The sequence below is a fragment of the Cygnus olor genome, chromosome 2 (genome assembly GCF_009769625.2).
Source record: "Cygnus olor isolate bCygOlo1 chromosome 2, bCygOlo1.pri.v2, whole genome shotgun sequence".
Lineage (NCBI taxonomy): Eukaryota > Metazoa > Chordata > Aves > Anseriformes > Anatidae > Cygnus > Cygnus olor.
This window is the reverse complement of record NC_049170.1, coordinates 134,718,707-134,862,885: the sequence shown is the minus strand read 5'-3', so window position 1 is coordinate 134,862,885 and position 144,179 is coordinate 134,718,707. Positions and strand designations below refer to the sequence as shown.

The 144,179-nt window shown below is 40.1% G+C and overlaps 3 protein-coding genes and 2 long non-coding RNA genes across 12 annotated transcripts; 3 read left to right on the top strand and 2 right to left on the bottom strand.

Annotated features, from left to right (window-relative positions):
- Positions 1–4,794: 4,794 nt before the first annotated feature.
- Positions 4,795–12,098, bottom strand: LOC121064639. Of its 4 annotated transcripts, XR_005816591.1 has the most exons (4): positions 11,676–12,098; positions 11,495–11,582; positions 8,937–9,055; positions 4,795–8,441 (listed from the first exon to the last, which is right to left on the bottom strand). It is a non-coding gene; the product is annotated as an uncharacterized LOC121064639 (long non-coding RNA). The 4 variants fall into 4 exon arrangements; XR_005816592.1 differs by lacking the exon at positions 8,937–9,055; XR_005816590.1 differs by lacking the exon at positions 4,795–8,441 and having other exon boundaries at positions 8,773–9,055.
- Positions 12,099–12,234: 136 nt separating this feature from the next.
- C2H8orf88 (chromosome 2 C8orf88 homolog) lies at positions 12,235–25,791 on the top strand. Of its 2 annotated transcripts, none has more exons than XM_040546444.1 (7): positions 12,235–12,357; positions 13,385–13,471; positions 14,503–14,595; positions 15,400–15,476; positions 19,552–19,636; positions 22,161–22,267; positions 25,537–25,791. In XM_040546444.1, exons 3-7 carry the CDS (start codon positions 14,517–14,519, stop codon positions 25,573–25,575), a joined length of 387 nt encoding a protein of 128 aa, XP_040402378.1. In that variant the 5' UTR covers positions 12,235–12,357; positions 13,385–13,471; positions 14,503–14,516; the 3' UTR covers positions 25,576–25,791. The 2 variants fall into 2 exon arrangements, with proteins under 2 accessions (XP_040402378.1, XP_040402380.1); XM_040546446.1 differs by lacking the exon at positions 12,235–12,357 and adding an exon at positions 13,139–13,219.
- Positions 25,792–29,632: 3,841 nt separating this feature from the next.
- On the bottom strand, positions 29,633–92,050 carry NECAB1 (N-terminal EF-hand calcium binding protein 1). 4 transcript variants are annotated; one of them, XM_040546440.1, is made up of 13 exons: positions 91,981–92,032; positions 88,138–88,162; positions 77,019–77,127; positions 62,268–62,293; positions 59,338–59,435; positions 45,357–45,493; positions 40,954–41,066; positions 39,536–39,612; positions 36,990–37,043; positions 35,361–35,473; positions 33,173–33,250; positions 32,037–32,128; positions 29,633–30,009 (listed from the first exon to the last, which is right to left on the bottom strand). In XM_040546440.1, exons 1-13 carry the CDS (start codon positions 92,020–92,022, stop codon positions 29,981–29,983), a joined length of 993 nt encoding a protein of 330 aa, XP_040402374.1. In that variant the 5' UTR covers positions 92,023–92,032; the 3' UTR covers positions 29,633–29,980. The 4 variants fall into 4 exon arrangements, with proteins under 4 accessions (XP_040402374.1, XP_040402375.1, XP_040402372.1 ...); XM_040546438.1 differs by lacking the exon at positions 29,633–30,009 and adding an exon at positions 30,026–30,992 and having other exon boundaries at positions 91,981–92,050; XM_040546439.1 differs by lacking the exon at positions 29,633–30,009 and adding an exon at positions 31,564–31,855.
- Positions 92,051–114,203: 22,153 nt separating this feature from the next.
- Positions 114,204–117,645, top strand: LOC121066058. The gene is made up of 2 exons (XR_005817482.1): positions 114,204–114,584; positions 117,419–117,645. It is a non-coding gene; the product is annotated as an uncharacterized LOC121066058 (long non-coding RNA).
- Positions 117,646–128,740: 11,095 nt separating this feature from the next.
- TMEM64 (transmembrane protein 64) lies at positions 128,741–141,132 on the top strand. The gene is made up of 3 exons (XM_040546437.1): positions 128,741–129,465; positions 134,960–135,115; positions 138,563–141,132. Exons 1-3 carry the CDS (start codon positions 128,761–128,763, stop codon positions 138,755–138,757), a joined length of 1,056 nt encoding a protein of 351 aa, XP_040402371.1. The 5' UTR covers positions 128,741–128,760; the 3' UTR covers positions 138,758–141,132.
- Positions 141,133–144,179: the final 3,047 nt, after the last annotated feature.

The following is a 144,179-nucleotide window of genomic DNA, read 5'->3' as shown; positions in this document are numbered from 1 at the left end:
AGCCTCCTCATGCTTTTTACAAGGGAATATTCAAATAAAGACAAGGCTGCAACACATAACCAGGGGATAAAAAGTGGACACGGAAAAGAAATGACATAGATTGAAAAGGAGTCTTAAGTTAGACTAGAACCTTAGGCAAAACATTCTTATAGTAAGGAAAGGTAAAATGCAGTTGTGAGGCAGCCATGAAGTTATAACAGTGCCCATTAGGAATGGGATTGATGTGCTTAATTGTATTGGGAGAGGGAAAGTCACACCTCTCATAGCCTTGTTCCCCATCACATTGGTTCTAAGGTACTTCTGGTAGCTTCTGATGCCTAAACCACTGACTTGTAAGTTTTGAATCAATTATTAGATTAAATTCTAGATGCATTAAATATAATTAGAGGTGTTTTTTTTTTTTTTAAATACACCTTAGGTCATCATGAAAACAAAGCACTTTTGACCAAGACCCTCAGATCTGGAACCAAGTTCCAGAAGACCAGATTGATGCAGTGCTTTTCTTGCTGTGTATCAACCTGTACAGTCTTTTCCTCTGTGAAGGTCTCCTTATTGACTTATCACCCTAACAGTGAAACAGTATTTTCCCCTTAGATCATATCAGGAATTAAATAAAAAGCAATAAAACAAAGCCCAAACTCTATTTTTTTAATGCATGAAAACTTTCTTTCCCAGAGTTGTTGAAAGTCACTGAGGATTTCATTTTCTGATTTTTGCATGTGAAAAATGTGGAGATCAGAGAATAACAAGTAATGACTGTTTGATTTGCATTAACCTTTTTTTTTCTTTTTTTTTTTCCTAAAAAAATGTGAAACATCAAATTTACTTGGCTGGTTTGCATTTTTAGCCAAAAAAATTAGAGATTGACTGTATTTGCTCATCAGTACTCTGTCATAACATCTAAAATCCTTTCTTATTTCAATCATAGAAGAATTAAAGTGTGCAAAACAAGAGCTTCACAGAAGAGAGCCACAGCTCAGTGCCTCTGCTGGAGGGCAGGCCAGTGACGGGCTGTTTGCCTTGTGGCCCAGGTAATCAGCTGGCATCAGCTGGGCGATAGCACAGCTCAGGGACTGCAGTGGGGTGTCATTGGGGACTACAAAGGGTAACACTATAGGAAAGAAAATGTGAGTTTGTATTGAAAGCAAACTCAATCGGTTCACTCACTTGTGGAGCAAGTTGTTTGCTTTTCTGAGATTTCAAATATTTCAGTTAACCTAGCCTGTCTTCCTGCTTATTTTCTTTGTGTGATTTTGGTTTGTAATGGCAGTGTCTGAGGTTTCTCTTTCCGCCCCCAAAAAATAAAAAAAATCAGTCTTGAAGAAATGAGAACTGCTCTTCTCTTTGCAATAGAAAACTGTAATCATGGCATTTGGTATACTGCATAACTTTTTAAAGCTGGATGCTCATTAAGCCCTCTCAATACCAAGGTTTCTTTTCTTTCTAATAAAGTTAAAAATACATTTGTCTGAGCCAGGTCAGATTAAACTGTCCCCATTCCTTAGCCCTTCACTGTTGTCTGTCCCCGTGCTGTGGTTCAGCAGCAGTGCTGTACTGTCAGAGGGCTGTCAGCGATTGCACTTTAAGAACATCACCGGAGGAAAAAGCTTAGTAGAAAATAACTGTAAAACCACCTCGATTCAGATTACTTTCAGTGATTTTGTTGGCGCGGTTGACGTGCAGTTGATTGCTTGAAGATGAAGGAACAAAAGGCTGGAGGTCACGAAGGAGAGGGGAGAGAGGAACTTAATCCAATTGAAATTACCTGCAAGATTTTGTTATGGTTATTTGAGCCACCACGGAAGAATATCTAGACTCAGTTCCTTACAGCTTTAATCACAAAGGGGCTTTTTTGGGGAACAATGATGTTATTTGTTAGCCTGATTAGCTCGCAGCTTGTCGTGTTACACTTCACTGGAAGCTAGAAGGGTCTGCTAAGGAGGTATCCCTCTGTCATTGTCTGCTTTTTATTCATCTGTAGGCATTCTCAGCTGCTTTTGGAAAAAAAGGACATTTGGGCTAAACAGATCCTTGATCTGGGCCTGCACAGCTGTTTTTAGGGTTCCTTTTTAACAGATTATTAGCAAGAAGTGCATTCAGCTACATCTCGTGAACAAACGTGGCAGCTCTTGACAGCATAATGGGTTGGAAATTGCTGATCTGGATGATGGATCAGATGTTGTTGCAATGATTTAGTAAAATGATGATCCAGTGGCTTTATTAAGAATGCTAACTATAAACAATGGCTAAAAGACAAAACTGGATGAGAAGCATGGGTTCGTAAGGACAGTTGCACATTATGGTTTTATTCGATAGAAGTGCATCTCTTTATGGAGAAACAACAATTTATTTCCGAATAAACATAATAATAGCTCTTTGTATAGCTTTCTATCAATTTGTAATGAAATGATTGACGTTCCAGCTTGCTTAAAGTTGAGTATGTTTCTTAGTGTTTAAAAAAACCTGGGGGAGGGACAGAGGCCTGGGGTTAGAAAAACACCTCAGAGGGCGTGCTGTTTATTTCCCTTGGAATATTTACTAGGAAAAATGATGTGGCTGATGGATTTTCAAGACTGACTGGAGTAGACGCTCTGTGAGAAAGAAGTTGCTATTAAGCTTAGGGGTCCTGGCCTGAAGACATGCAGCACGTTACCTTTGTAGTAAGACCAGGCTGAATTTCTAGTATTTCCAAAGCAACATCTTTAAATTTTCTCTGGTATTTAATGAAGTCTCTTATACACGTAATGTCCTTCTAGCTATGTTTTCAAACCTTTATTAAGGAAATTAATGTAGTTACCTGAATAGAAAATAAGCAGGGAATTTGATTTTATGCTCTTTGCCCCCCAAATTTTCCTACTTAATATTACTTTATTATTTTTTGTAATGAGATTTTCATATTTTTGTAGCATTTTCAATTTTATATCTGTAACTGATACTGGTATGTAAAATCTACCAGTCTCAAACTCTTGAAATACTTTGAATTTTTGTCTAATTAAGGGATGCCTGTATTCGAAGACATAAAACATAAAGCACCTTGAAGGAATGAATCTCAAATAGAATTTCTATCTAATATCAATCTGAAAGGTATCATGCACCTCCTGAGAAGCCCTGCAAGCTTAGAGCGTCTTACCCTGAGCAGGCTGCATGGAAAGGCACCCCAAACGCCTCCCAGGTGAGCCAACAGAGAGCACGCAGGTTTTCCAGAGGGGTCTGGGTCCGTGTTTCATTGGAAATGCAATCACCATAGGAGTCTGCCCTTCAGAAATCTGAGTTTGCTAAACTGGCATTCTCTGAATTTTTTCCCCATCAAAAAATTTCTCAGCCAGCCCTAATCTGTGCTGAAGAGAGCTGTAAGAGCCTGCAGTGCTGTTTGCAGTTTGTGTGCCTTTGTTGTTTAGGAGGCAGAAAATGGTCCTGTACCCTTTAACACAAATGCACACTATTGTTATTTTGATGGGAAGGCCAATGAACTGGAAAGTGTGCTTTTCAAAATTATATTTAACTTTTTCTTTCTCTAAGATTTACCTGTCTTTTATTTCTGAATTGATGCTTGTAATGTCAAACATTAACCTTTTAGTTTAAAAAAAATAAATCCATCACAGGTGTCTGTCTCAGGCATATTTTCTGTGCAGTTTCAGTTTAAATAGTGCAGGTTTTTCCAGGAATGTGAGCAGGGTGAAAACTCTTTATTTGTTTATGCTCAAATAAGACAATGGAGCCAGAAAATTCCAGCTATCCCTACCCGATATGTTGAAACAGTTTCACAAGATTAGTTGGCATTCTGTCCAGCATGTTTTCAACTCTCCTGAGAACGTGTGCTGAAATACGGCTGAGTTACAAGACTCCGAAAAATTTCCCTCGTGTTCTCAGTAGATGCTTGTTAGAAGATGCCAGCTGAAATCTCAGGAAATGTGTTTTATACTGGACAACTCCTGCTTCCTCCGAATCTGTCAAATCGGTACCTTCATTCCAGAGATACAAGGAATACAGACTCCTCTTCCTCCCATACCTGAGAGAAGAAAAAGATTGCCTCCTCCAGTGCTGTGGACTATCTCATTGGCAACAAGAAGGAAGAAAAGAAATAACAAGGAGAGTCAGAATGAAGGAGTAGCCTGCATGAGGACAGTGATACAAAAGCAGATGCAGGAAGCACGATTTGTGAGAGTCAGGCCAAGGAGCAGGAATAGAGGAAATCACACGATGGAAAATGAGGAAGAAATACTTGATAATTTGTTGATAACATTAATTTCTGTTTAAGCCAAGCCTTATGCAGACTGCTCCTTTTCTGTGTGTTGTATGCCTTTTGGCATAGTATCTAGTCCGTAGAGGGTTGCAGCATCCCTCCAAAGTTTTAGTACTTCCAATCCCTATCCACCTGACTTCAAAGCCAAGGATGAGGATGGAGAGACCCTGGGCTACGAGCTGGGCTTTAATCTTTGCAACTGCCGTTGTCTGCATCAGTCTACCCGGTGTCAGCTAACAAGAGCTGGAACACCTGCAGAAGCAAGAGCCCTCCTTGAGATTCAAGTGTACTCATGATCACAAGTCCTCCATCAGCACCGTGTTATGTGACCGAGGGACTTTGGAACTCCTGCCAGAAGTACCCTGAGCTTGACAGTGCCTGAGGACATCCCGTGTGTCCCAGGAAGGGGGGAGCCAATATAAATTTTGGAGTTAAACCCATCACCCAATGGCCAAAACAACTGAGGAACAAGAGCTACAAAAGCAATCTTAATTTTGCATTTTTTAAATTTTAAATGAGTAAATTTATAATTTAATAATTTAATAATTTAATGCCACTTTACAAAGCCATTCTATGTAATATTGTGTTTAGATTGTCTAAACTGGACACTTGGATAGAGTTAAGCAAAATTGTTAAAAATGCATGCATGGTAAATGAAAAATCAAAGCATGCTATGAAATGGCTTAGATTTTGCCCAGAGATCTGGCTCACACAAAAAAACACCCACAACCCATAGGGTTCTCATCACTGCAATGCATTAATCTCTTCCTAAGTTTGTGTGCTGTCAGCCTTCTTCACTAGCCCCAGTAAGGTTAATGAAACTCACCCTGTAAGCATCACTGTGTACGTACTGTCTTATACAGAGCTAGCACGAGAACTGTCCCCAAATCCATTGATTTTATTCTGATTAGAAAAATACTGAAGTGATCTCATTAACATATTGCTGAACAAAGCAGATGCTGCAGGTTTCCAGAAAAAAAAAATAAGGAGAATCTGCATTTCTATTCAAAATACTTGCAGCTTTGTTTAAAATGCAATTTTTTTTTCAGCAAATTAGCATGTTTTGTGACTGTTAGCGAAAAGAAGACACAAACATTACATATGGGCTTTCCTTCCCAATTAGAAAAAATATAATGTAGCAGCTGTCATTTATAGTAAAGCCTCAGATGTACAAGCACACTAATTTATTTTGAAAAGGCAGAAATGGCCCAGTCATAAGACACAACATAGTTCTGGTATTGTGCTCATAGGAGGAAGCTTAACAAGAATGCTTTTACCACATCACCAAAGTAAAAAAAAAATATAAAAAAAATAGTGAGAATAAATTTTTTTTCTCCATCTTTGTTTTAAAGTAAAATGCAGAAAATGTAATTGTTAAATATATTGTCATTTTCAAACCAATTTCATAAAACCAGAACAAAAGAAATATTGTGCAGCCCCTTCTGTTTCAAGTTACATTACAAATGGTCTGGACCTAAAGCAAAAGTTCACACAATTTAGTGCAATTGGCTTGAAGAAAATATATATATATATATATATTTAAAGAGATCCAAACTGAAAGCTTGGCATATATCTCATTTTGTGAGGGAGCAAATGAAAGCTTTCTAATCCATAGTTTTCCACCTGACGGATTACAGAAAGAATATTGCCACCTCTAATTCAGGCTTTGTCAAGTGAACTGCTGCATTTCCCTGTGCTTTCGGTGTTAAGAAGACAGAGCAGGTTAGGAGTGGAGAATTCTTATGTCATGCTTCACTGGCTGTGGGTAAAGCAGTGCTGCTGTCACGCGCAGACCTAAGACTGGTGCTGCAGTGTGTGTGACACTGCCCATTTCCAAGCCAAAGAAAGAGCCCGACTGCCCCACAGCCAGCCAGCAGTGCGGTGATAAGAGCAGGAGCTTCAGCCCTGACAGCCAACACGTTACCACAGAGCAGTTTGTAATCCTGTTATGCCCAAAAGAGCTCATATTTTTTAATGCAGCATTAAGTGTATTGGACTGTTGCTAACGCTGATTTGATTTTTGAGAGCAGGCAAAGGAAGAAGATGATAAAATTTACAATTTAAATCTCTGAGTGCATGCTCAGAGAACAGACTGATTAACAAACGGTATTTCCTCCTTAGAAATGAGAACTTGATCTGACTTTTTGATTTCTTCTTATTTTTAGTGCAATGAGTCTAAATCCTTCTGATTGTGCCAGTTAGGGGACCACAAAAATACCGTGCTCATTCTCAGTAATGTCGAAGACTTCCGCTGTTCGTTTTGCAGACAGAGAACTTTTTCCAATCTACACACCGAACAGACTTGGGTATTCAAAAAATCAAATTAACTTTGATCCTTGTGGTGGTTGTAGGGCTTCAGTTGCAGAATAAAGTTTCTAGGCACTACTTTTACTCTTTTTGGTGTGATTTGGATTAAACCTATGTTTGGTTGACAGCATCAACAATGATTTTGTTTCTGGTCTGCTCCTGTGCCCTGTTTGTATTTGCTGTTTGGTGACCTCTGCCTTTGCCCCGCCTTTGTCAGCATTTAAGAAGAGCACAGTAAGCTACAGGATAAAACCCAGAGCATCTGGGTGAGAAAAACAACTTGGCCAGATCAACCTGCTATCCCAAGTTACGTTAACCAGCCAAAATTTGATGGGTCCACTGCTATGTTGAAGTGGCAAGCTGAGGTGATTGAGCATAAGCAAACGACAAGTGTATTGCAGCGTAAATAGCACTGTTTCTGTCTTCTATTAGCTGGGTAATCCCCAGTAGGGAACGCCAAGCCCCACAAAGCATTCATTTTCCCTTAGTGCACCCCGGTACTGTTTCAGTTTTAGGCAAGACACAGGCTCACCCCCTGCTTTGTCCTTGCCCTGCTCCCAGAGGGAGTTGGAGGCATGAATTGGGAAGAGGCTGCAGGGTGCTGCAGTAGTTCTCACACTCCTTTTCCAAGATTAGCACATGCCTGCTGGATATTACACGACACATGAGCTATTCTGGAGCACAAATACAGGTGCAAAGACAGAAAGGACTGGAAAGCACTTCTGCTGTACAGTGCTTTTAAAACTCTAATACACATGTACATAGAAAAACACAGAACCAGAGATGACATTATGTAATGCAGAAGATCAGTAAGTGCTAAAGTTACACTCTGGCTGCTGTCTGGTAGTTTGTCATTACTGTCAGATACACTCTACCACCTAGAAAAGCAGAGGGAACTGGCTTAGGACAGATACTAAACTAAAAGCTATAGAAATATTAATCTCTTGTAAATAAATTAAAACTTGAATGGCAATATATGTAAGAAACTTTATTCTGTTTCATTATAAAACAGTCCTACCCTGCATTTAGGAAAAGCTGAAAGAGGTCAGAATTCTTCCATTCCAATATTTGGTAATTTCAATTTAGCCATTTTACAAAAAATATATTTTAGGATGACAAAGCAAAGTTGATTTCCAGGGGTGTATGGCAAAGGATGAATTTTCATGAATGTTATTCTTAACTCTTATAAATATATACACTCATCTGAATGCATAACAGTTATGTTGGAATTGTACTTCCTATTTGGCATGTAAAGTAAAATTGTCAACGATTTTGATAACTACTTTTGCCCACATCTGTGACATAAACAGATTATCATCATCTCAGTCCTGAGAAACATGAATGCGTAGTTTTAATGTGGATGAATTTTCATTCATGCATTTGTTCATTCATTCTTAGTTGAATATTTTTAGGACCACAAATCTTTCCTACCTTTTCTTCTGCTTTTGTTAATACAAAATATGAAATAAGCAAACAATAGGTATCTTGATATTTTCTGCTTGTCTATGGATATCCTCCTACATACACAAAGGCAGTTAAGCTGTTAGGAGCAGTATAGCAGTTTTCCTTCTCAAGGATTAACAGTCCTATAGCATCTTCTTCCACGTTATCCAATGCAATTATACCAAAATAAAGCTCTGCATCTGAGATGTGCCTTCCACATGCTAGTTCCTTCAAAAGAGGCAACGGTTAGCATCCCAAAACCAAAAGGGCAACTCTGAGAAGTGTGCAGCACCAGCGCTGGTGTGGCAGCAGCCCCTGATGCTGATGTAAAACACCTGTGACATAATAGATCCTGCTGGTTCCATTGGCCTTTCTGCCTTTTAATCCTCCTGCCGGTAGCTTCTGGGATCCCCTCTGTGAAGCTGGAAGTGCAGGTGATTCTCAGAGCCTACAAAATAAGGTCAGCTGAAATTACGATGTTCAGTGTCTACAGTCATTGAGAATACTCAGTTCATACAGCTCTGAAGGCACCGTTCAGTTTAGATTCTGTAATTAACCTCTATGTTTCAGTATTGCCAGCTCTCAATGATGAGAGATAAGCAAGGCAGTCCTTCCCTAAAATAATGAATGTTTAATTTTTATATATCTTTTATATGCTTATTTTTAAAATTATTTTTATTTGCCCTTTGGGCATTTATTGGTATTTTTTTTTTTGGTTATTTTGATCCATGTTTTCAAGATTCTTCACATCCACAAAAATTAGAAATTTGGAAGAAAAATGTTGAGACTCTGTTACAATTAATGATCTCAGAAAATTAACTTTAAAGCAAAACACATAATTGTAATGAAAGAGAAGCATGAAAGTTGACAGAAGTGAAAGTTTTGTATGTGAAGAAAATATATTTGCATATATTAATGTGCATAGTATCATAAACATTCAAACCTCTTTTTAGTTACATGTTTTGTAATTACTAACTGCAGCAATAGCTTCCTCCGTTTAATTCAACAGTTCCTCTGGTCAATAAGATTAATCATCATGATTAATATTCTCAATTCTCAAATCTATGAAAAAGAAGAGAACATCATCACTATAGTAAATTGGTCAACGTCAGGAATAAGTGGGAGTGAAAAAGCATTTGCATTCTTTCCTTGTGCTGTTGCCACAAGACTAGCCACTAGTTCAGCTGAAGAAGTCACTTCACAAAGTAGCTGTATCACCAAAATACAACTAAAATCTTCTATATGCACACACATACATATATACACATGTCTTGCAGTGTTTTTTCTACTGACTGACAAATAAAGCATATAACACTGGAAATAATGTTTTTTTTTTCCTTTGTGGTGAATTTACTTTGAAAGTGGTTTTAGAAATAAAAATCTCACCCAAACAAGTAATGCTAAATAAATCACAGTTACATATGCAAATAAACTGATTGCACTTGGCTGCACAACTGATTGACAAATTACACTGAAAATGTCTTTTTAAACTTGCAGCTACAAGTCTGCCTCCAGGCTAGCCCAAGAGTCCTTTCATTTTAGCACAAAGACATTACTTTGCTACTACCTGCCATCCATTTGGAAACTAAAATAATGTAAATTACAATTACATGCTCATTTAGATGTGCAATTGCTCATTTTTACACGTGCAATATGGATATTGTCTTTCATAAATGTTTTATGTTTTCTTGAACTGTATCTACTACAGGGAGTAAGTGCGACTGTGTGATGCAGGCTTCACGAGCAGAAACATTAAAAAAAGAAATAATCTCTTCTATTAGTTCACCAGGTAGAAGCTATATATTTTTTTCTTTATATGTAGATTTTGCTCACACATCAATACAAACTTTATTCTATTTTTATTCTATTCTATTCTATTTTATTCTATTCTATTTTTATTTTATTCTATATTTTTCTATATATAATTAATTTCTCATGAATAAATCTGTCATCAAAGATGACAAATTAATCACAGTGTATATCAGATATTTGAGAGAACAATGGATAATCAATATGTAATGTAAGAACATAACATCAAAGGAAGTAGAAATTTCCACTAGGGTGGAACCAGCACCAGGAAAACTGGGAGGGAGTGGACAACGTGGAAAAAGAAAACATTAGATTATGCTTTCAATTTCCACAGTCAGGAGCAGGATGCTCTCTAGTCACAGGCAAAGTATGACAGCAGGTTGCTGGGCTCTACAAAATGGCTGTGGTCCAGTGCTCCCTCTCTGCCTGTGGCAGAATGCTGGAAAGCTGGTCGCACTGCTACTGCTGGTATTGCCAAGTCACGGGTGGCAGCGTGTGAGGTGATAACTGTTCCTGCTGGGATGGTCAGTGCCTCAAAACAGCCATTACCAGCCCTAATATTCCCATCTTCCCAGCAGGACCAGGAGCAACAAGCTTTCAAAATAGCTGGCACACACAACTTCTTTCCACTTCATGCCCTATTTCTGCTCCTGCCTGTTCTCCTTCCATTATACATTGACAGCAGCAGCACAGCCTACAGCCCCTATGAAATATACATGTAAGGTCTTTACTTTTTAATTCATCCTTAGCATATTTAACCCTGCAAAAATACTGGAAGGATATGTGAGACTACATCACTGTACATGTATCATTTTGATACATCAACCACAAGAAAAATTGTGCTGATTGTGTGGGAATCTGTTTTGCAGTGCTTGACACACTTCTTACAAAAGCACAACAGCCCTGTGAGAAACTGTACCTTCGTCTTGGTTGCCTCATTGATTTTGCTGTCAGGAGCTGTTCTGGAGTGGCAGCAGATATTTAATATTTATTTGTACGTACATATTAGTAATTAGTGCTGATTTAGCTAAGGGAGATGGTTGACATGAGTAAGAAAGTAACTGTTTTACATGATAATCTTGGGAGAATAGATGACGGGTCAGAAGAAACGTCTGAGTATAATACACTTGGGAGAAATGACTTCAAGTCGTATCAAAATGGCAGCACGTGGGTTAACATCAGTGTAAGAATGAGACGGTGCACTGTGCACCAGGAAACGAGCTGGAAGATGGTGTGTTATGAGACAAGACTCCAAGTACACAACATCTTTATCTATCAGACACTACTTCAGGGCCAGTATCCAATTCCGCATACCTGATTTCAGAAAAACAAAATTCAGAGGTTGCAGCAAAGAAAAACCAAGATGCTTGGTGAAACAAACAAACAAACGAAATAAGTCTTTATATATAAAAACTAAGATTTTTAAGTCTTAACAATGGATATTAGTAATTGAATGGCTATTTAATTTATTGAAATACCTATATATACCTATATACTTGCTATATATGTAATGAACTTGTATACTCAGTGTTACCTATTCTGAATCTCTGGAGTCAGTAAGTGTTATGTTATATATATATATATACACATATATAAAATATGTGTGTATATATATATATATATATATATATATAAAGAATAAAAAAAGGATTTTTAATTAAGATTGTGTACCTAAGTAACAAATAAGGTTACCTGGAATGGAGGAAATTAACATCAGTGAATTTTAGTCTGCCTCCTTGGTAGTTAGCAGGCCTTATCCACTGTTGCTGTTGATCACATACTGCAACAAAAATATATTTACATTTCAAAACCGTGCAGGACACCATCACTTTTGTGCCTGAGAAGATGGTGGCAGTTCCCTGGTGCCCAGTACCTGTGTGAGGAGCTGGTACCTTTGGGCAGGTTGACACGGGCAATTTCCAGGCTCATAAAACACCTGCCTGCTTTCTCCAGCCTCTGGATTTTCCTTTTCTTTCTGGATGGCTGTAGTTAGGGAGGATGAGTCACTTACTTTCTCCTTATTTCTACCGTTAACCTGTAATACCTGAAGAATGAGAACTTAATTTTGTAGGAAGGATGAGTGCCTTGAGGAGCAAACAGACTGCGTTTTTGAACGAGTGGGAGACCTCATTAGCTGCCAGCACACCAAGGCAGCACCATGTGAAGAAACCCTTTCTGTTCAGCCACATCCAGACACCGACTGACCCCAAACCTTGCTTTTTATGGCCACCACGGCAACCTGGCCAGAAGCCAGGCTGGAGGAGCACACACACCCCCCTCCCTCCCACCCGAGGCCGGAGCTTTGCCCCCTGACCGGCCTCGGGCCACCGTTCAACGGCCGGCGGCGACCCCGCACCCGGCTGTGAGACAGCCGCCGCCCCGAGGGAGCGCCGTGGGGCCACGGGAGCTGCCTGAGGCGAGGGGCGAGGGGAGCCGCTCCGGGGGGGCGGCCACAGCCCAGCTGGGCACCCCCTGGGGTCCGCGGCCCGAAGGGGAGCCGGGGAGGGGGATGGCGGCTGGGCTAGGCTGGGGCAGGCTGAGGTGGTGCTGCGATGGTGGGTGACAGCGTGGATCTTGGGGGGCTGTGGGGTCAGGCTGAAACAGGGAGCCCCTCTGGGCAAGGGGGGCGATCTCTGTTCTGTACTCGTGTGCCCACCACGGGGCTTGGGGGATTTTTTTATAAGAGTTTTATTAGTGCTCTTTCAGGGAAGCATTGACCCATACTGTCCCTGTGGAGTCCTCGTGAGCTCGTTGCTGAGAACACCCTGCTTCCTCAGATGCTCAAAAAATAATCATACAGAAATCCTGCTAGACCTTACTGCTTCTGCAGAGGGCTTCCTCGCTGCTGGGCCTTCCTCTCAGGAGGTGAAAAAAAAATAAACTTTTGAGGAGCGATGTGGGCTTGGCAAGGGGAAGGCCTGGGGCTGCAGCAGGTGCCCCTGTAGTGATAGCCTCTCCTGGAGGCAGTTTGTTTCTCAGCTACTAAAGCTAATTTTTCACCACTTTTCTTGATTTTATTAAGATATTGTATTACTGGGATAATTACTATGATATTGTGTAAATCCGTATCAGGCTAGATGATTTGTTCAGAGCTCATCTAGCCTCCTACTTCTACTGAAAGGACTTAAAAAGGAGGATGTGGAACTATTTCAATACCGTAATGGATTTCACCCTTTCCCAAACTCACTTCTCTCATTTTTTTTCTTCTTTGCCTACTTTGGGAGTATGTGGCTTCCTAGACGTTGTCCTCTTTGAAATCTGGGAGCAGGGATGAGGGGGAGGAGGAGAATTGTGTTGTTTTGTCATCACTACAAGTCATCTTGTTTCTATCTACAGGAGAAAGCTGAAAAAATACAGGTTTCCTTCATTGGAGAAGCTACCCAGCCTCTTACACGTTTTTTGCTGTTCTGAAAAAGTGTATGCATGTCATTTACAACCAGGATATGGAGGAAAGCTTGTATTTTTTTCATCTTCTGATGCAGCAAATATTACTGTATTGCTTTATGTGGAAATGTAGTCTCTAGTATAAATGTAGTTTAAATAAGCATTCCTAATTTGGATAAAATGAAATTTATCTTCCAGGTCAGTAGTCTCAGTTCATTCACCTGCAGGAATTTTCCTTGTTGCTTTGACTACAGCTTTCAAGCCCTTCTTTTTTAAGCTGAGAAGGTAGGGAAAACAGGGAACCAGATCTGTTTTTTTTTTTTTTTTTTTTTCCCTCGTTTCAGTTTAACTATTTTAATTCAGATAGTAACTGACAGTTGGTTTGCTAGATCTGGATTCAAATTGTTTATGTTGGAAAACTTACTTGAAAATAGTAAAAGTTCAGTGTTCAAAAGATTGTAACGTACTAAATGAACAGTTTATTTATTTGTTTTTTATAATGCAGAGACCATATGAAATGAGAGGGAATACTGACTGATTCATATTTTAAATAACCTAACTTTTATTTTCTGTTCCATATCAGAATTGGATAATATCTCGATAGTTTCCATTCTTGAACTTTATAGTTTCCTTTGAATCTTTTTTTGTTGTTGTTTTTGCAATTCTTCCTTTGCGTTATAAAGTCTTTTTGAAAAAAAATGAATTTCAGTACTGTTACTATGGTGCTGGTTGTTGTTTCAGTGGCAAGGAGAAGGACTAAGCACTAGTTATGAGTAGCCATTTATTTACAGTGGCGAACTTCAGCGACTTTTGGTGTTTCTATAGCAGCTAAATTGAGTGGGAAGATGCAAATCTGTATTAATTTAACTAAACCAGACAGTAAAAAACAATTATGGAAGTACACGTATGTACATATAAAGAACATACAGCCAGCAGACTGTAAGGGGAAGTCCAGTGCTAATTAATTTACCCCCATTTTGATTAAGTTAACTGTTAGAAAATGCCTTTGTTTCCATCATGTGTCCCCATCTCCTTCTGCCATACCTACAAAAAGTCTTATTGAGAAGCAGCTAGGGCAGCTCAGTCGGAGGGAAAAATAAGGGAAATGTCTGATTATGTCTTTGCAAATTTTATCCAACTTACTTTGTCATCTAAGAAAGATTCTGTTAGGACTTGCTTTTCTTTCCTGCCCGATTGTTTAATAAATAGTATATGCTCTTGTCACATGTGACTAACAAATGATAGACTGCTCTTCTAACTTAACATCCATATGTGAAGCTGAATACTTTGTGTTGATTTCTGCTGCTTTTTTAAAGTGTGGTGCTTCAAAATGCTAAAGGGAGCTAAAAGGTTTGTTGGTAAATCCCTTCAGCCAGCACGACCTGTGCGTCATTTGCCTTCAAAACAAGGTGAGTAACTCACAAAGCCAAAACTCTTATTTCAGGAAATAAGAAGGGTGTGTAAGATTTCTTGTCTTTTTTATTTATTTATTTTTATTTATTTTTATTGCTTTGTTCACACTACAGTGATGCATAACTGTTGTGCTCTGTGTTGGTCTCACTACATCACCTCTGTGATAAAATCTGATTTTAAACTACATCAGGTTTATGCAGAACTCTTCTTGGTGTTACTCGTATAGTTTGCCATCTGAAATTCTAGCATACTTCAGGAAGCTCAATCAGTCTTACCTATTAGATTTAGATTTCTTGGGTTAGTTGACTCCTAGTGTTGAACATTAAATACACTTAAGTTAACAAATGGATTGTTTAATTCTATTGCAAATACAAAGTACTGCACCATACCATTGTTATCTAGCCTTCATAAAAGTTTTTTTTTTTGCTGACAAAGACCACGTGGTATTTATATAAGATGTATGTATTATATATATTTTTTAATTCTTTGTTTATGCCTCTTTGATATTATTCATTACAGCTATTACTAAGTTAGAAATCTTTGGTAGCTAGAGAAACAATGCCAGCATTGCTGGTGTGGACAGAAGCTAAGTGACATCATAAACTTACTTTGTGTTCAAGTTCATGGAAGAAATGGAAAGTTCTATTATGATGTTCATAGAGCTTTTAACTTGTGAATAGATGCCTGTATAATCGCTTTGCAGTTGGATTTCAGTAACGTTCTGCTGGCAGGTATCACAAAAATAATGTAGAGTCTAGTTAGAATATTTTTATCTTAACGTTTTCTTTTATCTTCACCAGCATCAACAATTACTTTCGAGTTTCAGACGGAGTTACCTAGCAACAGTCAAGTATGTTTGCAGAGTAAGGTTGACTGGGTGAGTACTGAGTAAATACTAAATGATGAAGTTGATGAAAGAGTGTGTTCTGGAGTACCATAAATTGGAGGTCAGCTGATCCTTCATGTTAGCAAATGAAAAGTACGGGGTATTTCCCCAACTAGCAATGTCCTTGAATCTGTATGTTATAAACTAGAATCGTTAGAAGTGTTTACAAAGAATTGAGACTTTGAGGAGTGCCTCGATATTTGTGTAGTACCTAAAAAATACATCTTATGAATTACTTACGTAAGAGTCTTTTGAAAGTCTGTGTGGCTTTTGTTTCATCTTCACTGAATTTAAGAGAGAGCTCTTTTAAAGTACACAGATTCAGTCTTTCTTCACTCTGTGTAAAAAATAATACTAGAATTATATGTACATACGAGTTAGCACAGGCAGAAATTGATTTGAGGCAGCAAACTCAGAAAACTAGCTATTTAAATTGTGTGTGTGTTCTAAGTTCAGTTTCATTGGCTGTGCCGGACTGGGCTGTAAATGGGGCTTAGCATTCAAAAAACAAAAGAGCTCTAGTGCTTTACTGCCGCCAAATACTTGGTTTTAGGCATCTTACAAAATGTCTTTCAAACATGAAATTTGTTGTAGCTGTTTCCTGCAAACTGAAGTTCGTAGTATTCCACCTGCAGTGCTTAAAGTTCTATAGTCTGAATTTGATTTTCTGTTGATTCTGCTTTGAATGTCCCTCAGAACATACTGGAAGTTTTGAATTTTTAATTTTTTTTGGTAATGCCAAGTATCTGTTCCTTCATCTTTTGTTTTAGTGTGAGTGTAATCCTATTGTCCTTTTATGTATTGTATGAAGCTTCTGGAATCTGCCTTTGACTTTCTCTTTTCTTTCCTTTTTTTTTGGGGTGTGTGTTAAAGTCAAGGTGTTGGCAGCCTATCCTGTGAACTCTACAATTACTACTGCTACATATTTATCTTTGATCACAGGGAGGGAAATGAACAGTTATACTTGTCTCTTGAGCAGTGTGGATGTAGGAGAACAAACATTTAGAATAGTCCTGGGGGCTGCAGTGCGGTAGTACTGAATTTCAGTTTCATTAGTGTTTGGCTACATGTAGCTACATATTGCATTTCTTTGATGATGGTAGAGTTTTTTTGTTCTTTAATTTTAGCCTTTTCTCCGGCATAAGATTCTGAGAAGGCTTTTAAATAATGCTCACTGTCAGCTGTTTTGTAGGTACTTCCAAATACCAGCTGATTAGTAAGTACTCAGTGAACTTGTTGATTTTAGTTGACAGGCAGCATTAGCCTAGAGGCTGGCATAGCAGCCTCACAGAGTATTTTTCTTAGAAAGGACTGTGCAGTAGCCAGTTCTGAAGATACCAAGGCCTGAATCTGATGACCCATTAAAGCATGATTGCATGCAAATTGGTATCTTGCCAAACATTCTCCTGTGTTTTAAAAAACATCAGTGATCATCTGAGAAAGCTGTATGTTGTTATGCATTTGCTCTTTGGCTGCTGGTATGGTGAGATATGGTTCCCATTCCTAGAGCAAGATACATATTTCACTTCAAGAACCTGTTCTTCAAAATTGTAATTGTATTAAAGCTGGTTTAAATCTTACTGCCTCTTTGGCAGGATAGCAGTAGTGCTCTGACTGTGCAATCATAAATCTTTAATTTTCTTTATCCCTTTTCACCCTTCCCCCAATGCATTTCCTTTTGCACAAGATAAAGGAGCACACCACAGGGTACAGAACAGGAATATGTTGATGTAACACTTCATATTACTAAATGGTCTTAAGTAGTACTGACCTGTTAAATATCAAAGAATAAATATTCAAGTTGGCGTAGAGTAGGATACAGGAAAATTAGGTTAGCTTTGGAAGGCTTGGTGAAACATGAAGTAAAAAATAAAGCAGATTGTATTTGCCACTAACATTGATAGATTTTAGAAAAATAAACTGTAGAAATAAAATAAGCCAGCTCTGACAAATGAGGTACCTAAAGCAGTGAAGGAACTAGGAAGAATATGGCAACAGAATTCCCCAAGCTGCTTTACTCAGAGGTATTTTATGTGAATGCTTAAAACTGTTTAGATACCTGGCAGGAAAACAAAACAAACAAACAAAAAAAAAACCATCATTATGGCACATCAGAAAGGTTAACGTTAACTCTGAGTAATCTAAAGAATAGTGAATTATGCCATGCAAGGAACTTATTATAGCCTAGAAAAATAGAGAAGATCTACTGTTGATAATGAGCACAGTGACAGTGCTTGTGTAGAAGGTATTAGCCTTGATTCTAGGCAATTTCCAGTCAGTTTTCTAGTACAGAAGACATTTTATTAGTAAGACGTTAGCAATTTTTCTGCTTTACGAGGATTAACAGAATAAAACTGGTAGTTTTCACACTGTTCTGTACTCAATTTATGAGTAGTCAGAACAGGTAACTGTGAATGAACTGATGTAAATTTAACAACAAAAAATTTAGTTGAGACATGGAGCCTGTGGTAAATGTCCAGGTATTCATGTGTCACAGTGCATGTAGTATAGAAGTTTGGGCCTTCTCTACAGGTGCTGCTTGCAACAGATACTAGCTGTGAAACTGCCTTTTGCTTTCGTACAGTTTTATCAGACAAACTGATGTTCAGTGGGTGGAAGTGTCTGAGCATCTGGATGGGACTTCTTCTGGATCTTATACAGTGAATAAAGCAAAGAATTCTTTTTATTCCTTTATGGTATGCAAATAATTTTTAAAGAAAAGATCTGGAGAGTGGTGAGTCCACTACCTCATATCTATTGGAGGTAGAGGAAAAAAAGGCCTGAAAAGCCTCCAACAGTCAGTATCAGTTCTAACTTGCTACTCCTTAAATACCGTTTTAAAATGGTGCTGAGCTTCAGAAAGACATGCACTGCTCAAGGGGTATTCTTTATAGATGAATTCCATTCTTCAGAGATGTATTTCAGATGAGAACATGTTTGGGAGTGTTCTTGTGAGTGATACTCAAATATTTAAGTTTTGGGTTGAAAACCAAAAATACTATAAATCTCGATATTATAGAGCAGTTGGCAGAGTGATGTGAGGGGAGCGTGGTGCAGGAAGAAATACAAATCTGTTGTGGTGACGTCTCACACATTGCTGTCAATTATGCATGCCTTTTTCTTGTATTAACACATTCCTTGAGAATGTATTAATACTCTTCCCCTTATCGTACTTGGGAAGGAGCTTTTTAATATCTAAGACTCGCCAAGACTGGTTGAACATTACAAATCAGTTAGAATTAGCAGTGTGTCTCTCTATTAACTTATTCATCTGAAATTCCTAGATGTTTCAGATGTGTTTTTTTTTTCCCCCAGAAATTTTAGACAAATCAGGAAAAGATAACTGTCAACCACAGAAAATGGGAGTACGAGTAGAGTTGTGATAAGCTGATATGCTAGAAATATTTTGCCATTTCACAGTTCCTAGTCTCTGACTGCACTGTGGTCAGCACACCGTGAAAGCTAGGTAGTGCAGTTAAGGTACAAATGTTGACTGTTACCTCTGTCCAGAAAATGAGATTTGCTTTTGACAAATGTAGGTGTTGGAGAGAATGTGAAAGAATGTGTGTGTCCTTATTTGTGTGTAACCAATAGTAACAAATGTCCCACAGGTTCACGCGAAACCTCTCAGGCATTTTACATTAACACTATTCCTATTTACAGTTCTTTTCTGTGTATGGACAAGACCGTCATCTTTCATCCATTGGCTGTTACTAATAACTACAGTTCTGACCGTGGTTTAATTTGTGCAAGTCTGTTTCCATAAAGAGGATAGTTATGAAATTATGAAAAGTAAAACAAAACAAACAAAACAACACCCGAATCCTCCTTTTTTTTTTTTTTTTTTTTTTTTAGTGTTCACAGAAAGTGTAAAAGGTCTAAGATCTTGGCAGCTTGTAAAAGAAAAAAAATACTAGAATGCTAAAACTCTGCTACAACTTCTTTTAACTAAGAAACCCAGAAACATATATCCTCATTTTAATATCTTCAACAACAAGCTTCGTAACTTGTGAAATACATTCAAAAAAAAAAAAAAGTTTGCATAACTTTTTCTTTCCTCTGTTAGTTATCTGAAATGACTGAAATGAAGATCTTAACTCAAAATACGATGCCTTGTCAACCAAACCAGCATGAATTAGAGACAAAAAAAGGTAAAATATTGCAAGCAGATCATTGTCAGATTTGTATTTTCTGGGTGGAAGACAAAGGAACTTTGCTGCATATTATTTTTTTCTGATTTGAGAGTTTGTCTTCCTTCTATACCACAATATGTGAATGTTATGAAACTTGACTGTTTTTCATGTGACATTCCAGAGTAAGTGTAAAACTTGGCCATAACTGAGGTGGGAACCCTCCACTGGTAGACTTGCTTGTGTATAAAGGTGTGTCTGGGCAATGTTTTGTGAGTTCCTGTCTTGTAAAAATTGACTGTAAACATTTTTTCATGCAAGTCCTGGTTTTGTGTAAGTTGCTTCTGTGTGTGGAAGTACAGGCCTGATTTGCATCCTCTGACCTTGCAGGGGGTCAGTCCTCTGCTGTTGCAGCAGTCATGGCATACAATCTTTAAGATTATTGCATGCAAGTAATTTAAGAATTTAAGAGTTTGGCTTCTTCCTGCTCTTACTACAGTGCTTCTGAAGTACTAATATTCTGATGGCTAGAAATCACTTATTTTCTTCCATGATTTAGTCCCATCGAGTTTGTTCTTTTGTCAACACTGTCCTTAAGGTTTGTTCCTCTTGCTTTCATTGTGACTCTTTTCTTTCTGTACTGCTTGTCATTCAGTAGTCATAAAACATATATTTTTTTTTCTTGGTCATGGTTTGGTAGGATAAAGCCAAACGTTTACTTTTTTTTTACATTAAGGAATATTCTCAGATTCCAAAATTATTCTCACAGCTGTCCTCTGCACCATTTGCTGCTTAATTCTTCATTCTTAAACATACCACAGGAACTGAGATAGTGATCCATATTAGGTCATCAGTTCACTGAGATATTTTTTTCTGTGAATGTATCCACATAAACAGGCATCTAAATTCGTCACCTGTAATCTACAATCCTTCATCCTGGAGACTTAGTTTGTTCTGTTGTTCTTAATACTCAAGAATTTAAAGAATTATGTTAAATTTTACTGAGTCTTTCCTGTATTTCCTCAGTCTGAGATTATTGTCAACCAGGTTCTTGAACCGTAATTCTCCACTGATGTGTGTTCCTGACTTGAAGGTAAAGTTATTTCTTTTGATCCTGGTAAATAACATTACCTGCTCTTTAGATCTAACTTGAATCATAGAATCATAAAATCATAAATTATCCCAGGTTGGAAGTGACCCACGAGGATCATCGAGCCCAACTTCTGTCACTGTCCCCAGAGAGCAGAGCTCAGCGCCTGCCCCTCCGCTCCCCTCGTGAGGGAGCTGCAGGCCTCCATGAGGCCTCCCCTCAGCCTGCTCTGCTCTGGGCTGAACAAACCAAGGGACCTCAGTTGCTCCTCTTAAATCTTCCCCTCCAGAACTTTCACCATATTTGTAGCCCTCCTTTGGATGCTCTTTAATAGCTTTATATTCTTCTTATATTGTGGTACCCGAGACTGTACAGTTCTGTGCTGGACTTGGCAATTTCTGTCTGTTGGTGCAGGCTTTCTGATCCTTTCTTGTTGATTTTGCTTGTGTGTAGAGACTATTCTGTTTTACAAAATCTTAATTTGTTTCTCATCAGATCCTGGTCTTTATAAGCCATCACTTTTTCAATCTTTTGTTAATTGTCATCCATTCTTTCAGCGTAACACAACTTTAGAGGTCCTCTTGTTCAGCTACTGCCTATAAATGTCTCCTCATTTCTTTTTTCTTTTTTTTTTCCCCTCTCCTGCATCGCAGTATGTAATTTCCACTGGAACTCAATTTTTACGGAGTTTTACATCTTAGCTGTACCTATAGTTGTCACCTAGGACAAGAAGTGAAGTTTGCCCATTTCTTGCCTCATTTCTTTCTTCTTCTGCTCTTTTTAAAGAGTATCTGCTTAAAATGTGGACCATGGGCAGATATACCTGAGGCTGTGCTAGAGATAGTGGTACAGACTCGAGTTCTAACGTGCTCATTCTAAGCAAAGCCCTTAACTACTGTTGAGTCTGTAAAACTCTCAGAACTATTTCACTGGTACAAATTTGTTTGCCAGTTTATGTATGGCAGATTTCATATTTTTTTTTTTAGTTGTTGAAAGACAGCCATTTAAAAGCTCCAAGAAGAGAGTGACTTGGTTTTTTTTACCTGTCTCACAGAAACATTTGCTACTTTGGTGTAAGTTACAAAGAGACTTATGGAGATTGTCTTCTAGGGCTTAAAGGCCAACTTGCGGTTAATTAGAACAAGCTATAGGGAGTCTGTCTGTAGCATGAAATTGGGTTCACTTTTTTTTGTTCGTTTGTATTAAAGCAACAAACCTTTATTAGCTTGGAATAGTCCTCCTGATTAAGTAAGCCAATTTAATAGAATTAAGAGTGAGATGCTCTGTAATTTACTACAGATGTCCAGTGTCAGACTTAAATTAATACTGCTTTTAATACTGATTTTTACATGCATACAGCATTTCCACCCTTTTAATAAAAAGCCAGATCAGTTATCTGAATTCCAAACTTGAATGCATTAAACATCAACATTGAACTTAATTATGTATTCACAGAAAGGATCAAATACAGCAGAGATTTCCTTCTGGAGCTGTCAAGTGTTTCACTCTCTCAGAAGAAGCCAGAGTTTCTGCCTGATCATCCAATTGTACTTGAAAAACCAGTAAGTGTGTTTTTCCTGTTAAGTGAAGTTATGAAAAAAACAGTCGTGGGGGTTTTCACTAGCCATTTCTTATCTTCTTAAGTCTTATCTTACTGTTTGCAAGGTCTGCTTTTAAACTTTTTACTCTGCTTTGTGTTGTATGTGTGGAAGCCCCACCTGCATATGCCAGTTTATCATACAGATAAAAATAACTGCGTTCTCTGATTCTACTCCGCTGCAAATGGGGATGTAAATTATAAACCATTATTAGCCTGGATTTTGTTATGTAACAGCATGAAGTGCATCACTTAGGTATCATTCTTGGTGTCTTCAGCACAAACTATGGGTAGATGAACAGGAAGCCAAAGTGACATGGTAATAAGCATTTATGACGTTCTGTATAAATGTTTTTCATTATCCTGTTTTTTATTTTTTTTGGTGTGCTATTTTAATAGAAAACTCTTTTTAACTTGTAGTTATTAGAAATATTGATATGTAGAAATATTGATACTGTCTATCTTTATTTGGTCCTTTTATTCTGAAACAGCCAAGTCGTCTTCAGATCCTGATTTCTGGTGGTCTCTATGTACAATGTTAAGACTTTAGGTGTCAAGGCAGTTGCTATTGCAGCTACATTTTGTCTTTTTTTTTCCTCCGTTTGCCTGACATAGCACATACCGGTAGTTGTTCTCCTTGTAAAGTATTTTATTTTTTGTGGGTGTTTGTTGTACAGTTTTCCTATGTACATTGTATACAGTGTCACTAATCTGGGTCAGAATTTTCTTTTCCCCCCTTCAATTTCATTTAAGGAAGTGGTCTAGGCATTAAATAAATCTTGTTAGAATTCCTGTTGCCACATACTGAAATAAATTTTTTGGGGGATGCATGTGCCCTACCCAACTAGTCACTTTCTATTAAACATTTTGAAGTACTTGGGGATGTGAAGTTGTTCTGTATGGGAATCCAGGTATAAGAACCTGAATAGAACAGAAGCTGAACTTATTTGAGGAATGCCTTTACTCTGCCTGTTGTGAGTTAAACATCAGTTGGCAGCAAAACATCGCACAGCTGCTTGCTCACTGCTTCCCAGTGAAATGGGAAGGGCAAAAGAATTGGAAGGGAAAAAGTGAGAAAATTCATGGCTTGAGATAAAGGCAGTTTACTACGTAAAGCCAAAGCGGCGAGCACAAACGAAACAAAATAAAGAATTTATTCACTACTTCCCATCAGCAGGCAGATGTTTAGCTATTTCCAGGAAAGGGCTTCTTCATGCATAATGGTTATTTAGGAAGACAAACGCCATCGCTCTGAATGTGTCCGTCCATGTACCTGTGCCCCTCTCCTACCAGCCTTGCTGAACGTGACATCATTATGGTAGGGAATATCCCTTTGGCCAGGTTGGGGCTCTTGTGTTGGATGAGTCCTCTGCCAACTTCTTGTGCACCCTCAGCATACTTGTGGGGTGGCAGGGTGAAAAACAGAGGGCCGTGACGGTGTGTAAGCATTGCTCAGCAATAGCTTTAACAACCACGTGCGTTAAATGTGTTTGGTCACAAATCCAAACCAGCACTGTACCAGCTACTATGAAGAAAATTGACTCTCTCCCAGCCAAAACCAGTACGTCTGCCAGCTAATAGATCCTACTTTCGGGTTTCAGAGGTTAGTGTGAAAAGGTGCACGCTGAACTTGAAAAATGAGGAGTAATAAAACACATTTCAGAATTAGAAGAAAAAAATAAGCAAACATGTTATGGGACAGGCAAAGAACTGCATTATTTCCTCTTCTGTGTTGACTGCTTCTATTGATAAACAGTGATAAGACTTTCATGAAATACAAAATTGATTTTTCAGCATGGAGATAGAAGAGACTTTGGTCTGATCGGAGTGTGGGAATCATTGGTGTGAAGACCCCCTTAAAACAGTGACACTGAATAAGCAATTTTTCTATCCAAGAGGGGATTTATCTCAAATAAGAATACTCAGAGCCCAATATCCCATAAAGGGATTGAGCCTGTTAAAGATTTTTCTTATGGCTTCTTAAAATGTATGAATGGGAGAAAAGCATTTCATACTTCTCGACCATGTAATCTGAGAAAGTACCTGGAATTGAAGAAGTAAAGATAAATTCAAAACTATTCTAGCCAGTAAAGTGAAGGAATTTAGTCAGTGATTTCAGGCTCCTTCTCATGCAAAAGAAAGCTGTGTGAAAGCTGTCTCTCACTTTAGATCTTACAGAATGTCTAAGTTTAAATATTTGTATTTTTAAGTTCCCATTAGTTTAAAAAAAAAAATCTTATAGCATTTGTGATTTCTAGAAAGATAGGAGAGATACAGACTGATTTTAAGGACATCCTGTAAGGAGTGCACTGCAAGACAATTTACTTAAACTGAACAGTAAATGGTGTTCAATTATTTCATTATCCATCTTCGGCCCTCTTCACTTGAGTTTCCTTCATGCAGCAGACCCTGTCATTACATGCGAAAATTCCCTGGTGTTGATTAATCCCACAGCACCCATTTTTCTACATAGAAACCAGGGGGATCGATGAGATGCATGGATAAATTAAATAAATGATGTTTAAAAGGGGCAGAAGGAGCCCTCCAAGTACCTGATGAAAAACATGCAATGCTGCAGCGCATCAGTAGCTTGTATTTCAGGAGCAGGTGGCTATCAAGAGTTTCCTGCTGAATTGAATAGTTAAATGGCTTTTACCCATCTTAAAACTTTTGGCTCTGAGGTCGTGACTGAAGTATATGCCCATTTATAAGTGAAAGCCATAATTACAGATGGAGGAAGCTTCCTAGAGTGACTTTTACAAGGGAGATGTGTTGTTACAGTTAGTTAGTTACCTGTGGGTTGCGTTTGTCCCTAAAGGCACTGTCTTTTTTCGAGAAATAGGATCAGCCCTACATGTACATAGCTCAGCATCTGAGCTGTATTGACATTACTGTGTTGACAAATTATGCCAGGAAGATTTCAGATCAAGTCTCCACTGCTAATGGAAGTAGAACAGTTTGAGTGCCCCACCCCTGGAATTGTTCATGGCCAGGCTGGATGGGGCCCTGGGCAACCTGATCTAGTGGGAGGTGTTCCTGCCCGTGGCAGGGAAGTTGGAGTTAGGTGATCTTAAAGATCCTTTCCAATCTAAGCCATTCTATGAATTAATCTGAAAAATACCAACTTGTTAAATGTACATGTGGTAGAAAAGGCTTATGAAAGTCGACTCATGGAAACTTGGTTGAAATGATCTCTTATCGCTGAAGTAAGTTGAGGGTTTGTTTGTCTTGCAGGAAAACAGCAACCCTCTTGTTGACATATGCAAGAAGTGACAGGTAGTTTGGAAGATGAGAAATCCGTCAGTGAAGGAGCTACATATAATGTAGAAATTCAAGATTCTTAAAGGTGCCTAGAGATGAAAATGGGACCTTACAAAATCTGTGGAAATGCCTGTTCCTATCTGTAATTTCCAGAATGCTCTAAAAGGCAAACTACTTTGTAGTACCTGAGATGGTAATACAGTTGCAGTGAAAATAAATTATTTTACATTTTGGTGCGACAGAATTTTTTTTTCTGCATTTGTGTTATGCAGCTATATGGTTTGTCTGACCATAAACTTTAAACCAGTAGTTTAAAGTTTAAAGAGCCAGACTGAGGCTTCTTGCTTGCTCCTGACTTCCTTTCTTACCAGTAATAATGGAACAACAAATACTGCGTCATATCTCATATGTGTTAGGATATGTAGCTTTCTTTTTGTTTTTTTTTTTTTTTGTCAGAACTTCACTTGATTTCACTCTTCACTTGAAATCTCCCTCTTGACAGAGGACATTCCTTAATATTCTGTGGATGCACACAGTCTTTCAAGGTACTTGTTGCTAAGAGTTTACCTAAAATGAGAACTCTCCTTACCACAGGTCAGAACAGGGGAACTGTCTAAGCATTGTGTTTCTTGAAGCTCATTGTAAATAATTGCCCAGTGTTCTTGACTTTTCAAAGAGGAAGCAATGGGCACCACTGAGGAACAAGACAGGTTTTCATCACTTGTGGCAGTAAAGTGCATACCAGAACATAGCGGATGCTGTAATTCATTTTTGTTCAATTAGAATAGTATTTAAAAGTGAAAGCACTAGTTTATTTCTTTACAGCACCCTTCAGTTAACAAGCATCAATAATTGTTATTTTGTGCAAGTGTAATCATCTTCAAAACCTGCATTCAGACCTGCAGTAACATACTTTGGGTGGTGAAGGCAATTTTTAAACCTCTGTGGCAAATGGCAGCTAAATCAGATTATGTTGAATAGTAACTGCAAGAGTGCAGAAAACTTTCGAGTTGACTTTGATGGACCCTTGATTTTTTCCTAAAACTATGGAATTTAGGTAATAAACTAGTTTTTTTTAAATTATATATAAATATATTTAGCAGGAATTGTTAATTAAAATAAGCTTGCAAGTATATTCTGTTTGTGTATTGTTTGCAAGTGTGCTGGTTTAATACCAGCGGGTAGCTGAGCTCCACCACACTGCTCTCACTCCACCTCCTCAAAAGGACAAGGGTAGGAAATATACTGAAAAAAAGCTCGTGGGTTGAGATAAGGGCAGGGAGATGACTCACCAATTATTGTCACAGGCAAAACAGCATAGGAAGATTAATGTAATTTACTGTGTATTGATAGCATACTAGAACAGTGAGAAGTAAAAGCAATTTCAAAACAACTTCCCCCCCATTCGCCCTCTTCTACGTCTTCCCCACAAGCAGGCGGCACGGGGGAACGGGGAATGGAGGCTGCGGTCAGTCCCTGATGCTTCATCTCTGCTGCTCCTTCATGGTCACTCCCTACCCCTGCTCCCCCTGGGGTCCCTCCCACGGGATGCCGTCCTTCCCGCACTGAGCCTGCGGGGGCTGCCCACAGGCAGCAGCTCTTCAAGAACTGCCCCAATATGGGTCCATACCACAGGATCCATCCAAACTGCTCCAGCACGAGTCCCCCATGGGCGGCAGCTCCCCCCAGACCCCTGCTCCTGCGTGGGCTCCTGTCCACGGGCTGCAGCTCCGGCCCGGGGCCTGCTCCTGCGGGGGCTCTCCATGGGCCGCAGCCTCCTCCAGGCCACATCCACCTGCTCCACCGGGGGCTCCTCCACGGGCTGCAGCGTGGAGATCTGCTCTGTGTGGGACCCGTGGGCTGCAGGGGGACAGCCTGCTCCACCAAGGGCCTCTCTCTGCTGTTGCACAGCAGTTTTTTTGTTTTTGTTTTTTTCCCCCTTTCTTCAGTCTTCTCTCCCAGAGGCCCAAGCAGCATCACTCCCTGGTTTGGTTTGGCTCTGGACAGCAGCAGGTCCATTTTGGAGCCGTCTTGAGCTGGCTCTTATCTGACATGGGGCAGCTGCTGGGCTCTGCTCACAGAGGCCACCCCTGCAGCACCCCTGCTACCAGAACCTATCAGGTAAACCTGGTAGGGTAAGCAATGTTACAAAGAATGTTTGTTTGCTTGTTTTTAATCACTGGTAGTCTTTTGTAGTCCTGTGGGTCTTTTTCCCCAGTGTGCGTTGAAGGCAATTTCTGTCTGTTGCTCTCTGAAAACTCTTAAATGACAGAAACTTTTCAAACTTGTTCTTGTGAATGATTCATTCGAGTGTTTGTTTGCTGGCAAGCAAATGGAGACTTTCTATTAGGAGGACTTGTGGCCTACTTGAATGTCTTTCTCTCCTCCAGCACCTGTTTGACACAAAGCTCCAAGGAGATAATTTCTTACAACAGAAAAGTAAAACCATGACAAACCTGACTGTACCGTGTCAGTTTTCACTTAACAAATAAGCTTGCAGCAGTGTTAGACATCACTGCATTTCCTTTGTTGCTAGATCAGTAGTGACAAGAAACCATGCAGTACACTAGGCTGACATTATGGCATAGTAAATAAGTCAGCCAGACCTTCAGGAAAATGAGTAGTTTTAGTTTTACTTTGCTACAGAGGCAAAAGATTTAAACTCATCAATGATCTGTCATTTCAGAGTGTAATGTGGCTATTGGGGTGCCTTTTCAGGATAAGCAAATCTGTTGTTGGATCACATAGTATCTCTGTACATAACAGTGTCTGTGTCATTAAAGGAACCAGTGATGGAAAAGAAAGCTGCAGCTGATACTAATTCAGTATGGGAAAGCTTTGGACTCAGAAACATTTACTTTTGCTGAGATGCTGTAAGTTTAAAGCTGAAATTTGGACCAAATGCGCACACTTAAGTTTAGGTGTGTAGCCATCACTCTCTGACACCCACGTTTGCTCAGAGAACCAGGCTGCATTGACTTTGTTGCCCAAGGGTTTGATTCAGTTGTCTAAAGGCAGACATCTATGCCTTGTGAGTCACGTAGAATAGCTGAAGGAGCACCATGGGGCTGGTGTGAATGACACACAGCCTATAGGAAACTTGTGTTCTTCTCAGCTAAGAGCTGGAGGCAAGGTGGGATTCCCAACCTCATGTGCACTAGATGCTTTTGTTTAGGCAATCATTTTTAACTCAGAACACCACTGATAAGATGCCTTGGTTACATGCAAGTACCTGAGTGTGACACCTTTCTGAATTTTGGGCTCAGTCCACTCCACAGCTTCTGGATTACAGAACCATAGTGCAATGAAGATTGCTTGTTTTTAGTCTAAATTCCTGAGTTTTAATTGCATGTGTCAGCATGATATCTGAGGTGAAATAAAAATGGAGAAACACTACAGGGAAGAAGATATTTTATTGAATGTGACTTTCGAGTTATTTTTGGGTACTGTTTGTAACCAGGGACTGCTAGATGAGTGGAGAGAGTGGTCTTTTAGTGTGTAGAGCTCGCCAACCTGTCGCGGAGGTGTGAGATTGGCATCTGAGCAGTACACACGCCACCCTGCCCAGGAACGAAAAGTAAGAAGTGACAGGTACAAAGGGACAACAGCAAGTCTCGTTAGGGAAGAAAACATCTCTGCTTCCAGGATTGTGGTTGTGTATGCTGTAGTAGCAGTTTTTCTAATGACTTCTCAGTGAAATGCTAGCGTTAGGAGCTGATCTAACAGAAGGATTTGCTGAATGCTCAAGACATTAGGTTCAAAGCACATCAGCTGTGACACATTACATCTGCAGATCCAAAGCAGCTTGGCAGACAGGCACACATTTGCTCTTGCGAGGAAGGGGAGATAACAGGGCCAAGAGGGGCTGTTAAGAGAAAATGGCATTGCCTTGGTTTATATTGGGCAGTAAATTTCCTGAATGAGTGAAGTTCTGTATTAACACAGAAAGTTGTCCCTACGTTTCTTCTCTTAATTAATGACTTACAGCTTCTCTGCAGCATCAGGCATTTATGAAAATATGTGTTCAAGTTTATGCCCGTTTCTTCTGTAAAAGGAGAAAACAACATCATTAAGTAACAATTGTTTATTAATATAAGACTAAAAGTATTCACAAATACTTGGTCACGCCAATCAAGATGCACTTTTCTGTGATAGCTTGTCTGGACTAAATGTACACTGTAAACAGTTTAGCATAGTTGTCTTATTTAAGCTTTTACAATGCATTATTTCACTGAACTAGCCACAGCAACAGAAGGCAATAAACATGTTATTTTCCCCATTTTAAAATGGAAAAGATCGCATCCATAATATTGAGCAGTATCACATGATAAACCTCTAACCTAGCACACCTCTATACTGCTAAATTGATGTTACTGTAATGAAAAACACAACACGACGTTACTTGGAGCCACAGCTTCTAGTTGTTGTTGAGGACCCACCACGATGCTGAAAGAGAGAAGAGTTCATTTATTTGTTTCCATAAGCAGTATTTCTTTTTCTACCTCAAGTAAAAATCCTAAATAAAGTAGCTATAATGTATAAGTCGCTGCTGGTTTCAAGAAATGTTCATTGTATGTGCAACTCTATGAAAGCTGTATACTTTCAGGGACAAAACCTCTCCATACAGGGGAAGAATAGATTGGCCTGAAGCGACTTGGTCAATTAAGAGGTGTGCAGGTGATTATAATAGGTCATGGTTTCTATTAACTGATAGTAAGCAAATTTCCTTTAGGATCTAACAGTCCTGAAAGCACGTCTTCCTGAGTCATTCTTAGCCAGGTAAATATTCATTAGGATTAATCAGAGGAGTAAAGACTCAGGTTGTAGCTTTTGTTGAGTCAGATTCAGATTGTGATATAGAAGTGGATCAGTTCTTACTTACCCAGATGTGTGAAAAGGCATAGTTGCATCTGACCTAGAGTAAATCTGTTTGTAGAATAGTCTATCTATGTACTAATTGAACAGATTGCTTTGTTTTTTCTTCCTGATTTTATGATGATACCAGTTTATTGTGTCTAAAACTCTTCCATAAAACCCACCTGTAGCATTGCAGCCAGCATTTGTTGCTTCACAAACACATTCTGACTGTCACATACAAATATGTTTTGTATAGCTCATGTATGGGAAATACTTCCCCCCCCCAAAAAAAACAACACAACAAACAAACAAGCCAGCACAACCACCAAACAAACAAACAAACAAAAATATCCTATAGATATCCGTAGAGACTTCTACATTATAGATAATCTACAAAACTGTGAAAACAGCCGTGAGCACATCACTCTGCACTGCACCACCCCATAAGGAGCCAAGGTTGGGAGATGGCGTTTCTATGGCAACTGGCAGGATGCAGAGCTGGGGACCGAAATCCTTCTTAGCGGGCAGGGGGGATGCTCTAAGGAGTGTTTTGAATCCAATTTCAGACACTCCTGTATTTAGTCATTTATAAATGATGGTTACATTTTATTTTGTATTAATCGTATTTTCCCTAGCGGTAAGCAAACCACTCCTGGTCATACCCAGTCTGGTTCTTAGACACAAAGATGTGGGAAAGTGCTGCATTTTTTCCTACAGCCAAGTTTCTCTTAAATCCAGCAATTTCCCACTAAGACATAAGATTTGAAGGGATTCTTGGTTCATTAAGAGCAATCCCTTAGTACTGCAGGAATCCCTGACATAACTGCAGGCTCATGAATTCTGAAAATTTCTTGTCTGCCTTTTTTTTAAAAAAAATATATATATATATATTTAAGGGAGGCCTCAGGTATAGGACTAGGTATTTTTATTTTTAATTATGTGGATTTTTATTATTTTCAATTTAGGCTGTAGTCAGACATATTGGAAATCAGGGCCCTGCACTGTGTCTCTTAGCTGTCATCTCTCTGAAAAGGAAGATGCTGTATGCTCATTGGTTTGCATGAGAAATAATAATCTGGAATCTTTAGCACCCTGCTTTTCCAAATTAGGTGTTTTTTTTTTTGTTTCTTTTGTTTTGTTCTGTTTTTCTCACCACACTTTATGATAGCAAGAAAAATGTACAGTAAATTGGTTACTAAGTATCAATTATTAACAACTAAGGCTCCCTTCTATCATTGTAAATACAATTAAACTGAGTCTTTATCAGGAGACATTTTTTTGCCTGAAAATCTTTAATTGGGTCTATTTACTATTCACAAATAGTATTGGATATTCTCGATGTTTTCTTAAATAGAATGTGCAATTGTAATACTTTGCACTGTATGAAATAAAACATTGTGGGTTTTATTCTTGCTCTTGCATTTTGTCTCTCCACTTAAAATAATAATAATAATAATAATTAAAAAAAACATTTGGAGTCCCTTTCTCTTCCATATTTTACAAAAGCAGAGCTAACTAAGGGTACTATTATGCAGTAGACATGCACAAGGAACACACTAATATAACAGAACTATTCATATACAATAAATAAAATATTGTGAAAGAATGGTATTTACCAGGGACTAGCATTGTTGTAATGAGCTCTGGAGTTTCCAAGAAGTCCACGTTACTTCTCTGGAATGTCTTGCTGTAATTTGTTTGAAGGTGGCTAAATCATTGTAAAAATGAGAATATATCAAGTATTAATGGACTAAATATATTTATGTGCATCAGATTTGTTACAATTCAGGCCATAAGAGAGATTTTGTGTTTCAAAACTTAGACAGTGATGACAGTGGGAGAGGAGACCATCTTATATATAACGCAAGAATATGTCATTCTTGCATGTTATGTTAAATACGTATTTTTTTTTTGTGTACTGTTAACTGGTACTCTGATGCTCACCTCTTGGTTGTGACCCAGTATAGCAGTCCTTATTCCAAATGTGTTGACCTGTGTTACTGGGGTTCTTCAGTCTTTTTGACAGTAAACTTACCTGACTTGAACTGGGGCTGTGCTCAGAAGGGAACATACTAAGGCTTTTCCATCTGCTTTCAGAACAGTTTCTGACTACAGATTTAGGATTTTTTTTTTTAATTATTATTATTTTTTAGTATTAGTTATGGAAAACCTTTTTGTCTCCGCTCATTTTCTTAGCTATCTGCCTGCTGCAGGCTAGAAATCAGCTGGTAGGATTTTAGATCACCACAACTTAATCCTTCAGGCCCCAAAGAGACATTTTGGGAATCTGTCTGATGAGATTTTGTGCTGTGGGTTTGGGAGACCTTGGCAGAGCTCCCCGTGACTGCTCACATGCTCACATGTGTTGCAGGGTGGTGATGCACCTCCTCTCTCCTTCGTTGGCCCCTGTTGCATCCTGTGTTACCACCACTGAACTATGCTGAAGTTGTTTCCCTACTCGTCTCTGATCAACTACTACCCATGTGATGCTGTACCTTTCTCTATACTCTTTCAGACTTTTTCAGTCTGGAACTGGCTGTGTCTCTCTGCTGTTTTTGTCTATGACCTTCAGTATAATAGAAATTAAAGGTTTTTTTTTCTTTTTTTTCCCTGAAGTATTGTATATTTAGCAAGAGATTGATTAGCAGTAGTTAATTCATATTCAGTTCTTTTACACAATTGCTCTCTAACCTTCAAAACCTTCTCTCTCCCTCTAAACAAAACCAAACAAAACAAAACCCACACAACTTACCTATTCCAGGCATTGCTGTTCTCCCAGAACTCATAGACAATGAAGCGGGAATCATTTGGAAGTTTCTGTATGGAAACACTAGGAAACAGAGGGCAGAACGGATTGAGTCAAGTATAACAGAGCTATTGCACATATGCATCTTTTCCCCCATGCCTTAAGAGTATGAATCAAATACAGAGATTTTTGAAAGAAAACAACAACAAAACAACAATTGAACATTACATGAATTTTGAGAAGAAAACTGCAAATTATCTGAGCTTTTTTTTTAAAAAAAAAAAACTTTATGAGATTTTAAAGGGTACTTTCATGGCTTTTTATTTATTAATTTTTAATCCTAGTAACTTTTATGATGGACTCATTTATGAAGCTCATTTTTCATATTGCTCCATTAGTTAGTGTCATTTATCCGAAGCAATGCCAATCAGTAATACAGAAAATTAATCAGACAACTGTGGTTCAAAGCAAATCAACTAATACAGGACATTGCACGTAGAGAACAGCTCGAGGAGGTTTACAGAGTGACTTGTGCTGCTTCACTGAGGAGTTACTTCATGAAGTCTGCCCTGTTCTGTGAGAGGTACCCTAGGTGCTGTGGAAGCAAATAGCTGCCGAGTATAAAGACAGGTCGATATCTATGGAAGACAAGCATTGAAAATAATACATTTTGCTATTATTTACTTGTTTTTATGCTATTTAGCTTATTTATCATGAGTAAAAGGTGACCCATAAAATACTTCTCATTCTCTACACAGAATCGTCCTGCTTATTATCCTGAGCATATCAGCTTCGTAACGTGTAGGGCAATTATGCATTTGGGTACTCAAATTGGTCTTTAGATGTCTAGCACAAAAAGCATATATATGTATTTCTCCGAGTACCCAAGATTCCTCTGATCTTTTTACTGATGTGCTTGAAAATTGATCTCATTATGTTTAACACTGTAATAGGTAATGAATTTATAGGACTGACTGGATTTCTCCTGCTGTATGCAAGAGTACATTGTAAAATATAAAAAATTATTAAGAACTGTTGGGAGAAAAAAAAATCATGTCAAAGGCATAAGCTGAAAACCAACCGGTAGGTGGCATTGCAGACTTACCAAATGCCTGTAAACTTCAGATGGAAAGTAAGTTTTTGCCATAATTTGTTAAACTGCATTCTGAAGTGGTGTAAGCTCTCTCCCTGACAGGTCTGCATCGCTGCAGCGTTTTGTTGGATGTTCATTTTCAGAAGGATGGGGGGAGTGTCGGTCTTTGTTCTTCCAGCTTACTTTTCTTTTTCTGGTTTGTATGAACACTGTTGATATGATCACCGTAAGTGTGATGATCACGTAGCAATAAGACTCATAAATTAGGGATGTGGCAGGCAGCCACTGAAGCCTTTGAATATACAGGAACCATACTGTGTACACACTATAAAAATATCTATTTCATAGTGGTCTACATAGTCGTAGTGGTACACATAGTGGTAATGTGTATATTATTAGCTTTCTCAAGTCTGTCAAATTTAGAAATTCAGTACAATGGTGAGTCACTGAAACTTATTCTTAACTCAGTTCTAATGTTTTAGTTCATTCTAAAAGGAACAAAGCAAAAATACACTTTGTTTTAATGAAAATTTTGGTTTTTAATTTTTTTTTCATTCTTTATTATGAATGATTATTTATTTATTTATTTATTTATTAATGACAACCTAAGGGAAAGATTTTCAAAGCTTCCAAGCAAAGAAGTGGCAAACAAGTTGCTACGTTGCTCACTTACCAGGTGAGCACAAATGCTGGATGGCAAATGAGTTTTCCAGTAAATGCGAACACCCTAGGAGCTTCCAGAACCTGTGAACTGGTGACCTGCAGAGCCTTTAAAATTTTTGTAGTATATTTGGGATATCCTGTCTGGCATTGGCAGGGGTGTTGTGCACAGAAGCGGGAATGCATTTTTTTTACAGCAAGATTCAATTTTTATTACATTCATTGGATTTTGTGCGACTGCTGATAGTTCACACATCTACTTTGACATCTCTTTCTGATTTTTGGTGTCTTTGAAAAGTTCTGTCTTAAGACACATGCATAACCAGCCAGAAAAGAAGATACTACAGGTTCTTCATTAATAATCCATCTCTGCTTAGAGGTTATTCAAGAAAATAGATTATATACCTGTGTTTGGCCCCAGGACAATAGCATTGTACTTACTGCAAGCAGCCGCCCTGAGCAGAGGCAGACTCCACGTACTGCTTCAGAGCAAGCCGGAATTCCTCGATTTCCTCTTCTACTACGGACATTTGACGTTGAACAATCATTATGTGCTGGTGCAAAAATAAATAAATAAATAAATAAAAATTATTGCCATATCATCCTATGAACTCCCTATACTTTAAATGAAAAGTCTAGTGTAAAACAACAGAAAATGGGATCATCGAAGAAAACCCACAGAAGTTCCTTTGACGTTTGCAGTCCCTGTTTTAACTCTAAAATAGAGAAGCAGAATTGCTTGTGGGAGTGGCTTTTATACCTAGACAAAGAAAAGAAACATCCCAAATAAGTGTCCACCCTAGAAAAATTGAGAGTTGTCTGAACCCTGGGTGCCAGAGTTGGAAGAGTGCAAAGCAAACGCTGATCTTTGGGATATTCAGTAAAAAGGTCAACGCGTGGATGAATCTGTACCCAGGCAGGTGTGAAGTATAAGATAACAAATTCCCATAACCTGAACTGGATGCAGTGATATGTTTCATTGAGGTGCTCTTGTAGCCTTTTACATTTCAGACCTCTGACTGAATAATATGCCTAAGGTAGCTCATGCCAAATGATGAATAGAGAGGTTTTCTTTCTCCACCTTTCTGTAAAAAGGAATAATCTTCATAAACACTAGGCAGTACACAAGACCTATTTATTTTGAATTACTGTGATTATTATTTAGCTGTCGTAAGTAGTTTACACACTGATTCAACCACTGAAGCTCGTCAACGTTACTAATGAAGTATGTGAAGAAAGTCCATGGGCTTCCTAATTAGCACATCTTGACCTTTTGCACACATTTTGACTCATTTCTGCTTTGATTTTCAATACTGTTGTCTCATGGATTTCACAAGCAACCTGTCTAGCAATATTGTATAATCTCTTTTGGTTCTGAAATCTCAAAAATATTCAAATACATTAGTGCTCCTATATTCAGGGCTTTGAACCTAACAAAATGCAAATCAAATGCATTTGAAAAATAAACAAAATAGATGATCCATAAAATTCCTTATTTTATCACAGAGTTACAAAGTTGTGGGGTCTCCTCCTTGGAGCCCTTCAGAAGCCGCCTGGACGTGGTGCTGGGCACCCTGCTCTGGGTGTCCCTGCTCGGGCACGGGTGGCAGCGGGTGGCCTCCTGAGGGTCCTGCCAGCCTCAGCCACTCTGGGATTTTGTGTTTATTGCTTTATGCTGGATGCTCTCCCATCTTTCTTGATAAGGTTTCCTATGTCAGATTTGGCAGGAAGGGAGACTGTACTGGATTTGAAGTATGTATGTAGTGTTAGATGATCAGGAGCAGAGAAACTAAAACCTCATAGACTCTTTTGCCAAATCTGATAAATCTTGCCAATGATGCCTTTTTCCTTTTTACAGAAGCTGAGTTTTTGTCTGATTGTATCCTCTGAAAATAATATAAAAAACAGTATAAGATTTTTGCATGGGTATTTTAAATTTTATTGTGTTGCCTCTTACACAATGTATTCTGCTGACTAAAATGGATTCTTTTTTAACAGAGATAAGTTGAGATTGTAATGTTAATACCTGGCATTGAAAATCAAACGTTTATTATCTTGAAGAACACTTACAGATCTTGCATTTTCTTCCAAAACTTCTTCTTCAAATGGCTCAAGCTTTAAGTCCTTTCAGGCAGATAAAAAGAAAAAAAAAAAGTGTAAGTGCAATGCTGCAATACTACAGATGTATTCTGGTCTTAGCTTTTAACAAACTATTCCAATACTTGGCTTCTGTTATATTTCCAGAAATTATAATTAAATTCCTTCTTTATTAGCTGTAAGCCAAACACAAGCATTGCAGAATCTCGTGCTTTTCAGTGGTTAAATTCAACCCAGGCTGTTTGTAAAGTTTATTGTTATTTTATTTTTTTATAATGTTGAGCAGGTACTTTTTCATTTGTAGCTAATCTGCTTGTTCATAAATGTACGTTGAACTTCATTCAGAGAAGAGAGACGTCACATGGACTATGGAGAGGAGCAAGGATGATAATTTGAAATAAACGCTCAGCTCCTATTATATCATCAGAAAACTTTATACAGATGAAACTTCTTTAGGTGTGTTGTTTACAAGCAACTACTTTCTAGCATGGAAAATACATTCACAATGCTTCAGGTAAGCTGCAGTAGCCTCCAAGGACAGACAGAGCAGCAGCAAACAGATGCCTTAGTGAGGAAGCAGCATTCTGACTGAACAGACAACTGGATGCGTGCTCGCTCCATGAGTCAGTGATTCATGCAAACACCATCTAGCAGAGCACACAAAATTAACATTTTTGTACTAGGAACGCACAGTACTCTCTAACCCAGTAACATATGGATGTTCTAGTGCCTGAAACCCCTCCACAACTATTTGCAATAGCAGCTGGAGCAAAAATTAGTGTTAGCAATGCTTCGCTTCTTCTTGCAAACATCTCTTGTGTCACCAAGATAAAAAAAAAAATCAGCCTACAGCTGGATGAGGATTGATTTATCTCAGGTAGCAGGCATTTCACCGGCACAAATACCATACTGGCTGCAAAGCCACCGAGAGGTGAGTGGGTGGAATTGAGATGGACACAGGGACTCCAGCAGCGGCAGCCACACATGAGCTGCTGTGCAGCTGTACCCCTCCTGCAGGCCTTGCATAGAACATGAAGGAGTGGGGGGGAATTTCAATAACTCATTTGTCAGCGCAGGCACCTCAGATAGTCCCTGAGGGAAAATGCATATTCCTGTGGTTCTCCTATTTTTTTCAATGCAAACTTTTTCTAGGGAAAGTTATGGAAAAAAGAAGCAAGGAATGACTCAAGTTGTACTGCAAACTGTCTCTTAAGATAGCAAGATTATTTTTTTTTTGGTATAACTTTAGAACTTGAGGGAAAGAGGTGACATGAGACATATTCATGGTTAAGTTCACGTTTGACAGAAGACAGATTGAGTTAGACAGCACTAAATCAGCCTTTCACTAGGCAGTTTTCCTTGCTTTTTCTCCTGCTCTTCTTTATCCCCCCCCAAACAAACAGACAAACCCTCACCACACAGAAACATAAACTGACTTTTAAAACCTAAGATAGCAACAAATATGAGTGAAAACAAAATAAATAGACATTTTCTGTACAGACTAATGCTACTCATCCTTTTACAAGCCATTGGAAGCCGTGGTATCATTGGATCAGAGGCGGGTCATTGCCAGAGTTTCCAGCATAAGTAAATGCAACAATATCCTTCCGTCATACAGAAATGTGATTTCAGATGTTTATAAATAGTTGGGTCCATGGTGATGTAAATGGTGTGTGAAAGGCTGTCAGTAGTCTGACTGTGGTGTATTCCTTGTGGTGTACTCAGTTTCTCATGGTGGGGCTTGTGGATGGGGAACAAGTAGTTATAAAAATGACCAGTAATTTTTTTTTCAGAATTTTTTAGAATTTTGATTAAATTAATCAGAAAAACTTTGCCTATGGAGTTGGATTGAGTTTGAGGAAGGAAAAGCATGCACAAAACCCAAACTTTTGGCTCAAAATTTATGTTTTTATTTCTTTTTTTCATTTGAAGTTATGCTTCCATTTTCAAGTTGTTATGTGTTTCATAGGAAGGGTTAAAATACCTCAAAGCAAAATAAAATGCTTATTTTTTAATTTGCCATTTTGTTTTGTCAAAATGAGTTATTTTTGTTTTTATCTAGAAAATCAAAAAATTAGTTAATCTCGTAGCTTTACATGGAGCCTGAGCTTTATCTACTATTTCAGCCATTTTTTTCCAAACTGTGTTACACAGGTGACAACCTTAACTATCCCAGGATGATTTTTTTTTGTATTATTACTGTTATGTGCATGGAGTGTGCTTTGTGTACATACAGTATGCGCACATACAACATTAAAGATGCTTGACAATTTGTCAGCTCCAAAAATAAATGCTGTAAATATTTAGTAGACTGTGCTCTCATGAAACAGGAATGAAGAAGGTAAAAGGAAAATGTAGGCACATAATGAGTGTTAGCTCACTTAGGCGGTGTTGAAGTTTCAGGCATTATTGATTGGGAAGATTGTCACTATGATGTTGATGAGCATTTGTGGTTTCAGGATCGCATCATAAATCTTTACTGAGAGTGAGAGAACAACCAGAAAAACAGAAATGCACACCTTCTTTTCCAGCCTGTCAATCAGCTTCTGGAGTCTGTTTATCTGGGTCATCCACTGGCTGTCTTCCTCAGTCCAGCGTTTGGAAAACATAAGTAATAAAGAGTAAAATGTTACTAAGTGCTGGAATGTAGTATATTCATTTATTTTGTAGAAATGTTTAACTTAGCTTGCAAATTATTTTTCTTCTCAAAAGAATGTGCTGCAATTACTTCAATGTTCATTTTGGAGTAACTAAGGTAAAGCATGATTTTGTCTGATGACAAAACGATTTTCTTTCTTCTTAAGATACTGTAGAAATCCAACACAGAAAGAAAACTACATGCTGATGTTACCCTGAGCTGATGTTTCCCCGGGCTGCATCAGGCAAAGTACCACCAGCAGGTGATCCTGCCCCTCTGCTCAGCACTGGTGAGGCCACACCTGGAGGACTATGTCCAGTTCTGGGGCCTCCAGTACAAGAGAGACCTGGACATACTGGAGAGAGTCCATCAAAGGGCCATGAAGATGATGAAGGGCCTGGAGCAGCTCTCCTAGAAGGAAAGGGACTGGGACTGCTCAGCCTGGAGAAGAGGAGGCTCAAGAGATCCCGTCACTGTCTGTAAATCCCTGAGGGGAGGGTGCAGTGAGGATGGAGCCAGGCTGTGCTCAGTGGTGCCCAGTGCCAGGACAGGAGGCCCTGGGCACAAACTGGCCCCCAGGAGGCTCCCCCTGAGCACCAGGAGCACTTCTGTGCTGTGCGGGTGACGGAGCCCTGGCACAGGCTGCCCAGAGGCTGTGGGGTCTCCTCCTTGGAGCCCTTCAGAAACCGCCTGGATGTGGTGCTGGGCACCCTGCTCTGGGTGTCCCTGCTTGGGCACGGGTGGCACCGGGTGGCCTCCAGAGGGCCCTGCCGGCCTCAGCCACTCTGGGAGTCTGTAGTTACTTTCAAATACATCCCACAGATGCCGTATCAGATTTTTTTGTATAACCTTTAACAATTTAATAAATGAAATAATTATTTTCCTTCAGATTTTGTATTTTCCTTTTCTGTTTTTTTTGTTTGTCCCCCTCAGCTGGGATGTAAGTCATCCCATGAGAATTTGCTTCTGTGTAAGTTTTTCATTCTTATCTACAGGCTATAAATATTACCTAAGAAATGCTGGCTCAACCAACAGTCCCAAAACAATATCCCAATTTGGCCCATATTTACATACATATATATATTTTTTTGGTTCAGATCTTTGGCTACATATTTATTTTCCCTACAGTTTGAGCTAATATTTCCTGTATTAAATTGAAGGTTGATTTCTGTAAGTAAAGTACCTGAATGAGTTCACACACCTATATTAAACCTTTAAGAGGAAGACAAACATATATTTTTCTCTGTGTGTATGTTTATGCATATGTTTCATATATGTCTAAAATGTGACATGCCTTACCTGTGTTAAAATGAGGGCTGTTCGGCGATAGGCTGTTGTTCCTTTGCAGCCTTCGAGCTGAACGTTTTCCTGGCCACTGAACTGAGAGCACCTCTGGTTTTGTTGGACCTTGTCTACACAGAAACACAGGACAGTTCATAAGTTAATGCATGTGGGAGAGCATGTCTCCTCTTTTTGTTTTCAGAAGCATGTTTTAATGTCCTTGTATCTGCCCCTTTAAATTAAAAAAGGACACAGACGTACTGAGACTACTGAATTCTTTTCCAGATTTTCACTGCAAATAATCACTTGTGCTTTTAGTGACTTCAGTGACTAGACTAGATTGCTAGTCACTGAAGAATGAAAAAAAAAAAAAAAAAAAAGTTAAGATGTCATAAACCTATCTTTTAGGGAAGGAAAACTCGAGGTCTGCCACAGTGATGTGGATCTGCCCTAGCCTGAGGAGCCAGTCCCACAGTGTCTTGTGGTTCATAGGAGTTCTCTTTCACCTCTGCAGAGGAACTGGGATCATAAGAGGAGCTGAAAGTGAGGGATGAACTTTAAATTGAGAAGATTTAACTATATTAAGGAGATATTTTAGGATGGTACTTGCTGCAGCACACAAACAGGATAAAATCTCTTAACTTTAAGCCAAATTATGGCAGTTTCCCAGCATGAAGACTCTCAGACAGTTTGCCCCTCAGTTAAGTTAAGCATAATTAAAGATGATTTTACAAAAGATCTCAGGCATCTGCAGTAGAAACTAACCCAGTTTTCTCCAAAATAGCTGTAGTTAAATCACAGAATCACAGAATCACAGAATCGTCTAGGTTGGAAGAGACCTCCAAGATCATCTAGTCCAACCTCTGCCCTAACACTAACAAGACCTCCACTAAACCATATCACTAAGGACTACATCTAAACGTCTTTTAAAGACCTCCAGGGATGGCGACTCAACCACTTCCCTGGGCAGTCCATTCCAATGCCTAACAACCCTTTGAGTAAAGAAGTTCTTCCTAATATCCAACCTAAACCTCCCCTGGCGCAACTTTAGCCCATTCCCCCTCGTCCTGCCACCAGGCACGTGGGAGAATAGACCAACCCCCACCTCTCTACAGCCTCCTTTAAGGTACCTATAGAGAGCGATGAGGTCTCCCCTGAGCCTCCTCTTCTCCAGGCTAAACAACCCCAGCCGCTCCTCGTAAGACTTGTTCTCCAGACCCCTCGCCAGCTTCGTTGCCCTTCTCTGGACTCTCTCGAGCACCTCCATGTCCTTCTTGTAGCGAGGGGCCCAAAACTGAACACAGTACTCAAGGTGCGGCCTCACCAGAGCCGAGTACAGGGGGACAATCACCTCCCTAGACCTGCTGGCCACACTGCTTCTTATGCAAGCCAGGATGCTGTTGGCCTTCTTGGCCACCTGAGCACACTGCTGGCTCATATTCAGCTGCCTATCAACCAGTACTCCCAGGTCCTTCTCGGCCAGGCAGCTTTCCAACCACTCATCTCCCAGCCTGTAGCGCTGCTTGGGGTTGTTGCGCCCCAGGTGCAGGACCTGGCACTTGGCCTTGTTGAACTTCATACAGTTGACCTCAGCCCATCGGTCCAGCCTATCCAGATCCTCCTGCAGAGCCTTCCTTCCCTCGAGCAGATCGACACACGCACCTAACTTGGTGTCATCTGCAAACTTACTGAGGGTGCACTCGATCCCCTCGTCCAGGTCATCGATAAAGATATTAAAGAGGACCGGCCCCAGCACTGAGCCCTGGGGGACTCCACTAGTAACCGGCCTCCAACTGGATTTGACTCCATTCACCACAACTCTTTGGGCCTGGCCATCCAGCCAGTTTTTAACCCAACGAAACGTACGCCAGTCCAAGCCACGAGCAGCCAGTTTCTTGAGGAGAATGTTGTGGGAAACAGTGTCAAAAGCCTTACTGAAGTCAAGGTAGATCACATCCACAGTCTTTCCCTCATCCACCAGGTGCGTCACGGTCATAGAAGGAGATCAGGTTCGTCAAGCAGGACCTACCTTTCATAAACCCATGCTGACTGGGCCTGATCGCCTGGTTGCCCTTCAAGTGCCGCGTGACGACATTCAAGATAATCTGCTCCATGAGCTTCCCTGGCACTGAGGTCAAACTAACAGGCCTATAGTTCCCCGGGTCTACCCTCCGGCCCTTCTTGTAGATGGGCGTCACATTTGCTAGCTGCCAGTCGACTGGGACCTCTCCTGATAGCCAGGACTGCCGACAAATGACGGAAAGCGGCTTGGCCAGCTCCTCCGCCAGTTAGCTCAGTACCCTCGGGTGGATCCCATCCAGCCCCATCGACTTGCGTACATCCAAGTGCTGTAGCAGGTCACCAACCATTTCCTCGTGGATAGCGAGGGCCACATCCTGCTCCCCATCCCCTTCCACCAGCTCAGGGTACCGGGTATCCAGAGAACAACTGGTCTTGCCGCTAAAGACTGAGGCAAAGAAGGCATTGAGTACCTCAGCCTTTTCCTCATCTTTTGTAACTAAGTTTCCCCCCGCATCCAGTAAAGGATGGAGATTCTCCTTAGTCCTCGTTTTTGTGTTGATGTATTTGTAAAAACGTTTTTTGTTATCTTTAACGGCAGTAGCCAGATTGAGCTCCAGATGAGCTTTGGCCTTCCTAATTTTATCCCTGCACAGCCTCGCAACATCCTTATAGTCCTCTTGAGTAGCCCGCCCTCTTTTCCAAAGATTATAAACCCTCCTTTTTCTCCTAAGCTCAAACCACACCTCTCTGTTCAGCCAGGCCGGTCTTCCGCACCGGCTCGTCTTTCAGCATGTGGGAACAGACCGCTCCTGAGCCATTAAGATTTCCTTCTTGAAGAGTGCCCAGCCTTCCTGGACTCCTCTGCCCTTCAGAACCTCCTCCCAAGGGACTCTGCCAACCAGTGTCCTGAACAGCTCAAAGTCAGCCCTCCGGAAGTCCAAGACAGCGGTTTTACTGGTCCCCTTCCTGACTTCGCCAAGAATAGAGAACTGAACCATTTCGTGGTCACTCTGCCCAAGACAGCTCTCGACCACCACATCTCCCACCAGTCCATCACTGTTTGTGAACAGAAGGTCTAGCGGGGCACCTGCCCTGGTAGGCTCTCTAACCAGCTGCATCAGGAAGCTATCTTCCACGCGCTGAGTCTGTCCAAAGCACTGAGTCTGTCTGGCTTTTCTATTGCTACGTCAGAAAATGGGGAAGATTATATTTGGCTCAAAAGTATCACAGCTCCTTATCCTATACACCCAAGTTAGTGGGTTAAATTACAAAGATACTTCCCACTCTTTTTTCTAGATACTTTTTCTACAGGGGCTATCCTAAAAGGCAAGTCAGAGAAGAAGCCTGTGATTGCTGCAGAGGATGGTTTAGAGCATCCAAGTTAAGCTCCAGCTCTGCACTGGCCATTAGAGACTTCTTTCTCTCCCACCAATTGTGTGGGGAGCCTAAAAAGAAGTATACATGAATAGATGGGTACTTATACTGAGCATACCCTGTACACCCTCATCCTCCAAAACCTGCTTGATCCTGTGGTCAAGCTGCCAGCACAAAACCCCACCCAGCATGTTGTCCATGTACTTTAGAAACCTCATATCCAACAGCAAAGCAATCAAGAAAATGACATTTCCAATAAAAAGCATGAAAAAGCAATGTGTTTTGAAACATACGAAGCACTGAGATCTTCTTTGCCCATGAAAAAATAGTTTGTACTTTGCTTTCCCTATCATCTTAAACAATAACATACTGAGGAAAACAAATCCGTGAAGCCAAGTTCCTTTTCAAAAATATTTTGGTCCATGATCCTACAAATTCTCATCGATGAGGTGATGCTGGGTATAGATTGCCCAGGTGATGGAGAGTTTATAGACTTAGGTGTAAACCAATACTGTGGGCCCCATGTTACAGCAAGAAGCTGTAACAAGCAACACCCTGTCTGTTTCTCAATCTTGGGACTGTTGTGCAACCAGGAATGAAAAAACAAACAAACAAACAAACAAAAAACATAAAGCTGGAAGAAGCAAACAAGGAGGCAGTCAATGATGTTGGTAATTTCAGAGCTCTTCACCTTGCATTGCTCTGGCTTCTGCATTTGATATTAAATAGTCAATGGGTTTTATAAGAAGTCAAAGGAGCAGAGACTAGGATGCAACAAAATGATCTCACTCTCAGCAGTTCCTCAGCCCTACATGCAGCTCAACATAGGATCAGAGTGGAAACTGCCTGGATTCAATTTGAGGAAAATTCCTGTTACTATCAATGAGCTCCATTGCAGAATAAAAAATATATCCTTATTTCTCCGGTGATTCCCTACATCAGGGTGCTGGATGAAACATTAAATGGTCTCAGAGGTCGGTGGTGACCCCACTCACTCCTCATGCCCGTCACTGCAGTTTGCTGACCTTTCCTGCCGAGTCTGCTCCTCCGTGGTCTCCATCGCACACTCCAGGGAGGTCTGGAGGGACTGAAGCTGGTTCAGTGTCTCCTTCAGAAGAAAACGAGTCACAAACTGCTCCAAATTAGAAGCTTCCTGATAGTCCTAAAAATTGAATTTAAAAAAAAAAAAAAAAAAAGGAAAAGGTAAGGATCTGCCTACTGTGTTAGAAATATGAGAGGGAAGATTCGGGTTTAGTTCAGAAAGGAAGCAGCTGGATGTTTTGGTGCTTATACATGCAAACTGCACAGGCAACCTGTATGCTTATGGATGAAAGGACCTCTAAATTTCCAGGTATGGACGCTGAACCCACCCAAGCTCAGAGAGGCCCAGGTACACACTTATACAACATTGTTTCTAATCAAAAAAAATCCACCTTTTCTTACATTTCCTAACTCCAGTTGATTGCAATACCACGTTACTTCTTAAGTATGGAAAAAACAAGATACGATTGACAGCTATAGAAGTGAATTTAAAATTTTTATTTACATCGACTCTTGTGAAAAGACATTATCTAGTCTAGCGGCCTGTCTCTCTCCCATTGATTACGGGAAGAGGCTTTGAGCAGGACACGTGTTGAGGGATGCTGCCTTGAAAAGCACCAGCAGTTTGGCTCAAGGACTGCCAGTGCCAGAAATAGTGCCTTTTGAATGTTGCAGTCCTTGACGGACTTTTGTTCCTGTAATTTGCTTAATTATTTTTGAAACTGTATATCTACATATTTCATAATTATATGAAATGTGTCTAAGTGTTCTTTCAGTCGAAACTTGCTTATTATTGTACCTATATTTATCAGTCTGTAATGTTTCTTTGAACAACTACATTTTCAATATATTTAATGTGTTCAAAAATATTTGTGCCTATTTTGCTTAGATAATTATAGAGATTTTGCCGTTGTAATCATTCTTTGATAGAGATACTTTATTTCTGGTAGAACTAAGCAGTTCAGACAAGTCTCTGACTTAAAGCCCTTGCACCTCTTTCCCCAGGTTCCTTGTATCCATGATTTCATTCACAATTTCCTTTCCTTTCCTTTCCTTTCCTTTCCTTTCCTTTCCTTTCCTTTCCTTTCCTTTCCTTTCCTTTCCTTTCCTTTCCTTTCCTTTCCTTTCCTTTCCTTTCCTTTCCTTTCCTTTCCTTTCCTTTCCTTTCCTTTCCTTTCCTTTCCTTTCCTATTTATTTTTTTTCCCCATTCTTCCAGGTTTTCCTCCCTCAGCATTTACAGGCAGTAGAACATTCAGCACAATGATGCCCATCTGGGCTTTTCTTTCAACTTGTTAATGAATCTAGTTTTTGTCTTGTTCTGGGCCAGTGTAAGTCATGCCTTGCTTTGAAAGTTTCACTTGATCCCATCAAGATCTGCAAAAAAAATCATCTCCATGTTTGAACACAGGCTTAAAACAGAAAAATGTCTGAAAAATTCATAGAGCTGCTCTCTCCATCGCACAAGGAATCAGATTTTAAGCTCTCCCCTTGTCTTCCCAATGTGAATTACAGCTGAAATGTCTTTCTGACTTTTAGACTTCTCTTTGAATTTGCTTGATTTTTGCATGTACATGTTTGTAATCAGAACACAAATATGGGATGTTTTGAAATGTAAATGTCAAGTAAAAGATTGTATGATTATTGCTTCAAAAGCACCTTCTCTCTATTCACAATATAGGCTATTAAGCTGGTTCCTGCTGGAAGACTTCTGCTACAGAAAACTTACATGTTGAGCCCCCCATGAACCATCAGAGTTACTTATGTAGCCAGGACCTTCATACTCATCTATATTTATTTCTTCTGCCTTCAAATGAATCAGGTGTGAGGCACTCACTCTACAACCAAAACACTTCTTATTTATAAATTTTTAAAAGAGAGATACTCATGACAGATTGTCTGTCTACCTTTTGCACAAATACCTGAGACTCATAACAGTCCTGTAAAGAACATTTTGGCAACCTTTATGAGTAGTACATCTTATTATGCAACAGGAAATCTAATTTTTTTTTCCTTTTGCTAAATTTTCTGACCCCTCCATTGCAACTGATTCCAAACTCTGTTGCACCTGACAGAGATCATTCAATTTCCAACAGTTTTGATTCTCTGTGGTGTGTAAGAACAACATGTGCGAATCTGTGTAGTGTAAGCAGCTAAGTAAAACCCTGTAGCTGAGATCCCTGGTATGTTTCATTTCTCAGTTTTCACCAGTGCTTGGAAATGAACAAAACATGATAGAACTGACCATTTCTTATAAGTTTTTAAATATCAATGCAATCTCACAAGGAGAGGAGGATAATCAGTGTCTTAAAATTCTGTGTATCCAAAAATTAATCCTTACAGATACTTCTGTATAGCTTCCTGCTCACAGTCATGGTAAGTAAGATACCAGCATCCTGAATTACAGCTTAAATGCACATCATTTTGCAAACTGCTCAGGCAGGCCCTTGCTGATGGGGAATGATATAAACATTAGCTATGTAATACTTGCCAACACTTGTCTGAAGTTGGCTGCCTCCTAACTCCTTCAGAAATGCTTTCCTGCATGTGAAAGCTCTTAATGGCTTTTTAATAAGACTGACTTCAGGTTTATGCATACAGCAGGAGTTAGTCCTTTTTGTTCTCATTCTGTCGTCCCTTAGTTGTATCTTTAAAGGCTTCCCTGTGGAAAAGGTCCTTGTGATCTCTGAAAATAGTTTAGGGCTACCTTTTCAGGTACACAGAGTCTTTATGAAAAGATAGGTTAGGCAAGATGTTAACATCAACTCTGGAAGTCTAGAATTATCAACGACTCTTTCATTATATTAATATTTTACCAAAATATCGGTGTTTCCAACACATCTTGCCAGTTGGGCAAATGGCTATTCAATATTTTTCTTTAATTACTGAGAGAATTTAAAAATAAATAAATAAATCATTTCTACAGATATCATTTTAAATTTCCATATAACTTTCCATCATATTTACAAACATGTTTAATTCATAGACTGAAACCAGTGGGAATATTTCTGTTGCTTTGAATGGGGTCTGTCTGTATGCCCCAATCAAAGGGTTCAAGAGGCAACATCCCTTCTGCATGGACTTGATGTAACTGGGATTTTAAGGTTTGACCACCTTGCTGGTGTCCAAACTCCTACCCACTGACAGCTAGCTATTCCTAATGGTCCTTGTAAAATTATTTTGTAAAAAAGATTATGCAAGAAGGTACTTAGCATATATAAATCATTAACATTATCATAATTCAAGCCATGGAGGGAAAAAGGTTTTCAGTTACAATTCAAATTACATCTCAACTCCAATTCTTAGCAATGAGGAATTACCAGCCGTGCTTTGTTGTCACTTTCCTATAGAAAAAGGCTTTAATTTCCATTTTGCTAAATGGGCAGTCTTACAGCATTTCACCAGATGAAAGAAGATGTTAATTTTGAATTAAGAAAAGTGTGTACCGATTTATTAAGTGTACATTATGTTAGAATCAGCTTAGCGGGCAAGCAGAGCGTTTGTATTGTTAGCCTACTGCACTGCCAATTAATAACGGGACACACTGATGGCCTCTGTACGTAAACTAGAAAAATGGCCTGTTTCCTGAATGTCATTAACTGTAAATTACAGTTCATTAGCATACACATTATACCGCACAACAGTTTGGGCAGTCCAAATGAAATAAGTCTGTGTTAACATATCGCTCTGGTTGTTGGTTTTACTGATTGTGAATGAATGAGGGCAATTTTCCATATCGCCTTCATCAAGAGACAACTGTGACCTTTGTGAGCAGCTAAGATATGAGTTTCTATTAATGCTAGTGAAAATACATATAATGAGTGATTTCCCTGTGGAAAAGGTCACCGTGGTCTTTAAAATTGGCTTACAGCTACCTTAAAAGGTGCAGAAAAGGTTCTCCTTGTACAAAGACGAAGTAGGTAAGGCTTAGGTGTCTCCTAAGGGAGTTTACATCTCAAAGCTGCTACAGGTTAAGTGACTCTCTGGATCTTCTTGAGCCCTGGTTCCAGCCCAAAGCCTCATGGGTGACTTGGTGCTGCACTGACCCATTTATCAGAAAAGGAGAAAGCTGAGGTGGGGAAGGAGGGGGATTACTGTGTTCATTTACTTGGGGCAAGCCAACTAAACACGGCTGGAAGAAAGAGAAAGCTGAACTCATTTAGAATGGGTGGGATCTGAGGCAAAATCCCCACAAGCTTATTTGTAAAGGATATCTGGCAGTCATCTAGCCCAGCCTCTGTACAGAGCAGGGCCAACTTCTAAGCTAGGCTGCTCAGGGCCGTCCAACTGAGCTTTGAACATCTCTGCAGTTGGAGATTTTGCTCTCTCTCTGCGCAGCCTGATCCAGCATTGTGACATCCTCACTGTGAAAATTATTTTCCATATGTCTAGTCAGCATTCTCCCTTCTGCAAGCTGTAGCTGTTGCCTCGTCCTTTTGCTATGCACCCCTGAACAATTGTGCTGCCTTCTCTACAACACTCCTTCAGGTAGTAGAATTATGTCTTCCCTCAGCCTCTTCTCCAGGCTGAAGTTTCTATGCACTTTCACACTTTCATGCTTAAAGGCATGGTTATTAACTTAATTAATATATATATTTTTAAGACTATTTAGCATATCTCTACTACCAGGAAAATTTAAACATTGTCTCCTTCTGACACAGTAAGTATCAAAGATCAAAAAAGATCAAAGGAGTTCCCAAGAGTTTTCATTACACAGATAAGGAGCTAGAAAGAGAGGAAAGGGGTGAATCTCTGGAATATGCTTGCACAAGTTCTTAGAATTCATTGCTTGAAGCTTTTTGAGTTAATCTGCATTTGACTTGACTCACAATAACAATCATTATATTAAATTTTTTAGATAGAAAATAGCGTGCAATGAAATTCTAAAATTTCATTTAATAATGTCCCTAGATAAAAATAGCTGTTCAGTCATAGGATTCTCTCTGCCTTCTAGCAGATATATCACTATTCTGGTGATATATCTAGCATACATATATATTTAGTACTGTCACCAGCATCCCTCTCCTCAGGTGAGTTTACAAACAGCTGATAAACAGTTGAGCATACAAATTTATGTAAAAATGATCCAGACTCCAATTCTAACCCCTGGCAAGTCTGTTTCATAAGAAATTAGGGAATGCAAAGAAATCAACCCATAGAATTTAGGTCATGACATCCATGGCCAAAAGAAAAGACTTCTGGATGGCTCTTTGTAGACTGCGTTTAATCAGTTTTATAGCTATTTTAGCTGGAGAAAAGAGAATATGAGAACCAACTGTGCCTGCAAATGGGAGCAATTCCTAAAAGATAAGTGCAGCAGGAGCTTAATGACAAGTTAATTTATTACTCTGATATATTGTTGTTACCAATTTTCTATCTTTGTTGAGTTTAAAAGGATTGTTGAAAAATTCCCACCAAAATTTTAACTTGCATCAAAGGCATCAGCCTTACTCCAACCTTTCAATTCTGTTTTGTTCAAAACCTTTGACAATTCTTCAGGGTTCAGACAAAAAAGTCTAGTCTTTAGGACTTAATGTTTATTCAGTATAACAAAGTTTTCTTTAGAATCCTCTCTCCTTATGTAGATGTAACTATGAACACTGCTAATATTTTAAAGGGGATATGTTTGGTCTGATACAACAGCTGAATGATGTGCCTGTGAGAAACAGAGGTGGGACTGGGAACACACCTGTAATTTCTTTGCATGAGCAGTATGTAAGGGATTTTGATCTTTATTTTTTTTTCTAGAATTAAAAAGGAACTTCTTTTATTTATTTATTTATTTATTTATTTATTTATACTAAAATTATCTTCTTTTGTTCTTCTTTTGGCCAAAGAATTCATGCCCCCCCCCCCCCCCTTTTTTTGTCTCTGTGATGAGGCCAGCTTCTGGGCACATAAAGCCTAATGAGTAGGCAGCCACATCTTTCACTTGCTTTCTGGCCGTCTTTCCCTTTGTCTTCGCTGTGAAAACCACAGATTTACAGAAAATCTTTCAACATTAATTCCCTGATGTGGTATTAGATAATAAATATTTTGTGATGCTTTCTGATGTGGAATTGAGAAAGTGTTCATTCTTCCTGAAACTCCTTTGTCTATGATCTTTTAATTGATGTCTTACACCTTCTAGATAATTATGAGATTCAAAACACCTTCTAAATAGTTATAAGAATCAAAATCCCTTGTCACTGTAGCAGAAGGACCTACAATATATGGCCAGTTAAACTAGTGAAATAGAGTTAACTGTAATTAAAAGATAGCCTGAAGCAATCAAATATACAAGAAGAATTAACTGTGAACAGTTAAGAAATGTATTAGGTTGCAGTAATGTATTTTTATCAGTTGCCTTCCACTATTAAAAATAGTCATTGCATACTGCCTTATTTCCACAGCTGCTCCCTCTGTCTTGAACTTCACTTGTCTACCTTCAGTCTCTTATGTAATCTTCATCATGAAAAGATTTATCTTTCTTTATAAGGAATAATAAACGGTGCACCTTTTTGTTCTGCTTTTCATTTCCAATGGAATCTGGTTATTTTGTTCACTTTAAAACATCAAAATACTAGATGGCTATGGTATTTTAGACTGAAACTGACCTGAAAAAATATAGTGATGAATGTAAGGAACAAATGAACTGGATTCAAAGCTAGTACATGAATAAGCAGGATAAACTAATACCTGCCTGACATTATTCTCAGGTAGCAGGGATGTAATACAGTTTACATTGATTCTGAAAAAGGTGCATTTGCAAAAAGTGCAATTTCAAGGAGACTAAGACTACGATTCTATAAAATGTGATAATAAATTCTACTCATGGGCAAAAACTGGTGCCAGCCGATTTAACACAGATTTTGACAAAACAAAACAAAACAAAAAACAATTTGAAACTTCATTTTCACTCAGAATGTTAGACTTGGAATTCTATTGTTGACATATGCTTATCTAGTTTTTTTTTCACAGTTATTTTGTTTGGGATTATAATTTGCATAATAGCTACTGTTATTATTACTCAAATATGCAATTAAAAAAATCAAGGTATTCTGGTTTATAATGGGTATCAACCTACAAAAGAGCAGTGATTTACATAATTACTATAAATGCACCATCGGTAACTAAATTGCATGTCCCTGTATTACTGTTTCAGCTCCTATAATCTTCTCTCTTACTTTGACTGGTTCTTATTTTTAGACTATTCAAGAAGTTTTCCAATAATAACAAGGCTGCATTGATTTCCTTAGATTTTTTTTTTGAGCAAAGCAGAAAAATAAATGATTTCATAGAAGCAAAGAATTAGATGTGCTGTGTCAGTCAATGAATGCAGCATCTTGTTGTTGCACAAAACACACTTCCTTTCCTACATTATTATAAGCAACATGTAAAAAGCAGGTTTTTTTTTTTAATGTTGGTGGGTTTGGTTTTTGTTGGTTGGTTGGTTGTTTTTGGTTTTGTTGTTTTGTTTTGTTTTTCTTTTTGTCCCAAGTGCTTGGCAGACTATTTCAGAACTTGACTGCTCTAGAGAATAGAAATTATCTTTCATTTCCATCTTTTTTTAAAAAATGTTTTGCACATTTAGATGCTTGGTATGAAGCAGTCATTTTTATTGCTGCTTAAGAGCTGTTTGCTAGCTTGCTGAGTCTGGTCCCCAGCTATCAGACAGATAATTTGGTCTCCCTCACAAAATAGTTTCAAAGGAGGGAAGAAAAGTCCCTCCAAAGAAAAGATTGTGAGACTGCGGTTTGAAAAGGAGAAAATTTGCAGCATCCCATCCCTCATTTTGTATGTTTGTCTGCCCTTCCTTTCAATGTAAGTTTGCAGTGCTTTTGTCTCCAAAAGAAAACCTGCATAACTATTTAAAGGAGAAGTGTGCACTCAGAGGTCATTTCTTTCTGATTCAGTTTTGAAAAAGTATATAGCACCTGATCTGGCCAAAGTGCTTTCCAGCTTTCATCTGTGGAGGAAATTTCTTGCTGTACTTTTGAGGAAGAAAAGCAGTATAAGATATGGAATGAAAACAATGAAATAAGACAAAGAGGAAAAGATTAAGGGGGAGTTCTCCAATATTTGTTTAAAAAAAATAATCCTATTGTGCTGCCAAGTCTGTCCAGGAGGTTGCTATTGTGTTACAGTTAGTATAGATGGCAAGTGCCATCCACAGTGTGTGTGGGGTGCTCCACATTATTTAAATACTTTTTACTTTTTACCCTGCATTAAAACTATTTTAGAATCTGACTGAATATGTGTTACATTGATGAGGGAGCAGTGCCTAAAGTAATATTTTCTTCTTATCTCACTTTTTATGGACTGCATGGAAATGATCAGCCTTGGGCTTAGTACAGAATAGGCTCCAATTAACACATGTTGGCTTTATTGGATTTGCACTTCAGAAAGTTATACAGGGTCAAGCTCCACTCTTACCCACTGGATGAAAGTTTCATTTTATAAGCACTGTTAACTATAAAAGCCAGTTGTAGTTTACATTTTTTAAAAATATAGAGTCTATTCCATAATTTGCTCTTGGAATTAAAATATCTGATCTAATAAGTATTCCCAATATAACATAAGAAACAGCTTAGATATGCAGCTTTTTGTTGCTGGAGGTTGGATCACTCTTACAACAGGTCTAGCAGTCTTAAGTCACTTTGGAGACAGCTCCATGAGTGATACACAAACTCTGCATTTACGAGGAAAAAGGAACAACCACATGGCCACTTAGGGCTGCTCTCCCAAGTAAGCATCTCTTTCAGGGTCAGTTGCTCTCACCATCCCCAATTTCTACTGTTTCACCAACAGGCTGATGCAAAAAGTCTGAATTTTAATTGTTACTCCAGTATGTTAAGAGTTGTGTATGTCAGGGCCATTGTCATGTCCATGGTAGAGTAATGGGTTAGGAGAGGCTCAAGCCAATAGCCATGGAAATCATGGAGAAGGAAGCATGTCCCATCCTGAAATCCACATCCACATCCATGCACAGTCACTTGGCTACCAGACAGGTATGGTTAGACTTTCAGCAGCACAGCCATATGAAATTGTCTGAAATGGCTCCTGCTTCCCTCTAAGACCTCACTGCATGGATGCCAGTGATGGGGACACATGGGGACACATGGAGACCACGTCTGTCTGGAGAATGACCCTTTGTTCTTGGCAAGGAGGAAGGATGGAGGCAGGAGTACAGGGAAGTGTGCTTCAGCTAGTAAGAAAAAAAAAAAAAGAACTGTGGATGGGTGTTTTGACTTCTCATTACAGGAACTGTTGGACCAGGGTAAGCTGTCACCAGGTCTTCCTCTGTGTGACATCTCCCCTGGGAAAAAATGCTTCAGAAACCTCAGAGCTATTCAGGTACCTACAATGGAGTCTGGTACCCAGAGAGGGCTTCCTGATGCTCCTGGGTCTCCTGAAGGTCCTGTGTCCTATTTGCCAGGCTCATGCAGACATCCTGGACATACTGAAGAACCCAGGTTTTATAAAATATCTCTAGATGCTTCTGTTTAACCCCCTGAATACCTCTACATTGCCACCTTCATTTCATATGAAAATCATATTTTTTGTGATTAAATGAGCTTTTGCATGTTCAGAGTCTAGATTAGTTCACCACCATCAGCGGGTTGCATTTGCCATAAACTATAGACTACAAGGAATACAAATGAGAGAACAAAACTTGTTCGTACTGAATAGCTGACAAATAGCAGCACTTTCATGGTGTGATAACTTACGGAAGACAGATGCTTTCATCTGTTAGTTTCTGATTTTCAGTGTTCACAAGTTGCCCATTGAAGTCAATTGAAACAACATGTCAAACACCTAGAAATACCTGCTCTATTTTCATCTGTGTATCTCATTACTCAGTGACTGATTGTATGCTGTGAGTTGCAAAGTTTCTTTTCATAATATTTTTATGTGACTGGAATGAAAATGCAGCTTGCCAAAAGTGTTATGTTTATTTGGTTAATGGAAATGTTAAGATCAAATATTTTAATTGAATATACTTCTGTGTCTTGTTATAAAAGATGTCAGAAGGAAAAAAAAAAGAAAGAAGCCTTCCAGTGCCTCTGTAAACATTTGTTGAATCTTTAAATTTTAATATTTCCTGTACATAAGATGAAAAACAAACAGGATAAACAGAACTATCCCAGCTTGTACTTTGATCAGGAGAATATCAACCTGGCAGGTACAAGAAAAATAAGCGACACCAATCATGTCTGTCCTCACCACTCTTGGAAAAGCAACTTGCGCACACTCTCCATCCTGAGGAGAGAAATGATGAAATATTAAATAGCACAAGTTCCTCTAAAAATCCATTGGCGCGTTACCCTTCCTTGCATAAAGATAAAACACAAGGGATCAGCACCAAAACAGGAGGGCTATAGCTACCAGGCATCGTCTAGTAAGATGTCTTTTGTATTTAAAGTATGTTGTATACTAATGTAAAGTTTGCAATTACCAATAAATAAATAAATAAATAAAATATTTTCCCTGCTAGAAGGTGTTCCTTTCTACACCTGCATTTTCTGTCTGCATTTTTAGCTTAGCACCTTCCCTTCAAGCAGCAGAGCACTAGCCATTCATATACCAAGGAGGGTTTCCTGTTCTCCCATCTGATGTGCTGGCCTGTAAGTGTTTATCTCAGCAAAAAATCTGAAATTAGGATTTTTCTTCCCTCCTACTCATTGTACCACATCAAGATCTGGGAACACTCACACTTGCTTGAATAAGACTACCAAAACAGTCAGCTGCTGCTTAGTTTGGTTAGGCTGGAAGGATCTGACCCCAGAACGGCAAAGAAAGCCTGATTTCAAAGTGTTTTGATATTGTTGGAAGTCTGGAATGTTTTCTCCTGCAGATGACTCAATATTTTCATTTATCAGATAGTACAGGACTGGAAGACTGGAAAAAAGTTCATTTTAGGAAAGCTGCATTGACAACCTTTTCAAATCACAGAGGTCAATAAAGTACACAGCAATTACACTCTAATTGCCTTGTAGGAGTCAGTTATCTGCTAATCTGTTGGTTCAAAAATATCTACACCTGGAAACAATTTGAAGAAACCAGGACAATTTGGTTGATCATGATTTAAAACTAAGGGTCTGTAATCAAGCCAAACTTGAATTGCTCTTTGTGGGAGATTTGTATGACTTAAGGCTGAACAGGTTGGGAATGTTTGTGAACAAAACCTGAAGTATTTATTCATCACTGCATATGATTTCCAAGACTCATGGTGAGTTAAAAACAAACATAACCCCACAAGACAGTGTGAAGAGTCAAATCTATTTCATGTACAAAAGCTCTTTTGGTGTATCCTTTTGAACTAGATTTAAGGATATGAGTCAAATAATTTCACACAATTTGGTTTTATCAAATTTAGATATATGTATGCCAAAAAGTATAGATACTTTTTTGTTTTAATTTGGGGTTTTATATCTGGAATAAGGAACACTTATATATTACATTTTAATATTTTTCAGACGTTCTGATCTGCTGTTTATCTTTTCCTTGAAGACTGACATGTCATCTTTCTCAGGGGTTTCCTTGGAAACGAGCTGAGCAGTTTATTTCAGTCTCCAGATCTGCAGCTGCCTCTAATGCAAAGTATCTACTGAGAACCAGCAATAAAAATTGGTTGGAAAGCAGAGATTTCCTATAGGAAGGACCAAGTGGTGATTGTTCATCTGACCATGAACTGGATAAACAAAATGAATAAAATACCAAGTTGCTCCTTTCCCTCCAAGATATTTAAGACTGCCAATCTGAAATGGTACTTTCTCTGGAAAAGTTTAGCAGAGTCTGACAGAGGCACCAAGATTTCCCAAATCCATGAAAAGTCAAAGGGGACAGAAAGCACATGGCAACCTTGAATACTGATTTGTAGTCAGCCTCACGTTCTGCAGAGTGGAGTTCAGGTTCAGTCTGAGTTTTTACTGTCAACCAAAGACACTGATATGTATAAATGAAAATGTTTTCTAAATATAGCCAGTATTCTGGTAGAATATTCACCTTTTACTGTGTCTGACAGTATGCGTTACCTTTGCGTTTTATTGCTGATAATGAGATGTAGTACTGAAACCTCTATATGCCATTTATTGATTTGGGAAGGACAGTGGCCTGGACTTATCTTTTGGTTTCTAATAGGAGATAATTTGGTCCTTGGAAATTTCATCCTGGTCATTGGAAACTGAGTCAGCAACTCTAGATTTGCCATGTCTTTGTAGCTCTCAAAGTGTGTAGGTCTTCAGTTTGGGGCTTCTCTTCTACACAGGATTTTTCCAATTAGATTTTTGCTTAGACGATGGTAATAAATGCTCTAGTGACTTTTTTAAGAACTAATAATACCTAGTGCCTATTTAAGGAATCAGGTTGGTACAATGGCATAGCCATGTCAAAGCTGTGTTTTGTATTAGGAGTGGAAGCCCAGCCTTTGCTTTGGGTACCAATCACTCATTTCAGAGTACTTGCTCATTTGGGCTGGGGAGTCAACTTGAGCTAGGAGCTACGTAACATCTTGTGTCTTAGGGGCAATGAACATCATCTATATGTTCTATCTAAATACACTAACTAGGTTTGGATGAACCTCCAGATCTGATTTTAGGTGGGTATGTTTTTCAGATTTTAGACCAGTAACTTCAATAAAAGCTTGGAATATTAAAGATGGGAATTCTAATAGTTGCACTGCAATGGTTTGATTAGGTACTCAGGTGTCCTGGCTTCATCTGAGATAGAGTTAATTTTTCCTAGTAGCTGATATCCTGCTGTGCTTGGGATTTAAGATGAGAATAATACTGATAACACTTTCTAGTCCATTTTCTAGTCAGGCCAATGCTTACTTCTTACAACTGATCACTGGGACTCCTCTGTAATTATTTTCTGAAGTAATTCTTAAATGCTGTGCTCTATTTACTTCCAGTAGTTATCATATGATGTGTCCTGCCCTTTAGCAGCATTTTATACATGTGGCTAATCAAGCAATTGTGATTTTTGTTCCTGTTGCTGTTTTTTGAATTCTGTGTAGCTTGCGTGAACTAATCTGTTCCTCTTTAGCATCCAGCTCAACAAGGCAGCGAGTCAGTGCGCATTCACTTTATTAGGGATGGAAGATGCACAGTGTGAACTGAGAGACATTCATCTCACTGGCTAAAGCTCTAAATAAACAAGCTGCACTTCCAGGGGTTTATTTCGGCAGTTCATGTAAAATGTATGAGTGCTGTACTCTTGCAAATGCCTGAATGCCAAAGATAACAGCTTCGCTAGAGAAGCACAGCTTTCTCCCCATTGATTGCTGATTGACTGAAGGATACAGACTTTTTCCCCCATGGGATCTCACCAAATACTTAAGCTAAAATTTTTAGGCTGTTGACGGCTTGCCTTCCAGTCAGTAGCCCTGTGGTGAGGGTAGCCAAGGAAAAAGAGCATATTACCAGATCTCTTTATGTACTTGTGATCAGACACCTGCCTGGGATGCAGGCATGAGCAGGTATGACCGCAGTGAATTGAGCTACCACAGTCCTTTTAAATCTTTTTAAACTATACTGGAGTTTACATTTAACAATAACACTAATACGATTCCCCAGTATGTCTCCAGAAGACACTTGCCTACCTAATTTAATGTCAGTTAGTAGCGTAGTTTGGTATTTGAATTTTTTCTGACATTTTTTATTTCAAAAACTTGGATTATTTTTTTCAAATTCAGACTATTTTCAAAAGTAGATAATACTTTCCCAAACTTGGCCTGGGACAGGGAACCCTCTCTGGATACTACAATATGAAGAACATCCTTCTGATCATTCACAAATTTTGATTATATCCAAATACTGTGATACTTGACTGTTTTGACAAGCCTTTTCCTCCTGGACTTTCGCTACAAAACCAAGTATATGTGGAAGAACTTAAATATGAATTAGCAACTTTGTCTAGATAAAAAAAAAATTGGATACATATTCAACTAAACAAAATGAAAAGACCTTACAATTGTTACTTACCTTCTTTGTTTTGTCCATTGCCTTCAGTATGGTAATGTTTAAGTCTTCCAAGACAGATAGAACATTTTCATACTCTCCTAAGTGTTGGGAAAAATATTCTGAAAGAAGAAGAAACCCAAGTCACCTACTCATGACCTGAAAAACTGATATTTCCTTGAACATCAATTTAATGAATTCTGAAATCAGTTATAATTTTACTATTACCTAAATAAAAATACAAATTGAGCAAGACTTGCAATGAAAGAGATGATTTTACTTTGAAATTTTGTTAATATTTCCCTCAAAACCATTCCTGGAGTACTTAAAAAAGATAAAAAAAAAAAAAAAAATCGGTGCTTCAAAACATTTCCTTTCAATAGATGAATTGCCAAATTGACAAAGATTAAAGTATCAGTTTGAGAGCTGAAATAGACCTATTTTCAAAATGTCTACATTTTATTTCTAAAATGGATTCTTAGTTTAGAAATCTACTTCATAGTTACTAGAAGGAAATTAAGTTTCCATGTATATGTACTAAATCTCATTATATTCACATTATTACAAAAATGAATAACTCTGCTAAAGCCCTTAGAGGAGATGAGATCAAGCCAGGGCTGTTGTGAGTTGGAGTCAGCTGAGACCAGTTGTTTTTCTCTGAGAAGTGAAGAGACTGAGTTGTTCAGTTAAGCTTCTGGCCCCAGGTACTGTGAGTATATTTTCAGTAAATATGATGCATACAAAATATTTTTTATCAAAAATTGTGGAAATAACATAAATTGTAGAATATCCTTGTATACCTGTTCAAATTAAAGGATATTTTATCAGAAAGAGACAATATCAAATCATAGGACATAAATCAAGAATAGAACACATGCAAAACTGTGTAAAAGTTGTATTTACTAATGTCCTACTTATATTTGTGTCTGACTAAAATATCATAAAAGAAAATACAATTACCATTTTATCAATAGGCTTTAGAGATTCCACTATGTAAATTAAAAAGCTTTTAAAAAGGCACACAAACACTAAGTAGGTCTGTTTGATGTTTATGGAGTAGATCAGGGTCAATGGGACATACTGTCAGATGGTTAATATTGTGTGGAAAAAGGGATTTATGTTAATACAAGGAATCTACTAGCCAAGAGAGAAGGCCAATGTTGTCTGTAAACACAGGTGATATTAAATCAAAGAGTGTGAGAGAGGAGGAAGGTTGGTATGACACCTGTGAGGCATCTCAGGAGGATCCAAACCAGGAAGGTAGCTCAGAGGCAGGGGGTTACACTGAGAGGAAGCAAACTTCATTTGGTCAGTGTGGAGTGAAATACAGCAGAGGGAGGCACAGGAGGGAAAATGTAAGAAAAAAGAAAGAAAACCATGCTAAAGCTAGTGATTGTGTCAAACGAGGCATTTAGACATAGAATGTCTATACAAAGATGAAAAATAACGTCTAAATGACAGGAAGAGCAAGCTTAGATGGGAGCTTTTTGAAATAATAAATAGCGATACTTTGAGGCTTTTAAGAGGTCAGAGTGTTTCTCTAGGGAGTCATGAAAGCATGAGGTTTCAAGAGTACTGGTGACAAAAGCTGGTATTGCCGAGTGGTTGAATGAAATGATTTAGGGAGAAAATGTGTTGTGCATTAGTATCCTGGAAATGAATCTTCATTTTGGAGGAGCTATGGAGATAAGTCAGAGGAAGCTGGAGACTAAATACGTGTTGGGTAAACTCAGTACCAGATTCACAAATGAGAAACACCCTAGTGGCAACCTGTGAAAGATTTACAAGGAAGCTAAAGAGCTCAGATATCAAGAGGACTGCTGAAGCTGCACATCTTTAATCAAAACAGGCAGAAAACAAAGTCAACGCTGGGCTGAGACCCTGCCAAGCCCTCTGGTGAACTGGTGGGATTGGGCTGTGTGGGGTGGTGGTACTGAGCATGCCTCCAGTGGGGGAAAAAAAAAAAAAAAAAAAAAACACCCCCAAATCTGTAAATCATTTGTGGAAAAAAGCCATGTTATTCCTTGGCCAGGCTTGCCTAATTTTGGTCAGATTCTCAGCTAGCAGAAGTCATCACAGCCCAATTCACTTTGTCAAAGTAATTCTATATTTATAAGCCACACAATGAGATGCCTCTCAGTAGGTTCTTGAGCACGAGCAGAGTCACCTCGTGGGCAAGTAAATGGGCTAGCACTCAAATCTACAGCGTTTTTAGGTTTTGAAAGTCTTCAGTATTATTGACCTTGGGAAAATTCAACAGGCCACTATTTGCCACTTTCCCCAGAAATAGGCTGCTTTTGACAAGTAGGACTTTTTTTTGATATTTTGTGGGAGGACTTGCAGAAATTTTCTGTGAATTCTTTCCTGCTGCAAGCAGAGCCCCTAAATCAGGGGCCATAAAACCAGGGGGAAAGCAAGCAGGGTCTCGGGGAAAAAGCTTCATGACTCACAGCCTGGAACAGGGCACAGAGGTAGGTCAGTGGGCCAAACGGGGGGTCAGTCAAACTGCTGTTCTTACTGAACTGAGCTGGAGGAAATTTCATTACTTTCCTCCAGTTGGATAGTAATATGAAAATCTTTTTCAAAATTACCAAAACACTCCTACCTTTGAAAGCAATGAACTAACTAGAAAAAAATATCTCATATGAATGGGAAACAAGGTAAGGGTACCTGTCTTTTCATCAGAACAGGGAAAGATATTTTTAAAGCTCAGAAAATGTGAAGCATGGATACAGAAAAAATATTTTCAAGGTAATATCTGCTTCTAATGGATGACAGTCTGAAAAATTATAAACCATCTGCATTCTTCCAGTGTAGTTCTTTCAGTGTAATTTAAATATTTTCTGTCTGAGCTACAAAGGTTAAACAGAAAAAAGTATCATAACATGTGGTGTGTTCACTTGCACAGGGCTGCTGCTGGCATAGATTACGTTCTTGCTCAGGAAGGAACTTACCACAGAGCTCTTCTGTGTCAAGATTGCTGGAAAGATAAGAAGATAGATAGAGGGTTAATGAGCAAAGTAATGGTTTTTGTTGCAACACCAGAAATTGTTTATGTTTTTCCCCCACCTGCACTCCTCTTCTGTGTCTGTCATGCTGGACAGCACAGCCCAGATTGCTCAGCCCTCCATGCTAAATGAAGGAAAACCCAATGTCTTTCTCCCATTTGCATTCCTCACCAGGCAATAGTCCTCCACGAGATGGAGTACAACAGAAGGACAAAAACAGACACAGCCCCTCAGCACAAAATATTACTAAGTCTTTCTGGCCATACAAAACAGTTTCACCAGTAGTAACTGCAACAAAACGTAGTAGTGAAATTAATGACATGAAATAATAGTTGTATTGCCATATTGCTAGGAAATACATATAAATATGTAATATAAATACATAAATGTATGCAAGTATTCTATAAAATTCAAAATTGTTTATTTTACATAGATTTCATCCTGATCAACTTTTAAGCAGTTTTTCTCTCTCAGGTTTTAACAGTCAAAAGATAAACCATCTGACCTACAGCTCAATTCTGACAGTTATCATATTGACTTTTTCCCAGGGAGGAGAAGCTGATTATTAAAGAAACTTAAAAGCATGAATGTCCTTTCTGAATCTTGCTGATGGGTGAATATTGAACGGCTAATTGCACTTAGGATTTTTTCACTTATCTTTTTAATGGGATTTTTTTATTGACCTTTAATAAAATGATGACACAGTACTATCTTAAAGTCAAGTTCTCCAATGTTAATTTTCATGTATTTGGTTTTTATTCAGGAGAAAGACAGAAACAGACAAAAATTTCAGGATCCTGGGTTCTTACAAACTTGCATAGTCAGGGCTATAAAAACTTCTGAGCATTTTTAATTGATGAAGTAAATGAACCTTTCAAAAAACTTTTATTAACTAAAGGTCATCTGAACTGAATTTGTATGGGCCAAGTGGAATGGCTACAAATGGGTCTTGCATCTGTTTTTTCCAATGACCTTGGTGGCAGGTATAGTGAAATTCATAGTCTTTAAGAATCAGTGCTGAAGGTGTGGGGAACTTAACCTAGGTCAGCAAACTATCTGATGGAAGAAGTGTCTACGAATCCTTAAAGCTGTTCACCACGGATCACTATGGCATCAATGATCAACCAAATTGCAATCACTTCCAGAACTCAGCAGTCATTTTTGAAACACCCCAAATGTTCACTCCTCAAATGCAGACTGAGACAGTGAAAACTGGAAAAATACCTGAGTCAAAAAACAGCAGCAAAATGCTACGATATTACATGACAGGTTGTTATGTTGCATACATTTTGTTCACGGTCCCAATATTTTCTGCCTTTTCACATCTTCTGCCCTAATGACTTCTCTTTGTACACAACATTTCTGAATTTTCTAATTTGCATCCTGATAGCTGAGTTTAAAACAACCTTTAACATTGTTAGCCAGTCAAATTTGCTCTCTGTTTTCAAATTTCATATTGAAATCCATTCTGGTCCTACTTATTCTGCACTATCCTCAGCAGTGTGGTAGTGGTATAGCACCATGATATGGCTCAGAGGCTTTCAGCATTGCTGTCATCAGAACATCTCTGTTAGTTCCACTGACAAAAGCGACGCAGCTGCAAAATGGACTACGACTGAAAATGGAAATATATTTAGATGCTGGATTGGTTTTCATTTAGAATTGGGCACCTGAATAATTAGAAAATTACTGTCCAAAGTGATTTGTGCAACAGCCTTCAGGAAGTCTGTGACAGAACATTGAAATGACAAAAAGAGCATGGATTTCACTCTAGCAAACTCTCTGTATTTCCTTTTCTATTATAAATACCCTTCGAAGCTCCATTGTTCTTGGCATCCTGTTTGAAGGGGCTGCTGTTCTAGGCAGGGACACTATAATTTTGTCTGCCACTGATTATTTCATTCTTTCAGAAATAATAACATGTTTCTTCAAGCAAAACAGTTGTGAACAAACTCAGGCATTCTTTTTCTGCACACAAACAACCTTGAGCACCCTGCAGGATGCTACAGAAGCAATTAAATAAGTTTGGAATATATTTAATAGTACAGGAGTGAGGTAGACACCAAGGGGCTGTTTCTGCAGCTCAGTACTAGCAGTGGGCACCTGTTCGTCACTTCAGTGAGTATATATGCCAAGGATGCTTCTGCTTAGACCTATAATCTGGCAGTTCTGAACATGTAATTTGCAATATTTGCTGGATGACTCACATCCAGGCTCCAGCACTCCACTCTTGATAAGCACCCAAAGCATAGGGTGCAGCCAAATGCATTCACGTCATGTCAGCACAATCATTTTTGTAAACCTCTGCTCTCAATTTGCTTTCTGTCTACTAAATGCGGTCCTTTTACGTGCCTGCCTTTTGTCTACAACGCTCCCTACTTAACAACATGAACAATTTTTAAGGGACATATGCCACTGACTGACCGCAAGGTTGATGTTACCTGTAGCTCTGTGGCAGACAGGTAAGCAAATTCACTTGAGTGAACTGTGGGCAAAGTGCCTGTTTGTGGTACCTCTGGAAGAGGTACGTAGGCATGCAAAGCAGCTGTGGGCACTCCTGGGTTCTGCCCACATTGGTCAGCCATGGGGTGGGACCAGCCAAAGTGGGAAGGTCAAAGCTGCTCAACTCATCCACCGATGTGAACCTAGTGATCCACAGCTCCAGCAGCTGACCTGACACATACTGACCCTGGCATGAAAGGCACCTCTAGGCAGAGGTACCAGGAGATCTGCATGTTTTCCCTGGGCCACGAGAGGAGTCACTGCCATCTCTTCAGCACAGGAACGATACACAGTGTGCACTCTGTCATCTAAAGCAGTGATATTATTGAAGAATCCAATACTATAGGAAAGATTTTATGAACTAACTCCATTTAGGAAATTCATTGCTACTACTGTCATAGTTGGAGAAGGATAAAACTTTCTTCTTCAAGTCTACTCTCAAGACTGAGAAGGATTGATTTCAGAGGCTTGAACCAACTCTTTTTTTGGTCCCATTTGCATGTCTCTGATAATTTGGTTTCAGGGAGGAAAGTTGGAGGCTGGCATCTCCTATTGTTAAGTAGAGGCATATAATTTGTGAATGAAAGGAATGAAATGTTACTTAGACAGCGCAAGGGCAGCTAAACAATCATCTGTGGACACTCTCAGCCAAAAAGCTGTAAGCTCTTTGCAGGTCTTGCATCCCATTCTGCTTCAAGTCAGCCAAATGAGATAAGTGCTCCAACACTACAGAGTGTTGTGCAAAGACTTAGAATATGTGCCCTTCCATTTTATGGATATGCTGCTTCACAGCTCCTTTGCAATATCAAGGACTTTTTTTGCTCAGGGTTGCTCAAGGTCTCTTACCAGTGGAGGCAAAACTATCTTCTGCCATTAGCAGGATGAGGCATTGGCCTCTTGCCACAGAAAAGGGAGGGGAGGAAGAAGGGGCGAAATGGGGCAGAGCTCCTGGGGCTGATCCCTGGGAAGCTAAACTTTCTTCTGCAAGGACACTGCTGCTCTTCAATCCAGGGCTAACAGGACCAAACACCTTCTGTCCTTTCAAACACGGCAGCCAGCTTGGCTTTCACAGCTCTGACTTGGGCAGTGGAGCTGATGGCTGTTTTACTGCCCCATATTTTTCTGTACTAAATAATTATCTAGTTTGCTTTTACTTAGCTCCAGACCAAGCGATAACTTCGGAGTTGTCACTTAATGCTCTGCATGTGGCAGGACTACAGGAGAGAATAAAGTTTTTTTTTCCTGACAGAACTCACCTAAAAATACTTCAGTCCTTTGCATTAGTCCAGGATGCAATGAACTTGTCTAGCCACCTTAATGATCCTAGCCTCTGATCCTAATACTAATGATCCTGATACTAGCCTTCGATCCTGATACTAACAATCATAGCATCTCCATTTTTAAAAGAGTTTTAATAATAGTGTTAAAAGTTGTGGTTACTAAAATCTGTAAAGAACTGTGCAAGGGATGATTTTTTTAACAGATTCTCAGTCACACAGACCTAAACAGGGAGATGAGAGGCACCATCATGGTGGCTTTTTTTGCCACAAACTAGGCAAATTTTAGAGTTGTCACCCTTCAGTAGATGATAATGATGTTTCAACTTTTGGTTTTGTTGCAAAATGATTTTTTTATTTTTATTTTTTTAACTGAGATTCAACAATTCATTGTTACCCAAAACATAATGTTCCATATTGGTTTATTAAAGTGTTTGTAAATGCATGTGTTGATAGAGATACTAAACTGCTGTGATTCTCTGGGAAACTTGGATTTATGGAAGAGACCAGGCCCTCAAACTACACCTACAATTAAGCAATGAGCTCAATTCTAAGACGCTAATGCTGTCTTCTGAAGAACTGATCTGAAATGAAGCATTCTAGGTCAGCTCCATTTAGGTCAGTGCAATTGAAACTATTCATTACATTTTGATTTTCCCGGTGTGAGCGAGTCTCTTATTTTCTGCAGAAAACTGATTTTTACATTAAAAATAACCATTCATATGAAAAATTTCCAAGCAAATCTATTCGCAACTTTTCTGTCTGACCGGAGGATATGTGTTAATATCAGAACTGTGCAAGTCATTCTCATTAAACTTATTTTGTTCAGTCATGAAATACCAAACTGTATCAGCTCCTTCTGAACAGTATCTTTCCTTCTTATTTGTACTTCATTTTCAGACTGATTTCTGTAGCTACTGTCTTGAAAATTATGAGAATTAGAGCCAATACCTGCAATTATCTCTCTTAAATAGTAGCAAACACACCTTCCTTATATCAGTGCTGAACCACGTAAAGATCTAGCTTTAAAAGATGGTCAAAAAATGATGTATTGTTTCCTCCTACATTTTTCTTTCTCATGGAATAATTCTTTTTTGGAAAAAATACTTTTCACTCTCTTGCAGTTCATGTAATTATAGAGTTTGTCTGTATCTCATGCTGTTTTTTAATAAATCTTTTTTGTTTCCTGATTGTATTTCCAAATTCATTATTTTTTTTCTGTGTACTTGCATTAGACAGTGATAAATCATCAACAGCATGAGACCAAAATATGCCTCTCAAGTGAAACAAAAGCACATTATCCAAGGGACAGATAATTACTATCCTTAGACTACTGTCAAATTACTGAGGACTCATCATTATTATCTTTACAACCAGAGTCCTGAAGGAAGCTCTATGGTCCCATATAGCATGCATTTCCTTATAGTTACACTATTCAGTACGGGACTGGAGGCTAGTGCAGGTGGATGGGTTCCCATGGCTGCAAGGACAATGCTAACCAACACCTCCATCTCAGGCTTCAGGTCGGCATCCTTTTGGAATGTGCTGTTACAGCAGACAGTCTCAGCACTTCTCTTTGCCTCAGTGGAGGAAGCAGGGCTCTGCTAATGAAGACCTGGACAGGAGGAGGGAGGAGGATTCGCGTTGGGGCTCAGAGTCCTAAGTGTAGACATCCACATGTGCAGTGTGTGTCACAGAATCATAGAATCATTAAGGTTGGAAAAGACCTCCAGGATCACCTGGTCCAGCTGTTCCCCTACCACCAATGTCACCCACTGAACCATGTTCCTAAGCACCACTTCCAACCTTTCCTTGAACACCCCCAGGGACGGTGCCCCACCACCTCCCTGGGCAACCCGTTCCAAAGCCTGACTGCTCTTTCTGAGAAGAAATGTCTCCTAATTTCTAACCTAACCCCCCCCCCCCAGTGCTAGTCCTATCTACTAGTCCTATCACTAGTTACCTGCGAGAAGAGGCTGACCCCCAGCTCCTCATGCCTTCCTTTCAGGCAGTTGCAGAGAGCAATAAGGTCTCCCCTGAGCCTCCTCTTCCTCAGACTAAACAACCCCAGCTCCCTCAGCCACTCCTCACAGGACTTGTGTTCCAGGCCCTTCACCAGCTTCATAGCCCTTCTCTGGACATGCTCCAGGGCCTCGATGTCTTTCTTGCAGTGAGGGGCCCAAAGCTGAAAACAGTACTCAAGGTGCAGCCTCACCAGAGCTGAGTACAGGGGGATGATCACCTCCCTGGTCCTGCTGGCTGCACTATTCCTGATATAAGTGTCCAACCTACCCTGCTATTCAAAGGAGCCCTGGTGTATTCAATGGAGTGGGGGATTTTCAGCATACCAGCCAGAAGGAGCTTGATTAATTGGACATAGTGCAGGCACTTGGCATTGTTTCAGATGCTCCAGCATCTTTCCCTCACCATTCACGTCCAAGTGCACCTTCTGTGTCATCCTGTCTGCCTTGGGCTGGTGTCTCAGGCTGACTGTGGGGTAGACTCAGGCACTCTGCTGACACATACACATGCAAGTGTTCATAATAGCAAGTCCCACCTTACATGTGCAGTGTGATGGACTCTTTCAAATGCCCAGCATCTGCTGAGAGCTGTTGGTGGCTAAAGCTCTCAGGCCCTCACCAAACTTGTCTCTGGCTTGTGAGTATTTTATCTTTAACTTGTGGCACACACAAAGGCTTAATGCGATACCTGCCTTCAGGAGGTTGTGTGTGCCCCAGGTCTGCCTCAATAGTCCTAGCACACCTTGTAACTAAGATCCTGGCTGAGGACTTCATTTTGCCAATGAGAAAAGTGAGAAAAACAAGTTTGATTCCCCACTGATTCATATGAGTCAGTAATCAGCTAAGCATTTATCGCCCTATCTCTCCGGCAGTGCTGCAGACTGAATCCCCTTGAGATCTTCTGCATATCTCTTAGTTTGTAACTTTGCCAAATATTCTCATTATCTTCTGACACCTTTTCCCTGAGGATGCCATTATGCAAAAAAAAATTTCTATGAAAGTTATGAGTGGGGGGAGGGAACGGAGAAGGGTAAGAGCAAAATGGAGATGTACATTTGCAAAGACTGTTAAAACCTGTTCACTGAGCCATTAACCATTTCAAGGATTCTTGCTCTGCTGAAACACGGACTTGCCACAGCTGAGAGAATTTATCAGGGGCAGATTTACCAAGGAAATGAGCTGTAAAAGCATTCACCCCACTAACCCCAAATTTCAAAATTCTCCTACTTAATTCTAAACATGTATAAAAAGATCTGTGCTGCTAATACTTTCCTCTGCTTTAAGGACAATAATATAGGTAAACAAAACAGCTGTACTTCTGCAGAACTACCTCCTCTGAAGCTGAACTGTGCTGCAATACTCTCTTGCATAATCAAGCTGCTTAGTGTTCAGTAAAGGTAGATGTGAATTCCAGTTAATGCAATTTATTAATTGTTGAGAGCATGCTAAGCCTACAAGTAAGGATTTTCTGAGTTGGGATAATTGTGTTTAAACAGCTTCTTCTGCAGTATTACAACCCCCAGGTAGCTGCACTGAGCATACACATGCATTGGATTTAGAAAACAGATGGGAGCTCATAGAAGTATTAAAATATAAACTAGGTAGTAGAAACAATGCATGCATTACTGAAGTACTTCAAATATCAAGTTTACAATAAAAATACCACTTATTTTCCTGATGCAGAAGGAAGAAGATCTTCAGACCTGAGTTTGGTATTTCGTATTATATATTTATTATTTAGTATTGGCATTTAGTAATAGGTATTTACTATTATTTGGTGATATAGTGATTCAAAAGGGCCAAGAAACAAAAGAACAACTGAAATGTCACCAAAAATATTATTTAATATTTTAAAGTTGAAAGTCAGCAAAAGCCAGTCACATTCAATGATTAATCTGTAATTAATCTGTAAAATATTCTTGTGCTCCAATTTGCTCCTAAGTATAGTACTTAGGAGAATATGTAAGAACCACAATACTTAAGGTGGCAAGACAACTCCACTCTTCTCTTGTCAGCTTTATACTTCCCAAATATTGCCTTTGTAATTTTTATAAAGATAAAATGTCTCTTACAGTTAACATCACCAGCTTGCTTTCCCCATCTTCAGATAGTTTTGAGCATCAGTCTCTGATAGCCTTTGGCTTGAGATGTATCTAGTCATTTATGCTTCTGCCATGACAGTACAAACTGAAACCCAGTCAAAATGAACATTTCATGGTCATTTGATAGAGGAGTTAAAAAACCAGAATGCTCCAAGACAGCAGAACATGTGGGTATTCAGCTTCAAAATTTCTCAAGCTATGGCCTTCAGACCACGTCCTCCATGAGCTGCCTGGTGTCACTCTCCTTGTCAGCCCTGAAAAAAAAACTTCTGGTGTCTTTCCAGCACCTCTATTTGCTTCCAACACCCTCCCCAAATATGTGTCCAATTGGGAGGCAAAGATAAGCTCTTCCTCTTGCTCCTTCCCTTCACACAGCCATGCCCTCATGTTGGTCTAACTCATGCCATGGTGAGCTGGCTCCTACCCAACAAGCTGCAGGATCTAGCTTGGCCTCCTAACAGCCTTCAGGAGAGCTTAAGATGTAGCCTGGATACTCACAGTGTGCTTGTTACTGGGGTATCTGCAAAATGTTTAAAATGTTATGAATAAGAGAGAAGGATCACTGCACAAGCCTAGGCTGAAGCTGAACTCTTGAACAACCACTGCTGTTGATTTCTTGTCTATGCTACTTTTTTAAGGGGTCTTTACATACAGGAAGGACACCATTTATCAGTAGATGCAAGTGCTAAGTGCTGCACACTAGGAAACAAGAACAGGCAACAAGCGAAGGCATTCAGTGTCACCTGTGGTGGGATGCCTGATCCATCCTTCAGGGGCAGCGGGAGACTCGGCTGTGACTGCCCAGACCTAATCCCTGCTGCACCCATGCAAAGCCTTGTCTCACGAGGGTGGAGTGCGGGCATCAGAGCCAGGACTCGCCGTAACAACTGCTTTACACAATTTAATGGTGTGTGATTGAGTAGGCATTGACCAAAGGTTTCGTGAGATCATGGAAATCAGAAATAGAAGAGACTTTCAGTTGAAAGTCACTTTTTCAATGTTTAAGTGGTCCAGTCTCCTCTTGTATCTGTGTGGTCTTTTAGGACACTTAAAACAAAACAAAACTAAACTAAAAAAAAACATCAACAACAACAACGACCATCTAAACCAACAACAAAAAGAAAAACAACTATGTGAAGCCCTTGTGAACAGGTATGAGCTACTCTGAGCATGGGAGGAAATCTGGTGTAACTGTGCATCTAGGGGCACAGTTTAGGGACATGTTTTAGTTGGTAATATTGGTGCTAGGGGGACAGTTGAACCAGATGAACTTGGAGGTCTTTTCCAACCTTAAAGATTCTATGATTCTATGATCTAGTAGTTGGCCTATGAACTAGTTATTATATTGCTTTAAGGTTTAGTAGACAGAAGAGTCCTCCACAGATTTAATTGTTTACAGTTTATATTTTTGATTGCTAGCTCTTACAAATATAGTTCTTGTATTAAAACATCTTCAAGAAAGGTAAAAAATATGGAAGTACTAAAATATGGGGAAAAAGACCTTCCTTTTTTCATGAACACACTACTTCACCTAATCTGGCTGTCTAAATAGTGATGGCATCATTATTAATCTCTTTTATTCCTTATTTATTTTGTACATTTGCTTCCATCTGTAAAAACAAAAAGGTAATGGAAGGTATCAAGGTATCAATTTGTATGGTGTGTCTTTCCTCACATTCACTTAATGATTAAGATTTTATAAAAAACATACATAGATTTTATGAAATAAAGAAAAAATCAGTCTATGTATAGCACACTCATAGATCACAAGATAAATATTCCAAATTATGTACTGAGGAAAAATCCATATAAAATGTAAACTTTCAGTAAAAGCAATGATCTCCCCTGGATGAATGACCTGTAAATATAAATTCATCCCAGCATAGTGACCTCCAGTTCTACCTATCTTTTGGAAATTTTATACAACGATATCTAATTCCAACTCAACTTTTTTGTGGTTATTATGGTCAATTTAGCACAAATTGACTCTTTCTAAAAAGATAAGACCTGTATACACCAAACAGCAAGGTGCAGCAATCATAGTCAGTTAGGCAGACACAACCTTAATTACTGGAAAGTTAATCACCCCTATTTTTGTCCTACTATTACATTGAAAATGATGACCACTTATTTTAGAGGTATTCCATAGCCTGTCTTTGTATCAGGTGTGTTGCATTATCTTGGTTAGTTAATAACAGCTGGTTAATTTAGGTCCCTTAAGGATGTTAAACCAGTGGAAGTACCTTATACTTATGCATCTTTTCTTTTTGGAAGAGTGTTGTAGCAGAGCTGAGAAGGGAATTTAGGTTTTCTGAGATCCACAGAAATCATTCCAAGGCCAGCTTCCATTTTCTATCTTCAGGCTTTGAAGCACAAAGACTCTTGCACACAGAAAGTGAGGTTTTGAATGCAGGCAGAGTTAAAAGATTTAGTGCAGGTAGAAACAACCTGAAGTCTGCTCTTGTGGCAAATTGGTTATGAGGTCTTGAGGTACTCCAGAAATGATCTATCAGATTGTGATATACTTCCTTAGCTATCTGTCCTAGGCATTTATGTGCAGTGTAAATCACTGCAGTGCGTGAACACTGCATAACCTCAATCCTTACCAAATATTCCTAGGATAATGGAGCTACAGTCTGTATTTTGTTAATAGGGAAGTGAGGCACAGAGAAGATACATGATTTGCCCAGAGTTTGACAGGGTCTGCATTTCAACTGGATAAAAAAGACTAAGTAACCTGTACAAATCTTCTACTGGAGACATAACTAAGTAGAGTTTTTCTTCCTCCCCGACTGAAAAAAAAAAAAACGAACTACTTGGAGATTACAGGCACATACAAAGATTATCATTTCATTCCCTTGGGCAATTTTCAAATGAAAACATCACATAATAGATAGTTTTAGGATTATTTAATATGCACACGATTCTTCTAATGCTTGCATTACAAAATTTTCCAAGGTTCAATGAACATTTTGCTGCTTTTCTTAGCCAGCTGGTTAATTTAAGACATTTTACATAATCTGCCCTTTTCAGCAAATGCCAGTGAGTAAACTTTCAGCCTCCTTATTATATTTGCTTCATGTGATTTTTGTTGGAAAGCTATCCTAATAAGGAATTCCTATTATACTGCCCAAGCTGTCTCTCTTTGCTGTATCCATCTGATACTTGGCATGCTTTATCTTGCTGCCTGCCTGATGACAGGGTTTTCAAAAGCAAAAAGGTGCTAAGGAAAGCCTTTACAAGTTCTTTTTAAAGCCTCCTCTCTCTTAAAGAGAGATCAAGTGGCATAGAATGCTCTTCAGCTCCAAAGTCAGGCATTAAGCATTTTATCAGTTAACGACTTCAGGGGGGAAAAAAAAAAAAAAAAAAAAAAAAAAAGCTTCTTATTACTGTTTAAATTTAAGTGTGTTTTCTTATCATCTATAGCTAGGCTCTACTCTCTAATAAATGATAACCAGGCAAAAGAAAGTACCCTTTATTCTGGTTGGAAAAGGTAATTTAGTAGGTTTTCCTAGTCTTCCACCTCTTCAACTCTCTGAAATACATGAAAATCTGATCTTTCACTGCATGTAATCTCTGTGACTTTTGTGCCATGCTTTTTGCCAGACTTTTCCCAGTCAGTGACACCTCTCTCTCTCTCATGCCTGCTGTGCCCCTTGCATTACCTGCTCTCAGCTAATAACTCTAGCCTTTGACAAAGCCTCCCTGATTTCCCAGGAGGAAAACCATAATGTTATTCTCACTTTCCTACATATTCCTACATATTCTTCAGATCCAGGTATTCTCCAATATATACAAAAAAAACAACTTACAAATACTAATAATACAAATGTTACAAAATGATAATAATAAAAAAAAAGCGTTGTAAATAAAAAGAAAAGAAAAATAGGCATAAAACGTCTATCTTTTTTTCTATAGAGTTCTTACATGGTCATTGAGGATATTTGTCCCATTCAGGATGTTCCCTGACAAATGTAGACGCACACAATCATGGTAACATAAACCCACTCTCATGCACAAATGTGGTAACATGAGGAAATCCAAACCTGTATGAATGAGTCTTTGAATAACAGGGATAAAAATTGATGTGAAGGGTAATAGGCTAAACAAATTCCCATGGTGTTCCAAGAAGCATGTGATTCATTTTGCCAGGATTAGATAGACTGCATACATTGTATTTGTTCCTCAGCCCTGGTCACTGGTTTTAAGAATCCTGAAGAAATTAAAATGTTACACTTATTTCTCCTGTACACAGTCCATAATTACTTAGCAGTACTTCTGCAGCCTTTGGCCTTAAATTTATAGTACTTAAGTACTTTAGGATAATGTGGTAAATTAGGTGAATAATGATTAGCTTCTCTTCTTTTCTTATGCTAAAACATAATCTGTTTATATTGCTCCTTCTCCTGTACTGTCTACAAAGGTGAATGATATATCAGGAAAACCTGTTTCTCTGTAGCATCGCAGTACTGAGAGTCTTCAATAATGGATACTTTAGGATGGCCTTGTGAAAAACACTCCAATGCTTTCATTTTGTGTGGGCTGAAAAATAATGATTCTGGGAAGGCTATTCCTGATTTACAGAAGCATAATTGAGCTAAGAAACAGATCCACAGAGTCATATAGACATTAACTCCTAGGGGATATATCCCTATGTTTATATCAATTAAGTGCCTATGTGAATGCTTTTAGGAATGCATAGAACAGATCCCAAGAAAGAATCCTAACTATAGGCATCTCATGTCTTCATATAATCACACAGAAAATACTGCAAATGAAAAGTACTTCATACACCTTGACAAAAAAACACCTAAGCCATTTTGACACCAAAGGCCTGTGCTTCTCTATGTAGACTGGATATTTAAATAAGTTGAAGTTAGCAGCACTTTGAATAGTTAACATGTGAATTCATTTAATTTTTTGTTGTTGTTGTTGTTTTTTGTTTTGTTTTGTTTTGTTTTTGTTCCCCCCACCCCTAATAAACATTTTTATAATGAAAACCTGAAGACTTATTTAGAATTTTGATGTTTACGTGCCTGGAAGATGTTCATAAAAGATCAGAAACTAAGATACATATTTTCTAGCATACACTTGTGAAATATTGATCAGATTTCAGACTTCAATTGTTTTCTTTGCTTTCTTCACACTTTCTGGAAAAGAAGAGTAATTCCACCTAGACTGATGGGAGGTAAAATTTGTAAGGAGAGGATACATTTTATTAGACTAATAATGGTGGAAAAAAATGGACAAGATCTTAAGCACACAAGGGCTTGAGTGAGGCTGCTTTGGAAGAATGAACTTTGAAGTGTTTCCCACAAAACTTCAGGCCTTATGCTGCAAGGGCAGTTGGAAAGTCAATGGCCAGCATCACATCTGGTCATTTATAGGTCTCCAGGGCAATGGGCCCAAGCTGATATTTAGGGCTAATGATTCACAACAGCCATGGAAACTGGATGTTTACAGAGGAAGAGCAGCAGAAGCTGAGGACAAGGGGAAAAAGGAAGGTTGCAATGATGTAGTACAGATATCCAAAGGAGAAAAAGTCACAGGAGAGTGCTGTCAGGAACTAGCCAAGGGGAAAGGCCAGTCTGGAGCTATCTGGGTTAATGTGCAAGTCCTAAATATTAAGGTAATTGCTGAGTTCATGAGTGTGAGGAAGAAATGTAGTAAAATCTCATTGTGTGTTAGTGTCTGGATTTTTACGAAGTACATGAATTACAAAATATCAGCCTGTGGGTTTTGTTTGCCTGTGGAAAGTAAGATAAACCCCAGGGACACAGTCAAGTTTGACACTGGATGAGATAAGGTCCTATTACACTGTCCAGGGTTTTCTTATAGCGAACATAGGAGGCTGGGCTGTGATAGCATCTTCATACACTTTACTCTGCTGTACACGGATGAGAAAAGCAATACTGACTTTCTGTGTAATCACTGTTTGTAGAGAGAAACACAACCCATGCTGTGATTGCTACCCAATGTCTCCGTAACCTCCATGAGAAAGAAATAAACAACCTTCTTTACCACAAAAATAGTCCAGTTTAAAAACCACTAGCTTAATAACACCCTCCTAATTAACAAGAGCTGTGAGACCTGCTGTGAATAACTGTTGATGGCCAGAAAGGGGATAAAAAGGAAATTCATTCTCTTCTTCAATCACTGTGTATAAGAAAAAAATAAATAGCACAAGAGAGAATGCAATGGCACAATTTTGGATCTACTGAAAGTAATAAGCAAAGTTCTTTGTACCCTTAGCCTGTTGCCTCATTTAGACCAACTGTACTGGGGACATCCAAATTGCTTAAGTGATGACACCAACACTTGGTATCCCATGCCAGCACCAGACAGGATGGCTTTTTTTTTTTTTTTCTTTTTGCATGAGTTTCTCAATTCTTGACCATGCTTCACAGAAATGAGTACTTGGACCAGATGTTGAGCAGGGAAAAAAAAATAACCAAAGCAATCATTGTCCAAGTACTTATTTCTGTGAAGGTGGTAAAGAGCTGAGAAAGTCATATTTAAGCCTGAAGGAAGCCACAGACCCACTTCCTTATTGACATGAGAGGAGAACACAGAAGGCATCCAGTTTCCAGCCCATGTTCTTAGTGCACAAATCACAGTTATCAGAACATACGTGTATTTCTGAAATGTTTAGAAATAGTGAAGTTGTAAAGTTTAGAGCAGTATGACACAGTCTAGCTTCCCTGAATCAGCTTGTTTTCTAAAATCATCCTGATGTCTTTTTTCCATTCTCAGATGCAGACAGTAGCACTTTGATTGTAAGTAGTGGACACTTACTCAGTATTGTGTGTATCGATTGTGTGAAAAAGTTCATGTAGTTCTTCTCCACTCAGAATTCCATCAGCAAAGTAAGCTTTGAATTCATCAAAGGACAGTTTTCCATCATCTGGAAAAAGAAAAAAAAAAAAAAAAAAAGAAGAAATGGAAAGTGCCATAGTTTCATTTGTGGTTTTGCTTTTTTACTTCAAGCAATAGAAGAGGAAGCTATTAAAAAAAACAACTAGCTCTTCAGATTAAATGTATAAACTTTATATATTTAATCAAGTCTTGTAAAGAACGTGTTAAATGCACCAGCTGTTGTAGTTTCAGTTCTCAGTTTGCCTGATAATTCTGTTATTCTTCCTCCTTCTCATCTTTCAGACAAAGATAGTTTGGATTTAGTAAATCTTTACTGACAAACACGTAAAGACAATCCTCCTGTCTTTGCTCTTAACCCATTCATTGTGGCTTCTCCCCATGCTGTTCCACACTTCTTCCTGCTTGCTCCCTGTCCATGTCCCTACCTCTGCATGGAAGATCAGTGGCTTCCAGAGACAGAGAAACCCCAGGAAACTGTAAAACCAAAGATTTCTTGAAGGAGCATGGTGTTTCAATGAAGCTGTCACTGAAATAAATAGAGCTATCTATTTATTTCCCTTTCTTTTTTTTTTTTTTTAAATTAAATTAAATTTTATTTTATTTTAATTTTATTTCTTTCTGCTCACTGCCTCCTGCATGGGAGACTGAGACTCAAGTGCACAATTCAATAGCATCAGGGACCTGACCCTGGCTGTCCTGTCTGCCTAAGGATGTTAATAAATACACAGCACTGGTCTGCAGCATTTTGATTCTCTCTTTCTTCATAAAATATGTCTTTTTCAAAAAGCTCTGTGCTTGGAGTGGAACTAACAAAACAAATTTAAAAAGCTTGACTGGAATAGGAATGGAATAAGAAGCCAGCTTCATGTCCTCTTCCACTACAAAGAATCTCAATTCATTTTCTTGGTCAGCATAGAAAATACATTTTATTTGCCAGCATGTAAATTGTCTGGTGATTACACAAAACTTTAGGAATGAGAAAACTATTTTGGACATATATCAGAAGTCAGTCGAGATCTGCAGATGGATTTTCAGACAGAATTCAAATTGACCATGTAATATATAGAGAAACCCAACCATGAAGAAGTTGACTTTTTATTCTCTGAGTACCTGGTGCTAATGTTTGTTTGGGACAAAAACAATCTCCACATGGATCCTGATCATCATCAATAACATGTTCATGTTGTTGGGAAGTGTCTACAAGACTAATGGAACTCAGAGGGAGGGGAAGTACCATATGACAATATTTAGAAGAACAGTAAACAGATGTACACTGAATCAAGAGGAAAGAGTCCTTATTACAATCTCTACTACATTATTTAGCAGAGTCTGTTTCATCCTTGTCTTAATTTAGCTTTAATTATAGCAAGCCCTTGACTACATGAGACAAAATCCTTGAGTTGAGATGCGTTAAGACAAGATAAATTATCTGGTATTTCCAGGCTGTTACCACTTTACATTGAGGTTCTACCCTCCTTTTGTCAGATCAGTCTGTGCATAACCATGAATACTTTCTAAAGTATCTATTAAATTTTCTACTATACTATTATACTAATACACTTTCTAAAGTAATCTAATGAATACTGCAGTGTTTCATTGAAGTAAGGATCATATTTGTACTTCACCTCCCTTAGGCATGTCTGAAATTCCAGAGAAGATACTATACCGAAGATACCTTTTAATAAACACAGATTTTTCATGGTTTGTTTATTTGGTTAGTTTTGTTTATTTGTTGTGTTGTTGTTGTTTGAATAATGACATCATAAATGGATAAAATGTACTACAATTTGGACAGCCTGTCCTGCCCATAGGCTGGCCATGGTTTCAGTGAAAGAAGCAGCAGACTCAGGCTATTGTTTGCTCTGGAAAGTAAGACTCTGGGACGTAGAGAGCATTAGACTCTATCAACTCAGGTCTCTGATCATGTCAAAATGAGTATTTAACAAATGGCAGGCAGCACAACTAATTTTTTTCTTGAATATGTAATTCCAGGCTAAGGCTAAGGAACCAATTAAAGGAAAAAATGTATGATAATTCTGGTTGCTGAAATGAACTAGAGCCTAGATGGGTCTTTGAATAACATTGTATAGAAGATGATGCCAGAAACCAACCAATGCTTGTCAGCAGGGAGAGGATATTAGAAAAAAAAAAAAAGAAAAAAAAAAGAAAAGTTATAAATTAAAAGCTGATCCCTCTGAGGCCCATGAGATTTGATCAGGGATTCCTCAGTAGCAGCGGATACTTCTGTCCTGAAGAGGAAGTGCCCTCTTTTCTTCTCTGGACAGGGGAGACTTCAGGAGAAGTCCCTAGGTCAGGCTGAGACAAATCCACGACTCCATGTAAAGAGTTATGGCAATCTGATCCCTGTTGACTAGTGTATCTGATTGAGGTTTAAATGCAAGACTGATAATCAGCAAACAAAACCAACAGAAAGAAGATCCACCTTTTGCTATACTTAGAAGTTGGAATGGTAAAGCAGTAACTTAGAAGTTAAATATTAACTTATCTAAACTTATTGAGCCTTTGCATGAAGCACAGACAATAAGTTCAGAGCCTAAGAGTTTATAACTCTGTTTGGGTAGCACTAAATTTGAGTTCACTTGGCTCTTTTTCTTCATTCAGTAACTTAATGAATCACTCACAGGCACAAAACAACTGTAGAGGATAAGGCTAAGATGCCCTAAGCACCAAATTAGTTCACAATATTGCAGCTTAATTTTATAGTGGTGAAGTTTTCATTATAAAGGCAGTATCTGAACCCTGTAACTACATGATGTATGGCAGCATGAACATTTGAAAAGTAGAGATGAGGAGTTTCTTCACTCTTTTACTTGTTCTTATTTCATAATTTCTTTGATTTGAATATATGGCTTCAAGTACATAATCTTCAAGAGGATTCAAATTGGACTAATTGAATGTCTGCTTCAACAAAAACATTTTGAAATGTTTCATATGAAAAGACAGATTGTAGATGGAGATAATCATCATTATGATCAAAATATAATGGCAAGATCTAGAAGAGCTATAAACCAAGATGGCACAATACTGTGCTGAAGGTAGGCAATTTTCTTTGACAGAACTGCTATGATTACCTAATTGGCAATCTAAATACATCTGCCAGTTGGCACTGGTTACAGAGAATGAATATTAAATACCAAGCGTACTGAAACAAGCTAATTTTCACAGCTATGCTTCCTTTGGCTTATTACAGATATAATCAATTGCTTAATCAAACTGCCTCTGCAGCTTTAGCCTCTGCTGGGCAGGGTGTTTTGCACGACTTATACACACACCCAAGAAACCAGTGACTGTTGGCAACTTTCCTGAGGTAAACATATGAGTTTACTCATAGAACAGACTAGATATGACAAAAAATAAAATAAATAAAAACCTGAAACATCTGCCTATTTATCTCTTTTCTTCAGGATCATTGGCTTTACATCAATCCACAAAATCATTAATCTGCCAACAGCCAGATTGGACACTTTAGCTATTTTCTTTGTATTTTATCATCCAAAAGCAGAGATTCCCTTTTGCTTTGTTGCTATTTATTCTCAATAGGGCTTTGAAAGGCTTATCTCTGACACATCACTAAGGTCGTTGCTGGCAAAAACTAAGGAGCTTTGAACCTATTTGCTTACTTACAGACTTCAAGCAGTCGCATTTACTGATAATAATAATAATAAAAAAAGAAACAACTGTTTTTTTGGGTTATTTCTCTAAGTTTGTATAACTGTTTAGCTAGTGTAACTAGGGTCTGAGCTGCTGGTGGCCCAGGCCACTCCAGCATCTCTTTGGTGCTCAGATGAAGCTCAGACCCAATCTGCTAGCAAGTGTTCCTTCTACTGTTTAATTGAAGACATGTTTGCCTAGCCAATGTGTTTTTCTAGTTTCCAGCATGACTTTTATTTTAAAGGATGCATTCCATCCCCTCAGCACTCCCTCCCCATGGGCACGCTTTGCTGCTCAGACAAAGCGAAGTCCCAGATAAATCCTGTCCGGTTTAAGCATTTCAGAGCAGCTGAGCTGGAACGTCTCTTACAGATGCTTCAATCTTTGTCACTGGCAAAGTGACAGGGGATGGATGATTTGTGAAAGAGAAACTTTTCTGAAGCTAAACATCCCTTGGACAAATCAGCCTTCAGCAATGTTTGTGCTGGCAACATTATCTCCAAGAAGCTGTTTTGCAAGCCTTGCTTGCTCTTGCATGTCTTTGATGGTTTTCAAAAGCATAATTTCTTCAAAAACAAGCACAGTTCCCTGACCTCCTTGGAGCTCAAAGGCTCCCAGCTGGCAGACAGAAATATAAACAATAAAATGTATCTCCCCATGTAGCACTTGCAAGTTTTATATTTACATGGTGTTTCAGAGGAGCCTTCCTTCAGGATGCAATCGTGTTCTTACATTTATTCCCTGAAAACTCATCTTTCTATTGAATAGATGTTTTATGTGCAAAATAGGCCCAAGCAACATCCCCCAGAACTCCAGAAACACAATTAGACTCTATTTTGAATCATCCATGACTTCAGTGGACAACACTTCTGACAGAGGAAAGCCACATATGTACTCTCTTTCTGAGTTGAAAGATGACTTTAGTGAGCAAAACTAACTCAAGCAAACAATGAACAAAAGGTTCTAGTAATATATATTTGGCGTCTCCATGACCAAAGATGATGGCAAATGATGAGTCTGCAGCCAGCAAAGGAGGTTACAGTGATGCAAGGAAAACAGGGTGTCTTGCAGAGATTCTAGCAAAAGCCAGAGGGTAAGAGAACAGCTTCCACTCCCACCTATTTTGGGCTTCTGGTTAGGGCTGCAAGCCCTCCCCAGCAGAGAGCATGCTTGCTGACACAGCACACGTGAAGCTGCGGGCTCCACAGATGAGCTTCCAACCAGTATTTATGCAGCAGGAGCCATGTCAGATGGAGCTCATATGGCTTACTCCACTCAGAAGAGCTGAGGGAAGGAAAACCCCAAGGCACTAAAGCTGATCCCAGGACTCACCCTGGTGGGCTGGGAGTCTAAAAGCAGAGCCAGCCCAAGCAGACTGACAGTACATACCTGCTGTATGGATATGCGTAAGAGGTTAGGATCAGAGCTAAAAGATATTGCCATTTCTCAGCCCTATACACAAATAAAATGGGGGATAAGCACTGAAACAGATGCAAAAAGTTGCAGAAAACTTGATGTATTGGTACATAGCACATAGGTTGGAATGAGACCAAGGAAGAGCTGACAAAATAACAAATTTCAGTGTGCCAGAGAGTATGCTGATAACATCCACTAGGTTCCAGGCATAAGGGGACACCTAAGAAGATTTCGGGCAAATGCACTAAGCTTTCTTTCACTATGATCTGTATCAAGTGCTCATATAACCAGAAATAATGTTTCTGAGATGTATTTAGGTAGATTGATGCAGTAGAATCTTGTGCAGGAAAAGTTTAGCACAAGTAATCGAGTGGTCCCAGGGGATAAACAGGAAGAAGACCTAGTGTTGGCCGAATCCTGTTCATTTAAATGCTCCCAACATAGCTGTGAAGAAGATAAGCTGCAGAGTGTGGTGGCTTCAGTAATGTGCTTTGAGTGCAGGGCAGGTCTGTGTGTCTGCACCCCAAATGGCATTTGCTGATGGGAGCCCAGCTGATGGATATTGGAGTGCAGGGTCCAGCCCCACAGAATCTGAGGGTCCCAGGGAGGTAGGATGGGGAATCCCACCCTGGGCAAAGCCTGGGCTGGTGTGGTGCCTGTGGATCCAGATGGTTGGAAAGTGTGGTGAGAGCCCCTGGAGTCTATGCTATGAGAGCTTTGCCTTACAATACCCATTTTATCAGTACTGATAGAACAATTTGGGAGCTCAAATCTGCAATGCAGCTGTTTGAAGAATTTCTGTGTTCTGACTCCAATTCAGGATATATTTTCTTTGAAGGGATCCATTAGACATACAGCTCATACAGAGCCACTGTGATATTAAGACCTGGCCCTTCTGGGTATCACATCACTTAGAGCTTCACCAAGGGATTTCTGCATGTAGGCGTTTTTCTCAAGGAGGGGCACACAGGACCTGAGACCCTGGCATGTTGTGACATATCTGGTCAGCCCATGTGTATGGAGAGGAGAGCCCAGGCACTGCTGCAGCTGCCACTGAGCAGAGCTGCTGGAGCAATTTGTGGGCAAGCTGGAGGTCCCATGAGATGACAGGACACTGAGGCTCCCAGTTAGGAGATACTGGACTAGGAAAAAATACTGAAATCAGGGACATGCCATGCTTTGTTTTGGTCTAATTCTAAACCTTTCCTTGAAAATAAAGTTTATTCCCATAAGTGGAAATATTCATAAAGCCTCCAGACTGACTCTGATGGTCCACATTAGAGTGATTCAAAAGATCACCTCCCTGAGGTGCTTCCCCAGCCTCTCTCCAGCATATTCAATCTGTCCTCGGGGATGGCTTAAGTTAGCACTCTGGCTTACAAACCAGAGCTGCTAAATCAGTACCTGAGGACTGCTGTCAGGAGGCAGCCAGACGGGCAGGTGGGAGCTGTGCCAGAGCTCACTTGGAGCCACCAGCAGGCACAGCTGCCGGAGGACTCATCTGCAGAGCCAGTGTTTGTTCTGCAATGACACCGTCAGTGAATAATGAATAAGAAAACATCTATTTTGACCTTTGCCAAATTGAGTCTAGACTGAGAGTTGTGAGATTTCCTCTTGATCACAGCGCAGGTGCAGCTCTGTGGCTTTTTGGTTATTCTGTGGAAATCTTGGCAGGTGACTCATGTGTGCACTCCGTGAATCAGTCCCTTCGGTTGCTGAAGCCAGCGGAAGCTGTAGGATGTCACCGCTGCACTCTGTTACCTTATTTTACAGAATCCTTTACTGATGACACACAGTCTCTTGTCAGGCTGATATTTCAGGCATGGTTTCAGAGCTGTACTGAAATCCCCAGGCCACTGCAATCAACAACAGTTTTGCTGCTGCTGGAGTTCTGGGTTCTTTCCGGTGGGCACTGGAGGACTTTTCATCTGTTTCTTACGTTAAAGGCAGGAGAGAAGACGCTGTTGATATTATAACACTATTTTATACAGTTTGAATTCTACATTTAAAAAGAAATGTTACGTCCCTGCTCTGTATCATGGACATTACCGGGTGCTGAATGAAGACATACGACAGAATAAGACTAGCCTCATCTGGCTGCAGTTTACATTTTACGGGTTCTATTTCAATTAAATAATTAAAATTTATATATTTTAGAAGGGAAAAAAAGCTTTGAGTGAGTGCTTGTTTGAAATGCCAGAGGAAAAAAATAAACCAAACATAAATGCTTTGATTTTGGTATTATAACATTTTGTTGCTGTTCTGTGCTGGGTGTTTGATATTTAGGTTCAGCCTTCTCTGGAGACTTAGTCTTGCTCTGTCTAGTCATTTTTTAAATTTTCCCTCATCATTTGGTTGCAGTTATTCTTGACTGCCTGCAGCATAATATTTGCTGTGCTCCTTCCAGTTAAGGCTTTTTTTTTTTTTTTTTTTTTGTTAAGTCTCTGCTTCTATAGAAATTATTACCTTTGGTGTTTTCAAATATTTTCCTCTTAGGAGCTTTACGGATATTTGAGATACTGCTTATACTCCGTGTCTCAGTGTTTGGTCATAACAGTTGAGTTGTATTTGCAAATCAATGACAGCGACTGCATACAAACCATCTTCTCTGGGCCTGCTGTATTAGAGCTGCCCCTTTGAGTTAACTCCTGCTTGGGGCTGAGCCAAGGGATTAGGGGTGGGAGCTATACATTTGGAAGAAGACCATAAATATCAATTCATAACTTGTGGAGCATAACATGCTGCTGGGCTTGTGATCATTTTTTTTCCACCTCCATATGGATTTAGATCTGAAGCAGCCAGACTCCCATCACAAACAAGCTGGAGATAATAAAGTAGAAACACTGCCAAAAGGCAAGAGCAGCCTCCTTTTCCCACAGGAGGACAGGAACAGAAATGACCCCCATGACACAGGCAAAGGGAGACACGGGCATTTTGACAGTCAGACTGTTCACAATAGGATTTTTGCAAGAGAGCCTATATCTGAATTTCCCTTCCTGTGCTAACAGGAAGGAATTATTGTACAAGGCCATGCAAGCAGGGTGCATATCAAAGCTGCAAGGGCAGAAGGGGCCCCAGGGTGACCTTTACCAACTTATATTGTCTCATTTGTTGGCAAATCACTGCAAGGCTCATGGGGTGCCTCAGGTCCCTCTTAGCATATCAGAAGGTCACACACATGCGGCAACCAGTGCTGACTGTGAGATGAGGGTTTTTTGTTTTTTTTTTTCTTGCCTAAGAAAGACTGCATTTGGCAGTTCCAGTTTTGCATATTTCTGTACTTCCCCCCTGCTAGGCGGGGACAGGATTTTACTTTTTGAAAGGAATTTAGTGAGTTTGATTTTGCTTTAAATAGCAAAAGAAATTAATTAAATGAAGAACTTTCCTTTAGATGATTTTTTTCCAAATTAATTCTGTTCAAATCCACATTGTTTCCTTTGAACACATGGAGTTTTGTAAAGTAAACTAGACCAAAACTTCACTTTGACATGCAAAACCGAAACTTCTCCTTTTATAAAAATGTTGATGTGCAACATCTCACCTTTATGAAATTGCTTTTTTACCTCAGGGTTTTCTGTGGCTTTTGTTAATATTATGAACCATACATTTCTTAGAAGTGTGATATCCCTTTTGTGTGCCATGATCTCCCTCTAAGAAAATCACATGACCTTTTCAGCTGCTGGAGAAGTGTTGATCTGATCCATACCGAGTGGAGCTGCTCAGCCATGAACTACAAATAGAGTTTATGAAGCTGATCATCTTGAGAAAGCTGTGGATATTTCCAGAAATGGACTGGTAATAGAATGATACACGTACCTGGGCTGGCAGAGAAAGAAGCCACCACCACCAAAGAAATAGAGTTTGTATGGCTTCTTTTAAATGGGGGAATGACTATTTGATAAAGTAGTTACTCATTTAAGCCCAGTTGTCATAAATCATTGTGATATGTCTGAGTAACAGCAAATCAGCAAGACTTCTTGGCTCTGGAGTCTTTTTTATTTTATTTTATTTTATTTTATTTTATTTTATTTTATTTTATTTTATTATTTTATTTTATTTTAATTTTTTCCTTGCTGTGGAAGGCAAACCTGAAATCTCACAGTCTGTAAGTCCACGACAAAAACACTCTCTCTTATAATGCTCCCATCTTTCAGTTCAATCCAACTTTCTCAATGCATTATTTTCTTGTTGTCAAACAAGTACCTAGTAAGGTTTTTGATGATTAGCTGCTTTGGGGGTATTATAATCTCACAGGAAAATGAATATGGCAGCTCTGAGAGAGTCCTATTAAAAGTGTATGGGAGAACTTAACAGATCGTGTCAGGGACAGGAACTTAGTATTTGTTACTGTAAGCCAATACTTGTTTTTCCGTAGCACAGAAGGTAACACTGAAATTGTAAATATCCCATTAATTAACAAGAGTTAATTATCTGTGTTGACAACAGTGCAAACATGTTAGATACGTGTTCAAATTTCCAATAACCTTTCTGAGAAGCTACTTAACATCCCAGCCTTAAAGCCAATCTGCTCCCTAATAATGTGGCAGGAGCTTGTGCAGTGCTAGATTAGCAAAGTGGAAGTCCCACAGGCAATTGATGGTTGAGCAAACATAATTAAGCACATAAGAGCTGAAACCATTTCAAGTTTATGGACTCGAATTAATTGAAGTAAAGTGGTTGATCTCAGCCACATTTCCCCCAATAAGATGGCGTAAAGCATCCATACATAGCTGTGAACTCCAGTGACTGAAGTCTCTGGGGCTGATGTGGCTTCTGGAACAAGCAAGTTTGTCACTGACTGTGTGAACTGTTTCCCCTATTTTAGTAGTAAAGTATAAGTAATAAATGGGGGGTAACCTGAAATAGGACTGGAAGTCCTCACCACTGAAGTGCTGTGGATCCACCAGGGCTGGGACAGAGCACTGAGCTCTCTGGATGTGCCTGCCGTGGTTTATTGGGAAATGCCGGGTGCTGCACACAAGCTGGAGCAGGCACACACCATCAGAGGTGGGCTGTGGGGTAGGACCGCCCTCTTATTCGACAGGCTTGGCTGTACCACCAAGCCGCTTGGTAGCCCCTTACTGCCCAGTGCAGCCTCCTGGAAAGCTACCCTCTCTATGTTCTCAATGGCATTTGTTGTGCCTTCAAACACCGGGGTGAACTTTGTCAAAACTGCCCAATAACTGACTTCTGAGGACTGACTGGGAGTTCCTCACCAGGGTTAAACCTCTCTGCGCTGTGGGTTCAGCGTTTCAGGAGAAGACCAAAGTCTGGCACGTGCTTCTGCAGGAAGTCATGTCTACCTTCTTCCTGTACTTTGGTATTGCACGGATAAATAACAGGGAGCTTGTATTTCCTTCCTATCCTGTAAGATCTGTCTCTGGTTATCTGTGTAATAGGGTAAGCCCTTCTGTGGTAGTAGCAGAGTTCGTAACACTCCATCTCACACTCTCTGTGGCAGTGGTGTCATTTCTCTGGTAGGGACGTGGCACAAAATGACAGCCCTGTGTTGTAAATATACAAGTTGAATTCAAGGCTTTACTCTGCCTGCTGACATGCAGAACAAACATATAAATGCAAAATGTAGGAAACACAAATGTGACTGCTGGATATGGCCTCTGGTGTTTTAAAAAAGTAATAAGATGGAGCTACTACCAAATATTTCAAAACTTCTTAGGAACATAATGTCGCTAAGAAAACACCCACATGCAGCCAAAGTGCAAATCAAACACACATGCCAAATCGTGAAAGCAAAAGATCTGTCCTTAAGGAACACATCAGGAGGATCAGTGCATGATGATATACATTGCACTGAGCCTACAGAAAGCATTAAATGACATGAGAGATGGCTGTTTTTCTTGTGAGGATGTTTAAAGAGTGATTTGAGAGGCTGTATCAATGATGGATATTTTTTCCAAAGGAAGGGGAGAAGACAAGTGAGTAGTCTTACCATTCTTGTCTGCTCTTCTCAGTATCTAAATAAAAAGAGAGAAAGGAATCACTTTTGTTTTAGCATGGGTTAGTAGCACACAATGCTGTGTTTAATGGGCATTAACAGTTTGAGTGCTGCACCATGTTTCACAAGACTGCATAAAACTGAAAAGCCTTTAGCATGCCTCCAATCCTTCTCTCACAGTATTGCTTTCTTTAACTCCTCCTGTGCTGTGTGTAGAGAAAAACAAGACCAGAAAAAAACAGCTTTATTTTCTATTTTGCATATAGCTTGTGAGGGCGATGTCCAGGCACAAAACCTGATTCCGTATGGCCATGGTGATTCGGGACTTGGGGTAGAGAGAAGCAGTGTAAGGAAGCAGAGTGAGGGAGGTATGAGGATGCTCTGCGCATCCAAGATGGTGAGAAAGACGCGGGGCCTGGGTGGGTGGAGGAGGCAAGGGGAAAAGGCAGGAGAGGAGCTGGGTGGCACAAAGGGATCAGACTGGGGGTGGGAGGCAGCAATGTCAGCTGTGTGGGAGCAAATCTCGGGTTGCTCTGATAGTAGAAAAAAGGTTTAGAAGAAAGGGGAGAGGAAAAGCAGAAGGAAGTAGCAAAACTGTGACCCACTTCCATGATTTCATTTATGGCCTCTGAGCTGAACTTTGCACTGGGCCCCGTTTATGGCATGTGCAGTATGAAATAACTTAGTGAGATGACACCTTCCCACCCTGTATTCTCAGATAAATCAGCTTTCAGACTGGAGTGTTCAGAGTTTTTAAATATTTACTCTAGACTGGAAATTTCCTCCTAATGCTAACTAAAACCATTTGGCCAAAAAACTAAATGCAGAGCAAAAGAAAGAGCATTCAAAGCATTTTTATTAGAATACAATAAAATCTTTCCAGAGTCTTTAACACGTAAAATACCGTCTTAGATTCATGGTTTGGCTGGATTTTGTGGAGGGTTGTTGTTAGTCATTCTCCCCTATCACTGGCAAGCAACCTTCTTTCCTTTCCTGTCACCCGAACGAAAAGTCAAGAGTGCTTGGCAGTGTGCCCACCTGCCAGGATTGCATGGTGCTCCAGAGGAGCAGCTGTATGTGAGCAGGGATGGCAAAGAGAGCTACAGCACTGAAAGGTTTGGCATAATTTTTTTTTTTTGGGGGGGGGGTTGTTTGTTTGTTTTTGTTTTGTTTTGTTTTCTCCAGCTGGAAATTGAGAGATTTGTGATATTTGGAGACAGCAGAGAAAACTAATGCTGTGAGATCTAAAGGAAAGGACTGGGCTTTGTTCTGCCCAATTACATGTGACAAAAGGGAACGGTGGGTGCGCCCCAGCCGATGCATATCAAAGGGGCTAGGGCTGGATCCTGCTCCTCACCTTGGGAGTGCCTGGGCTGAGCTGCCCATGCTAGGCATATGTGCAAGCATCTCTGATGGGAAAGGGCAAGGTGTGCTTCCGATAGGTGATAAATATGCCCAGCATGGACCCAAGCACTATTAATGGATTAAGAGTGGCTTGTGCCACAAGAAGCAATGGCCCTTGCAGAGCCAGACCGTCCACTACAGCCACACCAGGCGATGCAGCTCACACCTTGGGCGAGCCACCTACGTGAGCAAGAGGGCTGGCTGCTCCATCTTATGGATGTGTAGGGTTGGGAGCTTCAATTGACTAGCAGTGCCCCATAAATATGGTTTCAAGGTGGCAAAAAAATCTGGATAAATATATTTTTGGTGAAAAAATAACACTGCCATCCTATGGAAATGCTAAAATTGTTTGGACACTTGGTAGGAATTTTGACACAAAGGCAGGGAGGAGGTTGCATTACAAATCAGGGCTCATTCCCACTAGGTCTCTGCCTGACTCCCAGTGGGACCAGGACCTCAGCATTCGCCCTTTCCATGCAGCCCTACCAGCAATCTCTTGCTACTGGTCTAAGTGTTTCTACAGGTGGAGGTAATTCAATGAGGGGTCATCAGAGAACTGCACACTCCAGAATATCTGTGATATGAGTGTGCTCCCAAAGGAGGAAGGGGCTCCAGCATCCAGTCCCTGCTCTCAAGCAGGCAGAGCTGGGATTTCAATTCAAGCATCCAAGCTTTTCTTTTGCATGTAGGAGCAGAAGTGCAGATGTAGCCCCTCAAACCCCATCCCTTTCCTAGTTTTGTGAATGGCACAAATCCATAAATCAAAACCTGACAATGGTTTAAAAATTGCTAAAATTACACAAGTGATTTTGATTGGAATGAAATGTTTTACGTTGGGTGAGATAAGTTTTCAGTTTGTCAGATATTCTGCCCATCTGCAGCTTCCCAACCCAGTGTATTGAACTAAACTGGGAGCAAGCTCCACTTCCAGGTTCTTTAACTCTTTCATGGCACCCTGTTTCTCTTCTGTCTTTGCAATCTATGCCTATAATTCTCCTGCCTCTCTTTAAAGAAATAATTGAGACTAAAAAGCTGTGTTTTCATTGTACACTTGAATGGAAATAGTAAGTCAACAAAGAGTCTGTTTTAAATTATTTCTTATAGAGGCTAGAGAAATCAGTAGGTGAGCAGACATGGCTTAAGTAAGATGCTGTTTGAAATAATTTGGGGAGAAGCCTTGAGATGTGAATGTGGTTGCATTAGATAAAAAATCTAGACAGAGGGCCCTTAAGACAAGTTTTAATACATAACATGCCCTTTCCAGCTGAAGTTCTGGACTAACCCTGGTATAAGAGTTGGTCTGAACTAGGTCAGAGCTATTAGTAGGCTGTGAATGGTATGAAGGTACATAGGTACACAGGTTTTTTTTAAGATTTAAGATTTTTAAGATATTTTTTTAAGATTTTTAAGACTCCTGAAGGACAGAGGATACTTTAGAGATTGTTGGGCTGGAGTTTGCCTTTTATGCTGGACTTGCGTTGGACCAAAAAAATGCTCTGTACAAGGCAAGCTTAGACAAAAACCATTGCACCTGCACCCTGTGAGATGCTGAGCCCTTGGCGATGGTCCAGCACAGCACCCCTGAGGGGCATGATGGACAAATGCTCCTGCTGCTGCCTCGCCCGGCTCCCTTTTACAGGGCTGAGGGCTCAGTGCCGCTCTGCACATCGACCCTGGGCATCTCAAATCCGTCAGGGCCTAACGGGACACTTTGGGAAAAAACTCCACACTTCTGCAGGGTGATAAACTCTTTAGAGAAAAGCTCAGGAAAAAAAAAAAAAAAGTAAAAATCCAAGCAATGCATTTCGAAAAATGACAGTGCTTTCACCCAGTGCCTCTCCTAACCAGCCCCAACTTGCTAACCTGCTCTCCTGACACACGCACGCTGTTGGAAGGAAACTCATTTCCCAGCATAGATATTGGACATTAAAAAAAAAAAAAGGAAAGGAAAGGGGAAAAGGAAATGGAAAAGGAAAGCAATAAGGGGAAAGGGAAAGGAATAAGGGGAAGGAGAAAGGGAAAGGGAAAGGGAAAGGGAAAGGGAAAGGGAAAGGGAAAGGGAAAGAGTGAGAAGGGAAAGGAGAGGGAGAAAGAGAAGAGGAAAGAGAAGGGGAAAGAGAAAGGAAAAGAGAAAGGAGAAGGGAAAGGGAAAGGGGAAAAGGAAAAAGAAATGGAAATGGAAAAGGAAAAGGAAAAGGAAAAGGAAAAGGAAAAGGAAAAGGAAAAGGAAAAGGAAAAGGAAAAGGAAAAGGAAAAGACACACAGCCTTTTCCGGCTTCACCCCCTTCCACCCCGAGGAGGAAATCAAAGCCTCACAAAAAAAAAAAAAAAAAAAAAAAAAAAAAAAAAAGAGAGAGAGAGAGACCCTCATCCGTTAAACGCCTTCAATTGCTGCCTTTGGGGGTCATGACGGCAATTGTGCCCCGTACTCACATCGCGGAAGATGCGCAGCCCCGCGCCCAGCTCCGCCGCCATCCGCCCGCCGCAGCCGCCGCCACCGCCCGGAGCGGCGGGGCCAGGAGGGGAAGGGGGGCGGCAGCCCCGGCACCCCCGGCCCCCTCCCGGCCCCGCCGCCGCTCCCCCGGCCCCGGGGATGGCTGCTTTGCCGGGGGGCCGGGCCGCAAGCTCCGCCCGTCGGTGGCTGGGTCCTCGTGTGCGTCCTCCGTGCTATGGGGCAAGTCATTGGGAGAGAGAGAACGGAGAGAAAGAGAGAGAAAGAGAGAGAAAGAGAGGAAAGGAAAGGAAAGGAAAGGAAAGGAAAGGAAAGGAAAGGAAAGGAAAGGAAAGGAAAGGAAAGGAAAGGAAAGGAAAGGAAAGGAAAGGAAAGGAAAGGAAAGGAAAGGAAAAGAAAAGGAAAGGAAAGGAAAGGAAAGGAAAGGAAAGGAAAGGAAAGGAAGGAAAGGAAGGAAGGAAGGAAGAGAGAGAGAGAGAGAGAGAGAGAGAAAGAAAGAAAGAAAGAAAGAAAGAAAGAAAGAGGAAGAGAGGAAGAGAGAAAGAGGGAAAGAGAGAAAGAGAGAGAGAGAGAGAGAGAGAGAAAGAAAGAAAGAAAGAAAGAAAGAAAGAAAGAAAGAAAGAAAGAAAGAAAGAAAGAAAGAAAGAAAGAAAGAAAGAAAGAAAAAGGGAAAGAAAGAGAAACTGCCCTCAAAGACCTCAAGGGATCAAATGGCCTCTGTTTGGAAGCCCGCCCTGGGACACCTCTCCCCAAGTGGTGTGCTCCAGTTTAGGAGGTCTTCCCTCAGTTTTCCTGGCTGCACTCAAAGGACACCTCTTTCTACTTCTCACCCTTGTGGTTGCAGGGAAGAGCTTGTAATCTTCTCCACAGCTGCATTTTTGTGTATTGAATGTGCTTTCATGGCTAAACCTGATTTTTCTTGAAGAAAGAAATGTGGTTCTTGCAGACTTCCTTTGTCAGGGCAGGTTTTCTGCTTTCCCCATCATTTTGGCTGCTTTACCCTCTGATCTGGTCACTTGGGGGAGGTCTCACTTCAGTTACAAGACCCCGAACTGAACATCCTTTCGAGTCTTGGCAGCACAGACAGGCAATCGGGACTATGTGTATTCTTACTTCTCCAACACAGACACCATGAGAAAACATAAGCTGAGTTCTACAAAAGCACAAAGGCTTGAAAATAAGGTCCTTGACTATAATATGCCCCACAAGATGGCCTGGCCAAAATCAGGGGCAGAGGGGACCTGGGAGCACTGGGAGCACTGGGGCAGAGGGGACCTGGGAGCACTTTCTAGGCTAGATCAAGTGGGGAGCTGTGGGATGGTTCAGGGTGAGGGCAGGTAAGGAGGAGGAGGACAACGGTTAATGGGGAGCATATCTCTGGGGGAAACTCCCCCTGTGTAATTTCAGGCACATGCTGAGACATTATTCATGTAATGGGGAATTCACCATGTGCTGAAAGCTTTAACTTCAATTTTCACCATTCCTGTCAATTTAAGACTGGGTCTCAATGCTATTTTATCATGGCTTGCTCTGTGCGGATGCTCCTGCTTCTTCCACTTCTGTTTTCAGGTTTCAAAAGAAAATCTGACATAGCAGGGAGACATTTGTCCAAAAGGAAAGACAAGGCATTTCACAGGGTGAGAAATTTGTATCCCACTTACTACAGATGGCTTGAAAGAGATGGAAAATCATCTCAGGTTATTTTTGCCTTTTTAATAATACTGAAAGGCTTTTATTTAATCTGCTTCTTATGACAGAAGTATAGATTGCCATTTCTTTCCAGACAGAGAAAAGAAAAAAGTCTGAAGGCTGTCTCAAGAGCCATGATTGTGAATGGAGATAGGGAAAAACTTCTCTAGACTGTATATGGTCTTTTTTTTTTGTTAAGTGTTATTAGAAGAAGAGGAATAGTGATGCATATTTAATTTCTATCTTGGAATGAAAGGACATTTCTTGAAGAAATAATATATTTCCCCTTTGATTAGTATTAACATTTACTGTGCATATTTTATATCTGTCTAGAGAAAACATACTTAAAACCAGGGAGAAAAAAAAAAATGCATTCCTGAAATTTTTAGGGCAAAAATTGAGATTAAGAGCAAGAAGAAAAACAAACATATGAAACTTACAGGGTTTTTATTATATAAGTAAGCCTTATTTCCATTATTTAAAAAAAAAAAAAAAAAAAAACTTTGCAACCCACCTTTTCATGATACAGAAATGTGGAAGCACTATTTGAGTAATCATTGTTAGACACCATTTAGCTTTAGGGTATAGACTAGCAAACAAATTTGTGAGTGGAGTAGGCATATAACTTACTGATGACACCTTTCTATACCACTTTAACATTTTTTGAAGTATTATCTCAATTTTAATAGTGCAAGCAGGGCGAAAGCTCTGAATTTCACTGGCTTCCCCAATGCATTCAGTGATTCCCCTCCATCTCTGAGCAAGATGCTATGGGGAGGAGGGCAGGGGGAATGCAGCCTGTGTAGCTGTGGTTGGTGCTGTGTAGTGTTGTGGGTTGCTGAAATATCCTCGTGGGTTTAGCAGAAGTCAGCACACAATGATCTGGTCACTTGGGCAGCCACAAGCAGCCACAAAGCTGTGCTGTTGGTAATCTATTAAAAGAAATGGAGTTGTTTCGTGTGTGTATGAGGATAAAGCATAACGCTGTTCCCTCTTTTTCTTGCTGTGTGCCGCATCATTAAACTTTCATTTAGAAACCAGCCTACTGTATCAGCATCTTCGCTCATGTGAAAGGAAAAGAAGTGGCCAGCCAGTACCTAATGATTTTGCCCTTTTATCTGGAAAAACAAACACATGAAAACCCGCAGCAACAGCTACCTTACACTTAGTGTGCAGCGGGCTATGCAGCAGGAGCCATCAGCACTGAGATAAATATAAAAGCTTCCTTTATACTGAGGAAATGTAAGCTGTCTAACTCTCTAATACGGTTTCTAAATCACTCTGTGATGGGTAGCTATGTGTGTTGCCTTTAAATGTCAGGAAGAGCGCTATATAATCCTCATGTCAAAGTATAACCTTTCCAACAGAAGAGCAGTTCGCACGCTACAGTAGCCCCTGGGTCTGTAATGAAAAGCACTCTTTGCCCCTAGCAAAGGAAATGGATCCCCTCCATGGTCCTTTTTTGACTGTAGGAGTGGGATGGTACTTACCAAAAGAACTGAGTTAGCACAATACGATGTCCCTCTACCTCTGAAAACATGTTGTTTCATCTTGGATTGAATGCCTGGTCTGGTGCCACATAGGCCAACCCCCAGACAGCCTCCGGTTTGATTACTCATGTGCTCCCTCATGGCTTTTCTTGTCTATAACAAGATATAACAACAGAGAAATTTCATGTTATATGTGTGGCCGTGGCTTGTTATATGAGCAGTAGCAGAGGATGTTAGAAGCCACCTTTCTTTTCCATCACCTTGTGTCCTGAATATGGACTAACCTGACCTCACTGAGGAGCCAGTATCTTCACAACTCCATGTTTCTGTGGGTGGGAGTGTGAGGATGGAAAAGTGAGTCCTGTTCCACAGTGGATCTGTGCCAGTGACAGCAAGGATAAATGAACTAAATCACAAAAGCAGTGATGGTGTGCCTGGCAAAATGTGTCAACCACCTGTACGGCTATGTCTAGTTCATCAGATGAAAACTGCCCCAAAGTTCCCAGCCCCAGGAGCTCACTTTGCCGTGATCCCTCCTGGGGCACGACCTGAGCCTGGCCCCACAGCCCACTCCTTTCCCTCTGGTCCCATGCCCACTGTTTGGTGGAAAGGAAACCCAAACACGAGCTGGACCACAGCCACAGTGCTCTGCAACAGGAATCCAGCATGGACAAGTAGGATGCAGGGTGTACATCAGCAGGTAAATATGAATGCTGTCTGGATTGGAGCTCTTTTCTAGTTCACCGGGGAAAGAAATATAGCATAAAGCCATAATTAAACACGGGGAGTTCAGGGAGATGATGGTTTCCTTGTTGATAAGAGCTTCTGCAAGAGGAAACCATACAGCTTGCACTGTAACATTATTTTGCTTTTCTTACTTATCTTCTCTTGTTTATTTGCTGCTCTTCCTATACCTGTTTGGGAAAATCACTGACAGCCTACTTATTCAATCTAGTTTTCACATAGGTTCCCAACACAATTTTTTCTTAACAGTTCAGTGCCTTTGACTGACTTACCGCCAGGAGGAAATGCAAGGCTTGGGATCTCCTGGGATCTTGGGCAGACTTTGGAGCAGCAGCTATGGACCTTAGTCTTGCTCTATGCCCCCTCCTTTCCATCTGTAGGAGACACAAAATACTCCTGGGATGGAAAAGGATCAGTATAAATATAAATGTAGTAAAGGTTGTAATTACTGAATCGTGCATTACTGGGTCAGTAATGCACAGCAGTGCACTAAAAGTGCCTGGGTAAACTACACGGGCATCATTGTACATGGAATATTGGTTGTTCATTAAAAGATGTAAAACACATGTTTTTATCTATTTATTTATTTATTTATGTATATTATTTATGTATGTATGTATGTATTTATTTATTTATTATTTTCACACACTTTGACAAACATCCAGACAATTTGGTAGCTTTTAGACAACTTTTTAGGGACATGTGCAATGCATAAGATGTGTGATGTTAATTAATATACCACACTGACTGCTCTATGCACATCATTCTGTTTATGACCAGCCCTGCAGGAGCATTTTGGAAGCAAACAGTGCAATAAAAATGACTGTAATGGGGCACCCAACAGAGACTATGGCTCATGTTGAGAAGTAGCCTGCTGTGTGGCTGGATGCCTAAGCCAGATATTTACTTAAAAGATCTAAGAAAAGGAACAAAGGAAAAGATCAAAACATGACAGAGTCAGAAGCATAACAGCACAACAGCACAGTGAAAGAGAAACACTTTCATTCCTTGTATTTGCAACATCCCCGGCAAAAAAAAAAAAAAAAAAAAGAAAAAAAAAAAAAAGAGAAAGGTAGAAGGAAATAGCTATTGACAGTCTGCAACTAGAGATAATTTCATTTTTAATCCAAACCCAAAGGAATCCAGTTCACAGTACTCATCAGACTCAGATATAAGCAATGGTCCTGAGCAGACCATAAATCTCAACTCCTTTCTCGTTCAGAAGGGGGATCATAGGGCCAGCTGTATCACAAAACGTTAGTCAATAATTATTTGCTGAAGAAGTTTGCTGAAGAAGGTAAGGAGGCTCCACAAACGGGTTAATTCGAGCTATTAGGGTCTTGTTCCAGAGTGTATCAGAACAAGCTATTGACTACAGAGCAATTTTAAGGGGCTGCTAATTATTCAAGAGCCTGATATTTGTTGAATTGTGTAAATAACTACAGTTCCCCACTTACTCCATGTCTATACACCATCCCACCAATGCCCACATATGAGTAACATGTACTGAATGAAAAAGTGTTTGAGAATTGTCACTGAGAAAAATGCCAGGCTTTCTGCTTCATGCTTGGGCCAGAAGTAAGCACATATCGATGTATATGTACACAGACACAAAAAAAATGGTGTAAGCTATAGTAGTTGAACAGCAAGTTCAGCTTAAAGTGTAGGTCTTCATTTCAGTGTGATGCAAGCATAGAAAGTGACCTGTCATTAAATGCCTGCTTCTAAGGCTCCATTTTTTCAGGCTGGAGCAGAGGGATATTTAAAAGAGAATAGCTTACTGAATTCAAACTAGCAAAAGAAGAGTACTTCTTTTGGAGACCACTGCGGATGCGTCTATGTTGATGGTCTCAGGCAGCAGACCCAGGGACAGGGCAGCTCTCCTGGGAATGGCACATCTTTCTCACTTGTGTGTGTTCAGCAAGCCCAAACCATGCCATACCTGGTCAGGGGGTGAGGTGGTCTCACCCCACCATGCACAGCTTTCTGGCCAGGCAGCTGCACTCCTGGGCTTCTGGAAGCTGGGAGGAAAGGAAGAGAAGTCAGGCAGTAGGTAACACAGGAGAACAGAACAACTGACAGCTATGCCTCATTGGCTTCTGAGTTTCAGCATGCAGGTGTGAATATTAGGCTGGAGCAACTGGACCACTGCTGGTACCACTTGTAATGGTAAATGCCCACTCCTACAGAAGATGTTTAATGTGCAATACAGCAATCTGGATCAATGTGTAAGAACTATGACACAAAGTCACACTCTGCTTGTCCTCTGAGCATCTGTGAATTTTGGATTCATTTATCCATGACTGCTTACACTGGAAACTTTCAAAGGCAGGTTACCTTCAGCACAGGCTATTTTTCAGGAGGCGAGAGCAAGGTGAATCTCCTTGGGGTGAGCAGGAACGGAGACAGGGTTTTTCTAGGTGTGCTTGAACCACCACTTTTTTGGTGTGCAGTTGGTGTGCTCTGATATTACCATGTTGTTGTGTGAGACAAGCAAAAGGTTGTCTTGCTTCTGGATTTACATGTCAGCTTGTTTTTGGACTTTGGCAAAGCATTGGTGCATAACTTCTGCCTCTGGTGCCCAAATATTTTACTAGGTGCAAGCCATCATCCTTCATATGCAACACTGCTTTAAATACATTAATCTAAAAGCAAGGTCATGCATCTGGTTTCTCAAATACAATTCTCTAGCTGGATTTGAGAAAATTGGGAATATTTTTAGCAATATAGCATTATTATTGTGGTTTTGTGAAATGAAGAATTTTCCCTCTACCTTTGCCAGGCTGCCTCTGCTCATGAGGTACACAGCTCCCATGAAGCAGTACCTGATGCGAGGATGCCAGATCTTTTCCTTGCTTTTCAGCCTGATCTCCCCCGGCAGTTGTTGATATTCTGCAGCCAGGAACAGCCACCTGGCTTCTTCCAGCTCAGTGATTTCATCCCTTACAATCACGCTTAGAGCTCAGTGCCTGCTGGCAGACCCCTCTCCTTCCCCCCCAGTGGGCAATGCTCACAGCCTGGTGGCATGTCCTGTGGTAATTCTTACCTGAAGGAAAGCCAAGAGCTCTTCAATATCTTAAGACTGATGTTTGTGATCCTACTATTACAGTGGTAGCTGACACTGTTTTGCCTTCAAAGGATTTTTATTTTTTATCTTTTTCCAGCGGCTGATTTTTTTTCAGTAAAAGCAGATAAGGAGCCGTTTTATTTCAAAAAAAATCTCTAGCAGCTTTATACTGCCAGAGTATTTGGTGACAAGTGCTCTGCTTGCTCCCCAGCTGTTATCACGATCAATTCTAGGCTAAGGAGAATAATGCAACAAAAGACACAAAAAGAAGGGGGTGGAATTAGGGTGTGATGTTCTCTGCTGCTGATTTTAACAATAATGAGTACAATTAATAGGTGTCTACTTGAAGAAATATATGTTTCAGTTCAGCTAAATGACACAAACACAATCTTTAATCCAAACAGAGTTCAGCTTTGGAGAAATTAGTGTCCTGGGTAAATTTCTACCCAACTGCAACTCTGGGTTAGAATTCAAGATAATTTCTAGTAATAAAAGTCAAAGTTTTGGCCTGCTTCTACATATCATGCTTCTTTGGAGAAATTATACATAAATTATTCCCAGAGAGATTCTACTTACAGATGGAATTTGAGATTGAAAATAACAGTAAATAATTTGCAGAAACACATCCCACTAATGCTGTATTTATCACAGAGCCAGGCCTGTGAAGGGTGGTTCAATGCCACCACGCTAGCCCAACACCAAAATAACCAGGTTACAGTCCTGGCCATATGGCAGACTTTCTGTAAGGTCCTAGACCACTAGTTTAGTGGCACTGGTGTGCTTAGGAGCCCTCAGGAGCAGGAATTACCCTGTCCATCATCCAGGTCATTAATGAAGACATTAAACGGTACTGACCCCGATACCTGGGTACACCACTAGTGACTGGCCTCCAGCTGGCCTGGAGAGGCTGGGAGAGCTGGGACTGGTCTACCTGGGGAGAAAAGGCTCAAGGGGGAATCTCATCACTACTTATAAATACACAGAAGGGTAGGGGCAGGAAAACAGAATTCTACAGATATATGATCTCAAAGCGTGCTCCCTCTGTGGTGCTAGCAGGGAACCATAAAGAAGACCTGAGGATGTGTGTTCTCTACAGAGGCCAAAATACACAAACCTAATCATCAGAGGATGCAACAAAACAACAGTGACACTGCATGTGTTTCACTGTGAGAGACATTTTTAGCATTCAGGGACTGATTGTACAAATGCCATTAAAATTAATGGGAATTGCGAGAATGAGTTTTCTACATGGGATACTTATCCTCTGAAATTTTATAGACTCTCTTATCCTCAGTTAAAAACTAAATAGGTTATACTTCTTCAGTCTGTTTCAGTTCTGAGTTACATTAATATAAGAAAAGAATAATTATATCCTTTGGTGTCAGTTTGTTGATCTCTGGAGAGTGCCCTGAAGCAATGCTGCTGGTGTGATTACAGGATCTAATGGTACAAGATAAGAAGTTAGCTCCTTTCATTTCAGTTAGCATGAGACTGGTAGGAATCAACCAGTATTTTCCCTTCCCTTCCCTTCCCTTCCCTTCCCTTCCCTTCCCTTCCCTTCCCTTCCCTTCCCTTCCCTTCCCTTCCCTTCCCTTCCCTTCCCTTCCCTTCCCTTCCCTTCCCTTCCCTTCCCTTCCCTTCCCTTCCCTTCCCTTCCCTTCCCTTCCCTTCCCTTCCCTTCCCTTCCCTTCCCTTCCCTTCCCTTCCCTTCCCTTCCCTTCCCTTCCCTTCCTTCTCTTTCCTTCTCACTCTTAACCTTCCCTACCCTTCCCTTCCCTTCCCTTCCCTTCCCTTCCCTTCCCTTCCCTTCCCTTCCCTTCCCTTCCCTTCCCTTCCCTTCCCTTCCCTTCCCTTCCCTTCCCTTCCCTTCCCTTCCCTTCCCTTCCCTTCCCTTCCCTTCCCTTCCCTTCCCTTCCCTTCCCTTCCCTTCCCTTCCCTTCCCTTCCTTCTCTTTCCTTCTCACTCTTACCCTTCCCTACCCTTCCCACTCTTACCCTTACCCTTGCCCTTCTCCCCTTACCCTTACCCTTACTCTTATCCTTACCCTTACCCTTCTTCTTTAGAGCTTTAAGTGTGCATTGCTTCCCTGGGAAAGATTTTAGTCTGAAGACTCAGCCCCCCACATCATTATGGGATTCCTGGAACTGCATCCTCTGTTTGGAGGATTAAGCCCTAAAGTAGATATAATGCTGCCATGCATGAAAATGACACAAATATGGGAAGACCCAGAGGGGGAAGAGCATTATTTGTTCAGATCCCTCAGGTTGTTCTGAAAATTTTATCCATGATTACCAATGAATGTCAATGACTCATATTCTTATACTAGAATAATACTTACAAATATCATGCCAGGCACAGCAATAACAGTCACAGGCATTTTCCAGTTAAAATGAGGGAGACTGTCAACCCAAATGAAAAACTTCATAATTAAAGTTTCAGATCTCATTTTAAAAAATGTAGCCTTTTGAGAATCACCTCACTTTCCAAGGCAGAGAATGGTTTGCCTAGATGAAATGCAGCATCTTTGGAAAGGAGAGTTTTTCATTTGGATGCTAGACAGAATTCTGATTTTCTACAGGAGGACCTGACTAATAAAGTTACTATATTCCTCCCCTTTGGATAAAGATTAGATGACTGGATATAGACATTTCTGATGAATATATATTAATATTTAATGAGTTTATACTTAGAATTCAGTTATTTTGCCATAATGGGACCTCTCCAAATCTCTGGCATTTGTGACAATTAGCAATGAATATGACAGTATATAAATGGATGAAAAGTTAATATTTTTATTGCAGACACTCCTAGAAATCTTAATCAGCCTATTATGCTAAATACTGAACAAGTACAGGACAAATGGCAAAAATAGCTGGTGAATGTACAAACCACCCCAATAATATTAAAAAGAACAATATAAGTATAATGAAATTCCACCTCCTTGCATAGTCCTCAACATATGTCTGCTTCTCTTTACCTCCAATCATCTCTTCATTTGTTAGGGAGATAATAAAAGACATATGCTAGAGATAATAAACCTACACCATCCAGTTCCCTGAGATAAATTGCTGGAGTAATGACTGGGTTAAATTTCCATAATATTTTCTGGGTCATTCAGAGCAGTGCATTTATATCCCATAAACCCGTGTTAGTAATACTGTTGTCTCATAGAGTGTATTCATTGCCTTGTGGATTGTTTTATAAAAAGACTGTTTTCAAAAGTTCATTGGTATCTGACACTGAATTAGGGATTCCTCTCAAATTCTTTTGCTATTCAGAAATGGAAAGTAGTTGCAAATGGAGTTGTCTATGGGATAGCAAGAGTTGTTGGTATTAAAGAATTTTGCAGTTTTTAAAAAATATATCACTACAAAGCTATGTCATAGTCATTGTAACATTCCACTAAAAATAATCTAAGGTTGCAGGATTCTATCACATTTTAAATGAGACTGGTTTTCTTGTTCAAAAATCCTTTCTGCTTTGAAATGTTTTGTAAATATATAAGTAGATGGTTATTGAAAATAAAAGATTTCTGATTTCTCTGTAGTTTAAGGGCTCAAAGAACATTGCTCTTCAATTAGAAATAAGAGCTTTTTCATCAAAATAAGATATATTTTGCACCCCTCCCCTCATCTATCTCTAATTGGTATCAAATACTGTGTCAATATTTAATTGTAATCTGTTAATGCCGTCCTGATTCATCCAGTTACATATAGCTACTACAGCTGTGCCATCTTGTGGTCTGCACAAAACTTGGAAGGTTTTGTGGATTGGAAATTTATCAAAAATGAAACAACTTGTCATCACTTTGGGGCCCTTCACTACAAGAAAGATACTGAGTTAGTGGAATGCGTTCAGAGAAGTGCAACGAAGCTGGTGAAGAGACTGGAAAACAAGAGTTACAAGGATTGACTGAGGGAATTGGGATTGTTTAGTACAGAAAAGAGGAGGGGAGACCTCATCGCTCACTACAACTGCGTGAGAGGAGGTTGCAGTGAGGAGGGAGTTGGTTTCCTTTCTCAGGTGACAACTGATAGGATATGAGGAAACAGCCTCAAGTTGCACCAGGGGAGGTTTGGATTGGACATTAGGAAGGATTTCTTCACAGAAAGGATGATGATGCATTGGAATGAGCTGCCCAGGGAAGTAGTGGAGTCCCCTTCTCTGGGGGTATTTAAGAGATGTGTGGATGTGGTGCTTAGGGACATGGTTTAGTGGTTGACTTGGAAGTGTTAAGTTGATGCTTGGATTTGATGATCTTAAGGGGCTCTTACAGCCTTAATGATTCTGTAATCAACCACAGGCAAGAAAGCACAAATTAAATGGTACACTCCTGAGCAATACTTCAAGTGCTTTGTTAAGAGAATCCTTCACAGACAGATATATGACCAAAGTTTCAGGTTGGCAGGATCCTTGCTTGGTGTGCAGGGAGATCAAGTGTTGTCATTGTGACAACCTGCTTTTTTTTTTTTTCCTGAACCACTATTTATTTTATTAGCATAACCTGTGCTATTGTGGTTCAGCTTAGGTTGGATCTGAATGTTGGCTGAAGTTACTTAGCATCGTCTCCTTGCTCTTCAGCTCTTCAGGCTGTTCTTTTTTTTTTTTTTTTTTTTTTTTTTTTTTTTTTTTTTTTTTTTAGGACTAGCAGCAGATGAGTCTACAGGGGCTAAACTGAATTTTTGATTCCAATTTCGCTTATAACTGCAGAGCAAAGAAATTGCCTATTTGGGTGTAGGAATGGCTTTTTAATTTCAGCGTAGTAACCTGTGCTTAGAGAGGATCTTCTCTCCTTAAGACGAGAAGAGGTGGTTTAACTTACCGTCAGAAATTTTGGTCTTCCTTGGGTTTCTATGTGGCCAGCTGCAAATTAGAAATACCTTATGGCTTCTTTTTCCTCCTCTAGCATGGCAGTGTTCAAGGTGGGACTTTTATATGCCGATTACATGCTGTCCTGAAATTGCATAAGCTTTTATTTGCCTCTACTTGGAGACAACCTGGCTTGCTGATGGTTGGAAATCTCTCCCTGTTTTCTAGCCTAAACATATTCATGGCCAGTTTATACCCATATATTACCGTGTCAGCTAAAAAATCTTTTTCCTTGCTGAAGTTTGGTCTTGATAGTTTTACAGAGAATAATTGCTTCTTCTTCCAACCTTGATTTTGCTGGACTAACCAAGCTAGATGCTTGAGTGTTCCTCTCATTAAGAGAAGCTGTCAGCTCTCTTGTCCTGTCTGTATTCTCTGCACTGATTCAAGTTTGCTCCTCTTTTTTAAAGCAAGGGACAAGGATTTTATGCCATCTTCCAGAAAGAGCTTACACGGAAAATGCCTTTCCATGTTTCTTCCTCTTTGCTAGAAGTAGCTCAGACAATACTTTCTAGGTATCTTTGCCTCTTTAAATATGCATCCCAAATGATGAACTCCTGGTCTGTAACAAAAATCCTGGTGTAGGTCCAAAGGACGTGATTTTACAATATATTTGATGGAAATTCATTGCACTGCTGTGACTCCATGCCCTAAGGTCCTCCATTACTCCTGAATGATACTGCAGTCTGCTGTTCTGTCACATCTGTAATCTTAATTAGAAATAAAGTTTTAAGGGTAAGAATGAAAGCCATATCTCTGTGTTCATTATTAGCCTCCATCCAACACAGGAACCAATTTTCTTTATCAATTCAAAGTTGACCTAGCAGTGCTATCAGCTGGATTTAGGACAATAGGTTTTGCTGTGTTTGTGCAGTCCTGTGGAGCTCTTCTGAAAATGTCCATGTCTGAGGACAGCGGGAAGCATTGCCACTCCTGAACTTGCTGGGTACAGAAGCACTCCACTTGCACTTGCAGCCCAGGTGAGGATTCCCCGGGGAGGAAGGGAAGGGGCTTGCTATTCCAGCTCCCATGGCTGGGTGACACAGCCCAGGGTCCAAGGCAGCATTGCATTTGTTTGCTGAGCAGCCCTAGAGTATCTGCTAAATAATAACCCAGGCACCTCTACACAGGAGAAGTATAAGTACCGTTATAGATGAGTGAACCCACTACAAATCCTTGGGGATCTCTACCACTAACCTCCTTCCAGTATAGTTATTTTCCTTTCAGCAGAATCGGATTGTCATTTTTCCTCTTCCAAACCACATTCACTTTTATAGTTCTTTTATGAGTTCCTTTCCCATTCTTCTAGCAGACATGGTCCCATGCGGCATTGAATTAAATGTTTTCCTAAAGTTCAGATAGATGAGATCTGCATTCCCTATGCAGATCTGTTTGCACATCAAAGAAGCTTAGTCTGGCATGATCTACCATTGGTAAACACATGCTGCCTTTGATCTCATTTTCTATTAACCTCCGTGAGCTAAAATGATAATAAAATGATGTGCAGTGTTTCTAACTAGAAATCAGAGTTCCCACGAGTCTCATTTTTATTTCTGCTTTAATGGTTTCCTTTTGTTCCCTTCACTCTTGCCTTTATATTCATGAGTATCAGTGTGAGGATAAACAAATATACATATCGTGTTCCTGAAAAGCAGGGGATTAACAGCTGGGCTGCTGAACACCATTAAACTACAGATCAGGTACAGCACAGGCTGCAGCCTTAGGAATTGTGCTCCCATCTGCTGCAGATTGCACTAGAAAAGTTTGGACAGAAATATTGGGGGTCTAGAAATAAGGACAGAAATATAGGGTCTGGATGACAGCATCTGCAACAGCAAGAGGCTGGATAGCTTGCAGGCTGAGCTCAACAGCCGTACACCAACTTGGTCACAAATAATCGATGGAATTTGGGCTAGGTCTGTCGTGCCTGTGGGGTGCCACTGCAGCGTATGGGCTTGTACTGAACTTTGTCCCTTGGGAAGTATCCAGCTGTCCCCCAGCCACAGAAACAAGCTCTCTGCCACTTATGGGCCACACTATCAAGTCTCTGAAGAGCATGTGGTTCTCAGATTTTTCTTGTAGTCTCAAATCTTGGATATCAGTTATTTTTGCTGTTCTCTGTTGTAGTTTTGCTGTAAAAACCATATGAAATCAAGCTGTTTTCAGCTTAAGAGCAGAATGACCCAGGCTGCAGGAATGCTCTGGTCTTCCATCTAAACTCTAATCTGCCATGGGAGGATTGCTCTTCTTTTAATTTAGATTTTATTTGTTACACTGCAGCTTAATACTGTCTAAGTGAAAGCTTTAGGGAATTTTCTCCAGTCTGTCCTAATTAAAGTGTTAGAACAGCGTATTTTCAGCAAATGTGCCTTATTCTGGCTCTCAACCAGAGATGTTGAATGGAATATTTGAGTAATCTTTCCAACTTTCCACATTAGAGTGTTTGCTCAGAACTAGACAAGTAAATAATCAAACATGCTTGTGAATAATGCATTTGACGAGATTTGTAGTACATTAAAATTACATTGACAAATACTCAGATCATTCTCCCTTAAAATTTAGAAGGAACAAGATACTTATTTCACCTTTTTTGAAAACAGAGTTTACAAATCTCTAATTTATATTTAAAAGTACAAATATGGTGCCTATATTAATTTTAATTATCTTTGAGCTTATTATTTTTAAATAAAAATCAGAATTGTGATCATTTAGCAGCACAAAAGTGGTTTGAACAATATAACTTATTTATTGGCTTTGTCATTCCCAGTGAGTGTCTGAAACTGAACACTTCAGAAGAAATTCTGAATCTTACCTATCAAGTCATTAAAATAAGATTTAAAGCAGTGCAAAGCTAGCCTCATGTTCCCATCTGCATGACATTCAGCAGGTTTTTTTACTCTTTAGAAAGCCATGGTGCACAGAAAGAGATTTACCAGTCACATCTGGTTCCCATCTGATATTCTTTTCTTTCTCTCCATTTTGCATTTATATTTCTACCACTGGAAGGACATGAAAAGGTTAGATCAGAGCAGTGGAAGTAAAATGCATACATGTACAAGCTCCATGTGCACAATGAGCATTGTCCACACTGTGCCTTTCTCACAGATAAGGATTTGGGATTCAAAGTATTTGAGGTATATTTGACTAAACTATGAAAGCGGTGAACAGGTTTATGACTTAATATACCTGCTAATGAATGATCAAACAATGTCTACAAACAACAAATTAAAGCAGGGAAAGCACTGCACTCTCTCTGTTGTCCATATGAAGACAAGGATGTGGACTGTTTGTAGAAGCTGGCAGAGTCTGCTGGATGCTTCTCTCCTCTTAGCGACACAGTGTGTTCAGTTGGGTTATCTTTAATAACTCAAAGCTGTAGGCTCCTGATTCTTTTTCTCAAGGTAGAAAGAGAGTAAATTATCAGGAAAGATTACAAGGAGGGAGCTTCTATTCCGGTGAATGTAAGAGAGAAGTCTGTGAAGGATGCAATGCACAAAAAAAAACTAAGGAAGTGCAAGATTTAATCCTTTACCAATCTGTCTTTACTCAGCACTTGATTTTCCAATGTGAATATTCTTAGACTATTCCAGTTTCTTGGCTGAGAGGGGATTTAGTGTCTGACACCCCCGTATAGATGAGAAAGTTTGTGGAGGTGTATGGCATGTATTTTTGTTCTTTTTTTCCCCTTTTTTTTTTTTTACTATTTTCAGGATCCCAGCTGGTGCCACTTTAATCTATAACAGACAAGATCCTCACAGGATCAAGACTTTGGTCCAGAGAAGTCTCCTCATTCATCTGGGTCTGCAGGCCTGTTATACCCATGCCAGCTTGCTTCCTACAGATCTTTGTTCTCCATGCTTTGCAAAGTATTACAGTATCATAGAATTGTAGAATGGTTTGGATTAGAAGGTCCCTTTTATGGTGCCCTTAAAGGCCACCTAATTCCAACCCTCTGCCATGGGCAGAGACACCTCCCACCAGACCAGGTTGCCCAAAGCCCCATCCAGCCTGGCCTTGAGCACCTCCAGGGATGGGGCATCCACAGCTGCTCTAGGCAGCCTGTGCCAGTGCCTCACCACCCTCTGAGTGACGAATTCCTTCCAAATATCTAATCTAAATCTACCCTCTTTTAGTTTAAAGACATTTCCCCTTGTCTTATCCCTACAATGCCTGACCAAGAGTCCCTCCCCAGCTTTCCTGTAGGCCCCCTTTAGGCACTGGAAGGCCGCTGTATGGTCTCCATGGAACCTTCTCTTCTCCAGGCTGAAAAACCCCAACTCCCTCAGCCTGTCTTCCTAGGTGAGATGTTACAGCCCCTTGGTCATCTTCGTGGCCTCCTCTGGGCTCATTCTAACAGACCCACATCCTTCTTGTGCTGGGGGCTCCAGAGCTGAAGGCAGGGCTCCAGGTGGGGTCTCACAAGAGCAGAGCAGAGGGGGACAATCACCTCCCTCGCCCTGTTGTTTTTGATGCAGCCCAGGACACAATAGTACTGACCATCCTGGTCCTGACCATCCTGCCTACTTGCTCAGTAAATGTATGTGGAAAACAGGAGTCTGCCTGGGAGATGGCACAAACCAGAGGAACATCTACACTGAATTTAGTGGTAGCTGGTGTATGAGTTATATAAATGTCCTTTCACATCTCGTACAATAAAATGGCTTTTTGGGGCAGAGCCCTTAAATCCCAGCATAGCCTTAAGAGACAGCGTAGAGTTACTGTCCCATTTTGCTTTTTGTGAGAGCCTGGGAATAACTCCTCTGCCAACTCTGGACTATCTCAAGTAAGGTCAGTGGTGTGCCTGCAGAAGACAAAGATCCTGGACTCCAGCCAGATCTTACTCACCTCACTGAATTGGTGACATGCCAGTGCTGCAAAGGGAGTGTATCTCCTCTCCTCCACCCTAGGACAACATGTACTATTTACTAAGTAAGTGCCACATGCATGGACAGAGGGTGTCCATTCCCATATTATAAACAGTGATTCAGCTACTGCTTGTACTAGCGTCCTCCTCCAGTGGGTAAGCCACGATGTTTGCAGAGTGTGTGCTCTGTCTGATCATATCTTCACAACAAAGGTCAGATGTCCATGTGTGTGTCCAGTAATAAATGCCTGTGATTTCTAGCAATTCAGCCTTGATTCTTGTGTTGGTATTTGTTTTCCACTTGTCTCATTCCTGTCCTTCAGAACAGATGTTGGGTCTGAATCTACCCCAAACAGCCCAGCAAATATTTGTCAGTTTTTACCTTTGACTCTTTCCTGCTCACAAATCTTTTGCTTTGAATCCCTTTGGCCCTATTGCACCCAGCCTGCATCTATGGCTGAACATTATTTCTTACATTTTTTTCTCTATCTTCAGGACTAAAGGAAATCTCATCGACTGCATTTGCAAGAGCAGACAGTGAAATTACACAACCAGTCCCTAGTGCTACTTCATCCTCTCTCTAATTCCGTATTACCCAAAAGAGAACCAATTAATTTTTTCACCCTGTTCTAAGCACACCCACTCTCTAGAAAGCTTTCCCTGTTAATTGAGAGACTGTCTGTGTATTTTGCAACTTCAGGCCTTATTCTTCCCTCCTAATTTTTTAGTTAAGCTTCTTTTTCTAATCTACCAGTTTTCTGTGATCGTCTCTCACAAAGCAAGAGGGCCTCATTTAGTAAAAACTTGCTTCCAACATACAAAGTTAGATTTAAAACTGAGGTGAACTGTAGATTTACAGAATTTACTGTTATAGCTTGGCATCAATATTTAACCCTTAGACAATCTTCAAAGTATAAAATGCCATAAACATAGAGCTGTAGTGCCTGTGTTGTAATACACTTTTGTACTGGCAGATGGAGTAAGAGACTCATACCCAGAAAAAGTGGTAGTGGTGGTGGCAGAAATGTCTGTGTTCAACACTTGTACAATCGAACTTCAAATGAACAGAGTTTAGAAAAGAAAGAATGAAACTGAAAAAGTAAAAAATTGACTGCAGGAAAATTTCTCTCTTGGGAAACGGAAATTTGTTAAAAACTGAACCTTCTGAAAAATGCTTTGGTTTTCTTGAAATGGTAAAATGAAAATAATTGACAAGTGTTTTAATAATGTCTGTGTGCTTAATTTGGATCTTTTCTAGAACAAATTTTCAGTGTTTGAGATTCAAAGCTATTTACTAATTAATTATCTTAGGAAAATGCATTTGAATTTTCCTAAAACAGCATCTCCTCCAGAAACTTGCATTTTAAGAAACTATAAAAAGTTCCCATTCTGAATGAGAACATCATTCAGAGTCAGAATTTTCCTACAAATTCCAATTGTTGAGCCTCTGAAAATAACTGGAATGATGCTATCACAAAAGTAATCTGAGAGTTTCAGTGGAGACAATAAGAATGTTTAGAAATCAACTCCAAGGCTGGTGAATAGGTAGTCACATTCTTCCACCAATTCTGCTAGTGTAACATCCTATGGATATATTTTTTATTTTTTAATTTATTATTTATTAATTTATTATTAATATTATTTATTAATTTATTATTTTTATTATTTTTTTTTCCTTTGGATCTGACCACTAAATTATAAGATCCTGATGTGAACTGTTACAGATGCCCACATTTCAAAGAAATACTCATTTGAAATGTAATTTCAGAGTTAATTTGTTCTTTACTCAACAAGCATGATGACACAACATAGGAAGTTATAAAATAATGAAATTCAATAACAAATTAACTACCTGAAAAGATATAGCTATATTCTGAAAACCCTAAAGAACTTTGTAGGAAAAAAAATGCATTGTGGGAAAATTTCTTATAACAAATGCTCACTTTGTAAGCAAAATATTGCTCATAAGAGTACTGACTTCCTAGGAAATGACAAGTCATTCTCTTGCTGATCTAAACTTAATACTGATGTTAATCTGGATCTGTACTGTTGCAAGTGATGACTGAACCCAACTATTTGGTCTTCATTCTAACGCTGGGGATCTACGCCTCACAGAAATGTGCTGGTGTTAAACAGTGCATATCACAGAATCACAGAATCACAGACTGGCCTGGGTTGGAAGGGACCTTAAAGCCCATCTAGTTCCAACCCCACTTTCATGGACAGGGATGCCTCCCACTAGATCAGGTTGCCCAGAGCCTCATCTAACCTGGTCTTGAACACCACCAGGGATGGGGCATCCACAGCTGCTCTGGGCAGCCTGTGCCAGGGCCTCACCACCCTCTGAGTGAAGAATTTCCTCCTAACCTCTAAACTAAATCTCCCCTCTTTTAGTTTAAAACCATTCCTCCTTGTCCTGCCATTATCTGATTGAGCAAAGAGTCGCTCTCCATCTTTTTTATAAGCCCCCTTTAAGTACTGAAAAGCCACAGTGAGTTCCCCCTGGAGCCTTCTCATCTGTATTCTGAACAGCCCCCACTCTCTCAGCCTTTTTTTGTAGGAGACGTGCTCCAGCCCCTTGATCATCTTTGTAACCCTCCTCTGGACCTGTTCTAACAGCCCCACATCCTTCTTGTGCTGGGGGTCCCAGACCTGGATGCAGCACTCCAGGTGGGGCCTCACAAGGGCAGAGCAGAGGGGCACAAACACCTTCCTCCACCTGATGGCCACTCCTCTGTTGATGCACCCCAGGATGCAGTTGCCCTTCCGGGCTGCAAGTGCACACTGCTGGCTTATGTCAAGCCTTTTGTCCACCAGAACCCCCAAGTACTTCTCTGCAGGGCTGCTCTCATTGAGTTCTTCTCCCAGTCTGTACTCATGTCTGGGATTGCCCTGGCCAAGGTGCAGCACCCTGCGCTTGGACTTGTTGAGCCTCATTACGTTCATGTGGGCCCAGTTCTCAAGCTTTTCCAGGTCCCTTTGGATGCCATCCCTTCCTTCTGGTGTATCAACTGCACCACTCAGCTTGGTGTCATCTGAAAACTTGCTGAGGGTGCACTCGATCCCTCTGTCTATGTCATCAATTAAATTAGTAAATAGTAGTGGTCCCAGCAATATTTGTTAGTGGTTTCACCGGTGGAGTATATCACAGGGACACACATCAGAGATAGGCATTTCATTGTATATCTTACAGCCCACAGGTCACTTCTGTCCCCTGCATCATCATTGGTTAAAACCTCTGCACTTGGAAATCTGCTGATTCCAGGAACTTTACTGATAGTTCATGAGGCAGAGTAAAACGCTGCCTAGTTCTGCTGCTTACACAGTTTTACCAAATGAAGGCAAAGCTTTGCTTTGTTTCCAAAACAAGCCAATTCAAGCAAAGCTATACAGAGGAAGGGTATGGTTAGTCTCTGATGAGAGTTGCACAAATTTTATTTGGGTTAGCCCATTGCCAGTTATATTACAACCATGTGATAAAAACAATTACTTTTTCATTATCAAGATGGTGACTGACTATTCATTATTACACATTGTACATATTACATATGTAGTATACTATACTCTATATATACAGTATATTACATATATACTGTAATATGTGTACAAGTACATATACATTTTATACATAAGATGTATTATATAGCATTTACTTTTGTTACTGGGAATTGCATGGTTGGATAATGTTTTTCTATTGCTCTGATCACCTCACCTCACCATTCTTTGAGATGTCATGCCAACACAGGCCCTCCCTCCTCTCTGCATAAGTTTCAAGCTGTTTTTGCATCTGTGCATGGCTCTGTGTCACTTCATTCCTTCCAAAAACTTCGCTACTGTTATTCTTTTTCATAGCCACTTAGAACAGCATAAGGAGAGTACTGCTTACTAAAAGGTTTTCTCCGAATGGCCTATTTTTGGGGCAGCAGTTCTAGTTTTAGCCAGAATTCTGGATCCAAGTACAAGTCTTTGTTTTGATTTCGTACTTCAGAAATAGCAGTCAGAGGTGTCCTTGGTGCTTACGAAGTGCTTTCTACAAACAAACTCTTCCCTTTCCTCCTTCTCCTCCTGCCCTCTTCCTTTCCCAGGTCCCACTGGCAAGTCCTTTGAATAAGTATGCAATGTAATTAGTACCAATTAATATCTCCATCTTTGGTTTGAAGGATGAAAATGGTTCTTGATGACAGAAGGAAGAGAATATGGGGAAGGATCTTTTCATCTAGAAGACTGGGGATGGGAAAACACCCATCCCTGTGGCGGACTGTATGAGGTTGTTTGGGAAAGCCAGGTCAGAGCTGATGAGATGATATTCTGATTCATTGGCAAGATCTCTTGCAGATAAGTCATCACATTTTTGAAACACTGTAGTTTAGCAGAGTATGAACTTGGTAGCTGTTGACAATTAAAAGAATAGAAAACAAGAGTTCAGACTTCCTTGTTGTACAGACAATTTTTGCCATCAAAGCAGGCGAGAGATTTCTATTTCTCTCTTTTCCTCTGTGTTTATATTGCAGGAATTACAGTTTATAAATTCTCAAACTGTCCATAAACGCTAAAAAATGCTCCCTTGTATGGCTTGGCAGAGGTTCTGAGAAAAAAAAAAAAAAAGCAGTGGTGAAAAGGCATTTGATGCACATTTGTTGGCACAGCAGTAAAATGAACAACACTATACCTGGAAATATCTTCTGTGAGCAGAGAAACAGCTTCAATACTGTCCACTTCACTGAGAATTTCATACTTAATCAGTGACAAAATTACAGATTTATTCATTTTCTGCCTTGCTAAAGAAACCATAAGGGCTTGAGCTTCCTCTCATTTGGCTGTCCTGTGAGATTTGCTTTGCCAGTCCTTCTCAGCTGAGCAGTTCCCAAAGCCCCACATGTTCATGGGCCAGAAATCCTGGTCTCTTGTAGGCTTCAGATGCACTTGGAAGTGCTTACAAACCCATTGCTGAGTATTTTGAGTATTTCTCAAAGCCTACTTTCCTGTCATTTTATCTGTGCTTTCCCTTTCCAGTGTCTGTTCTCACAAAGAGTCAAGCTTAATAATTTATTTTTGGTAAACAGTAAAGAGAATATTCCAGGTGTTGAATAACCTGAACTAATCAGATTATTTTAAATATAAATAGCAACAAAATCTAAATCAGACGTCAGTGTATCTTTTATTGGATGTTCTGTGTTTGTACTGCTCTTTCTCTCAGGCTTTCCAGCTCTGACTATTCCTATTTTCTTTTTCTTTAGTCCCTAGCTCTAAAGCTGGTTATTGAAAGTTTTCTGTTCTATACAAAGCTATAATTCTGCTGAATTATAACTACCGAGAAAGCTTACACAGGGGTAAACTTTCTCAAAAGTGTCTAGAGATAGGCAAGAGACTAAGAGTTTGTACCAAGGTCTCATTCATGTTTCTCTCTGCTCCCAACAGCCCAAATCTCTCATGATAGGGGAATTAAGGCTGCAAAATCCTAGTGTATTTTCCCACCTGTGCACCTGGCCCAACTCAATTAGAAGTTGAGCTCCACGAAGAGGTGAGTATCTGCACCCACTGCAGTGTACACGCCCAGTCAAGGGCATCATAATGGACCCAAACAAGGGAATCACAATGGACTTCTCAGTCTCCAAAGATCCGAAGTTGCTGGCCTGTGGGAGATCCATAAAGGATGTGTCCTTGATGGGGTCTTGGGCTCATATTGTATACAACACAGCTAAAACCAATACTTCATAAAGGGCAAAGACTAATAATATGCTCTCTGAGAAAATCTGACTGGCATGCTGATACAGTGAACACCACATGTGGACAGCCAGAATAAATTATGGTGGGACACAACAGCTCTAGCAGATTAATTTCACTCTGAGCCTCTTCTAAAAGGTATGCCTGCATCTTTCAATTGATTGACTGTTAATGCTTTTAAAGGAGTCATACTGTGTGCTGCGTCTGTCACGAAAGTTGCAAAGGAGATGGCCTTCAAATTTATCTCTTGATTCTTGTCCAACTGTTAAACAAGTGTCTTTTTCCAGGACCTGTTCTGCACTGGCTAGCTAATAAAAGCTCAGGAAACAAAAGAATAATTTCCTGTTTTATTTTTAACCTATTCCATTACTGAATTAACGTCTTAATGATGATAACATCATAACTTAATCTTATTTTTTTCCTTTATTTTTGGATACGTTTTTAGCTGTACTGAAAAGTGATGTCCAAAACAAGCTCTCGGAAAATTCTCTTTTCCACTGCTACCCTTTGCTAGAGCTGTACAAGATGTACAGGCTCTTTTGTACAACTGCTATAGTAGCCTTGCAGCCTCCAGCCAATTTTTACAAGTCATCTCCATATTCTGGGGAGTTTATTTCGGTGTTACATTAGTAGTTCAGTACTAATTTTAGTCTATTCCACACCAAAACAGGACTATGTAGTTCAATTCAGAAGGCTGATATTATTTCCTTCGCAGGACGCTCTACTGTCTTAAATTCTTGTTCAGGAAAAAAAAAAAAATAGGTGAAGCAAAGCTGCAAGGTGTAATAACATTTCCAAATTTAATCTCTATGACTTAGAAAACTCAAAATAGGTTTGAGCACTTCTCTGTAAGTTTTAATTGCCCTGTTGCAGAAATATAGGAAATAAAGTGTAACTGCTACAATAGGAGCACTAGTTGTGCTAGTTCAGAGTATGCAGAAATTTAATTAAAAAAATGAAAATGGAGAATCATATTGGGTGGTACTTTATACCTGAAAGGACTTCAGTGAGACTCGATGTGGTACAGCCCCTGCAGAGAGGAAGAACAGTGAAGTTCAGACATTTCCTGAGATCCCCCAAACACAAAGGTCTGCTGGGGCCTGGCTGACTGGCCTCCCTCCAGCATGGTTTTCTTCTAATGCTCATGCATGGTTGTCTTCTGCTCTGAGAGATCTTGGTATTCAGTGTCTCCACCATTCTTTGGCACATTTTTCTCTTACTCAAGCTCTGAGATAAGAGAAATCTTGATTCTATTGTTTGTCCCCTCAGTTGGCCAGACTTTCCTCCTTTTCTTCTCCTGGTAACGCAGATTCTGTTCCAGACCACATAGTGGTGATCTTTGCCACAAACGTGCTGAATCTGCAAGGGTCTCATAACAGCAGGGCAACTTTCTCACTCTTTTGCAGACCTGCAGGCACATCAGTCCCCTGTTGCCACATCAAATGTCTCCCTCATATTGTGCTGCTTTGAAATCACAGCTTCCTTCTCTGGTTAGGTTTCCAAACCACAGGGACAGTTGCATTCTGTGAAAGGGCAGGAAATAAGTGGAGAAATATTTTGTGGCTTCTTACACTTGCTTTGCACTGATCAAATTGCTGACATGTGGAGGAGTAGTTTATTGTCCAGTTATACAGGGTATACATTCACTTTTTCCAAACTCAGGTGACCTACTCTATACTTTTCTTAACAAACTGCTTGAAAACAGCTGCTTTTAAGTTATCAGAAAGAAATGCAGGTTACACATGTGAACCTACTTTCTTGGGAGCTCTGGGTGAACTGTGAATCCCACACTTGTTTCCAGGGGTGGCAAGTGCAGACTGTTCCCTCTCACACAGAAAGAAGGGCCTTCTAGGCTCTGAAAATAGCCCTGTCAAAACTGTGCAGATCAAAGTATATCATGAAGGCGTTGGGTTTTTGTGCCCCACCCCTCCCCCCCCAAAAAAAAATAAAAAAGAGAGGAAAATAGAATGCTTTCTAAAACTCTCATTAAATTCTCATTTTGTTGAAGTTTCTCTCTTGTGTGCTTCCCTGGGACTTCTGATTATTTTCCCAGCTTCAGTCAACCATACTCAACTCATCCAGTCATCACCATCTCCATGTAATTTCCCAATGAGGTTAGCAACAGCAAGTTGCTGTAATGATAAATAATAAAAAAACAACCCTTTTATGATTTGGTCGTTGCTTATTTTCCCTAATGTATACCAATAAAATAAAAAGAGGTCCCCTGAGCAGCACACCAGAGAAACTGGAATGCTTTTAAGTGTGACAGGTTAGAAGGAGCTCTTAGACAGAATGTCCAGCACTCTTTGAAAATAATTCCTTTGGGAAAATTCTAAATAATTCTTCATAATTAGAAACTTTGTTACTTGCTGCAGTGGAATTAAAACTACTTTATTACACCAGTTGTTGAAGCAGCCTTTTGTTACATTAAAGACTAGTAAGCCACCTGACTGGTGCTGTATTTCCTGGCTTTTCTGCTCATGCGAAACCACCAATGTCAAAGAGGATAACTTGTCCTAGAGCTGTCGTAATGCTCTATTGAATGAGATCAACTCTTCAGCTATGTAACTACTCGTTGCATAGTCTTTTTCTTAAACTCCATCCTTCATTTTGTTATCTGTTTAGGGAAAGAGTTTTCAGCCTGCAGATAGGGGTTACTGAGAGAGGCAGGGTGGCAGAGAGGGAGGGAGAACAGCTTGTGTGGCTCTTGTCCTTTGCCATCTCCCTTCCCATCCTTCCTTAGCTTCATCCTGCATGGCACACAAATTCAGACACACAATATGAGGGCTCACACACAGCCCAGTGCCCAGATCTGGATCAGGGTTGGATCCAGCCCTCCTTATGTTTGTTTTATATCGTTGAAAAGATTTATTCATAGTTCATGTATTGTATCATAAAGTATGTGATGAGAAAGGTGTAGCAGCAATGAAAAAAATATACTCTGATGAAATATTTTCTGCATATTTTCTGAGAGGCACACAGTGCAAATAAAGCCTTCTGGGAACATGAAGGAGAAGAAGATGACTCGGAGCAGTCAGCATTGATTTGCCAAGGGTAAATCACACCTGACCAACTTGATTATCTTCAATGGACACCATCTGTGGTTTCTGAGAGAAAGGAATACCAACAAAGATAGGAAAGGGTTGCTTGAACTAAGCTAAGTAACATGCTAAATAAACTCAAGACAAGAAAAAGTAAATGAACGCCTCATGGATTCCAAAGGGCAATGTAATGAATTGTTCCTGTATTTGGTGTGTTTGTAAAGGATAACTGCAGACAGCTTCTCCCCTCTCTCAGGAAGCTACTGGGATTGACTTCATCACTACTCACTGAGTTTATGATCATTTGTCTTAATTCTGAAGCCATCTCCAAAGGTATTACCTAAGTCGGCTTTGTAGTCAGCTATTTAGTCAGCTTTTACCTTTGGCCAAATGGACAAGTGGGTATAGAAATAACAGGAAGCACCTGAAGGGTTGAAAGTTTAAAGTACATGACAAATTTTAAAGGAAGGTGCAACTAGGCAAACATCAGGGAGAAATCACAAAAACTGAAGGTCTTACACAGACCCAAGATACTTGATCTCTGCAGGAGCTCAATACCTCACATCCAGTTTTCTCATTTCTTCATGGAACTGATTCATAATACTTTCATTTCTACCTCCATGTAAGAAAGAAAGAAAGAAAAAAAATCCAGGGAAAATAATAATAGCTACTGCAAAAGGAAACAAACAAACAAACCAAATCCTAAATCTATTTAATGACATGCATGCAAATAAGAAAGGCATAATCCTCCTCCACACTTGCCGACCTCTATTAGCACATTAACCAAGTGTAAGCCAGACACGTAGTTTGCGTTTGTAACACAAAATGCATTGGAATTAGCAAAATAAATTGAATTGGGTGTTGACAGCTTGGGACATCTGCACATGTGATGTCACTACCCCTGAGGGTAGCAGAGGTCCTGAGGGACAGCAAGTTAGTTTGCCCATGAATTCAGAGCAGAGGTAATTTACGTCTCTGTCATTGCTGGAGTGTGTGTCTAGATACAATCTAGAAAATGATTTAGGAGAAAATGGCTTACAACATCTGCTTTGTGAGGAAGTAAACGCTTTTGCAGCAATCCAGCAGTTCTTTTGGCACCTTGGACCAGTGATACATAAAACATTCATAACTTCGTAGGTCAAGAAAAAAGGCACCACAGCCTCTTTCTTTTAACTGCAATATGTTATTGTGGAATGGAAATGCTCATAGTAGAGCATGCCATAGTCTCATTCCAGTCATAATTAGCAAGTAGCTTACTAGTTCCTTCAATAATACAATGTATTTCAGATTATCATGGCAGTATATATATTCGGTTTAGCAGTGTAACTTGGTCTGCTTTGTATTGAGGGATAATGCTGGCATCTCACGTTGTGACTATTTGCTCAAATTATTAAAAGCAAATCCAAATATATTTTAGTGATTTTTCTTTTTTTTTTTTTTTTTTTTATTTTTCCTATCAAATGATTGTTTTATGGATATTTTGTGCATTTTAGAGGAGGTGAGATTGACTTTGTGCTTTAAAATGTAACTCTCATAGCAAATATTTTTTAAACAACATTCTTGTATGTCTTTCTAGATGTAAAACTAATCTGAGAGGTCCTGCTGCACAAATAACAAAATTAGGAATGCTTCAGATTAAGGTAAATTTTGTACTGAAGTGGTGTGGATTTGCATTCAGGACCCATTAAAGAATTATGTGTACATGTCTATGTAATGGCTCTTCAGTATTTCTGTTAGTACAAAATTAGTCCTGTCTCACAGACAATTATTATTACCACAAATAAAGAAGAGTGAAACTAGATTGTAATTAAAATAAATATATCTGGTTAGGTTATCCAGTTTCCAGTGTGGAATTTAACAGTGCCTCTGCTGTAAGGATAGAATGGCATCTCAGTTGGTCCTGGCTCAGGACTGGTGCCTGCTGTCCATCTGGCAGAAAAGTGATAAAGAAGCAACAGCTGCTAAGGGGCATGGAGAACTTAATTGGAAGAGATGTGCATGCCTGAAGTAGCTGGTATAACTGCCTGAAGAAGTAATATATGCATGCAACCCCATGGCCATATGCAGAATGCCAGGAAGGAGACAGTGGAGGAAGGAAAACATAGAACCTCCCACTGTTACTGACTGGAAAGAGGGAATAAAGGATGATGTTGAGCGTTACTACTGGGACCACACATAATGGTGAAAGCTAATATTTTCCTAAAGATGGAGCAGTATGATATATCTGTATATTACTAAAGAATGTTATTTCACAAAGGAATACAAACTACTTTGAAACAGTGTTTTCAGAATATTTTAAACAAACTGACAGAAATATGAAGAAATTTGGAGGGAGCTTTCTTCTTGCACAAACTTATCATGGAATCATAGAGTCATAGAATATCCCGAGTTGGAAGGGACCCACAAGGATCATCAAGTCCAACTCCTGGGTCCCCATAGGACCTCCTGAAAAAATCAGACCATGCATCCGAGAATGTTGTCCAAACACTTCTTGAACTCCAGCAGGCTTGGTGCCATGACCACTGCCCTGAGGAGCCTGTCCCAGTGCCCGACCACCCTCTGGGTGAAGAACCTTTCCCTAACATGCAGCCTGACCCTCCCCTGTCCCAGCTCCATGCGGTTCCCTCGGGTCCTGTCGCTGTCCCCAGAGAGCAGAGCTCAGTGCCTGCCCCTCCGCTCCCCTCGTGAGGGAGCTGCAGGCCGCCATGAGGCCTCCCCTCAGCCTGCTCTGCTCTGGGCTGAACAAACCAAGGGACCTCAGCCGCTCCTCATGCGTCTTGCCCTCTAGAGCTTTCACCATCTTTACAACACTCATATGGACACTCTCTAATAGTTTTATGTCCTTCTGATGTTGTGGCACCCCAAACTGCACACAGTACTCAAGGTGAGGCCGCACAGCGCAGATCAGAGCAGGACAACCCCTTGACCAGCTAGCAATGCCATTCTTGATGCACCCCAGGATACAGCCGGCCCTCCTGGACACCAAGGCATGCTGCTGGCTCATGTTCAGCTTGCTGTCGACCAAAATCCCCAGATCCCTTTCTGTGGGGCTGATCTCCAGCATCTCATCCCCCAGTCTGTATACATAGCCAGGGTTGCCCAGGTGCAGAATCCTAAACTTTCTTTTGAAAGAAAAAATATATTCATCTTTGAATTTGTTGAGGAAAAGAACTCACAAAAATTATATTTGTGTAACAGGAGAAAAGAACTACTGGGATTTCAAATCCCAGTTTTTGTACAAATTAACTTTGTGTCTAACTTAACCCCTCTACCTTATTTCTATTTCTGTTTACAAGAAGTAAACAATCAAGCAAATGCATTACCTCCTACACAGAGGTTTTTTAAAGACAGACGGGTCAGTGTTGGAGAAAGCTTTTAAGGTGCACTTTCAATGAAGAAGAAATTATCTCCCTAAATTAGGACTTGCTACAATGGGTCATATAATAATTTGTGTTGCTTTGGGAGGAATAACGTGGAAAAACTGCATTTAGTGGCTGAGAACATCTTCCTGGGCTATTTTTGATATGCTGCTGATGCGTTTATTTTCTAAAGGGGTAGCTGGGTTTGCAGGCTGCCTATTTCATTTGATGACTTGGAAAGCACTTTAAAGCAGATTCATTCAAAAGTATGTGCTTAATTTAATGCATGCACATTTTATAAAGGTAATTTTAAGTGCTCCAAGGGACAGATGCAGGCAATAAATCCAACAGTAAATGCTTATATAGTGTTTTGGGAAAGCAACATACAGGAAAGTCAGACAGTTGAAAGATTTGTTGTAGTCCAGTGGAAACTATTGAAGTTTGTTAAATAAAGATTGAGCAGCAATGGTGCAGACGGCTTAAAACTCCTACCAACCACCTACACTAACAAGATCCGAGCTGAAGAAGAGATGAGCTGTAAAGCACAGCAGTGGAAACCTCTGGATGTTTTCAAGTTTTGCGGAAGTCTATGCCCGAACATGCCTATCAGTGACATGTAGCTTTTCTGTTTGTTTAGTAATGCTGTATCCAACTGTCTACAATTTTTATTTGAATTTTACTGGCTGCGGAAAGAGGGCAGACCAAAGTGCCTCCTTATAAGACTAAAATTCATGTCATGTTAAGTCTTTGCAAGATCAGGTTTGGTGTCCTTTTTATTTTTATTTTATTTTATCTAACATCATTTAAACCAGGTTTACTAAATAACCTTAGTTTAAACACATGCTTTCAGATATCAGTGTTAAAGCAGTTTAAGTCAATCTTAGAATCAATAAGTAGTTTCAACATGTCATAAGGTTTTTTAACACAGCTATTGCAGCCCTGTTGAGCTGAGTAAGAGGTGCAATTTGGGAGTGTTTGTTTTCAAAAGTCCAAATTGCCATGCACTTGGACTCCTACTTGCATAAGCTGTGTGCCCTATAGAGATCTGCTCTGTACACAGGTTTCATATTTTGCAAACACATTAATCTTAATTACTGTGTATAGGGTTGTCTCTTTCAGCCTTAGAGGTTCCTCCTCATTATGGAAAATCTGCCCTCAAGTACAGAAAAGGGCACATGGACGGTGCCCTGGACAAAGTACTTTGGGGCTGGAGAGAGGGACACAGCCCCTGTCCCTCTGTGCTGTCTCTTGTAGCCTCTCATGTGTGACTCCATTTAGAGTTACCAAAGAGCATTTCTGTGTTTTCAGCACCTTTTGTGACTTGAGGGAGATGGAAAAAGAAAGAAAGAAAGAAAGAAAGAAAGAAAGAAAGAAAGAAAGAAAGAAAGAAAGAAAGAAAGAAAGAAAGAAAGAAAGAAAGAAAAAAACAGACGTTTTTCACGTGGTTTATTGTCAACATATTTTCTTTAAGTCCTGTTAGCTCTCTCTCACTCATCTATCAATCATATTTGTTTGTATTCTGTGTCTGTCTCCTAAGCTGCTTGATGTGGAGCACCTCTTAGGAGTTTCTGAGTGCTTGCTAAGCCTGCTGTGGACTACTGAATGCTTCAAAAGAAAGAGAGGACACTCCAAACCTTTAACAAAATCTTTATTTTGAGCCTAATGGATTGCTGCTCTTTCAACTATGTGGTGTTCGTGATCCCAGCTGTTAGAGTAGCTGTGTGGACACCAGATCATAGGAAAAGCTGGCAAGAAGTGGTCTTCCACATTTTCCATGTCTCAGTCTCAGCACTTAAGAGGTGAGAACACTTACAAGAGACTGGGAACCATTTTCTGAACTCAGCCATAATCTGCCACTCCTCTGAACACAGCAGAGGAGGGTCAGGCTGCCTGCTGAACTCTGACTTACAGGGCTTCAAGTTAAAACGCTCTTTTGCATGGGGCTAGGACCATAATAATTAGAATGGGAAGCAAATTAGGCTTCAAACAGTTTTTTTTTTCCACTGGTATCTAATGTAAAATATGAATGTACCCTCAGAGGAAGTTTGTACTCATTATTTTGTCTGGCTGGAAACTAAGGAAAACAAATAATTTAATAGATATGCTACAACCAGGATTGTAAACATGTAGATTGATGTAACTGTGTTTTGTTGCAGTAACAGTGCCTGATACAGTGTAATGCTTAGACAAGAAGCCATTGATTTTAGAAACTGGAAATTTTTCAATCCTCGTCCTTCTTCAGAGGCATAAAAAACAGCTCAATGCCTGCCGGCATTTACCACATTGTGGTTTCTCAGATAAAGGAATAACAACAAAGATGGGAAAGAGCTCCTTAAATTTTGCTACTTAAAAGCTAATTATAAATCAAGACAACATATAAAAAATAAATCCATTGAGCTTCTTTCTGATCTTTGACTGCTGCAACTGAGATCAATGGCCTGCTTTGTACTAGCAAACTTTTAAATATGTGTTTGTTTATCCAACCCACAAACTCAAATACGATGTTCTGCTTCAGTGCTGCCTTGAAACTAACATTAAAGCTGCTTGACAAAGCTTAACGGGAAAAAGCTTAACGGGAAAACTCAGTCAAATATTACTGTGCTGTTAAGCCAGAATCTTTGGATCTTGGGTTAACCTTTAATGGTAAATACTTTTACAAAAATCACTAGTCCAAAAATATAACGAGAAATTGACCTTCAATTGATAACCTGCTAGAACTATACCCTTGCCATGGAAACAGTGAAAATGCAGTCTATTTTTCTTTGCTTTGCAACTCAGTCTAGCATGCTTTAAAATGAGATAGGTATATCTTTTACTGGTGGGATTGAGTTAAAAGTGTTGCAGATGTATCAAAATGAATGTGATAGCTTGTTGCAAGGAATGCTGCTAGAAAGCCATGGAAGCATGGGAATGTGGTACTAAGGATATGTTAACATTTCCATTTTCCTAAACTCCTCCCATTAAAAGTGTCCTGACTATGGTATGCATTTAGATATGTTTCTTCTTTTAGTTACTCTTAAGTGGAGAAGAGATTGTATGTAAGGAACCTCACCAAATTACTTTGCTAAAACAGTTACCTATTTAAGTATGCTTTGCTCACCGTGCATTATTTCATGTCATCTAAAATGCATTTTGAAAGAACACCTTCCAAACAAAACAGCATTTCTAAACATTAGCACTCTCAAGAACTGCATCAGGCATTCTGCTGCATGAGAACATAGATTCCCTGTTTGTAGCCCCAGTAAAAGTAAGTAATTCCATGGTTAACACTGTGAGGTACATCCCACTTCTGCGCAGTGCAATTCAGGAAGGCAGTATGAATATAATAAGGGGTCTTTCTTCCACAGCTTACCACTTGCTAGGGCTGCCAATGCTAGCCTAGTCCTCAAGACCAGTTTCATGACTTCCAAACTTTTGGCTAGCTGCACTACATTACACCAACTGCCCCTGACTAATGGGCTCTTTTGGCAACAAAGCAGTCATCTCATGGAATGAAAAATAGGCGGAAGTTTCGTCTGTAAACCTAAGGATATCCTTTTGTGAGAAAAAATCCCATGTGAGTCTTTAAGAAGAATTATTGCAAGTTTTCTGTTACTGAAACAGCTGAAAGCAGATATAAATGTACCAAGCATATTGCTGTATTTTTGCTTTATGTATAGCAAAGTTTTAGATTTCTCATTTACTCTTTCTCGGCTAGGATACTCTAAGGAATACTCTGTAAACCATCACAAATTTCCATAGTACAAATGAAATGGATTTGTTTAAGCTCTGGCACTATTTATATAACATCGAACACCAGAGTGATGTCTCAGAATCTTCCCTTCAGTGTAAATATGTCAGCACATTGCTTAATGCATTTAATTTTCTTTCAGGCCTATACATAGAGTTCTAAAAAAATCTGTTTGTAAAGTGGGTGGTTTTTGTTTTTTATTTTGTTTTCTTTTTGTAAAATTGCTATATTAACCACGTTTTCTGTACAAACATGTATGAAAATGCATCAAGTTTCTGAATTATAGGAGTTTATGACAGTATATCAAATTATTGAATGTTTTAACATGATTGTATGGCACTCAGCTGGGAGGCTGGGACTATAAATAAAGTAATAGTTTCTAGTCCTATATGTAGACACTTAATCAATCAAGCTGCAAAATAACAGTCTGGATTCCCACTCTATGACTTAACAAATAGTACTCTCTATGGGCACATTCATTGAGTTTTATGGGTATTCCATTTTTTATGTTTATGTCTTTTATTTAAAAATTTAAATAACTCCAGGTGAAAGCCATGCAAACTTTGTTATATCTTGATCAATATTTGTCCAAAAAACAAATGGATGATCCTAATGTGCTAATAGTGTTGTTTTTGTTCTTCCACGTCCTGTTCCTGACACAACTTCCGAACTATCACCTTTCACTGGATAATTAAAAAATCTCATATAAAGCTACATGATGGCTTTTTATCCTTTAGCATTATCCTTTAGCATAGTTCTCATTCACTGACAAAGCTGTGAATGCAAATGTAACATTCCTGCCAGAACAGGCTAAATCAGTGGTGCCCAACCTGGAGCCTGTGGACCTACTTTGGTCTACCAGAATACCTCCTCTGGTCATAGCTTGCTCCTTGTTAATATTTTCCCCCAAATCTTTGCAACTTGTCCTCTGTTAAACAGCAAAATCTGCATTGCCTGCATGAGCAAAGTGTGTGCTCCTTCCTCCACGTGGATGTGGAGGACAAATGACAAGGAACACTGCAGATAAGATGGAGGCACTTCTGGTGACAAAATCAGTTTGCTGGGGTCAAAAAGCAGTTACTCCTGACAAAAATATCCTGGACTTACAACACAGGCCTGGAAGAACATTCACATGATGAAACTTCTTCAATATCCAGTACAACCTACCACATCATGAGAGCACCTTCCTATAGAAACACGTTTTCTTGAAGCAGGTTTCAAATTGATTTGCTGGCAAATAGTAAAATAAAATATAAAGAGAGGAAAAAAATTACCTTAAATGATTGACGAAGTACCTCAGCCTGAGGAAGTAAAGGAGCAGTCCCAATTGATGTAATGTAAATATTTAAACTCACTTGTACTAAACCTGTAACTTTTATTTTGACTACTTCATATAATTTCTGAGGCATACAAGGCCAGAAGTGTTTTTTTAAAGAACGGGTTAGACAACATTTGTTGCAAATTATTTACTAAATCAACTAACTTGGAAAAAAAAAAAAAATACCTTTTGGAGCACAAAGTGTCCAGGAGCAGTGTGCTCAATAGCTTGTTTTTTTCTTTCTTTTTTTTTTTTAAAAAACAGTGTCTGTCCAAAGACAACTGCCTTCCCTTACAAATCTTGCCTTTCTTATATCATCAGTCCACTGCAACTACTTCATCTCTGCTATAGGAATACTTTATGATTCACTGACTAGTAAGTCTGAAAGGCAGACCATTTAGCCCAGCAGCTGGCAGTTTTTCAAGGGTGAGGTCGCTTTTTGGCCCCTTCAGATGATAAGAAAGTAGGTATGCTGGCAAGACTTGCAGGAGCCAGCCAATGCTGCCTCTCAGCTCTGTGGCTGCACTGGCTCTGCATGCAGGAAAGACTCCCAGTTCTGCCGGGCTCCTGCTGATCCCCCTGTGGCCTCACTTAGATGTTTGTCCAAAGATGTTTCAGCTCCATGCTCACCCAAAATCTCACTGTGTGTTGTCTTTGCTTCCTGAGCTGTCGCTCCAAGGATCTGTACAATGACAGGATTAGCCATTTTAGGGGAGGCAAGCAGTGGGTGAGATCAAGGAATTCCATCCTTCATCCTCATAGGGACAGTAGAAGAATCTCAACTAATGACCTAGATAAAATAATTTTATAGGTTGGAGTCTAATGTCAACACTGTAACTGAGGTGGGCCATTGTGTTACTCGTACAATTTTGTGGTCCTTTTTCAGATCTGCTTCCTGCGATTATAAATACAGAACCCTGCAACCTTCAGTAGTGGCAGCGGATGATTCATGACGGCTCTGAGCACAAGATTATGTGCTTTAAATGGAGAAATATAGGGGCAGCATAAAGTATGCAACTCTGAAAGACATCTCCATTCAGGCTTTTTCATTGTCTGTGGAAGCAAGCGTACTGAACAGAAATGTACACGAGCTGAATCTGCTTGTAAGGAATATTTGATCTTAGTATAAAATCAGAAATTAATATTTTGTCTTCTTGGTATTCTACTGAACTTACCTTACCACTTCTCCCCAGTTTGCCTTACTGAATGTAAGTATGCCCATCATCCTTCATGAGCAGGGATGCTGGGTTTTCTTGCCGTTATTATGGGTATACACCCTGCCTGTGTTTGCATCATGAGAAAAGAGCACACACAAAATCAAATCATATTCAGATACTGATAACAGGAAAAAAAAAAAAAAAGAAAAAAAAAGGAAAAAGAAAAAAAAAAAAAACAGATTACGCCATAGGTATTTATCTGCAGCTTCCCTGCTGTACAGTCTGCCAGGATTGTTTCATTCTGCTGTGGTGCTCAAAGACATCTGTCATTTTCTTAGGCTGATTTGTTGGATTACCCAGGTTATATCATTTGTGGTGGCATATTTTGCAAGTGAACATATTTGTGGTATATTCTTCAAGACACGTTCTTCATTTTGAGATTTGGGTATTTTTTTTATTTAATCATCTTTTAACCTTTACAACTCCCACACACATTCTCGTTTTGTATACGCTGGTAAATTTCCCAGCAAAAGAATATAACTCCACCGGAGCATATTGTACTTTTAAATGCTGTAAAGAAAACAGAACCCTTTCTGCACTGTGCTGTTGCTATCATTAGTAACGCCAGAGCAATAGCAAAGCGCGAAGCCTGCGTGCAGAGGCGAGGCTTCTGAGAAAACACCCATCTAAAATATGCCCTCCCTGCTTATTCAGGCCGCTCCATTCTTTCTAGCAACAGCTCAAAAGTCGAGGACAAATCATCCAAAAGTGTGTTGGAGCCTACAGGCACACAAAGAGCAGCCGGGTGAGTTGGCTGCCCTCATTTCTGCAAGCAGCAGGACGCGACTGCGCCAGAAGTCCCCTTGGATGCCCAGGCTTGGAGGTGCTGCCTGCAGGGTCAGTGCATGCCCCAGGCCTGCTGGAGGCCGCTGGCTCCCCATTTGGGGCTCTGCTGTCACCCCAAATCCCCAAATGCTGCCTGGCAGAGGTGTCTCTACTTTGTGGAGAGGCAGAAAATGGAGCGTTTGTGGAAGCCCATTCACGTAGAGGAGATGAACAGCCAACACATCCCAGGGGTCTGGGAGTAACCAGCTAGTCAGAGTCTCCTCGAGCACACACTTCTGCCAGAAAACAGCCGGCTTCAGCCCCCCAATTAAACTTCCTCCATGACCAAGGGGCTGTGAGAAGCGGGCCAAGGAGCCCCCAGGGTATGCAGGGGCCGATGGTGGGCCACGGGCCGGGGGGAGGCGGCGCCCCGGGCCGTGAGGCGAGGCCGAGGGGGCGGCTCCGGAGGCTCCCCGCGCCCAGCTGGGGAACACCCGGCCGGATCGGATGCGATGGGAGCGGGGCGGGCCGGGGGCGGAGCGGGGCGCTGCCTGCCGCCGAGCCCCGCGGCGGAGCGGAGCGGGGCGCTGCCTGCCGCCGCCCCCGGAGCGCAGCCTCCTCCCCATCCGCTGCCTGAGCGGCGCCGGGGCTGCCACATCGGCACGGCCGCTCCGCCGGGCGCTTCCCGGAGCCGAGCGGGAGATGGGCGGCGCGGCCGAGGGGAGGCAGCGCGAAGGCAGCGGCGGCAGCGGCGGCGGCGGCGGCGGCCGAGAAGCAGCAGCCGAAGCGCGGCCCCTTCCCTCCCGCCCTCCCCGCTGCCGCTTCCCCGCCCCCGGCCGGCCCTCGGCCGGGCTCCGCCGCCCGCAGAGGGCCATGGCGGGGCGATGAGGGAGCGGCCGCCCCTGGCCGCGGGCTGCGCGGGGAGGCGGGGAGCGGCGGCAGCAGGAGGAGGAGGAGGAGGCGGCGACGGCTTCGTCCCGGCGGAGGCGGCGGGGGCCGGCGGGCTGCTGCTGGGGCCCTACGGCGAGCAGGGCGGGCTGGCGCCGGCCGAGCTGCTGCTGTGCCAGCTGCCCGAGGCGGGCGGCGGAGGGGCCGGGCTGGCCGAGGCCCGGGGCTGGCGCTGCTCCTGCTGCCTGCTGGGCACCTGCTGGTGCAAGAGCTGCCTCGGCGTGTGCGTGCTGGCCGCGCTCTGCTTCGCCTCGCTGGCCCTGGTGCGCCAGTACCTGCGGGACCTGCTGCTCTGGGCCGAGAGCCTGGACAGCCTGGCCGGAGTGCTGCTCTTCACCGCCGGCTTCATCGTCGTGTCCTTCCCCTGCGGCTGGGGCTACATCCTGCTCAACGTGGCCGCCGGCTACCTCTACGGCTTCGTGCTGGGCATGGGGCTGATGGTGCTCGGCGTCCTCGTCGGCACCTTGGTGGCCCACGTGGCCTGCAGGCGGCTGCTGGCCCGCTGGGCGCTGGCCAGGATCCAGGGCAGCACGACGCTCAGCGCCGTCGTCCGCGTCGTGGAGGGTGGCAGCGGCCTCAAGGTGGTGGCCCTGGCGCGGCTCACGCCCATCCCCTTCGGGCTGCAGAACGCCGTCTTTGCGGTGAGTCCCGCACGGGGCCGGCTGGAGGAAGCCGAGGAGACTCGGTTTCCTTTAGCGGTGGTAAAACTGACCCCGGTGCCTCCTGCTAGCGTCGCCTCATGTCCCTGAGGAGGCACGCTCTCGAGGCACTTCGTTCGGTGGCACTGCCTGAGAGTTACGGTCTGCTTGCCACCTTTCGAGGCTTAGGTGTTGGGAGGATGCACCGAGATGCTTTGTAGCAAAATCTGTAGAAGGACTTGGCAGCTTGTGTCTTGTAAAGTGATCCGAGTGGGAGGAAAAGTTGTATTTTCAAGCAGCCTTGCCTAAACTACTCCCTAACCTACTTAACATAAATGTTTGCATTGCAAAGAAAGTAGTGGACAGATTAAAGTTCTTTCTCTACTTGATGCATGTAGTGTGCATCTAGCAAATCCATACATGGTGTTAAGTCCTTGCATGTGAAAGAGGCAGCGTATTTTGGGCAGAGCAGTATGATAAGAACAGAGAGCTGAAAAGGGATTCGGTACATCAGTGAAAGTGAGTTCAAATGAGTCTGGCAAGGGGTTGGATTGCTTTTCTTTCCTGCTTCTAGATGAAGATAGATGCATACTGTACGAATAATTTATTATTTAAAACTTGCAATCTTTCTGTCCTCTTTGATCATCTTAAAGGAGATAGTAAGGAAGGACACGGTGTATACCTTTTTGAGTTCATGCTGTTGATGAAGTGCCAATTTCAGACCTCAGCTCTTCCCAAATGCTTTGTCTAAAGAATCTGTTTCAGGCTGTAGTATGCCTCGGTTGTGTCTGCTAACTCGGAGAAATCAAAACAAAGCACACCAGATTGGGAAATATTTCCCAATGTGCTTTAAGGAAGAGACCCTATAAACAAACAATTTGGTCTGCCACTTTCTTACGGCACACTTTCCTTTCCTCATTTGCAGTCCTGATTTTGAAGCTCTTGCTTAATTTTGAAGAATCGGCTGGTTGAAGTGAGGTTACTGAATACCAAGTTTCTTATTTAAGCAGAACTTAAGCTAGTTCATCCACAGAATTTTCAGGGTTTACCCCGCACACCAAAGAAACCATTGCTGCGTATAAAATAAACAGCAGATGCGGGTGCTGGGGCATTAGTCTCAAGAGCTGTAGCCACTTACTTCATTTTAAGTAGATCCTTTAACCGTTTCCTGGTTAGGAATGAGAAGAATCTCATTTCATTTATGTTTTATGTACTTATCTATATTGTTAGGGACTGAGGATGCTTTGACAGGCATGGCCAGTGGGATGAGAGCAGTGGGGAGCAGGGCAGGCAGCGCTGCCTGGGACCCTCCCGAGGCACAGGGTCCTGATGAAGCTTTTACACTTGGACCCTTTTAATGGTTGGGAGCTGTTGTACCTCGGTTGTCCATAGCTCCTGGGTCTCACCTGAAGTAGTCAGCAGCACTGCATCTGAAGAGACCAGAGAATTACCAAATTAAAATAATTCCTTCAGGGCCTAACCATTCTGCTATGTCTGGAAACAATTCAGTGGAGTAGTCAGGCCAGTGTAATATTATAATGATGCTGTAAATCAGTATTTTGTGTTCTCGGAGCACTGTGAGCTAAGTAATTTTCTTACTGAGGTTTTGGTGTAAAAATAACAGATAGGAAATAAGATGAAACTAGATTATTGAGTAAGTCAAATAACTTGGATGTTGCCTGCTAAAATTAGTTTGGGGAGTTGCTTTTATTACTCTTGATTTATTACTTTACAGTGTAGTCAAATAATGCAGTGTTCAATTTTTAATTAAGAACGTTTAGCATGAACCGCTACATTACTGAAAAATAAGAATGTTGCACCAAATCTGGGATTTCAAAGCTATTTCTCACTTTAAGTCAAGTTTAAGGTTTGTGCGAAATACAGAAGTCTACCAACAAAGACTTAACTGTGATTTCTTTGAAATCTGACTTATTTGCAAACTTAATGCACTACTTAAATTTAAAATGTAAGGGGATTTGGGGTATCCTAGCCATCCATCTGTTCCCTGTGCTCACAACTTAAGCACTGAATTTGACAAGTTTGTTCTTATTATTAAAAAAGAGTAAACTGAAGCCTTTAGAAAACCTATCTTTTAATTTTCCAGCAGTCTAAGTTTATGCTTGTTTTCTGTATTCATGTTTATAAGTAAACTGGTGAGACTGAGCATACTTGAATGTAAGGGAAGGGAGGAAGTGACACATGAGGTCTGGGGACCAAGCGATAACCTCGAGGTGAGAGGGGTCATCTGCAGGGCTGGCACACGCCGTGTGCTGAGCGCTGTGGGCAGCTGCAATTGCGGCGAAATTTATGGGAAGAAGGAAGAGAGCTTCCTGACATTTGACTAGTGATAGGATCGTATTTTTTGAAACAGTGTTGAGTAGAAAATTTCTTTTTAAGAAAAAGGAATTTCTTCTTAGTTTTTTACCAGGCGGACACAAACTCCTTGAGGCCATTCTGTTCTTCTCTGGGAAAGCACTGAGTATTGGGAGCAGCAGAGTAATGTATTTACATGCCTTTCTGGAAAACCTAGGGACTTGTAAAATGAAAGCACGTTCGTGTATTTCTTAGAGTGGGTTTTGCTTATTTGTTGATCCTGTAACATGCCGCCAGGGTGGCCAGTGCTGTGCTGATAGCTCCTACTGAAGTGTTTGCCCACGCACAGCCCTCTCCTCTCTGCAACTCTGAATGTTTTGAAGGTAGGTCTGCACGGGGGCATAGTATGCAGGTTATCACCTCCTTCCAGCTAGTGGCTCCCTGGTGATAGATATGTGCAAACTGATTATCTGTAGTACCTGGTGTAGCCTAGATCAAAATTCATTATTTCTTTTTTTTTTTTTTTTTTTTCTTTTCTGAGAGGGATATTGTATAAAAGATGTAAGCTGACTAAATATTTTAGTGTCCAAGCAAATGCCTCTGGTTCCAGAAATATTTCACTAATATTTCTCAGTGAACTGAGAGTTCAAAAAATGTTAAGTGCTTTGCAGGCACATGCAGCCTGCTTACTGTGCTTGTTGGAGACTTGGTAGCTGTTTTTCTGGTTGTTTTTATTCTGTACCTTTTTTTTCTTTTTTGAGTAAGTGAAAAGCATCAGAATTGTCCATTGCTCTCAGCTGCTAAGCCTACCTGATCTGAAACACGTGGACTCATGAATTGAGGGGAGAGAAGTCTGCTGCAGTCCCCAGAGGCATGTGACCCCCTAACAGCATCCTGACACAAGCATTTATTTTTTGACAGAAATGAACCAAAGGGGTCAGCTGCAAAGAAAGCACGAAAGTTTTTATCAGACACAGCCTGTCCAGGGCTCAGTGGGAGAGTTTCTGTTTAACACGATTGTTAACAGAGCAGTTAGTTTGTTCTTAAATTTATTTTAACATGTTGCTACAGCCTGTAACACAGATGTAGCCATGCTTGCTTTGTGATTTTGCTGTTATTTCTATGCTAAAGTGAGCTCTCCCTAGAAACAGAGTCCTAGGAGCCTCTGTTTGGCGGTGTGGCCACACAGACTGCAGTTTGGCAGACCTCTAGAACAGGTACAGGTTTGCAGAAGGAAAGATAAGATAAGGTGTAAGTTTTACTGAAAACGTCTCATTTTTTTCAGGTGGGGACACCATCTGTTTCCTACCCTTTCAGGGGGAAGGGATACCGATGTAGATCTAAACCCCACAAACCAGGAGTTAAAAGGACACCTACAGACTCTTTCTTTCCTCTCATTATCTCTCCTTTTAGAGGGGTGCACAAATCCCAGTCCATAGTGTCTGTTGGCAGCCTCTCCTTCATTTGGAAGCAGTCTCTCTCGTGGCCCAGGGTGTCTGGATGCTTTAGGACAGATGTGCAAACACGCTCCTCTGCAGCTAGAGTGTCCTTAATACATATTCAGAAATGAAAGAGGTGCCCAGGAGTGTTAAAAACAATCTTTGGGAAGTTTCCCAGCTCCATTAGATCTAATGACAGTGTCCTACTTAGCAAATCTTGCCTCAGCATTAGTATATCAGAGACTTTTAATAGCAATTCTTTCATTCTCTTGGCAATAAGGGAGGTTTTGGTTATGCATCCCTATTACATGGCCCAGATAACTATGATTTTTTTTAACTATTTTGAAAGCATCAGTCAAATATGAAGTTCTGACATGATTATGTAGCGCTCTTTCATTAGAAATCTAAATTAAACTTGTGTAGAGAGGGAGATTTATTATTTGTCTTGCTGATATATATTAAAGTCCATGGGAGCTGTAATTTACAGCGTGAAGATTGGAATTGGCTTATTGGATCTTATTCCCATGAATTATTCTTGATCTTCATGCTCCATTGCATTTTCCTCCTCCATTGCTCTTCCTTCTCCCTAAAACTTTCCTCTCATAGTGCTTAGAGCTGTGAGAATCCAGCATTGTGACTTTTATAGTAATCAAAGTTTATTTTAAGAATAGTATGACGAAATAAATAACTCCGCTGCTATTCTCTTGTCTTCATCATTGTACAGAACTGTCAAGGTCAATAATTTCCATGTAGACTCCCAGTGTTAGGAGCTGTTCTTAATTAGAATTTGTTTTATTATTATTTGATCAACTGAATAGTCTAGAAAACTCATTAGACTGCTTGTTTCAAAATCGCCTTTTCTATAGTCATTTTATTTTTAACCCATTGTTTCATTCTGCTTTCATTTTCTTGCATAAATATATATTGGACTCTTGGATCTCGATTTTAATATTTCTCAATGGCTGCTGATACTAAGTTAGCTGGTGCTGTGTAAGTTGTCCCATGTAAACTGTCCACGTATGGACTACAAACAGAAATTTCTCAGCAAAGAGATGAAGATACCTTGAAGTGTTACTCCTGTGTTTTTTTTTTTCCAGGAAAAGCTAACAAAAGCTATAGTCATATTTACTGTTTTGTTCACTAATTGAAGTTTGATATAAAATAACCTTTGATAGAGAATCTTCATGATGTCTATTTATATATCTATAGACACTTATATATGTATATATCTTTTATGTATATATCTTAATGAGCTATATAACTTCCACTGCAGAGGCAAATTATATCTGTCACTCTGTTTACCTCGATCTTATTTAGTACAGTGACATTTTGAACAATTACCTCTTTTATTAGTTGCCATACCTGTAAAACCCATAGAAAATAGATAATATACATCAATTTTTGCTTTGGACTTTCACTTTTGGTAAAGTACTTTCTTCACAGTCTCATAAATTGTAGGGCTCTGTTCACCACGAAGAAATAAACGTCTTAAGTGAACGGTGTAATTGCATCCTTACTTATGACTTTTGCACAGAGATGTTGTTTAATGTACGATGAAATTAAATAAAATGTAGTAACTTTAAAAAAAGCCAGATGAAAACTAGCCACATATTGTTTTATTGTATTCTCTGACAGTAAAAAGTTTGTTTTTATTTTTTGGCACAGATGTTTCTGGGAGAGGCAGTCTAATTGGTTACACATGTAGGTTGTGCTGTGGCTTCTTACATTTTTTTTTTTTTTAATAGGTTACAGATTTGTCACTACCCAGCTACTTGATGGCTTCTTCAGTTGGGCTGCTTCCTACTCAGCTCCTGAACTCATACTTGGGCACTACCTTGCGTACCATGGAGGACGTGATTGCAGAACAAAGTGTTAGTGGCTATTTTATATTCAGTTTACAGGTAAGTTAATACGAGGGGTTTCATAGAGTTTGGTAGCAGCAATGTCACTCTGTGTCCAGTTTCGTAAGCGATTACTCTTGGAAACTGTCATCTACTTGTGTTTGGGAACATTTCTTTATCCCTTTTATTTCTTGCTCTTCAGCTGTACCGCTGGGATTTGAGATAGGATTTTGCTTCTGGAGATAGCAGGCAAGCTTCGTACCTGTAGCATTCTCTCTTCAAGTCACTGAATCTTCACTTTGAAGACCGTGCTCTTAGGAATGTCTATGAGATGTAGAGATTCTGCACTGCTGGTTTCTCTTTGAGATTGTAGAGCCTCTAGCGTAAAAGAGCTGGGCTATAGGATGTGTGGGGCAGCTGCTTGTCTCAAGTATTAGGAGCTGCTCTCTGTTGGCATAACAACTCCCTAGTCTGTGGCAGCTGACCTCCTGCAGTCTGAGAGCTGAGCTGTGGTGTATGGTATTGAAAAGTAGGAGGTGTTTTACAAGTGTTTAATTTATAACTTTGGTGTTTTCAGTAAATTGTGTAAAACTGAGATGACACTCATTTTTCACAGGCTTAATGACTGCTTGATGACCCAGACGGACAGGTTTCCAATGTTCTGCTTTCTTTTGGTTTTGTTTTCTTCCGTTAAAGTTTAATTCTGTCATACCTCATGTGATACAAAGCAGAACTTGCTCAGTGTTCTCTTTTTCTATTTCTGCCACAATTTTGCACTGTCAAGTTTTCTTCTGTTGCCCTCTGTGGTAATCTCCTGCTGAATTTTAGACTTGTCAGACCACCCCTGCACAAAAGCCTATGTGCTTAGGGTGCTTTGACCCAGAACCTGTGCCATGTTCACTGTTAACACCGAACGTTTTCAGTTTTGCATAGGTCTTTAGGATGAAAGGTACTGTGGAAATACCATATTACTAATGCTTGCATTGAAATATCCTAATTTTGCAAGGAGGTAAATTCATCAGCAGTGCACAGTACCTTTTGATGAGCTTAGCTGATGAAATAATTAGTCAGTAAATCTTGGGGATAAGCCTTAAGTTGGAGACAATTGCAAGCATAAAGGTAATGAACATATCAGAATGAGATTATATATTAAAACCTCATCTGACATTGTTGGCACTTCCAGGTTGTGTTAGACCAGCAGTTACCATGGTTTGCTGACTTGCAGTTCATGCTGCAGTCATTTATCTTCCTCCTTTTATGATCGCAAGGCTGATGTTTAACAATGCTAAGATAAAAAGCTAACTCTACAACCATTTTAACCCATCACCCTCCTGAAACTTGTATGTTCTTAAATGGAACTTAGGAATGGAACACATTTATGTGTTGTTTTGTGTTATTTATATGTCGTTATCTTAAACAGAACACACTTATAGGCTTAATAGAAAGGTTTGAGTATTAAAAATGCATTTGTGATTGTGAGGTAAATAACTTCAATAGATCAAATTGAAAATAAGTGGTTACTTGATCAATTTTCACTTTAGTCGTGAAATGTTATTTCAGGAGTTAGTAGTTTTTAGTGGTTGTTCCTGTGTCATCCCCCCCCTTAAGGTTTTTTTATAATGACATTGACTCTTCTTTGTGGTTATATGGGTTGCCTGTGTAGCATAACTTGCTCAGGTAAGTGCGAGTTGAATGTTTGAACAGAAGTGCTCGCCACCTTGAGAGCAGTTCTTAAGAGCTGACTGGGTAAGGCAAGGGGAGCCCATTAGTGGAGGAATTACTGATGTTCTCCCATTTTTTTCTCAGGCATCTGCCTAGTGCTTTGCCTGGCTGTGTGGCTTTGATGGGACTTCGGCTTAGTAAACAGCTGTAAAATCCTTCACATTTCGTGGTCGTCTGTGTGTGTATTTTTAAATTATTCGTCTAGGGAACTGAGGCTATTGGTAGTAATATCTCAAACCAGTCAAGGTTAAATATTTGGGTAAGCCTTTAGAATAGGGTTTTTCCTGTTAATTCAGAACATGGTATCCATAGTCTCTTTTTGACTCTTCAGTTGGCAATCTGTTGAATCCTGTAACTTGAATTAGTGAAGGGAATATTTTTTTTTTTTACCACAAGCAAGGAGCAGGCTGCCCAGAGAGGTGGTCAAGTCTTCATCCTTGGAAGTTTTCAATACCCGACTGGACAAAAGTCCTGACCAACCTGGTCTGATCTCACAGCTCTGAGCAGCAGGTTGGGCTAGAGATTCCTATACACCTTCCCGGTGCAATTATACTATGGCCATACTTGTCAGTCCTTTTACTCTGTAATGTTCTAGCATCTTTGATGCCATGCTGATAGATGTTTTAAGTGATGGTCCTTAATGTCATGGAAAACATAGCCCTACCAATTAATGAAGTTCAGATTTTGGACTCCAGACCTTTGCTTATGTTTATTTACAACAGAACATAAAGTTATGTTTTGTTTTCTTTTTTAAAGAAAGTTACGGATTTCAGCTGGTTTTATAAAACATTTTTTAAAAAGTCAGAAGATTTTACTTCTTTTAAAGGGACTGTCATTATGAGACAGCTTGATTTTATTTGAAGATTTATATTTTTATAAGGAGGATTTTCAGATTTTTCAGAAGACTGTAACCGATGTTTTATTGAAACCAAAGGCTGACTCTCAGAAGTGTAGTCCATGCTAATGTCATTAAACAAGTGATTTCTAAGCAAAAGTTGTCCCAGTTTATTCCTGATGATTTCTATGGTGAAAGTTTAAAAAATTCTTAATAATACTTAATAATTCTTAATAATACGATACTGAGCAAAAAAAAAAAAAAAAAAGTAAACTAAAATTCTTACTTTTGGATAATATTTCCTCCTAAAACAAAAAAATGAACATCCCTCCCTCCCCAGAGCCCATCCTCTAGAAAGCAAGTACAACCCATACAGGTAAGTTGTTCAGAAACTGTGGTTCTGTCCTACTTTGTCCTGATATCTGAGAAGCAGCACTGCTGCTTTTTGCAATCTTCCGTGCTGGCGGGGCAAGGGCAAGAAGTTTTACTTCCTTTTCTCTGCATCATCCTGCCTCTGCTGTTTGGCAAGTTGCAGATAACCATTAAAATTTTAACCTATTATTCACATGGTATGTGGAAAACAGTTTTCTTGCTTTCTAGTGGTACACTGTGCCATTTTTTTGTGGAGTTAGTTTTGCCAAGAGATACGGTGAGGGGTTTGTTTTCTAACAGGTATGTGGGGGACAATGGAAACAAGCAACCTCTATCTTCAAATCAAATTAACACTTAAGTTCTATGTATTGTCTGTGTTTTGGTATGCTAGTAGCAGCATACATTGACTTAGAACCCCTTGTTGGTTAAGTTCATCTGCCTTTCAATGTATGAAGTATTAAGTCAGTAGACGCCTGCATGAATCTTTACATTGATGACTTTGTTTTGTTCTAAACAGTTGTTCTGTATTCATGCTTACAGTTTATATAGCCTATATCACTCCTTTGTTTTATTTGCAGATTGTAATCAGCATAGGACTTATGTTTTACGTTGTTCACCGAGCTCAAGTGGAACTGAACGCGGCTATTGTAGCGTGTGAGATGGAAATGAAGACATCTCTTGTTAAAGACTGTCAACCGAGCATCGGTGGTTCAACTACATACTGCAACAAAAGGACAGTGGCGTTCTCTGGGGGAGGTGTCAATATTGTGTGATTTTAAGTATTAATAAAGTAAGGTTTTGTGAACCTAAGCTATTGCCTAGAAATACCTATGGACAAATCAACTAGGTTTGAAAAAAAAAAAAAAATTCAAATGGTTACAGGTTGTACTATGGCACAAACCAACTGACCAGCTCTTGAATTGCACGTGGAGTGACTTCTAGCAAAAAACGGAAGATGGTGAAGTAACTTAAGATGTAAATGCAAGTCTAGCTGCACCTTTGGTCATTTATTATGCCTATCATGGCCTGTAGTCTGCACTTTAGTTTTTTTTGTTTATTTTCTTTGCTTCTATAAACTGAGAAATGCTTCTATAAACTGAGAAAAGTAGCACAGAGATAAATATTTTTCTGCTTAGCATTATTTATAAGGCTGAATAATTATATGCAGTAGAACTTTATTACTGATAAAGATGAATGAGAAAGTACGCAATTCAATGTACGTTATCCTTGAATGTGCTTTTGCTTCCAGACCTTGGAGTGTATTATTTTCCTAATGATGGGACCATTTGGCTTTTCCTTCATTTCTGACTGGGGGGGCAGGGGAAAGAGAGAACCCTATATAAAATTTTGGTTGAATGTATTTTTGTAAGTCATTGAAAATGTTGCAGAGCCATGCATATGTATTCACACAAGCTTAAATCCTACATTGTGGGACTGAAGTGCTCTTAAATAACATTTTAAGTTACACTGTGTAATATGCAAAGGAAAAGGGAAAATGCAGAAGTTATAATAGATTGCAGTGACTAGCACTATTTGAAGGAAACTTCATGAATTAGCTAACTGTTGAATTGGTTTTACCACCTTGGTGATTGTAACAAAGGGCTGTTCCATGTTAATCCTATTTATAAGTATTTTTGATTGATGTTTTTCAGCTCACATACCTGCATATAATAAGGCTTCCAGAATAGGGAGCTAAATCTATCCTTCAAACAAAAATTATGAGATATAACACTACTAATCTTACATGAAGGTGGCCTTTATTTTATAAGTAAATCCCTCCCTCCCTTTAAAAAGCTTTAAAAATTCAGTTGGTATGTTTTTTTCTAAAAGCTTTACTTTTTTTTTTTTTTTAAAAGATGCAATCTATTATATATTTCATCACAGTGAAGAAATGAAAACTAGAGGTTTTCTTTGGAAAAATAAATAATCCAGTAATGGAGGAGGACAGTAATGTCTCTGAGACTCAGGAATTCTGACTCCATTTTTGCAAGACAACACTGTATTGGATAATGCTCCTTTTATGCGTGCTATGGACTGTTTTTCACTGCATTTGAACAGACTGGATAACCTGATAATAATTTCTGTGTGTGTGTATGCATGTATGTCTGTGTGGGCAAAAGCAAAACAATAATGCCTGAAGGTGACACCTTGTGTGTGTGAGTTTCCTGTAGATATACACACCAATGTTCAATTGCTCAAACACACACAAGTCGTCTGACACAACAATAATGTATTACTTATTTTGTAGTTATTTTTGTGTAAGTTTTTGAGGATGCTTTCAGTCTTTGTGTTATTTTCTAACAAAACATGACTGTGCCTCCTTTTTGTAAGGCTGTTTGTAGGGTCCAAGCATTTTTGTCTTGTTGAGAATAGCAAGAGAACAGCATGTCTTCAAGGTAGATGGGAAGCAGAGATTTTATAACCTTTGGCAGTCTTATTGTGAGGACGTACAGTACGTGGATAACTTGACAGCTAAGCATTCCTTGGTAGTAAAATTCAATTTTGTTATTTAAATGTGTATCCTTTGCAGACGGCTGTTCTTGGGCCTTGTGACCTTAGGAACTAAACTAGTTAAATAACAAAGTTCAGATTGTCTCCCTTTTTGTTTGTTTTTTAAAAAGACAATCTGTATATACCTGGAAGTGTTCATTTACACATCTCTGCCTCTGACAGCTCCTGTGTGAAAACAAGAGAGCCAGATAACTTTTGATGGCGTTATTTGTCATCACAGTATGATTGAGCCCTTTCTTAACTAAACTTTTTAAAAATGTTTTATTCCTTGGAGTTGAACAATCCTTGAATAAATGAACTGATCTGAATTTTGCTCTGTCTCGCTAAATCAGTGGTGGTGTTATGAAGAGGTTTTCTCTTTCCGTTTTTTTAACTAACTTAAGGTTGTGTTGACTATTCAAGAACATTTCCCAAATATGTATTTTGAAGTGCTTTTATTTCCATGACACTTTGTAACCAGAGTAACTTCACTATGTGAACACTTTTGTAGTATGGAACTAGTTCTTAAGACTTTTACATTTTGCTTGATACTTGTAATATTTGTGTACAAGTTAATGGGAAATGTGCATTAAAAGGAACTTTTCTGTACCATGCCAATCATAATTTTATACAATAAATTCACTCCAATTTCTTTAAAGAGATATGTATTAAATGTCTAGGTTGCTACAAAGCTGTAGCTGGAAATAAGGTGCAATGAAGTGTCGTCTCTATATGTGCATACAAAGATACTTGTCTACCTTGAAGAAGTAACAAGTTAGGATTTTAGAATGAACTCCATGGGTGGTGAGTTACTGATGAGGGAAGGGCATTTTTAAAATTATTATTATTTAAAGAAATACTTGCTTAATTCTGTTAAACACTTTGAAGATTTTTATATCTGTAGCTGCCTTTTTCGATTCAAGAATAAGAGTACCCATGTGCTTATGAGAAGTGTGCCAATGAACTCAAAGACTGATATTTTTAAATGTAAGAGTGATGTGATGAATTTTTTCAGATAGTCTTCCTACAATTAAAGATGGTATGAACAATTTAAATAATATGTGACAAGTCACATTCACAAATGCTTTTGTAGCTGCAGTGGTGGCAAAATTTCTGCTTTTTGTACACAAAACATACCTAAATTACAAGTCATGTAGAAGACAGAATTTCTGCTGCATGGCACCAGTTTTACTTCCTCCTTCTTGTGGGAAGAGCAACTGTGTAATAAATCTACCAAAATCTAACTTTATAGTAAGTGTCTGAGAGGAAATTTTTTTGTTGTTGTTGTCCAACAGCTTTACATCCTATTTTTATGCTGTTTCTTTTTTTTTAGCATAACTTCAGCTGGCATTGAGAGGTAAAATTTGAGGAATAGAGAAACTGCTGTTCCATGGTGTGTGGAACATATCAGTTGCTTTGTGTCCATTTTCATCATTCTGTCCGAGGCTGGTAGGATTTGGATTTTGACTGACCAAGGTAATTGGAGTAATCAGTGGCCTTGCAAATAACCGAGGATATGATGTGTAAGAAGAAATACTATAAATGCGCTCCATTCACTCTGAGGTCATTCTTAATGACAGAAGCAAATAGCTGAAGTAGCTCTGTGACAGGCTTCCTCGTTATGACAAGTTCAAAATTGGTACCAGTCCCATCCACACAATAAGATGGTTTGAACTGGAGAAATAGGAAATGGAGTGCAGAGTGGAAGCTGATACAAATTTTACACCTGATGGAGAATGCATAGTTGCTGCAGAAAGCAACCTGTCCCTGGCCTCTCGTGTCCCACAGAATTAGTGATGTGCCCGACAGCATGGGATAGGTCTAAGACACAGCCTGTTTTCATGGATATTGGCACTAGTGGTGTGCTATTCTGCTGTACTGATTGATTTTTAATTTATGTTAATTTGTTTCTGATAAGTAGGAATAACTGAGTCTACAGTTTCAGTCCTTCTGTCCCTTTCCTCCTTCTGTAAGTTATTCTGTATTGCTAAATTTAAAACTGCATTTTAATCAAGTATTATATTCATTAATGCAAGATAAGTCCTGGCTGGCCACGTGACTAATGTGTAATTGGTTGTGTCTGGACTCTTGATTAATTTGGAAAATGATCAGGGTGAGATTAGCTGCAGTGAGCGTGCAAGGTCTTTCTTCTAATTATTTAGATAACATTGTGAGAAAAAAAATAGCAGAATAGGTTTATGGCAGTGTTTTGTTTGTTTTTCTTTAGGGGGAAAAATAGCAGGAAAAGGGTTTGATCTGTTCTAACCTTGGGACATGAATATTGGGTGTCAGTTTGGGGGATACAAGGGAATTTTTGAGGTGTAGCACAAGGAAGCTTGGGCAGCTCAAGGTAAGCAGATGCTTGGCTTGGCGAAGAGGATGATGTAAAGCCTGTATCTTCAGGCCAGAAAGGCAAGTCTTGTTTCTTTTTCCTTTGACATTTCAATTACATTTCTCCTATTAGAGCAGTTTAGTTCGTCTCAGTAACGGAGGACTATGAGCTGAGGTGCAAACATGTACATACTAAGTGATGTCCAGGCATCTGGCCCAAGGGGGAGCTTCGTAAGGCAGAAGCCTCAGCTCTGCCTGCAGAAGGAAGGTTTCTCTCTGCTCCCAGTGAGCTGTAGCTCTTTCCCTTAAAGGTTGTGGGTGGGAGGAGGGCAGGGAAGGCCTGTGGTGATGGACTATTCTAATAGCAAATTTTTGCTTGCTGCCTTAGAAATTTGATTGCAAGTATTCTCTGTTAAATGCGAGAAGTAGTAGGCGGTGAGGGAGTAGACTAATGATTTCTCTTTGACTCTGATTTTTGTGAGGGAGTAACAATTTGCTTCGGTAACAATTTGTTTCAGTACTAGATGAAACACCCAGGTGGTAGAGGGGTGGGATTTTGTTGTGGTGGTGGTTTGTTGATTTTTTTGGTTTTTTTTTTTGTTTTTCTTTGCATTACTAGTGGAAGCAAACGATGCTGAAATGGCAGTGACAGGAAGTTAGCAACGATCGCTTTGATCCTTGGCATATGACTTTCAGATGTCTTTCACAGCTACTGGAAACAGTTTGTCAGAGGCAGCTAGGTGGCCTCTTAAGTATGAGTGTCTCCGCTCCAGGAGAGCTGCTGACCGCATACCTCTGATGCTACGATCTGTTTTTGCCACCTCAGCCAGCAAAGTCCAAGCCAGCAGCCTAGCTGGCTCCATGGATAGCTCTCATCAGAAAGGCGGATAAACATTTGTTGCTGCCCCTCTGGTATCTTGTGAGGGGGAAGTACATGGCGGTTGGTTCGCCTGCCCGAATTCCTAAGGCTTCCTTTTGGCATTGCTCAGCTTTGCATAGAGCTCAGGTGGAGCTGGTGGAGGAAGCCAGAGGGGCAGGGACTGCTGAGGAGAAGACAGGTTGCTTTCTCAAAAACAAACAAACACAAAGCCAAAAAGCCCACAACCCATCTCCACCCTACCCCCCTCAGGAATCATAAAACTCACCCCGCTCTGTCAGTAAATGGATATCCTGAGAGCAGGGCGCTCCTGCTGTGGAGCTGCTGGGGTGCAGTGTTGTGGTAGGCCTAAAGGGACCTGTCCTTGCAGCTGGTGCTGTGAATTGATTGGAAATCAGTGATTCAACACAACTTAGCACTGCACTGAGTTCTAGGGTTTGAGGACCCTGGGGACGATACCACAGCCACGCGTGCAACTCCAGCAACACAGAGAGCAG

Coding starts and splice junctions, on each gene's coding strand:
- C2H8orf88 (XM_040546444.1), top strand. CDS start 14,517: ATGCTAAAGGGAGCTAAAAGGTTTGTTGGTAAATCCCTTCAGCCAGCA. Junction 19,637..22,160: donor TGAATTAGAGACAAAAAAAG/GTAAAATATTGC, acceptor ATGTATTCACAG/AAAGGATCAAATACAGCAGA. Junction 22,268..25,536: donor CAATTGTACTTGAAAAACCA/GTAAGTGTGTTT, acceptor TTTGTCTTGCAG/GAAAACAGCAACCCTCTTGT.
- NECAB1 (XM_040546438.1), bottom strand. CDS start 92,022: ATGGCGGCGGAGCTGGGCGCGGGGCTGCGCATCTTCCGCGAT. Junction 77,128..88,137: donor GAGAAGAGCAGACAAGAATG/GTAAGACTACTC, acceptor TTCTTTTTCCAG/ATGATGGAAAACTGTCCTTT. Junction 33,251..35,360: donor GCTCAGGGCGGCTGCTTGCA/GTAAGTACAATG, acceptor TCTGTTTCCTAG/TGTTTCCATACAGAAACTTC.
- TMEM64 (XM_040546437.1), top strand. CDS start 128,761: ATGAGGGAGCGGCCGCCCCTGGCCGCGGGCTGCGCGGGGAGGCGGGGA. Junction 129,466..134,959: donor TGCAGAACGCCGTCTTTGCG/GTGAGTCCCGCA, acceptor TTTTTTTAATAG/GTTACAGATTTGTCACTACC. Junction 135,116..138,562: donor ATTTTATATTCAGTTTACAG/GTAAGTTAATAC, acceptor TTTTATTTGCAG/ATTGTAATCAGCATAGGACT.